This window comes from Hyaena hyaena, unplaced genomic scaffold, assembly GCF_003009895.1.
Source record: "Hyaena hyaena isolate Hyena2069 unplaced genomic scaffold, ASM300989v1 scaffold_200, whole genome shotgun sequence".
NCBI lineage: Eukaryota > Metazoa > Chordata > Mammalia > Carnivora > Hyaenidae > Hyaena > Hyaena hyaena.
Window position 1 is genome coordinate 1,144,394 of NW_024080834.1, and position 144,179 is coordinate 1,288,572.

At 37.7% G+C, this 144,179-nt stretch overlaps 3 protein-coding genes across 4 annotated transcripts in view; 2 read left to right on the forward strand and 1 right to left on the reverse strand.

Annotated features, from left to right (window-relative positions):
- Window positions 1-569: 569 nt before the first annotated feature.
- Window positions 570-71,257, reverse strand: SERPINI1 (serpin family I member 1). 2 transcript variants are annotated; one of them, XM_039241941.1, is made up of 9 exons: window positions 71,143-71,257; window positions 28,023-28,289; window positions 26,783-27,013; window positions 24,190-24,384; window positions 22,279-22,483; window positions 15,377-15,474; window positions 2,839-2,925; window positions 1,124-1,213; window positions 570-889 (listed from the first exon to the last, which is right to left on the reverse strand). In XM_039241941.1, exons 2-9 carry the CDS (start codon window positions 28,270-28,272, stop codon window positions 813-815), a joined length of 1,233 nt encoding a protein of 410 aa, XP_039097872.1. In that variant the 5' UTR covers window positions 28,273-28,289; window positions 71,143-71,257; the 3' UTR covers window positions 570-812. The 2 variants fall into 2 exon arrangements, with proteins under 2 accessions (XP_039097872.1, XP_039097871.1); XM_039241940.1 differs by having other exon boundaries at window positions 71,132-71,256.
- Window positions 71,258-71,846: 589 nt separating this feature from the next.
- On the forward strand, window positions 71,847-115,268 carry PDCD10 (programmed cell death 10). Its single transcript, XM_039241942.1, has 8 exons — window positions 71,847-72,154; window positions 90,813-91,023; window positions 98,643-98,696; window positions 103,665-103,782; window positions 104,443-104,569; window positions 111,447-111,525; window positions 111,829-111,911; window positions 114,641-115,268. The coding sequence occupies exons 2-8, from the start codon at window positions 90,928-90,930 to the stop codon at window positions 114,720-114,722; spliced, it is 639 nt and encodes a 212-aa protein (XP_039097873.1). The 5' UTR covers window positions 71,847-72,154; window positions 90,813-90,927; the 3' UTR covers window positions 114,723-115,268.
- A 22,787-nt stretch (window positions 115,269-138,055) lies between these two features.
- The window catches only part of WDR49 (WD repeat domain 49), a 145,855-nt gene continuing 139,731 nt past the window's right edge, over window positions 138,056-144,179 (forward strand). The window contains exon 1 of the mRNA XM_039241936.1: window positions 138,056-138,217. Within this exon, the coding sequence (XP_039097867.1) occupies window positions 138,056-138,217 (162 nt within the window). The remainder of the gene's footprint in view (window positions 138,218-144,179) is intronic.

Sequence of the window (144,179 nt, forward strand, 5' to 3'; positions counted from 1 at the left end):
TCAGCCCTTGACCTACCAGTTTCCAGTATCTGTACTAGCATGGTTTTTCGAGTTAATTTTCCGATGACCTATCAAAGGGCATATTTTTGTTATTAATTTGCTCATATGGCTTATTTTGGGACTTCTGGGAACTTGGTTGTAATTTGGATTTTACTTGCAGCAGCAAAACATGGTGATATACCAGGTTTCGAATCTATATCAGGCCTATGAAGCCCAGTGGGTTTTTAAAGACATAGTAAATATGCCATAGCTGTAATCTGGGGGTTTGCATAGTCCTATTTTTTTCTACTAAGTTTTGTCATAGAGCCTACAGAAGATGTTCAGTTTATATTCTTTTATACTACGCTATATACCATCGTCAGAGAAATAACACTTAGAAGTTTTGTGGAGAACCTGTCTTCATCTGACTTGTTATTGCTTATTATGGTAAGTGTAAAAGAGCTCATTTACTTTGGCGCTTTGCTTTTGCATGATAATGAAAGATTCTCTATGTCCAAAAAATCAGTTTCCAAGTTTCACCTAGAAGTAAGTATCCTTATACTACAATTTATAAAAGGAAAACGGAGCTGTTCACATGATCAATATGTACTTTTATTTTAAATAGCATCACAACAAACACAGTGACACCACAGGACCATTACCTCAATGAGACTGATAACATTGCTTGACGAGTTGGCTTATAATTTACGTACATTGTTTCTTATCTGGAGCTATTTTTAAATATTATCATAAGATATACTGTAAGACACGAATCTTAACTGTACCAGTTGCAAACATAACGTGTTTAGTCACTATTTTACATCTGAAATGATTTAAAGTTCCTCAAAATCATGTCCATTGGTGTTCATTGCTTCGGGATGCATGACTCGGCCCATGAATAGGACTGTACCTGCATTGGGTTGGAAGTGAATGGAACAGGATGTGAACAAAAAAATGGGGTATTTACTTTCCTTCTGGCTTATAATTAACAGTGTTCTAAAAATAAAAATATAAAGAATTCTCTTTTAAAAACATTTGACCATGAGAAATTATCTGATAAACAATGTGGCAAAAATGGTCTCGATTTTTAAAAATTAGCTCTTTTTAGCCTATAGATACAATTCTGTGTTCATAACAGACTTACCTGTTCTCCTGTTCCTGATAAGAAAGAAAAATGGATGGTCGACAATAACTTGAGGATACAGCACAGCCATCCTACTAATTGCAATCATTCCTACAGTGCAGAGAGAAAGTAATTACATGCCTGTGGATGTGCAGAAACTAATGAGTAATTTCTCCAAACCATCTATATTTAATGCAAAGGCAACAATGTACAGGAAAACAGGGTTTTTAAAGGCTTAAAGAGAGGAAAAATTGTAAAGGTGCTCACATTTCTACTTGATCTTTAAATACACACCACACACACATAGTTTCCTATCTCCACTCCACCAAAATACCAGAAAAATTTATTCTGCCTTTTACAGAATTTTCATTCTCCGTTTCAGATAAATGCATCCAGCTTTACTAAAATGACCTTTGAATTAAGGAAAGGGGGAGAATTAACAAACACCCCAACCAAAGAATCAAGTTTCTTTATATCCTCAAATCGTTATTTCTTTTGTCTAAAATGGGGATTTTTATGTAGCAAGTCACCAGGCTTTTAGTAAGTGGCTAGAATGACAGTGATTAAAGGGAATATGCAGCAGTAAGCGAAGCATGGTGTTTCCTACAGCTGGGAAACCGAATTCCCTTGAGATCCTTATTATGGGATAATCACGTTATACTTGCTTCAGGGTGATTGGTTGTCAGGAAAAGGTCAAGATGAAATTATGTAAGATTTTAAGCTTCCTTGATGCCTAAGACTACTGTGTTTCTATTTCCTCCTGAAGACAATCTTAACGGGTGACATCCTTTTAGTGGACAAATTTATGGAGAAGTTAAAAAATGATATATTACACTTTGCCAAGAGAAGGAAAAATCCTACTAAAATTTGAACATAGCTGTTGAACATGAGATTGAAACAAATCCCCCCAAAAAACAAAACAAATGGAAAAAATGTCAATGGAGAAATCATTCTCATCTAACTAGGGAAATCAGAACATTCAAAACAATCAAGGACATTTAACATTTCGCTGTGAGCACATGACTTAGGTCTAAATTTTCAGATTTTCACATAGGAGTATTTTATTAACATTATCTAGTGAAAATTATTTAAAGTGATTTATTATATCTTGTTTATGGATGTGTTTTTGAAAAATCAAGACTTGACAAAATGAAGAATTAGTTTCCACAAGTAATTAGGTAGGAAGAGAAGTGTTTAAATGGGCGGCAAGAAAATATTTAAAATATTGAAAGAGGCAGCACAGCAGGGAAATGTCTTCTACTGAGCTGCCAGTGTCTTCCTGCCTCTCATTAGAGGTGAGAGTTACTCAGTATCAGGGCACTGGAGGAAGTGCGTTCTTCATATTCTATTTAGAAAATTCTAGCTGGTTCAGCATTAGCTTGACTTCTGAGTTACAGCAGAGTCAGTTTTTTTTTTTTTTTAAATTTTATTTATTGGTGGGAGACAGAGTGTGAGTGGGGGAAGGGCAGAGAGAGAGAGGGAGACACAGAATCTGAAGCAGGCTCCAGGCTCTGAGCTGGCTGGCAGCACAGAGCCTCATGTGGGGCTTGAACCCATGAACTGTGAGATCATGGCCTGAGCCCAAGTCAGAGGCTACACAGATCAAGCCACCCAGGCGCCCCAGAGTCAGATTTTTTAGCTTTGTTCTAAAAATGGCCCCCACCCCCTACCCAAGATGATTTTTAAAAACACATCTAAAAGAGACGAGAAGATTTTAGAAAACTCTATCTTGGCACCTGAGGCAGCAGCAGCTTCTGAGCCTTCTTCGTTAACCTCTATGAAGGACTTGTGAATTGCTTTTGAAAGAAAAATCTCTTTGTTATCTGCAAAACAAAAAAGGGGAAGAGAAGCATTTTTTCAGTATCAGAAAGAGAGAAGCATCTTACCCTTTATTTAAACAGATTTGGGAAATATAAGTGACTTAAGATACTGGTTAATGTAAACACAAGAGATCATGTTGTAAGTTTATATTATGATTTCAGAGAAGCCTTTTCAGATTTGTCCTTATTTTATATTCTCTTGTTCATGTTTCCCTTCATTTGTATTGGTAGCTTTCCCATTGTTTATGTCTTATATTGCCAGAGGAAGCAGGAATGTGGCTCTGTTTTTAATAGCAACTTCAAATGAGTTCATAACTCAAGATAAAAACATTGCACACATTACACTCTAATCTCAAATTTTAAAGCACAAAATGAAAACAGGTAGAAATCCAGATATAGCCAGAGTAAGAAGTGCTTAAAAATCTAACCTCTAATTACAGTGATAATAGAAATAACCTTGGCAAAGAAAAACAAAATTGAATTCTAGATTGTAGAAATGTGAATATGTAAAAAAAAAGTCACTTCCCATTTCAGTTAACTGGTTTATCTGAGGATTCACAAACAATGCTTTATCCTAAAGTCCAAGGAAATAACACATTTTAAGCATTAGGGGGACTGTCGTTCTACTTATGCTTACTTTTAAATTAATGGCTGTTATGGTCTCAATTGTATTCTCTCAAAATTCATGTGTCGAAGTTCTAGTCCCTAAGACTTGTGACTATGACTGTATTTAGAGACTGAGTCTTAAATTAAAATGAGTTCATTAAGGTGGGCCCTAATCCAATATGACTTATGTCCTTGTAAGAAGAGGAAATTTGGACACAGATAGATAGCGAGGGAAGACCATGCACGATGGCTAATTTTATGTGTCAACTTGGCTGGGCCAAGATATCTGTGCTAATATAGTTGGTCAAATATTATTCTGGATGTTTCTGCACAGATTTGTGTGTGTGTGTGCGTGTGCGTGTGTGTGTATGAGATTAACATTTGGATTGGTGAACTTCGGGGTAAAGCAGATTGCCCTTGTGATGTTGGTGGCCTCATCCAATCAGCTGAAGGCTTTAAAAGGGCAAAGACTGACTGTCTTTGGACTTTTCCCTGACTCTCAAGCCTGCCAGCTCACCCTGAAGATTTTAAATTTCCAAAGTCACCACAAGTGTGCAAGCTAATTCCTTGGTAAGTCTCTCAGTCTCTGTCTATTTGGCTGTCTGACTCCTCTGTATAGATACAGATAGCTCTCTCTCTCCAAACACACCACACACACACACACACACGCACACGCACACACACGCACACACACATCCTGTTGTTCCTCTTTATCTGGAGAACATTAATACAATATGAGAAGATGACAGCCACCTATTAGCCAAGGAGACAGGCCTGAGCAGAAACCAACCCTGAAGACATCTTGATCTCAGATGTCCAGCCTCCAGAGCTGTGAAAAAAACAAATGTCTGGTTGAACCCACTCAGCCTGTGGGAGTTTGTTATGGCAGTGCCAGCTTTCGGTCTTGGGTGTCCAACGGTTGTCCCCAGAATTAAAACAAAATGAACGAAAGATAGCTCAAATACATAAAAAGAAAAATAGCACAAGGAAGCCAGATAGAAGATTGCTCAAGTTTCTGCCACTTCCCTCACCCCCTGTTTACATTCCAGGAGGTCTAATTCAAATTTAAGATAATCTTGTTGCTGATGCAGTGAAAGCACAGTGGATTTCCCATTAGGCTGCTAGTTAGTAAGACTTTGTAGGTGACCAAGTCCTACCTACAGCATACATTTTCCTATCAAGTTTTCAAAAACCCATAATTATGCCGATAGGGAATAATGTTCAACAACACTTTTGGTACATCTTTCACACAGCACCTGCTTATTTTGAATAAGCTCCGAGACAACTGAGTGGCAACTCTGAATATATTTTTAACAGGGATATTACTTCCATAGCTCATATTTAGTATTAAGATATAAACACTGGATTATGAAAATAGCCTCACATATTATGATATAATCTTCTAGAATGCATTTGATAACTAGAAGAAAAATAAAAAGCAATAGAGCTTTTACATGAAACACTTAGGTATAATTAGCTCCCTCAAATCCAAAAGACTCATTTTTTCCCCAGCAAATAAAAAGAACAATATAAAACTGCATTAAGCAACTAGTCAGATATATTTATCTGGCAAAAAATACATGAATTCCAAGAGAGTAAAATATATTAACTATTTACTAGTTAACTGATGCTATATTATGTTCAGATTCCGCTACCCATTTTCTTCGGTCTGCCAGATAAGGTAAGGTCATGCATTTAGAGCCAGTATCATGGCCCTGGATATAAAAGTGACAGAACATAGTTCCTAATGAGTGTCCACATTGCCAGCTAAGCCCTCTTTAAATATTCTGCGGGGCGGGCGGCGGGGGTGGGGGTGGCGGTTCAAAGACACCGAATGATACTGTAGCCACATCAATTTGCACAGAGGAAAATGCCTCCTAGCTCCTGAGTCTGAGCTGTTGACTGCGCTAGACACTTTGAAAGAAGGAATTTCATCCCTTTCACTTTGGCTTCTGCCACAAGAGTTTTCTCCTCCAGCCATCGAACCTCTTACATGCCCTCATTCATCCACACAGAATGGAGAGGAGGGATACTGCAAGGCACCATGGCAGAAAGATCAAGAAAGCAGATGCTGAGGGCTCTTCCTACAGAGCGAGTTATTTAAAAAATAATGACATAGACAAACCTTTAACAAGATTCACGAGGAAGAGAAATTATCCAAATAAACAATATTAAGACAAAAAAAGATGTCTAAAGATAGAGAATTTTTAAAAATCACAAAAAATACCTTGTATAATTTTCTGCAGATAAATGTGAATCAGCTTTATGAGGTATAATGATTTATTTACTATGAACTGTACATATTAACAATACAATAATTAAAATACAGGAAAACGAAAATATATTTTTACAAAACACCACCACAGTTTGGTGAGTTTTGACATATCTATGAGCCCATCTCCACAAATATGATGCAGAATATTTCTAACTCCCCTAAAAGATTCTTGTGCTTCTTTATGCAGATAATTTTGAAAATAAAAAGACTTGTCATCAACTGGACAATTTTATAGTATATAAATTATAAAATTGAACGAAGGAAAAAAAATGAATATCTGAATAATCCAGTAACCATTAAAGTAGTTGAATAAGCAGACAAAAACTTTCCCCCTCCTCAAAATTAAAGACTCCAAGCCTGGATGGTTTTCTAGGTAATTTAACCAATCCTCCAAGCCCAGATAGGATTCTCTGTTATAAGACCATTTTAAACTCGAGAAAGAGAATAAAAGCAATCTAAGTCATCTATGGATAGTTTTACCTTGATATTAAAATTGAACCAGGGCAGTCTAAGAAAAGAAAATTAATAGGCAAACTCACCTATTAACATAGAGGTAAAAGTTCTTTTAAAAATCAGAAAATTAAACACAGCAACATGTGCAAATACTTTTTTCAAATCAGTTTTCAAGGGCTGTCCCAGTGTGTAATGACTCGGCTCTAACTGACCCCATTTCGCAGTAAGGCTTCCTCTGGGATGATCTTATCAAACACAAACCAGTTTGTGCCACTGCTACCAACTGAAAACCCTTTCTCCGCATTCCTGCTGGCTCTGCCTCCCACCTTGCCTTTGGTATATTGTGTACCTGCGAACCTCAGAGTGCAACATGGGGGTCCCCATGAGATTGCCTCTGCGCCATTCATTTAGCATGCTTCTCACCATGCTCCAGATTATTTGCATTGCAATAATCTAAACATACCACATTTGATCACTTCTGTGTCTTTGTTTCCCCAGAAATTCCCTTACCTCTGTACAGTCAGATACCTAATCTACTTCTAAGGCTCAGCTTTGAGCCCCATCAGGCTTTTCTGCTCTCCTCTGACTGCTGTTCTCCACTAAGGTAGAACTAACCACTCTTTCCCACTGAACCCAGGGTCTTATTCTACTGAAGCCTTTATATTTGCAATATTTCTCTCTTCCTGAACTGTCAGATCCCTTAAGGCAAGGATTGTGTCATTGCCTGTTGTGTTCCTGGCTTCTGGCGTTTCGTGTGCTACTTAACCTAGCACAAACAGGAATTTAGTAATTCCTGTTGAATTACCAAATGGTTGAATGAAAGGGACTAGCTATTCCCTACGATAGTAAGACTTTGGATATGTCACTCTATGGGCGCCATGACCACAATTCTGTTCACAAGTATGGCTATAATGTTTATTCTTGTAATAAATAAGACATACGACATTCATCCAAAGTGGATACTCTAGGAAAATTGATGGACAACAGCACTAGAGAGGGAGAGAATGCAAGGACCACACGCAGACTAAAAACTTAAAAATCCAGTCGAGTAGAAGGAACTGAGGAACGGGATCCAACAGACCGGTGGCTTCATGTATATTTCAAAGACAGCAAAATAAAGATTGAATCCAATGTTCCAACTCCCAGGGGCAATCAGCCACTACACAATGAACAGCAAGTGTCTGCAGACGTACGTGAGACCTCTGGACACTTAACTTTTAGAAACACACTGCCCCATTAGATGTACCAGGAGGAAAAAATGTAGCAGACAAATCACAGCACAAATAGGGGGTTAAAAAGAAAAGGAAATTTTCTCCTCTCAGGACAAACTTCAAGCAGTCACCTTAAAATATAAGTCAAAAGTGGTTTCAACAAGAATGGGACTGCTCCCACCCAATCTGGTCATGCAGGCGCCTATGAGGCGAGTTCATAGCTTCCCATGCTTGCCTCCAATATTGCTCATCCTCATATAATTATGTGTCAATCCAGGCTGTCTTTCTGGGGAGGCCATACACCTACTTCTTAAGGATCTGGACCTTGCTGTCCAATTTATCTGCTACCTGCAATGCTTTGCACACTGCCAGGCACCAAGTAGGCACTCTGATACTTGGTGAATCAGAATGTGAGGTGGATTAAGGAGAGTTACACTGATGAGCACGTCTTACTGACTAGAGAAAAGTTCACTGTTCTCCAGAAAAGGAAAATAAATAAATCAAAGGCAAACAAAGCTACACACAAAAAAGCATTCCACACACTGGCCCCAAGCAGTCCTCCCCTTCTGGCCGCAGCAGACATTGCTGCCAAATAACTAGTCCTGCTTTCCACTGGGCAGCGTGGAGCCCGGCTTTTCACAAAGGAGAAGATGGGAAAGGGGCCAGCAAGCCCTAGGTTTCCCAGAGAAGAGCTGGGCAATAATTCAAGCTCTTCTGCAGAAAGCAGGGCAAAATACTAAGGCATTCATTCAGTCACTGAGCAAATATTTATCGAGTACTTTGTTCGTAGGAGATATTGTGCAGGGAACCAAAGGCTCTAAGTATCTGTGATTAACATAATGCTGGCAGGATGGCCATCATGCGAGTGGATGCCACTAGTTCCCTTGTGGCACTGTTCCTAAACGCAGCCAATTTAAATAGCCTTCTGCGTCACCAAGGACATGCTTAAAATAACAAAATGAGGAGAGTTCCATAACAGAACCCGAGAATATCAAAAGCATCTCTGTACTTGAGTCGCTAAAATATTTTTAGCTTCAGCCCCACCTATGAACTTTGGAAAGGTTTGTAGAATCTGAGTGCCTCCGTGGTAGGGAGAGTGTTTGTTTCTTTGTTCTTCTGGAGAAATTCTGTTATAGACCAGCAAATATTCATCCGTTCATCCGTGCGTTCAGGTACTAAGCACCTCCCATGTGCCATTGTTGATATGCTGGATATACTATGGTGAACTAAAAAGTTCCTTCCTAACGGGAGGAAAGCAGACATTGAATAACAACAATAAAAAAGGAAATCAATGAATGGCCACCATTTCAGGGCGTGGTGTTACTAAGAAACAAGAAGAGGTGGTGTGTTGGCTGGTGGTAAGGGCAGGGAAGGGGCACCACTTGACTCAAGGTGTTGGGAAAGGCCATCTGCGAAGGCGAAGGCAGATTCGATGGAGACCTAAAGAATGCAAAGGAGCTGCCCGCAGGAACACCTGAAGGTAGTTTCCGGCAGAGGGAAAAGCTTGTGTACAGGCAGATAGGGGTCAGGTGTGTTCAAGGACCGGAAAGAAGGCCTAAGCAGCTGGAGCATAGAGTGCGGAGGGGCCGGGGATTTGAGAGAAGCCTCTAGCTTTGGAGCGAGGCGGACCCAGCACCACTTCCCACCGCACACACACACCCAGCGCCTGTCCTGCTCTCCACGCCGTGCTGGGCTCTGAGGACAAAAGTCGTCTATGACACAGTCCTTGCTTCTGAGGAGCTCCGAGGTCAGAGACAGGTATGTGAACAGACTATGTAAGGAAAAGATGGAACCTGTGATAGCACTTTGCACTATGACAGTCCCAGGTGAGGGAATGGGAGAGACATCAGGGAAAGCTTCTTGAAGGCGGTGCCCTTTGGGCTGGTTCTTGAAGGATAAGGAAAAAAGAAAAAGCCAGAGAATAGGGCAAGGACGTTCCTAGCAGAGGGTTATACCGCAAATGAGACAAGCCGCGGCAAAGACTTGAAGGTCCAATTGGATCCTGGGCAATAAGGAGGAGGGGCGTGGCGGGGGGCGTGCCCCCGATTTTAAGAGCTCTCCACAAGGGTGGAGAGCCTGGGCTTCATCCAGAAGTAACAGGGCACTACTGCTTTGATTTTAGAAGATAACCTGCGGCAGGGGCTGTGAAGCATGAATCAGATGAGCAAACAGCTAGGGGCAGGAAGTTCAAGTTCGCTAGCTGTTCCAACGGGCCAGGCAAAAAAGGAGGAGGCACAGTAGAGATAGGGCACAGAGAGAGAGCGTCGCAGCCCTCTGGCCTACAGGTGCAGGAAGAAGAAGAACAAACAAGGGCAGGATGTGAGAGTCAGTCCAGCATAAATCTCAGCACTTGAGTCTGACCGGAATGTGGCTTTTGCTGTGTCTTCTTAATTCCTTTATTTTATTGGCTCCTTTATTAAAGCTCGTACTTTGTGCTGAAGGATTTAGTACTCTTTCTCCTTCCCCTTCCACCTTCCAAGAGGATTATCTATTAATCCAAATGCTGACAGTCATTCATTTCCATTACAAAAATAGCCCTACTCTATAACAGCATCCTCGCTGCCACTAAATGAGAATTTTAAATCGAGCCTGAGAAGAAAATGATTCTCAGCACCCTCTAGATTCCATGTTTATTGTATGAGTCTTTACGATGTTTTATGTTAATGGAGTTTAGCGTCAAAAGCAATGGACATCAAATTGAGATTAAAAAAATAAGCACAATAAATACAGAGCATCTCTTCTTATTCATTTCTTCATTCAGTGAGTACGAGGCAGAAAGCATTGACCTGCGTGCTTCCTAAACACACATAAGGATCAATCTTGGAGAGGTTTAAATTCTAGCAGAGGATATCCGATGCACAAACAATGATAATCTGAGATTGGGTTGTGATATGCAGCAGAAGGAAAAGTACAGAATACTGTAGAATTTGCGAAGGAGTAATTACTTCTGGTTGGTGTAATCTTGTGGCTTGATAAAGTTGGGGATAGCTAAGCTGAAGATCCGTTCAAGAGATATTTCGGGTGGGAGAGATGTGATGACGATGGGGCCCTCGGGAGATGCGAGGTGCAGAGCAAGCGTGCGGTTCAGCTGGCGGAGGCTGTATGTAAGGACTCTGCCGAAGTCAAGGCTGGAGGGGGCTGAGGTCTGAATGCCCTGCCAAGCAGCAGACAGTGCACTGCAGACTGAACAAGGAAGGCTCTCAACAGGAGCTGCGAGGATCTGAGAGCGGGCTTTAAGGTGATTAATCTTGGCAGTGGTAGATAAGACAGATTAGACAGAAGAGAGATTGCAAACCGTTTAGGAGGCTCTTGGAATAGTCTGGGGCAGTGGTAATGAGAGTCTGAAATAAAGGTGGATGCCATGGAATAGAAAATGAAAGAGTGGATTCAAGAGGTCTTAGCAAAGGACTCTCAAGTCACTGAGCTTTTCCAGAAGCAAGAGAGTGTGGAGCAGGCGTTGTTGTTGTTGTTGTTTGTTCCCCTGCTAAATCATATTTGCTATTTTTAAAGAAAGATAAAGTTTCATTGTATAATTTAAGAATTAGTAGTATCACGATAATACTGAATTGTTTTCTGGGTGCTTTTGAATTTATGAATTCTACTAATAATGCTATTTTAAAAAGTTTTCCCCAGTTTCCAATATAGTGTTTTAACTGAAGAAGTAGTACACACACAAGGCAAAATCCCAAACAGTACACAGTGGTATAAGAAACATCGCCTCTCTCATCTAAGAGCCTCTGTCCTGTATTCTAGAGGTAACCATTGCTATCGTCTTCTAAGGCATTATTCAAAAATGTTCAACGCATTTAAAAGCTGACCTGCATACCTATATTCTCCTCCTCCATCTTTTTAAAAAAAATTATTGTGTTAAGAGCACACGCACACAAGAGTGAGAGCAGAAGAAAGGGGCAGAGGGGGAGAGAGAGAATCTTAAGCAGGCTTCACTCTTAGCTTGGAGCCTGATGGAGGGCTCGATCCCACGACCCTGGAACCTTGACCTGAGCCCAAATCAAGAGATGGTTGCTCAACCATCTGAGTCACCCAGGCGCCCCATCGTCCTCCGTCTTTTGAACCCATATGTTCCTATTCTGCCCCCCTGACTTTCTTTTCCCTCTCTGCTTCCACAGTGCTTTTACTAGTATGGGGTTTCTTGACATTTGGGACTGGATTATTCTTTGTTGTGGGGTCTGTCCTGAGCAGTGTAGATCACTAGGATGTAGAAGCATCCCTGGCCATCTATTGGATAGATGTCAATAACACTCCCCAGGTGTGACAACCCAAAATGTCTCCAGTTTTTGCCAAATGTTCGCTGGAGGACAAAATTGTCCTGGTTGAGAACCACTGCTCCACTAAAGCATTTCTACCACTTGTCCTTTTATTAAATCCACTCTTTATGTCTTTCTCCCCACAAGTCTGTATCCTTTTTCAGAGTCGGTATACTACCTTAATCATTGCTTCATTTTTATGACATAGTACTGTACTCACACCATCTGCCTCACACAGTGTTATTAAATGAAATGAATAGACATGGCATTGAATTAATTAATGTTGCATATCTTAAATGCCAGGAAATTCTCACCATGAAATTCATTAAGGTGGAAAGTAATAATCAAATACATGCTAATAATTTTCATGGGTACTTGCAAGGGTTACTAAGTGTCATAGACACTTTAATTTCTTTTTTTGGGGGGGAGAGAGAAAGAGAGTTGAGCATGTGCATGCATGCATGTGTGAGAGTTGGGGAGGGACAGAAAGAAAATCTCAAGCAGGCCCCATGCCCAGCAGGGAGCCTGTCATGGGGCTCCATTTCACCAATCACGAGATCATGACCTGAGCCGAAACCAAGAGTCAGATGCTCAACAAACTGAGCCACCTAGGTGCCCTGTCATAGACACTTTAATCATCCAGGTTTTCATGTCATTTGGAGAGGCAAAAAACTGGACACATGAAAAGGATACCAGCCCTGTAGGGCAAAGAATATGGTGCCCAAATGAGAAATGAAGGGCATAAATCCTGTCAAATTTAGTGAAAGCAGAGGGACAAGGTTTATAGCTGTGTAACTAGATAGTTTCTGAATGAATGATTCATTAATGTGTAGAAGTGTGTGTGTGACAAAGAGATTGAGGGAGAGGGAGAGAAAAAGAAAGGATGTATTGGTTGGGGTGGGCTGACATGCTGAGGCTACTAAGGCTCTGGCAAAACTAAGGAGTTAAGAATGAAAGAGTTCCCACTGAAAGCCTAAGAACTTGACTTTAGACCTTTCATCACATTATCCTGAAGATTCGAGTTGGGTAGGTTTGAGGGTGGCCAATCCTGGATTTCTTACTGATGTTTTAAGGAGTTAAATGTTCCAAGAAATGTCATAGGTAAGGTGGCCCTGAAGAAACTTCTTCTCTCCTTCCTTCCCTCGTTTTATCCTTTAGTGAACATCTGCTGTGTGCCAACTATGTGTCACCCATGTGCAAGGTAGTAGGAATGCCACTGTGAGTCCTCTGAGAAGGATTCGATTCTGATTGAGGAGTGGTCAAATGAACAGAGACTTCACAGAGAGACTATATGAACTCTGAAGGAGCTGAGTGTTATTTCAAATTTCCAAACCATCTGCATTCATAATACATATATATTTTCTATTGTCTCTGTACATACAAAAGGCAATTAAATATTACATCATAAACCTCCCAGATATGTCAAAATTTTAAGCTACACTGACCACAGTAATTGATTTGCCACTTCAGTGCTACTCCCTCAGGACTGAAAAGCAGCAGATATTCTATGTGTGTGAAGTAATTGCCTCGATGTTTGGGTGAGACAGTAAGGAATCTCTAATAAAACAGAAAACAGAGCCATGGTAGGAAAGAGGAATGTAATTATCCATTTGGAATTTGGCCAGTGTGCTATACAGATTCTCTCAATTCCTAAGGAAGGGAGCATAAGAAGCTTAAATTATACTATGCTTGAGCCACAGATATATTTCTGACTCAGGCACAAAAGGACCCATTAGCTTGTGAATCTCCACCAGTCCTACCTCCTTGACAATCCCACTGAAGAGTTCAGAGCCCTAGGAGCTTGGATGTGAGCCAAGAAAACCTTTACTCAGGCAAATTCACATTTCTCTGGTGTGGACAGGACCATTTATATGGTAGACAGCTAGAAATGCTCTACTAGTGTTTTGAGATGTAAGCTCTCTAATCAAGGGGTAGAACTTGTGGTATCAGATGCATCAACCTCATCTCATTGCTGAGTGTTGCTTAGAAAACAATCTGTCCAATTCTACATCTGGGAGGGCAAGGCCATTTCTACTATAACCTCCTTGAGAATTTCCTGAAATCTATGAACTTATCTCCACTCTCTTTTTTCTGTTGTGTGTGTGTGTGTGTACACTTATATGTAATTTCAGTGGTAGAGGCAACCACCTGACTGAATTCAACCCATAGATCCTCATACTCCAGGTTTTAGAAGCTTTTACTTGATCAGCTTGATTTTCTAGAGGCCACTACTTCAGGAGAAGAAAACTAAACTCTCTCTTGAACACATGAACTGCTAAGGAAACTTCTATTGCCCTCAGCTCTCTCTGGTTGGAGAATTGGGTCCAATTGGTTGCATATAAAGAGGACTTACACACTGAGTTTTTTTTAATCTTGATTATATCTCTGTCTCTATCTATCTGTCTTGTTTATCTCTGATAGTTTCCATATTCCATAGAAATGATAGAACAACATTATAGAAGCTAAGTCTTAAACTCACAGGTACCATACTTCAAGGACAAGGATAAATGTCTTGGGGTTAGCTGCTTAAAATATGTCCAAAAGGGTTTTACATATTCTAAGTACTTAACGTTAATAATTTTTACCCTGAACAAATTAGGGCATCTAAATCAAATAACTCAACTGGGTTTTCCCCCCACCCTGGGATATTTAAAATAAATTACTTAACACCCAATATACAGGGTATACTTTGAAGCTACTTCAAAACCACTGTTTTCTTATTGAAGACAAAAGATAATCTTTGGGGTGCCTGGGTGGCTCAGTCGGTTAAGCGTCCGACTTCGGCTCATGTCATGATCTCACAGTTTGTGGGTTCGAGCCCCCGCATCGGGCTCTGTGCTGACAGTTAGCTCAGAGCCTGGAGCCTGCTTCAGATTCTGTGTCTCCCTCTCTCTCTGACCCTCCCCTGCTCACACGGTCTCTCTCTCTCTCTCAGAAATAAATAAAAAACATAAAAAAAATTTTTAAAAAAGATAATCTTTACCATCTTACTAGGTATTCTTTTAAAAAGTATCAGGGCGCCTGGGTGGCTCAGTCAATTAAGAGTCCAACTTCTACTCAGGTCATGATCTCATGGTTCGTGGGTTTGAGCCCTGCACTGGGCTCTGTGCTGACAGCTAGCTCAGAGCCTGGAGCCTGTTTCAGATTCTGTGTCTTCCTCTCTCTCTGTTCCTCCCCCATTCATGTTCTGTCTCTCAAAAATAAACAAATGTTAAAAATATTTTTTTAAAGTGTCTAGTTCTTACAGCAGGCATGCACTTATCCTTTCTTCTGTCTTTCTTTTCTACATAATTTACTGTAACTGAACACACTGAGATACTAAATCAACACGTTTATTGATTATCTACTCCTCAAGGCATTGTGACAGGATGGGGAATTTAAAGATGTATAAGACAGGTCTTCTGGAGAATATCTACTATTGAAGATAAGACATGGACCAGAATAATATAAACAATGTTATGACTGTGATTTATAGTTTTGCACATAGAAGGTAAATATATTTGTTACATGTATCTGGCAAGTGATAACTTTATTTTACCTCAGAACTGTATAGTAAATAGAGTAAAACATCATCAAAAACATCATCACGTTTTAAAGCTTTTATGAAATAATGACATTTTTAAAAATTGGTATTTATTTCCTACCAGACAGAGCTGTCAAATTTGCATTTTTGATGAAAACTTCAGTTATTCCAAGAGCCTTCAGAACATCTTTTAAATCAATTTCCTGTTCCACTGTGAACCTGGAGAACAAACACATAGGGGAAAAGCATTTAGTTACAGCATTTTTAAAGTATTTACTTACAATATCCTGTTACGTGGCACAAGAGTAAAATGTGAGATATGCTGATTTTAACAGTAGATTATGCTAAAACTGGTTTTTGACTGCAAGTAGTATTTGACTGTGCTTATAACAAGAGGAGACAGCAAAAAGAATAATATATCAGAATAGTATTAAATTATTAAGTAGGAAAACTATTGGGTGAGGACACAACTGTAATAGATACGGTGGAATAAATGTTTTGAGATCAAGAATGTAAAGCTTGTAAATGAGTAGCTTTCAACATTGACCCAGTAATATATTTGATTTTTTATGTTGTCAATGGCTAATCAAATGTTTGCCCAAGGCATCTGATTCTCTTTTTAGTGTCCTGCTCAACTCCCTGTGTGTGGAAAAAGAGAGCCAATTGCTATACAAAGGATACAGATCTAGGATTTCAACTCCATTCACTCAGAGAAAGGAAATATCAAAGTTATCATGTTAAAAATATATATCTTCATGGTTATATTAGCCTTCAGGAGATAAGCCTATTTTTCCTGGTAGCATCACAGAAAAGGCATTAAACAATGAAAGTAAGTTAAACATTACATTTTAAAAACTGTACACTTTAAAATTATATTAGATTCTTTTTTTAAGGAAAAGAATATTAAATATTTCTTTTTTGTCCTGATGGACTTTATGAATTCTTATATCACATTTGCAAGAAGAAACAAAACTGCTTTTAAAACAGAAATAAAAATAAGCACAGTGGTAATGAATAGAACAGAAATTAAAACAAATGTTTCCACTGAAAGCTTGATTGGTCCTAATATGGAGTGTCTCCCAAAACAATGAATTGTATCACCCATGTTTCGAGTGAAAAATATGGAGCAGACATGGCTGCATTAACACATGAATGCAGCTCTTGGAAAGCTAAGGTTTTTATTACTTCTTTATAAAAAGTGAAAACAACTAATTAGAAACAAATGTTTCCTCTTTTTTCCTAAGGTGTTGGCTCTTGATCAATAAAGATTATAAATGTCAGTTTTAAGGCAGTAGGCTTTGTCTTTAAAAAAGCCAAGTCTGTGACAGTCACAAAACTTTACATTAGTATCGTTTCTTTTTTTAAAAAATTTTTAATGTTCATTTTTGAGAGAGAGAGAGAGAGAGAGAGGCAGAGTGTGAGTTGGGGAGGGGCAGAGAGAGAAGGAGATACAGAATCTGAAGCAGGTTCTAGGCTCTGAGCTGTCAGCACAGAGCCCGCCGAGGCGGGGCTCTAACCCACAAACCATGAGATCTGACCTGAGTTGAAATCCGATGCTTAACCTCCTGATGCACCCAGGCGCCTCGCATTAGCATCATTTCTGATGTCTGGTTTTAAGAAGAGTGACAAGAGAATGATTGCTGTCAATAAGATTCAGACATCAAGAGGAATAATCAGGGGGAAAGAGTTTTAGGAGGTTCGTGTTTATGGGGAAGATATGACAAATAAATAAATGTATAGCAAACAGATTAAACCAAATAATGAATCTTATCTGTATCCTACACTTTAACTAGGACTTAACATGGCTTCTTTTGTTTCTTTCAAAGAGCAGATGTTGGTTGTGAAAGTAGAGAAGGATGAGTTGGGAAGTAAGGAATGTCTCAAAGAATACATTCAGTGGCTTGAGTAAGGCGTTTTGTGTGTCTGCTTTACTTTTATTATTCATTGATTGACCACTTACACAGAAAATATTACCAAGAACTATTCCAAGATTATAACGGATTAATTTAAATATCACCAAAGCCCTTGGAGGCTGGTATTATTATTATACTCAGTTAATAGAAGAAGAAATTGACAAGCAGAAAGATGAGATAAGGTGACCAAGGTCACCCAGCTAATAAATGGCAGAGCAGGGACATGGATCCAGGTAGTACTCTGTGTGTCCTGATCCACCTGAAATAGGAAAGTGAAGGATGAGATCGGGAGAGGATTCCTTGTACTTTTTTTTTTTAAGTTTTATTTATTTTTGAGAGAGAGAGAGTGTGTGAGAGCAGGGGAGGGTCAGAGAGAGAGGGAGACACAGAATCTGAAACAGGCTCCAGGCTCTGAGGTGGCAGTCAGCACAAAGCCCGACGTGGGGCTTGAACCCACAAACTGTGAGATCATGACCTGAGCCGAAGTCAGTCGCTTAACCGACTAAGCCACCCAGGTGCCCCAGATTCTTTGTACTTCCTTTTTTTTTTTTTAATTTTTTTTTTTAATGTTTTATTTATTTCTAGGAGAGAGAGAGAGACAGCGTGAGCAGGGGAGGGTCAGAGAGAGAGGNTTTAATGTTTTATTTATTTCTAGGAGAGAGAGAGAGACAGCGTGAGCAGGGGAGGGTCAGAGAGAGAGGGAGTCACAGACTGAAACAGGCTCCAGGCTCTGAGCTGGCAGTCAGCACAGAGCCCGACGCGGGGCTCGAACCCACGAACGGCGAGATCATGACCCAAGCGAAAGTCGGACGCTTAACCGACTAAGCCACCCAGGCGGCCCTCTTTGTACTTCTTAAGAGCAACTCGATTTGTGTCACATTTCTGAGGTTTGCTGTTTCAGGTGGGGATGGTAATTTGGCCAGATTGAATTAGGGCAAGCTCCTTAATTTCTGAGCCTCGGTTTTGGAGTATGGGAAATGGCCTTAATAATTCCTGCTTCATAGTATTGTGGAGGGGATTGAATAAGATTGAATAAGGTTTCTGGAAGTCCTAGGATGGTGCTGGCATGTAGGAGGAATGCAGTGAAGGGCAGATAGTGTTGACAGCACTTGCAATAGTGCAATTATGTATAACATTCACATTATTATAGATGCTAAGGTGTTGTGTATTTGAACTTCAGTAGTGGTGGAGTAATTTAATTAAATAGCTGTTGAATCCATGCTGCTTTAACTGTAAAATGGTCAAATCTAGTGTATCTAGTGTCTTTTTTATTGTAATACCTGTAGTATCTGGCATAGGGCAATACACGTAGGTTGAAATGAAAAATGTCTAGGCGGCCAGGAGTGTTTGTTCCAAGTTGAAGACAGAATGTAAACAATTTCCACTTATCCATTTCTCATCTTTGTTTCTTTATCAAGCTATTGAAACATAGCTATTATGGGGCACCTGGGTGGCTCAGTCAGTTAAGTGTCCGACTTCGGCTCAGGTCATAATCTCACAGTTTGTGGCTTCAAGCCCCACGTCGGGCTCTGTGATGACAGCTCAGAGCCTGGAGCCTGCTTCGGATTCTGTATCTCCCTCTCTCCTAACCTTCCCCTGCTCAAGCTCTCTCTCTCTCTCTCTCTCTCTCTCTCTCAGAAATAAATAAAACATAAAAAAATAAACTAAAAAAGAATCATAGCTATTATCCATTTACTATCACCTTACTCTTAATATAGACCAATATTCATAGAAATAATCATTGTCATCTCCCACACACTGAGGGCTATGTCCCAGACACTATGCAAATCCTTTTACTTATGGTATCTCATTTAATCATCCTTATGATAATCTCACAGAATCCATTGAGATTATGCATTGTTATCTCTTTTCTACAGAAAAACTGAAGTTCGGGCAAGCTAAGGAACTTGCCCTAATCACACAGCCAGTAGGGGGTAGAATGAGGATAAGAGCTAAATTCTGTTTGATCGCAAGGCTCCCTACCACTAATAACTAGAATTCCAACAATGGCTATTTAAAAACAATCAAACTACAGATAGATTTTTCATTTCACCCACTGAATTTAAAAATAAGAAGCCACAAGACTGCTCTTTAAACCCAAAAGGCATGCTCCTTTTAATAATGTAATCATGCATTTGCAACTTTATGAGTAAGTTGAAGACATAAGTAGGAGACGGAAGCTTTGGAGACTGAGCTGTGTAGAGCTGGTGTTAGGAAAGAAAAAATATATATTACATATAAGGAGATTTAGAAAATTTACAAGCCATTAAGGAACTAATCAAGAAAACTTCTGTAGAAAAACCTAATAAAAAGTACTCACCTTAAAGACCAAAATCAGATCGTTTATATATTTTCTTTCACAAACATCAAACTGAAGTGCTATATTTCTAAGGCAATCATTTCAAAATAACAAGATGGTCTCTGTTTACAAAATAGAAAACCACTTTATATCCACTGATTTCTAGCACTCTGATCTCAAGTGTCAAATCTGAGGGATACCTTGGTGGCTCAGTCAGTTGAGCCTCAGACTCTTGGTTTTGGTGTAGGTCACAATCTCATGGTTTGGGGGATCAAGCCCCGTGTTGGGCTCTGCGCTGACAGCATGGAGCCTGCTTGGGATTCTCTCTCTTTGTCTCCTTGCCCCTCCTCCGCTCATGCACACACACTCTCTCATTCAAAATTAATAAATAAACTTAAAAAAAATGACAAATCTTAGACTACAAAAGTTAGAGGAGAAAGATACAACAGCCAGGTGCATCTGCATTCCAAGTATTAGGATATTTGATTTTCATTTTAGAAAAATCTTCTTGCACCTTATGTAATGAAGAAGGTAATATTCATCAGAACAAGAGTTTTAAAAAATCCTACTGAAAGAAAAATATATATAAAGCCACCCATAGATTAACACAAGATGAATGTTAGGAGTTAAAATGTACACATAAAAGTAAATAATAGTGATAATAGATAATGATTATATGATGTGCCAGGCATTATTCTAAGATGCTTATTAGATATTTTACATGTATTTATATGTATATTAGCCAAACTATTTTTGCTACCATGAGTAAATTGCAAGAATATTTGGTAATCTCATTTCAGTCTTAGAAATGTATGACTGTGCATAAACCTTTTGGTATTTCACTGGATTTGGTTATATCACATAGGAATAACAATTTTACCCTCGCCTGAATAGAGTTTTGTATTTTGGATAAAACTACAATTTCAATTCAGCATCTGATTCCTGTAAGACTTATTGTTCAGGGGGAAAAATAATAAAAATACAAAAGTAGCTGCCTCTCCTCCTCCTCAAAATACCATATACCTTTATACACTTTAAGAAAAGCATTTAAAACCTGTATGTACACAGTCAAATATGACGGAAAGTAAAAGTCCCTGTCAAGCAGGACAAGAATGTGGTCAAGTTACAGAAATGCAAAGTTTCATTTCTTTTTTTAAAAATTAAATGTTTACTTATTTTTGAGAGAGAGAGAGAGATTGACATCAAGCAAGCAGGGGAAGGGCAGAAAGAGAGACACAGGATCTGAAACAGGCTCCAGACTCTGAGCTGTCAGCACAGAGCCTGATGTGGGGCTCAAACTCACAAACTGTAAGATCATGACCTGAGCTGTACTCAGATGCTTAACTGACTGAGCCACACACGTGCCCCCAAAATTTTGTTTTCAAAGTAATATCTCCATGTGAATAAAACTATACAAACCATTTAAAAAAGACACTTAGGTAAACCTAGGAAAGGGCTACCAGAAAATGTTTGTTTGCTGAAATGAGGGCACAAAAATCGTCACCTTTACTGAACATTTAGTGAATCCTAATGCTGTAAACTGGAAGGGGTGGATTGTTTCCCATTGGTTATTACCTACACGTAAGTGTTTGAAAACAGTCAATTTCTTAAAAAAAGGGAAACCACATTCATCTTATCTAGCTATTTAACCTCTCTCTCTATGCATTAACCATGCAGAGGAAGAGTTCATAGAACTTCTGGAGAAATGGATGCATGGTAATTAACTGTGCCTAGTTTAGTATCAGGCATTAATATGAGCAAGCAAGCTAAACTATTCCATAATTGAAGAGTATCTCTTAGAAAATGAAAATTTAATTTTCTTCTGCTGCCACGTTCAACGTCTCAGTGGACAGGACCTGGAGGCCACATTTTCTAGTGAATACGGTCAAATTAGGATTTGTGATTCTTATTAAGCATTCATTTAGAATTCTGTTAAAATCCCCCTAAATAATTTTGCATCCTCACAGAATTGAGCCATTTGGAGATACTTCACTTAATTCATGGAATTTAATAAGGAAAGCATTAACACTGTACTGAATTTCTCATATTACCAAGAAGAATTTCTTTAAAAATACAAGGAAAAAGACACGACACCAATATCAGGCAAAGAAGCCTGAAAGGGGCATTTTAGGCCAATGCAAAAGCGTGCACAGACACCCAGAGGCAGGCCGAGAGCAGGCTATCTATAGCCTAACGGCAAGCGCATGCATGGATAGTACGTGCCACAAACTGTTTGTTGTGGTGTGTGGCCAGAGGCAGGGCTGAGAAGAATATCAGGGCCCTGCATGGATTTTATTATTTAAGCCACGGGGAGAATTTTAAGCCTCTTCTTGCTTATTTATGTTGCATCTTGGCGCGCAGCACAGTAACTTGCTTGTGCGTCTTCCAACAACGTCGGAGATTATTTTCTCTCCAGCTATAATCAACTTTAAATATTAATGAAATACAGAAGACTGCCAATGCAAATGATATTCGGAGACAATCTATCGAGAAATCTTCTAAAATGAAGCTAAAAATATTGACTAGGATCTGAAACTGGGTCTTGGAAAACAGCACTGAGTGAATCACTAAGTGAGCTTCTGTCTGGGGCAGGACCTCATGAGCACAAAAGAATACTTTAAAGAACAAAGGAAGTGGAGGTGAGGAGGGGAAGAGGAGGAAGAGGGAAGGGGTGGGGGTGGGGGGCGCATGGAAGAGAGTAGCTAAGACTTAAAATTCAAAAGCAGTGGCGTGGGTTTTTCCCAATCAGAGCCTCCATGGTGGTATCTCCCTCTGAGCTGTATCAGAGAGGATCAAACAAGAGCTTCTCACCTAGGCAAGTACACTTCCACTTTCTGCTTCTTCACAGAGTTTGCCCATTCTTCAATCAGTTGTGCTTTGACCAATGGCTCCAGAGTGGCCAGCGGAACTTCCTGTCTGGACAACACCAGCATCATACTGATCTCCTCTCCCTCATATGGTATTTCAAGGACTTGGTAGATACCACCAGCTTCATTGGAACCATCACTAAATTCTCCTAAAAAGCACAGAAAGGTGATACAAGGCTTGTATCCAAGTTCAAACAAAAGGTTTAATTTGGGGTAACTTTCTTACAAAATACCATATAGAATATAAGAAATACAGGCACCTGAGAAGAGAGTTTAAAAAACAATAAGCCCTAAAATTCTTTTTTTAAACATTTTTTATTTTTAATTAAAATTTTTTTAAATTTTATTTTTGAGAGAGAGAGAGAAAGAGAGAACGAGCATGAGCAGGGGAGGGTCAGAGAGAGAGAGACACAGAATCCGAAGACAGGCTCCAGGCTCTGAGCTGTCAGCACAGAGCCCGACGCAAGGCTCAAACCCACAAACCATGAGCCCATGACCTGAGCCGAAGTCGGACGCTTAACTGACTGAGCCACCCGGGCTCTCCAAGTGCCAGGTGACTCTATAGCCCTGAAGAAATGATTTTATTTTAGAATTCCGAGAATTATATCACATTTGTCATGATATGTGCTCTAGACTTACTTTTTATTTTTAAATGAAGTACTTCAAATGAATATATATTTAAGGGATATTTTTAGAAACAACAATAAGTTCTGGTCAGAAAAATGAAGACCAGGATCCAAGTGAGATGCAATCCACCTGATTTCAAAGAAAGGGGAAATTGGCCACATGGAATTCTTATCACCACAGCTGAAAGTCTTGAGGCCAGAGTAGCAGAGTCCAAATGAAATCTATTACATTCCACAGTAGTTATCTAGTGTATTTGTGGTGATTAAGACCTCCAAATTAGGTAATTAGGTTAATTAGGTAATTGGCTTTGTGTTCTAATAACTTAGCTAAATTCACCAGGCTTCCGTAAAATAAAGAAATAAAGAAAGAAGTCCTTAAAACAAATGGACCTGCTACTGCCTTAAAATCTTCCTCATTTTCAAAAAGAAATTGTAATGCTTTTGTTATGAATGTTTTCCTATAACTGATCTAGGTCCTTTAGACATCCCGTTAAACATTGTGGTTCTCAAAAAAATGGGCATTTTCCTTTCTTATTTTGACTGTTCACTTGATTAACTGTGATTATAATCTTTTAATTTTACATCATACTTTTAAATAGTATAAACTATTAGTTCCAATATGTACTTTGCTTACAATTTCATTTCTGCTACAACAACAAATGATAAGAGTTCAATGCAGCATGTAAGAAGGATTAACACCCTAACCTTCTGAAAAGTCCAATGAAATATCTTCAAAAATAATGCCAAGGATATTGAGTTGTATCACAAATCATAGGCTCACAATAAATGAAACGATAAATGAAAAATTATGTCTGACTATACATACATAAGTCTGAAAGCAAAATTTTAAAGAAATGCTTATAATTCAAAAAGTGGTGAGGAATCCAAAGCAAGAGCAAAGTAGAACATATGAGTCACTGACAACCACCCCAAAGCCAAGGGCTTTTTGGAGCAACTCAGAAGGTTCTTACACAGGTCAGGTTTTTGCATATGAATAAAGCCACTCTGTAGGTGTAATCGACTTTATAAGTTAAAGAAACATATTGGAAAACTGTCAGTGCATATAATATTCACTCAGGATCTAATTAGAGGCCTTTGAAAATGGAGCCAAGGAAATTGAATTGTAGTCCAAATAAGATTTACAGTTGAGTAATAAATATTTCATGTTCTTTCTTAAAAATGTGTTAATATACAGCAAGACAAGAAAAATAAAAACTAAAAGATCTTACCATAATAAAATTCTCCTTGTTGATACATCATTGGAATTTGGACTTCACTTTCATCATCTTTAGTGAAGGAAAAGGTCCTCGTATTTTCAGGTCTAAATTGTGACTTCCAGTTCCCCTTGAAATAGACAGCATTGATAAGTGCCAAATGAGTGCCAGCATCAAAATCCCTTGGGGATACCAAATCTTTCAGCAGATCTGTGCAGGACAAAGTGGGGAGATGAAAATTCATATTAAATTTGAAGGTGAAAGGGGATCAAAAGATTACCGAACTACCATCTAATAGAGTAATCCAGAAAAACTGTATACCATTACCAAGTTTACAATACAAATTGAAAGTATCTTGCATTCGGGATGCCTGGGTGGCTCAGTCAGTTAAGCATCTGACTCTTGATTTCTGCTCAGGTGATAATCTCATGGTACATGAGTTTGAGCCCTGCATCAGAATCTTCACTGCCAGCAGAACCCAGGACTCTTTCTCTTTCTCTCTCTCTGCCCTTCCCCTACTCCCTCCCTCTCTCTCTCAAAACAAATACATAAACATTAAAATGAGAAGGAAGTATCTAGCTTTCAAGGAACATGTTACGCACCCGTGCACACATGGGCACAACACACACACACACACACACTTACAGATTAAAGGTATCCAAAACACTCACACCACCTAAAATAACACTGGTAGGATCTTGACACTTGAAAAAACTACAGAACCACATACAACAGAATCTCAGGCTTTACCACTTTCTAGTTGCAGCAACGCATGTGAAACTCCTAACATAGACTAAACACTCAATAACCATTTCAGAGTTTATTCTAAAACATCATATATGATTAAAATGTCATCCAATTCAAAAATTTCCCCCATAAGTGATATCTTTCTACCAAATATAACAGCTGCATTCAACTAGGTGAAAACAGAGGAGTGAAAACCAATTTGACTTGTGATGCATTATTATCTATCATTTGAAATATTCTTTTAGAAATCTATTTTCAAAGACATTGGGTTTTTGTTGATAGCTAAAAATGTCTAAAAAGAGTTTGGAAATAGCTTTTAATAATTCAATCTATTCCAAACAGATTATTATTCTTGACTTATTCTTTGAATGTTAAAATACAAACATGTGGGGTGCCTGGGTGGCTCAGTTGGTTAAGCGTCCGACTTCAGCTCAGGTCATGATCTCACAGTCTATGGGTTCGAGCCCTGCATCAGGCTCTATGCTGACAGCTCAGAGCCTGGAGCCTGCTTCAGATTCTGTGTCTCCCTCTCTCTCTGCCTCTCCCCCACTCACTCTCTGTCTCTCAAAATAAGATAAAGACATAAAAAAATTTTTTAAATAAAAAATAAAATACAAATTTGTTTCTTTTATCCTACATTTTAATGTCATAGTTGAAAAAGATAGGACCAAAATTTATATTCTCTCATTTTATTAATCACAGAACTTCTTAAGGTCCATACAAAGGTGCCTCAGAATTTTGGGGGACATAGGGCATGTGGTCAGGGTGTTTTATTGTTCCAACATAAAATTTATTAGATTGATATTGTATGGGGGGTTTTGACAGTATGAATTAATCTCATAAACATCTGTAATCTACTTTCAGTTTGGTCTCATTTTTTAATTTAATTTAGTTAGTTTAATTTTTTATGTTTATTTTTGAGACAGAGAGAGAGAGAGTGAGGAGGAGGGAGCAGAGAGAGAGAGAGGGAGACACAGAATCTGAAGCAGGCTCCAGACTCTGAGCTGAGGCCCAAATGCAGGGCCCAAACCCACAGACCATGAGATCATGACCTGAGCCGAAGTTGGACGCTTAACCGACTGAGTCACCCAGGTACCCCTGGTCTCATATTTTAAATTTCTAATTTCAATAATTTTGATGGTAAAATGAGAAAGTAAAATGATAAACTATGAAACATTTGGAAAGCTGAAATACATTTTTAAAGTGTAGATTAATTTTTTTTATTATTTTAAAGATTATTTTCTAAGTATCTGTATACCCAACATGGAGCTCAAATTCACAACCCCAAGATCAAGACTCACATGTTCCTCCAGGTGAGCCATTCAGATGCTCCAAGATTAGAAACACATTTTAAAATAAATGTATCTCTTTAAATTCTCCATTTATTTGGGCTGAAAATTGGCTGCTCTTTTAAAAAGAAATCCTATAGTTCTGTCATTTAAAAGCCAAACTCTGATTCTTAACTCTCTCTTATATTCTATTTTAAATATATTGTTGAGAGAGTCACCAACCGCCATATTAACTGATATCTAACTTCTTAAATACATAAGGTGAAGCAAAGTTCCATACAGCAGTAAAGATTACCCTACAGAGGAAACCCATCATTGGAGAGCACAGATTTCAGACTGATTGATCAATAGTGCCCAAATTCTTTACATGCCAAAAGATTTAAGTTCTTTCATAAATTCTTATACACAATGTTTCTAAAAGGGCTGTAATCTATACAAAATAATTACCAGATACTCAACTAAATGCTATCTCACTTTCAAAAATTCAAATGGAGTGAGGGGGCAAGTAATTTCAGAAGTGAAAGAGGGGTACAACTAAGCTATTAGAGAAGGAAAGGAACCAAGTGACATACTATTTGTGTTATTCTCCACCCACTTATTGATATGGTTGGCCACGGCTATATTTTGACTGAAGTCCACATGATTTACTTCTGCATTAAAGTACTTTTTCAGCATTTGCAAAAATTCCTCATTGACATGAAATCCATTTTGCACAAAGAGGGAATTGGCAATCTTCATCACATACTGGCTCTTTTTAGCAGTTACCATGTTAGAAAAATCCTTCAAGAAAGAAAATTCGTCACCTGCAAAATGACAAAGGGTAAGTTCATTAGTGGAACAAACACAGTGAACCATCACAGGGAGTGGAGAAGCAGTAAAACACAGCAAGGGAGATTGATGGAATTGGAGCCCAAGGGAAGAGCACTAACTTATTCCCTACATGGACATGATTAGGAGGCTCTGATATTTGTGCTACTTCCAGATTTTCAAATGAGCTTTCAGTATTATCAACTAGTATTAGTTGTCATTTTAATTGATACCGTGGTAGAATCTAGAGATTTTTTTTGGTTATTTCCTTTCAAAGTACTTAGGTTATTTTCATTAAATTGGTCTTCATTTTATAATTATCAGGAATAAGGATTAAGTTTAATTACTTAATTTAAAAGTTAAAATAGTTCTTGAAATGTTACTTTCACTAGATTTTTTTTTTGCATAACTAGAAAAATCTATTAGAAATTATGGAGTTCTCAACTTTTTGATCAATCAGTTCTCGTGTATATTAAGAACATTAAAATAAAAACCATACACCCTGTCAAAGTGATTTCAAACCATCTTTTGGCTAAAAACTTTCCCCAATTTTCCCAACATTTTCAAAACAATAAAACATTTCAACAAATTCTCTGATGCTTCTTTAAAATGAAGATGCAATTGATTTTAAGCAAAAATTTCTGATCTTCTTAGAGAATGATGTTGCTTTTCTTTATAGGAATTCTCATAGGTATAAATTTTCACTTATTTAGGTGATAATTGATTAATACACACCTTTCCCTGTGGACTGGAAACTCAGTAAGAATTATGCTTGCTTTTATTTATCACAGTGTGGCTTATTGAAATAACACTAATAAAATATACAATTTCCTTAGATTAACTCAGCTAAAGTTGGAGCCAGGAATTAATACCTTTCTTGGGTTTCCTAATGGTTTTCCAAGGCATACCATCTCAGTGACATCACTTTGTCACATCATGTAAACACTGCAGCCTGTGGCAGTTAAAGTCAAACCACCTTGAAAAATTAAACCTAAGCACACTCACCATCTTTCAGGCTATCATATCCCATTGAATGACGGATTTCTTTCAGGGTAGACCCTTGGGCCCCAAGTTCCATCATTCCCATGGCAAAGGTAACACTCAATGGAGAGAAAAGAATATTTTCATCTTCCCCAGTGGCTCGAAGATGGTTATACATATTCACTGACAACTCCGCAATGGTTTCATCAGGGAAAGTGGCCCCTAAAGCCAAACTTTGCAGAACCAGCAAAGACAAGAGTCCAAGGAAAGCCATGATGGGAGAGTTCAAGCCTGAAAAACAATAATTTATGTATTAATCAATAATTATCTCTGAGAAATGGAGTGAAAGGTAAAAAAAAGAATGATTTCTTGGAAAGTTATAAAGCAAACCAAGTTTTTAAACGTACACAGTGTTAATATCTCCTAACAAAATCCCCCTTAAAGGATATGCTGGAAAATACTATTTTTAAAAAGGCAATTGATAGTCAAATGAACAAATAATATTGCTAAATTTTGAGGATATTTACAAGAACAAGATATTTCCTGGCCCCCACCTTCATGGGGTTAAGAGTGTATACAGATCTGTATATAATGAGTTATTACAGATCATGTTTGGTGAGTTTGATTTATCAGTGTTTCATATCTTCACCATATATATTTTGGTCATGATTTTGAAACAGTTTACTCTATGGCTAAAATGAACACCTCAGGAAACTACAGATGCTGGCGAGGATGTAGAGAAATGGGAACCCTCTTCCACTGTTGGTGGGAATGCAAACTGGTGCAATCGCTCTGGTAAAAAGTGTGGAGGTTCCTCAAAAAATTAAAAATAGAACGAATCAATGACCCAGCAATAGCACTACTAGCAATTTACCCAAGGGATACAGGAGTGCTGATGATGTACTCATACATTTACCCAATGTTTACAGCAGCACTTTCAACAATAGCCAAATCATGGAAAGAGCCTAAATGTCCATCAACTGATTAATGGATAAAGAAGATGTGGTTTATATAATACAATGGAATACTACTTGGCAATGAGAAAGAATGAAATCATGCCATTTGCAGCAACGTGGATAGAACTGGAAGATATTATGCTAAGTGAAATAAGTCAGTCAGAGAATGACAGATATCATATGTTTTCACTCATATGTGGATCTTGAGAACTTAACAGAAGTCCATAGGGGAAGAAAAGAGGAAAAAATAGTTACAGAGGGGGAGGGAGGCAAATTATAAGAGACCTTTAAATACAGAGAACAAACTGAGGGTGGTTGAGGAGGGGTGGGAGAAGGGGAAAATGGGTGATGGGCATTGAGGAGGGTACTTGCAGGGATGAGTACTGGGTATTGTATGTAAGCGATGAACCACAGAAATCTACCCCAAAAACCAAGAGCACACTTTACATACAGTATGTTAGCCAAGTTGTCAATAAATTATTTTTAAAAAAGGATTCGTAGTTATCATTTTTAAATTGAATGGAAAGCTCATTACTTTAATTATTAAACTGTAAAACATATAAGCATATGTGTGTTTTGCTGTGTGTGTGTGTGTGTGTGTGTGTGTGTGTTGTGAGTGTAGAGCATCTAAAATCTCTGGAGAATTAACATTCCATCTATAGGACAAGTTTAGCCCAGTCATAAGATGACGTTCCTGATCACTGAAGATAATGCCAACAAATAAAATCACTTTATTATTAGAAAGAGAGAGAGGGAGGAAGGGAGGAAGGGAGGGAGGGAGGGAGGGAGGAAGGAAGGAAGGAAGGAAGGAAGGAAGGAAGGAAGGAAGGAAGGAAGGAAGAAAGATTTACTCTAGCTTACGCTAAACTACATAGGTCCAGGAAAAAAATAATGCAAACCAAAAGATATTTACAGGGTTTAAGATGAATTAGTGCAGTCAGGCATTTGAAAATATTGCTTTATCCATTTACTATAATTTATAAAATTAACGCACCACGCAGCTGGGTTGCCAACTGGTGGGAAAAGATCAGACACACACCTGCCATGGGCCCCAGTTTATTCAGCCCAGGCTGCAAAGCCCACAGGAAGTGGTAACCCAGAGAAAAAGCAAGGTCAGCACATCCTTGTGCACTTTTCCTTTATACATTGGCTCTGTGGGAGGCAGCTGCTGCCAGTGACGATCTTGGGGCAAAAGAGCCTTCTACAGTACTGTCCTTTTATACTCAGGTTGACATTACCATTTCAGCTTATACCAAGAACCTGATGCTTCTATTTGAACGAGTATTTCTAAATATCAGGCGTATGTGGTTCTTGAACCGTGTTCTCTCTAGAAGAGAAAGTGTCAGTGCCCAGACATGTCTAGATGATATTTCTGCCCCTTGGCACACCAGTGTTCCAGCAGCCCTGTTTCCCCACAAACAGCACACACTGGCCAGCACACACTGGGAACAGAATTTCCTCTTTCCTTGTATTCTCCTGCTTTGTCATTGCAGGCATCTGAAACCTGAACTGCCTACTCAGACAATTAAGTAGCTTACTTGTTCATGATCTTTAAAAAAAAAAAAAAATCACTAAAACAACATGTAAAGTGATACAGAGCAAACACATTTGGAAAATTGTATTTCAATTAGCATGGAGCATTAACGGTGCCCTTTACTCAGTTAACAGATGCAAACACATTCACTTAAGAGCACTGTGCTTCTGCCAGGCTTCTAAGTCACAACGACCTCATCACTCCTGTACTTGTTTTTTTTTTATATATATTTTTAATGTTTGTTTATTTTTGAGAGAGAGAGAGACAGAGACAGAGTGCAAATAGGGGAGGGCAGAGAGAGAGGGAGACACAGAATCTGAAATGGGCTCCAGGCTCTGAGCTGTCAGCAAAGAGTCCGACATGGGGCTCAAACTCACGAACCATGAGATCATGACCTGAGCTGAAGTAGGATGCTTAACCTGCTTAACAGGTCCCCAGTAGTGTTTTAATTCTAACTTCAGAGAACTGCCTACTTAGTTTGTAAGTCCTCCGCATTTCAGGGCTCAGTTTTAGGTATCAGTTTTTTGTCTGAGAAATCCCAAGCCCTGCCACCACCCCTCCACTTTTGGGTGAAGGTTTAGATCATTCTCCTTTGCTTAGAAGGTAAGGCTCAGCCTGTATGTAATGGACTCTCACAACCCATGTTGTAGGAGACAGGACAGCTGCCCATGGGAGATCAAGTGCAGTGTTGCAGAACAGCGTCCGGGGTGCCTGTGGTGCAGAGACTGGAGCTAGGGGCAGAGAACACCGCTCCCCTGCTCGCCTACGGACTTGGGCCATCAATGCGGGGGCTGCTGTGGCATCCTCTCTTCCTTCTGTACTGTAGGGGACTCCAAGAAAAGGTGGAAGTAGAATAGGGGAGCCTTCTCAATCTCTAGATTTGGATGGAAATTTAGCAGGTACCTTTCTCAGTTGAAAGAGACCTTAAGACATATACGGTATTTAATACTTAGGATATATTACTGTTTAGTAGAACTTGGACATAGAAGTCAGACTCAAAGCCCTGTGCTCTTAATCTTAACACTATGCCACTGCCTGACATACCCTGCAAAGACCCAAACCTCGGTCTCGTTACTCTCATTTAATGTTATCTAGTATTAAAACAACAGGATAAGTCACTATATGGTAGTAGTATCTGTCATTCAATAACGCAGCTATTTGCATTTAACATGGCTATCAAGTTTTAGGTTAATAAAAATTTTTCATTCATATAAAACAAAAACCAACCCATTGCCAACCAACACGCATTCCAGAAAACAAGGGCCAAGTCTGTTATACTCATAAGCATTTTTATTCCCAAGTGAATGTACCATGAGATAAATAAGCTAACACATGATGTATGACCTTTGGCAAATCACATGCCTTCTTTCAGTCTTAGCTTCCTCTTTCCTGAAATTAAGATGCCAATCCCTACTCCACACTGTTACTGAGGAAATAAATGAGATGGTGTGTGTTGGAAACACTCATTTTAAGCTACAAGTTATACTAATAAATAACATTATCATTAGAATATATTTCCTAGGTTTGTATATTTGCTAAGTCAAGGAAGAGGCTTTGGAGCCAAAATGAGTATTTTATCATTGCTGCTGGCTCATCTAACATAGTGCAATTAGCCATCCATTCAGCCAAGATTGAAAGAGGAACCATGAAGTTACCAAAATTTATAAGCACAGGATCTTGTCTTCAGGGAACTCACATCATTGTACAAAAGCATGTATTCAGTTATGGTTCTTACCTTTTTAAGAAAAGAGATTCTTTTAAGAATCCGGAGAAGGGTAAATAACCTCTTCAGAAAATGCATGCCTGTGGATAACAGAACATTACTTTCACTGGCCAGGATACTCACTGGCCTCAGGAACCCCTGGTATATACAACAGATGGACCAGATGCAGAAAGCAGTGTATGGCGGACCTCAGCTCCATAGTGCATCCTTATGGTGGAAAGAGATGTCAAAAACCCTAATATATCTTTAGGCTTCTGGAGGTGTCCTAGAGAGAACAGCCATATGTCTGTGAGAGGGCTCTTCCCAGGGCAGTGAGCTGCAGCCACTGATTTACATGCGACTTAAATCAAGAAACTCTTTAGTAAAGATTTAAAGCACTCTGTTCTGGAAACACACATTTTATCTATAGTTCAGTGATCTTTCCTTCTTTTAAAGGCAAAATCTCCAATGTGCAAGAAAAAATGACTTCTGCTAGACTGGTCCAGTCTTTCTGATCCTACTTACCCCCCCCCCCCCCCCCCCCCCCCCCCCCCCCCCCCCCCCCCCCCCCCCCCCCCCCCCCCCCCGGTCTCTGGCCCCTTTACCTCTGGTGCCTCTGAACTAATCCTTCTGAGGAATTTTTTTCCCCCCTGGAGAGAAGGGAAGATTTTCTTCCCTTCTTCTACCTTCCCAGTAGGGAGTATTCTCCATGGATCTATTCCTGGCCCACTTCTCTTCTGTGTAATGTTCTCCTGTCTGCTGGTGAACTTCTCTCTAAACAGAGATATTTCAACTGTTATCCCTATTCATATATTCCCAAATAAGTAAAAGTCTAGGCCTGGATTTATTTTTATCTTAATTTCTGATGTGCATTGCAAATTATCTTGGGATAGTCTCAGTCTTTGACTCTTGCTGGCCCTTCAAATTCAAGGTGGCTCAAACAGGACTGTCTTGTTCAATCAAAGCCATTCTTCTTTTTCTTTCTTCCTTTCTTCCTTACCTCTTTCCCTCCTTCCTTCCTTCCTTTTTTTTTTAAAAATGTTTACTTATTTTTGAGAGAGAGCTAGAGCACGAACGGGGGAGGGGCAGAGATACAGAGAGGGAGACACAGAATCTGAAGCAGTCTCCAGGCTCCCAATAGTCAGTACAGAGCCCGATATAGGACTCGAACCCACAGACCCTGAGAACATGACCACTTAACCAACTGAGCCACCCAGCACCCCTCTTTGTTTCTTTCTTTCAACATCAAAGTCTTTGACTCCTTTCCGTCTCCCATTCCCTTATGTTCAATGAGCTGTCAACACTTATTCCATACTGCATTCCTGACACTTCTATCCATTATTCCATGACCATTCCTATGGACGTAGTGGCAGTTCCTCTTAATGCATTCTCAACGACTCCACCAATGATTTTCAGCCACTCTCTGAAGTCCAGGTTACTGCCCTCTTTAATCCAACGTATGCATAGCCTCCAGACGAATCGTTTTGATGCACCATTATGAGCAGGTATTTTATATTTACAAAACCTCACAATTTTCCTCATGCCCATTAGAGTAAAGCCCATAATCTTTAGTCTCACTGTACTGTGATCCAACGTGTTTCTACCCACTGTTCCCCTGCAGGGATCTTGCAATTCTTGCCAGGTTCCCTTTTGCAATACATATCCCAGAATTTCTCTCTCCTGTTGCTGGCTTGTGTACTTCTCTTTCTGGAACTACTTCAACTTGGTTCCATATGTTCAAATCCTAACCACTCCTGAAGGCTCTGCTCTACTTCCATTTCCTTCATGAATACCTTCCTGGTTCTTCAGTGACAACAGCAATTTCCCCTCCTCTGAAATGTTGGCACATTTTATCTCTACCTCTCCAATAGCACATACCACTGCTTCCTTCTACAGACAATTCCGTACACAAGCCATCTCTTTTCCTGGGCTTTTTGAAAGCACAGATGGAAGTGCATTCATCTTTGTATATCTTAAAAGAATCAGGATAGGCACGTAAGGCAATACACATAGTAGGTATCAAATATTTGTTGAACTAATAAAGCTTGAGGTGTAAAGGCTCACAAATGCTGCATTAGAAGGAAAAGTAAGAGTAGCTGCTGCTTCTGAATTCTCAAAGCTAATTTAATCTTAGTCCACAGGTAGTAGCTCATTTCCATTTTTTATTCCCTTTGATAAAGTGTTTCCTTATTGAGTCTGAGATGGTCTTTCCAGACTGACAAAGTGGCACTGTCACCAATGCTGGCATAATGCAATTGCTGGACATGGGATGCATTAACAAACAAGTGCACCACCTTGAAACATCACAAAAGGTGCTATGCACATGTTACTGTATTAACGTTAGTCTACAAAATGTGGGGGGCCCACCATTAATCATAATAATCAACACATTCTAAAATGAATTACTCTTACAAGGAGTATTACTTCATAGATTCATTATTTTCAAGCTACTGAATAAAATGGCTTTACATAAAAAACAAAGGGCTGCAGTACCGGAATAGTAGTAGATTGTGCTGTTGCTAGAAAAGGCAGAAGTAGTTGAGCTATGAATAAATTACCATTAACTTTTGCATCTCTCCTTTATGTTACCAGTGGCCGGATAGGTTGGGCGTGTGCATGTGTGTATTTTGCTTGAGAAAATACTACGTTCAAATGGGTCAGGGTTAAATCTTATAATTGAGGGATGAGTGATCACAGAGCTAAAAACTAGCACAGTAAGAAAGACTTTAAAAAGTCTTTAGTAGTTAATGGTATTTATAGAAAGATGGATTATTCATAAATGCAACTTGTTGCCTTTTTTGGATAACCCAATTATCTGAAATTTAAAAAAGTACTTTCATAGTTGTGAACTGAGAAAAAACGAAAGTATTCTTGTGATGGTGAAAAGAATTGCTGAGGAAGATCATTTCTCCAACAAAAAACAGCCATAGAAAATAACTAAGGAAGGGGTGTCTGGGTGGCTCAGTTGGTTAATTGTCTGACTTTGGGTCAGATCATGATCTCATAGTTTGCGGGTTTGAGCCCCACGTTGGCTCTGTGCTGGTAGCTTAGAGCCTGGAGACTGCTCTTGATTCTGTGTCTTCCTCTCTCTCTGCCCCTCCCCCACTCACACTCTGTCTCTCTCTTCTCTTTCTCCAAAATAAAAAGAAAAGAACTAAGGAAAAAATACCTGAAGCAAAGAATACTATCTGGAAGCACTCTGGCCTATTAATTTTCATATTTTTGTATGTAGTTATTTTTTAATGTTTTTATTTATTTATTTTGAAAGACAGAGTGAGCACAGAAGAGCAGGGGAGGGGCAGAGAGAGAGAGGGAAAGAGAGAATCCCAAGCAGGCTTCATGCTCAGTGTTGGAGCTGGATGTGTGGGTAATGATCCCATAACCATGAGATCATGACCTAAGCAGAAATCCAGAATGGGATGCTTAACCACCTGAGCCACCGGCTCCCACGTGTAGTTATATTATACTGGGATGGGGGCAAAAAAGTTTTGTAAAAATGTCTCTTACAATCACAGAAAAGAATGAACATATTAGTCACATACAAAAATAAATATTTCATCATGAAAAGGAGACAGTTCTTCAAAGTGGGTATGTTTGAATTTATGGTTTCACTACTTTTTCTTTTTTTCCTCCCCGCTGCATCTCTCCCCCCCCCCCCCCCCCCACCGGTTTGGCACTGGGTATTTGGAAACCATTGCTCTAAGTTTGGTTAGTACTAGTTCACTTGGTGAAATTTGGAATGGAAATTTGGAATTGTTCTCTAATTCATTAAGAGAAAGGGTTGACCTAGATCCACAGCAATGAAGCTGGAAAATTTGTCAAAGGATTTGTCACACACAAAAAAGGAGTCATTACCTTGTGAAACAATCTGTATTTTAGCAACCTATAATTTAGCAAATTTCCTCAACTGTAACATGTGTAATGTTCCTCTCCACCCCCAATTTTAACTCTTCTGAAATTAGAAGAAATCTTATAATCAACGTCCAAGGAGAAACCAGCCAGTCCTCAGATGTGAAGCTGAGCCACTGTGGTCATTTCCTGCCTAAGTGTCATTGCCTGAATAAGTGTAAACTTTCGGCTACTTTTTTATCCTTGTTTTCTCAGTCGACTTGTTTTCATTGGTGCTGCTCCCACAGTTGAGTTTTTGCTTAAACTTAGATCTAGAATTATCCTCAATAGCACTGTACTATACGGCAAGGCTAAAAAGAAAAGGAGCCACAGAGGCAGTGAACAGAGGGGAGGATGTAGATTTACTACAAGTGATGCAAGCATTTACCACTTGAGAAATGAACCAACTGATTTTCTTGTGAAACAGCAGCCAAAATGTCTTAGAAAGGATTCAGGAATCTAAGACCCACGTAATTAAATGAATTTGTGCAAGTAGATATATCTCTTGTCCTTAGGACATATACAAAAGAACTATCTGTTGGATGCCAAGCAGCACGATTAGAGGCAGAAGAATGTGCCAAATCTCTCAATATAAATCATAGTATTTTCAATGGCAGGGAAGGTGAATGACACATGCATGCTTTGTGGAGGACTGTTGCGCAGGTGTTAGGCTGTCAATAGCTCCCTGATAACTTTTAAATTAGCTGTATAAATGTGTGGAGGGGTATGGGGGTAGACTAGTCAAATAATCAAATGGAAACGGAGAGAACACACCAGTGTTCTTTGAAATGCCTTAAGATTATATTTTCAATCACAAAGGTGCTAAAAGTTTTGATCAGAAAGTGCATTATAAAGAGTATCATGTCATGCGCCTCATAAACGATGACCAGAAGTGATTCAGAATAATGAAAAGAAGGCTCCGACTTAAAATCTCACTTATTAAGGGTATAATATGCCAGGGTATAAATAAATATACTCCATTGTGCTATTTAAAAAAAAAAGAAGTGTACATTTTTCTCCTTAAAGAACTGTACCTTCTCTCTCCCCCAAAAAAGATGCTATTAAATTGAGATGTATTTTGAAACCAAGAGATCAGAACCAAGGAAATAAAGGAAGGCAGGAAGTTTAATTCTGTAATCACAACACCTATGAAATTATGATCTTCCATCTTTCTTTTGCTTCTCCTCCCAGCTGTCTAGCCCACTGTGGTTCTTTCCATACTCTCTTACATTTTGCCAAAAAAATCATGTCTTTATGTTTTTTCCTGTTCTATTGAACAAGCAAAAAGGAAAGCTTATCAGGCATCTCTGAAACAGGAGAAAATGGCCAGGTGAAATCTACAGGGCAGAACTATGGAGAGAATAAGTTACAGATATGTAATTTACCAGAAAAACTTATGAAAGACTTGAAAATGGACCAATATGATAACTGGATGTTTTCAGTGAAAAACTATTAATTATCTAGACCATACCCTTCCAGGGTATCTGACTATGAGTTTGGAGCCCTTCATCTTCTTTGAACAATGTTACAGCTCTCTAAGATAAAGATGATTGATAGTGATGCAAATAATTCTTGTCTATAAAAAATGCTTAGTATACATGTATGATTGAATGCAATTGATTATCGCCCTGTGGATATTGACTAGTTTTGCATCTATTATGCAAATGTATTTTAGTGTTCCTCATTAGTTTATATATTCATTTGCGTTTTGGATTCTCTAATGAATTGGTTGTAATAGCTTACTGATTCTCTCATTAGTTAATGAGCTAAAGAAAATCTTTGATATTTGTTCACTTTATATTTGCTTGAGAGTCAAGATTATAACCTTTTAAAAATAATTATCATTTTACTAATTTTAAAAATCCTTACAGTTGGAAAATGTTCTTTCCAAAAATATTTATTGGTATACTCCAATAATCAGAGTGGGAAAGAACTGGAATATTAGTCTTTTCTTTATCACTGAATATTAATTATTGGTTGAATTAGTACTATATCAGTGGTACCCCAAAATGATGTAGTAGAACTCTGTGGCTTGGAATTACTGATCACATAGCTGGCACTGAGCTGGCTGTGCTATAAGTCTAAAGTTCTTGGATAGTTTGCATATACCGAAGTAGATTAGTCCTGTAAGAATCTATAGTGGACTGCTCACTTAGGGACTAACCAACCCTGGAAATGTTGAGAAACAACCTAGGGAAAATGTGCTAAAGCCCCCCTAGAATTTCTAAAGTGCTTTGGTATATAGGAGTATATTAAGTCTGAATTCCTCAGCATCAAGAGGAGGCCAATGAGAATGAAGATGAACTTGACTTAGAAGATTTCCTTTCCTTGCTGATACCCAAGTCTCCCAGGGAGTTTGGGAGAGTTTTGGTACCAAACATCCTCTAACTAGTAGGAGGTAAGGGTTATAAACTTTCAAGAACACTTCACAACAAAGATAACCTCTTGGGAAATGGTTCAACTTCATAAATAGATTATGAATACATGAGACTCTGGTTAAATATTTTCCCATGTTAGTCTATAAGAAATTTCTAAAATCAAAAACCAAAATACTCAATTACTCTGTGTCCTTCAGAAAGTTAGAAAAATGCAGTCTGGCAGAACTTTCTGCAATGACATAAATATTACATATGTGTACTTGTTCAATAAGGTAGCCATTCGCCACTGTGGCAATTGGGTCCTTGGAGTGTAGCCAGTACAACTGAGAAACAAGTATTTTAATTATATTTAATTTTAATTAATTTCAATAGCGACATGCAGCTCATGGGCATATTATTTGACAATGCAAAGCTAGAGGTAGGCCAAATAGATTTACTCTTCATAAAATCGGTTCTTGACCAAATAGCCTATAATACAAGCGTTTAAAACAAACACAGAAAAACTAGTAGAATGAACTCCACAAAACATGTCTCATTATATGAGTTTTTATTTTGTTTATAAACATACTCCTTTTCTTCAAGAGATCTCAATTGATAAAGAGGCTCCATTGAGAATTCCAAAGGCTTTTGATTAAAGTGGGTGACTACTGGGAAAAATAAAGTCAATGCCAACAAGCACCAGTGAGCTGGCAGATCCCAGCCCTCCTGGAAGAGCTTTCCATAAAGTGGTAATGAATAATTCTGCTTGGCACAAGTGGGGAGACTTTGTCCTTGCCAGTGAATGACTTCCTTTGGAATACTGTCAGGAGAGCTAAAGAAGTGACACAGAAGCCCTAAGGCAAGATTCAGGGACTCGTTTCAGAGAGATGGGTTAAAAAGTCATCATCAATCAAGGTCATGTGTGGCTCAAGGCCATTTTGAAACTAAGCCAGGCATTAATGGTCTTAGCTTACCCATTAATACTTTAAGAAATCCCTACTGATTGCTCTCACCCAGCCTATGGGCTTAGCTGTTTAAAAGACTACAGAATGTGCCTGCTGGAAACATCTTGACCAGACCCTCCCTCATTTTATACGTGAGAAATGGACTCATTTGTACTGAACAACTTCTTATGTTTAATGAGATGCTAAAAATATATATAAATTTTAAATGTGAATGCAATGTCTAGAATTTAATTCACTCACTCACTCATTCATTCATTCAATAAATACTTATTCTTGATAACTGCATGTCAGGTCCTGTGCAAGGTGCTAGGGATACAGAGGATAACACGATGATATGAGATATATGCTTTTGTGGTGTTTCCCTTCAAGTATTAGGTATATATCCTTTAAAGAGATCTCCAGCTTTTTATTCAGAGCTTTAAAATACTGGATTTTGTAATTCCCCAATATGAAAATGTTGCTTGTGTAGTCAAGTGGTTACAAGCGGGCTAGGTCCCTGAAAATCTGAAAATAGTCAGATGTAAGGTTGCTTCTCAATTATTTTGCTAATGGAGGAAGTAGGAGCCTAACTTCCCCTCTAATCATTCACTAATGCTTGAATGTATCCTGAAGGGCTGGGAAATGAGGTAAAATATCCAGAGAAATTATGTCAAGAAAAATTTCTCACAGAAAGACTTTCAGAGTGTTCAAAGCCAGTTTTAAACTGGTCTCGATAATGCATAGTCAGAACTGTAAACACAGTATGGTAATGTGATGACACCCTAATTAATAGAGGACAGTAGTTAGGGCTGTTAGCCACACACACCAAGGTATCCCAGATGCAAGGTATTTACATTTGTACTTATAGTAAATTATATTTGGGTTATATTTAGTGTTCCCGTCTTGTCTTTTTTTTTTTTTTTTTTTACGAATTCTCTGTCTCTCCCCTTCATTTTACTATTTTAGCTTTAAGAGCCCTCACAGCTGGGGTTGTTTTCTCCTTTAGCTTTTACCTCTTGCCTTATTTCATAAGATCATGTGTGAGGGTTTGAGGACATCCCTAAATTCTTCTGAGGTGAAATGCTTAGGTTCACTTTGCCTCAGTGTCTGTTGAGACCACACAAAGCTATTTTCTTATCTTGGCTAATAATTGTAATATTCTCAACACCCGAGTGCTCTTCTGGCAAAATGGTGTGGGCTTATGGGTTTCTGACACTGAGATGATTACAGAAGGATATTAATATTAGTTTGAATTTTGTGAAATTGCCATTTTTATAAGTCAAAGTGGTCAAATACTGGCCCCTTCATACGCTTCAACCTACTATTTAGTCAGAATTTGCTGTGTGGCAGGCTGTAGATTAGAACTTTCGTTTGCTCTTTTGCTACTTTTTATTCCATGCAATTGTTTCAGGGTTTTGAAAAGTCATAATGTCTCACATTTTTAAAATGCATACTAGTTGAGAAAGCTGGAGAACATTCATTATGATTTTCTTTTAGAATTCTTGCACCTTGTGCTAGAAATGCTAGAAACTGACAGAACTCTTTAACAGACACAAAACACCAACCTAAATTAGGTGGCTCTTTCTTGAAAAGAAAAAACAAACAAATAAAAAAAACTTGTGGCTTACTTACTGTACCCTGGGGAAATTAAGTTCCAGGCATTATTTTCTAGACAGTCTTTTCCAGGACTACAGACCAATGGGAAAATGAAAGTGAGAAAGAATGTGTCAAAAACTAATTCTACTGCTTTGTTTTTTAATATTCCTATAAACTAAAAATACAAAATTACCCTGATATTGACTAATGTATTACTGCTGCCTGAAAATATCCACCTGTTACCTCTATTTATAAACCTGCCACACATGCTGTAACGGGGATTTTTTAAAAGAAAGTTTGGTTTCCTCTTCCTGTTCGTCACTGTCAGTGTCTGAAAAGGCAACTTGTAATTTTTACTGCATGGTGTGGGCAAACAAGCGAAACATTAAGTAGATATAAAAAGGCTCCATGAAAGTATTCTGGTTACATTTCCCTGTAAATTTCAGAACCACATTTACAATATACTAACAGCTGTAGGAAGTGTGTAGAAAGATGATTAAGGAAATCAGCCAATGTTAATGTTGAATAGGCAAAAAAAATAAAATAAAATAAAAGAGAGAGAAAGAGAAAGAGAGAAGGAGAAGAATTTTGGGGTGACAGTGTACTTCTCCTCCACAAGGCAGAGTTTAAAGCAATCTAAATAAAAATCAACCCCTCCAGAGATCTGGAGAGACATGGATTTAATTATTTTCTTCTGAACGTTCTAAGTTTTACGGTTCTCACTGACAGGAAGTGGTCCCTTATCAAACTCCTTACACAGCAGCTAAAGGCTTTTCCCATGGTTGGGCAGGTAAAATAGGAGGGATACTTTATGGATCTTATACTGAGCACCTGTGCCCACTGCTCTGGCACACCGTGAGAGCGTGTCGCTCTCCTCAGCCAACCACTGAAAGATCACACAAGAGTCATGGTGAAATGCAGGCAGGGATGTTGGCTTTTCATTTTCCCAGCTTGGGGGCTGCTTCTTACATGTCCCAAGCATTACTGAAAGATAAAGCTAGTTGTGTCAGAGAAATTTCAGAGAATATTTTTAGGACTCCTAGATATGTGTCAGGATATATCTTGCAAATGACTTACCTATAAATAAATTAGAATAAAATGAAATAATTCTCTCAAGTTAACTTTTTAAAAAATACATGCAGATAATTAGTTCTGCAGAGAATGACTGAATGATGGGCATCAGGTTGGTATGAGCCTCATAGATTTTACAGTGAAATAGATCTATAGACCTATATTCTAAATATACAGTTATAGTCCCAGTAAGAAAAACAATGAGAGTCAAAGCTCAACTTGAGTTAAGCTCATGAGAGTCTACTCAGATAGGATGGAACATGCTGTCATATTTTCTCATTTCTAGTGTTGATTTTCTCATTGCTTGAGAGTCTACATGTGAGTGTCTGGGAGCTTGAAGACTAGGGAATTGTTAATAAACTTGAAGAATATGATAGGAATATCTGAGTTTCAAAATGCAAAGAAAAATTCTTCCTATAAAATAGATCCTCTGGCATCAGGTTTCTCCCCAGAGACCAATTAACTCATGGAATTCTAGAGCTGAAATAATAATGTAATGGACTATAATAATAATAATAATTACATATATAATTATATATTACATATATATAAATAATAATAAATCATTGCTAACCTCATAATAAGCTAGAAGGCGACCCCATTTTACAGATTAAGAAACTGAAATTTAGTGAGTTTAAGATATTTTACCATGTTCACATGGCTTATAAGGAGTGAAAAGCGGATCTGAGCTTTCATCTGAAGGCTTCCAAACCCATGCTATTTTTACTATGCCGCTTTTACTAAGTCCTATCCCAGTTGGATAGGACTTAGAGGTCACTCGGTACACTTCTTGTATTGAATGCATGAATTCCACAAGGCCCACTCCACTTAAATTCCTTGTGTGTGTATCAGCTTTGTGCTTGTGTGTGCATGTGTGTGGAGGTGGGAGGAGGGACATCTCGGTTTTTTATTGGATTCCATGCTGGCAAGGTATCTCGCAGTTTAGATGAAATCTCACTGCTTTTAACATACTGATCCTATGTTTGCCAAATAATGCTACAACAGGCTTTAAGTAAAAAATGTATTAATTAGGATCTTAACCTGCTATGTAGTACATTATAATACTTCAACTTTTTTAACTAGAAAAAGCTGTATCGGTGAAACCTTCACAGACAACAAAATTCAAAAGATATGAAAAGGCTTACAGTGAAGATCTTCTATCTCCTATCCCCTAGTTAGTCAAATTCTCTTGGTGGAACCAACCAATGTTATCATCCAGAGATATCTTACATATGTACAGTATATACATTTCATTTTTTCTTATAGAAATAATAACATAATATGCATCCTATACACACTGACTTGCAACCTCATTGTTTTCATTTAGCAACACATCTTGGAAACTATTTGCTATCATTACATAAAAGGCTCCCTCATGTTGTTGTTGTTGTTGTTTTAAGCAGCTTCACAGCATTTTACTGTATGGATTTTTTTTCTTTTGGTATTACAAATAATGAGGTAATGAGTCATGTCAGAAATATATCATTTCACAGGTGTGCAATTATTTCTGCAGGATAAGTTCCTGGAAGTTAGGTCAAAAGACACAAGTACTTGTAATTTTGATAAATATTGCCTAACCACCCTCCATTGAAATGACATCATGAAAAACCCTAGGAATATACTTAAAAAGAAATAAGGAAGACCTGTACAGATGAAAAATTGAAATATTGCTTAAAAAAAAGACACAAAAGAGACTAGAATGTTTCATCTCCTATGTAATCTTCCTAAAATAGGACAGATGAATATGTTGAACGACACCTAAGAGGACAGTCAGCAAGGTCCAGGTGGTGGGAAACTCTACAGGACAACTTATTCAGTTGCAACAAATAAAATGCAGGATTAAAGGCCAGTGAGAGTTGGGGAGGCAGGAAGCTGGTGGCTCCAAAGAGTCTTAAGAGATACAGCGATAGGTTGTGATGTCTGACCTTTATTTGGGTGGTGGTTGAAGCAAGCAAGCTTTAAAAATCATGTATGGTATTAAGAGACAGTGGGGGAAATGACTAGGATAAATGGAAATGGACACCTTATTCTCAGATAGAAATATTCAATACCATAAAGATATCCGTTCTCCCTATACTTCTCTGTACGTTTAGTGTAATTTCAATAAAAATAGCAACCTTTAAAAATTAGACAAGCCATGCTAAAGTTCACATAGAAAAAAATAAGCAAAAATAGCAAAAGAAAAAAATCTGGGAAAAAATAATACTGATAAAATACTAAAATGCATTTAAAAACTATAATAATTAGAAGAGGGTGGTGAGAAATATAATTTGGTATATGATAAAACTTGGCATGTCCAGTCAGTGAGGTAAGAGATTATTCAGTGTGTGCTAAGAACAGAATATCCACATATTAAAAAATAAAGAAGATGAGTACTTGGTACTTTAAATCAATATAAATTTCAGATGGATCAAACTTTAAAAGTGAAAATTGAAGCATTAAAATTCCAGGGAGAAATCCTGGGACCATACAAATGACCCAGGAGCCATTAAAGAAATGATTAATATGACTATAGGGGAAATAAAAATCTGTACAGCAAAAACCACAGAGTGAAGTCAAAGGGAAGTGACAAACTGAAAAATCTTAAATTACAGATAAAAGGGTAATTTTTCTACTTTATACAAGACCTCTATAAATCTAGAAAATCAACAAAAATCCTATAGAAAATTAGGTAAAGGACATGAATAGCTCTTTCACTGAAAAAAAAATTGAAAAGCTCCTAAACACATAATAATATGCCCAAACTTTTTGATAGTTATTTATTAAAACTGCATTGAGGTACCATTAGTTACATATCAGAATGATAAAAGTAATATTAAGGCCTAAATTCTTAATTATTTAAGAATAACCCTAAGGCCATCTGATCTGTAGAAAAAAATGATTGGGACAAAAAAGCAATAACTTCCTAGAAGTTATAAAACATTCCTGTAATCTTTAGCCTTGTGTTATGGTTCTAACGCACTTATGCAAAGGTCACAATATCAGATGATCTCTCTAATCCAGAATGCCATGGAAAAACTAGAATAAATAAAATAAAATAGTCAAAAGTAAAAATCCATAAAGATACACACTTTGTATTAAAATTTGTACACTTGGCTTAGAGGGGCATGCCTTGGTCCCTACTTCAGAATGCTTACTTTTATTATTTTTTAATTTTTTTTTGTATTTTTATTTATTTCTAGGAGAGAGAGAGAGAGACAGCGTGAGCAGGGGAGGGTCAGAGAGAGAGGGAGTCACAGACTGAAACAGGCTCCAGGCTCCAAGCTGGCAGTCAGCACAGAGCCCGACGCGGGGCTCGAACCCACGAACTGCAAGATCATGACCTGAGCGAAAGTCGGACGCTTAACCGACTAAGCCACCCAGGTGCCCCATTTTTTTTTTTTAATTTTTTTTTGTATTTTTATTTATAGAATGCTTACTTTTATATATAGTCCTAACATAAATTTTTGTTTTAATTTGGTTTCCCGCCTTTAGTAATTACAAGAAGACAGAGAGAGAAAGGTTGCTGGAGACAGGCATACGACTTTTGGAAGAAGCTACAAAAAATGTTGTCTACAGCAAATGAAAAACTATGTAGATCTGATATAAAGACTTAAAGTTGGGGCGCCTGAGTGGCTCAGTCAGTTGGGTGTCAGACTTCGGCTCAGGTCATGATCTCGCGGTTCGTGGGTTTGAGCCCCGCTTTGGGTTCTGTGCTGGCACCTCAGAGCCTGGAGCCTGTTTCAGATTCTGTGTCTCCCTCTCTCTCTGCCCCTCCCCTGCTCATGCTCTGTCTGTCTCTCTCTCTCTCAAAACATAAATAAACTATAAAAATAAATTTAAAAAAAAGACTTAAAGTCTAGGACAACTTACTATAGGCACATTTCCTATGAGAATCATGGCATTAGTGCAGCATCCAGTGTTAGATTTTCACGAGGATGCCCTTCAGCCATCTCAAAAATAATTCTTACTCTGTTCAGGACATATGGAGGGATGTATATAATATATGTTAGATAAGCCATCAGAAACAAAATATTGGGATATTTACCAAGATACGTTTCATGTGTCTAGAAAACTCAATTGTGCAAATTCCTCCTTGGACACAACTGTGATACCACTCTAGTTTAAAAGACAAATAATAAATTGTCATTGGTGTGCTTTTTGTTTTTTACCCACAAGTCAGCTTTTCCAGGCTTCAATAATTCTGAATTGAATAATAACTAACTTACCTTGTAATTACTTACTTAAGGAATAGCTTTGTGGGTTTATGACCTTATTGCAGAACATGTCATATTTCAAAATTACTTGCCCTAATGTAATTATGTTAATGAAGTGAAATTATGTTCATATTTGAATCTGCATGGCTTCATAATGGCGGCAGTCAGCTGTTGATGACTCTCCTCAGTGTCTGAGGGAGGGAGGCTCTCTGGTCAATTTTCTTTTTGGTTGTGGTTTTCTTTGATGTTCTTCGCAATGAACATGGATGGCATTTTAAAATTCAATTTTTTTTTTACGATAAAGTTACTAGGCAACAAAAGGTGTCCTCAGAAGGGTGAGTTACTTTGAGAATCTAGTATGATTAGATAGTGTGTGTAGCCTCTAAGGATCATTAATATCATTAATGTGAGGCAAAAGTCCCAGACTAAATGGCTTCTTGGGAAGTGTAATTTATTCAGAACGACATGACTTTAAAATGTTTTTATAACCTCATATTAAAAAAAGAATAATAAAACTATTTCCCTAAATCAGCACTTCTCAGTGTGCGATCTGGGGACATCTGCATCAGAATTTCCTAGGACATGATGAAAACACAGCGTAGGGGCCACATCACCAACTTCTTGAATCAAGAAATTCTAGACCTGGGGCTTCCTTTCTTTAAGAGATCTTTTGGGGGATTGTTTGATGTACTCAAATGTAGATACCAACTAGGATATGCCCATCTGTAGAACTGAGGTAAAAACAATGCAATGGCGGTGTGAGGAACAGGGTAGGAAAAAATTGCAAGTGCTAATTAAAACGAGGTGCTCCACAAGCCAGCTCACTTATTCCTTTACAGTGTGGTGGGCTGTGATGTTTACATTTGTTTCCAGGATAATTGCTGAATATTACTGACCTGTTCCCCAGACTGCAAGCTCCATGAGGGCAGAATCACATCTGTCTCCCTCAGGACCATCTGGGCCTACCATATTGCTTGGGCTGTCTGATCTCTATATTTGCTGAATGAATGATTTATATTATCTGCACTCACAGATGAGCAAATTGAGACTTGGAGAGGGTAGGTAGCCGAAGACCACCCCGTTTGTAATGAGCAGAGACTGGGGGCTGGTGCCAGAGCCCAGGCTGCTTTCCCTAGATAGCAGCTCTTGTCATTAGGCATTTGAAATACCCTGGGGGTAGGGAGTTGGGGACCACTCAGCAAAAGGGAATAAGAGAGAGAGAGAGTGACAAGGAGTATTGCAGTTTGAAGGAAACAGATTAGGCTGGTTTCCCTGAATAGGTGATTTCTGAACACGAGCTTTAAGGAAGAACCGTGCATCTGATAACTGGAGTCAGAGGCCAGGGATTAGCAAGTGCCAATGTCTGAGGAAGGAGTGTGTCTGTTTAGTCCCAAGATCAGCAGACCTGGATGGAATGGAGGGGGCTAAGAAGAGAGTGGGTGAAAGCCTCAGCAGAGTGAGCTGTAGAGGAATGGAAAAATATGGTCCAGGAACCAAGCAAAGACAGTCCCTTTGAAGAATAGAGAAATCTGGCAGTAGCTGGATGGAGACCATAGTCAGGAGAGGGTGTTCTTTGTTTGCTTGTTTGTTTGAGGTACAAAACAGGACACTTGCCTCCTAGTGGCCCTACACTGAGAGAAGGGAGTGGACGATTCAGGAGAGGGCATTGCAGGAGTTGGGTATTGTATTGGAAGGAGAGAGGATGAGAACCTGTGCACAGGAAGGGGGTGGCCTAACAAAGAAGCACAGATAATTCATCTATAGACACAGGAGAAAAGGCAAAGTATGTGGTACAGATGCTTTCAGGTGGGGAGCGGTGGTAGCAGGAGCCTGTGGAATGTTGTTTTTTAAATTTATTTACTTAGGGAGAGAACACATGAGAGAGAAAAAGGGGAGAGTGCAGAGAGAGAGGGAGAGAGAGAGAATCCCAAGCAGATTCCACTCGGTCAGCACAGAGCCTGTCATGGGGCTAGATCCCACAAACCATGAGATCATGACCCGAGCTGAGATCAAGAGTCAGATGCATAACTGACTGGGCTATCCAGGTGCCCAGACTGTGGACATTTTTTAATGGGTTCCATTTTCTTCATGAAATAGGATGCAAGGTCATTAGCTAAGAACAAGCTGGGGCACAGGTGCTACAGACCCTGCCTTCAGAACATTTTTTCATTGCGTTTACTCATGTGTAAGCACTGCACTTGGTGTATCTGCCTTAACATATGGAAATGTCTTATGCACATACCCTTGCCAAAGCAGTGTTACTCATCTTTGGTTAGAATTAGCTTGGAAAGTAAACTGTGCAAGTAATGAATTTTGAAAAATAAATTAATACAGATTGAAAACCTTCTTCTTTGCTCCCACTTGTACTGTAAATTTATTCTCTCAAAAATTATTTCATGTTCTGAATGTCATTGAGGAATTTAGTAGATCACTGAGCTGCACCCCAGAAGTGGGTTTCCAACCGTAATTTAATTGGAAGGGTTGTAACTAACTTTCACCATATGGGACTGCCAGATGTAATCAATGCAATTTAAGTTTGAAGAAAACATTATTGAGTGTGTCTAAGCACATTTTATAAGCAATGAAAGCTATCGTTTATGCAACAGAAATCACTCTAATGTCTTATGAAATTAGGGTATCAGTAGAATATATAAGTATTAGAGGGTTAACGCAGATCAAGTAATTTTGGCTGAAAGCACACTATTTAAAGACAAACACAAGTCAGGTAATACAGGCATTACTCACCACTCCTCCACTCTACCACATCAATTAATTTGTAAGGCTACCATGGCCTAAAGTTTTTATACTAATACAAATGATGATACAGATGGAAGCTGATTCAATTGGGAATTTAATTTTTTTTAATGGAGAAACTGGGCAAATTCCTCCCCATTTAGTAGAGGCCCACAAAGATTTTAATCTGGGGCCAATGAATGGTTTAACTAACTGAAATTGCCACCACTGAACTTGTAGCTTGTTATTTGGACTCTTCAAGACTTAATGGTGTTGCAATCCTTGGGGCACCTGGGTGGCTCAGTTGGTTGAGTGTCTGACTTTGGCTCAGGTCATGATCTCATGTTTGTGAGTTTGAGACCCACACAGGGCTCTCTGTTGTCAGCACACAGCCTGCTTCAGACCCTCCATCTCCCTCTCTCTCTGCCCCTCCCCGGCTCTCATTCTCTCCCTCAAAAATGAAATAAATATTAAAGAAAAAAAAAGGTGTTGCAACTCAGCGGCTAATTGTGCAATGAATAAACTTATAACAAAACTGTGATCCCAAAAGTCTATTGTTTGAATACCCACATTCAGAGAATAATCATCTGGTCTTATTCCCCCTGAACTTGGCCACTGTTTGCAGAATTGTTATGAATAAAGCTTAAGAGTTAACACCTTAAATCATCATGATGTTGAACTCATCCCCTGCACAGGTTGATGAGAACACACATGTGAAACCAATGAAGAAAAGGCAGGTTCAGATCTTTAGAACTCTGTAATCTTTGGTCAGATTAGGTAAATTCAGAAGAGATGTTCCACTTCAATAATCCATAGACTTTAAGCATATTAAAGACTGTAAAGCAGTCAAGACCACACATGTGCATACAAGCGCGCGCACACACACACACACACACACACACACACACACACTCCATCATTTGGAGCAAGCCTACCAGAACTGAAGAATCTCCTGCCGCCAGCTTATGAATTTGAGCTCACACAGTATTTTCGACCCAGGGGCCCAGTGTGGGAGGACTGGAGGACTGGCTTCTTCTCTGGCCACTTGCCTTCCACCGCCCTGGTGCCAGGACAGCTTGTGATGAGTTCCAAAGCCAGGTAGGCACATCTTCTCTTGACTTCAGTTATTTAGGTGGTGGCGGGTCCTTCTCCTACCAGAACTATTATGACTTAGGTAAGATCTGATTGATAGCACCACACAGAGGAATTGATAAGGGTAGCCAGCTGGACCACAGAGATATTCGGGCAGCAAGATTAACTTAGGCTTGCCCATTGAAGCAGGATGTAAGTAGATTCTAAAACAATCCCCAGAGCACAGTTAATTCAAAGAAAATAAAGTTTACTTTTAAACAGTCTGTAAGTGGCCTTTCACTGGTAGATGAGCACTGAATATTTACAGAGAAGTAATAAACAGGACCTCAAGGATGCTGGACTTCAAGGCCAATTCTGTTGTCCTTGCTGCCATCTTTGGAGGCTGAGCTACTACCATTCCTGCTTAAGAATGATATTCCTAGCCCTTTTCACCTGGTTAACTTCCATTTCTCTTTCATAAGTCACTGCAATGAAGTCAGCCACCCAAAAGTTATTTACACATTTGTATGTATGATTCTCAGTGCAGTGTTTTGATTAGAAGATTCTAAACTAATGTTTGTTGAATGAAAGACAGTAATAGAGAATAGCTACATTTATGGAATATGAATGAAATGAAACTGAAGAGTGAGAACTTGAACTTGAGTTCTAACTTCACCGTTCACTAAGGAGCAAATCTTTTACTCTTGCTGTTTCCAAGTCTATTAAGTGGGAAAATAATGCCTTTTTCATCTTCTTTGTAAAGTAGTTATGAGAACAAAGGAGCTATAGAGAGAAAAATGGGATCTAACAAAACACCTGGATCCATAATGGGTAGCCTTGGGCAAATCACTGAAATGGCTGACATCTGTTTCCTATGACAAGTGTGGATCAAAAAACTTCCCTTTCTCTTAGGCTTCTTTATAAAGGGCCATTCAAATATCATAAAGTGCTGTGGCCTTTTTAAATTTTGTTTTTAAAAATATTTTTAAATTTTAATTTTGAAATAATTTTAGACTTACCAAAGATGTTGAAAAAAATAGAGTTCCCATATATCCTTTACGTAGTTTCCACAGATGTTACCATCTTACTTATCACTGATGCACAATCACCGAAACCAGGAAAATAACTTTGATGTGTTACTATTAGCTGATATATAGACTTTATTCAATTTTTTCCAATTATTCCACTAATTTTCCTAGTCCTCAATTCTATCCAGGGTTTCACACTGCATTTAGTTGTCATGTCTCCTTAGTCTCCTCCAATTTTTTTTTTTTTAAAGTATCTATGGATAGATATATTAAGACTGCAAATATCCTATTTCTCATCATGTTTTGGTCACTAATTCTAAAATTCACTGATTATTCCTATCTGTAATAATTAACACAGTGTTTGCCAAATGGTGATTTTTTTCTTCCATTTTTCTTTGTACATTCATTAATAGGAATTCTACTTCAAGAAAGAGCTATCCCTTTTCTCTCATTTACTTATTTATTCAAATTATTTATTTGTATCAGTATGGATCCATAGGTATTTATTTTATTTCCTGGGTTATATAATCCATTACCATCAGTATTTATTTTGCTTCTCAAATTGTCCTAGATGTGCTATGGCCTTTTTAGATGGTTCAACTCACACAAATCAATGCCGTGCCAAAAATCAATCTAGCTCAAGAAGTGCCTGATGTGGCATATGAGAAAAAATTAAAATGTATATAGCAGGAAAAAAATGTCTGGGGTAACAAGGACACAATGATCCAGACACCAGCAGTTCCAAAAATGAAGACAAAAGATCTATAAGGATATTGAAGTTCAGAGTACTGAATATCCTTGATGTTTATACTCTGGCTGGAGATTTACCCATCTGGCAATTGGTAAGAAGGGTGTTTAGGGACATTAGTATACCTGGTTCATCTGAATATACAGAGGCTGGCAAGAAGTATTACTTAGGGGCACCTGGGTGGTTGAGTTGGTTAGGCATCTGACTCGATTTTGGCTCAGGTCATGATCTCATGGTTTCATGAGCTGGAGCCCTGAATCAGACTCTATGTTGGAAGTGCAGAGCCTGCTTGGGATTCTCTCTCCCTCTCTCTCTGCCCCTCCCCACTCATGCAGTCTCTTTCTCAAAAATAAATAAACTTTAAAAAATTAATTAAAAGTTCAATAGCTATATCTTATTGTGTGTATGTGAGAGAGATTATCACCAGTTTAATGAGAACTTTTTGAAAACAGCTAAAGCCAACTTTGAGTATGATTTGTACAACACAAATCGCTGTGCAACAGACAGGTGATTGTGTTCTTTCATAAAATCACTTAGTAATTCATCACAAAGACTTATACTCTGAATGTTTAATATGTCCCTAACACTGTGCAAACACCATGGATATAAGCAACAATGAAATACTGTCTACTGGGACCTTGAGTGCAGTGGAACTGAAGTCCTTTCAAAAAGCTGAAATGTTCCAGGTGGTCATAGAAAAATCTTTTGGCTTCATGAGTAAAATGGGAGGGTTAGTCTTTGATCTTTAAGATTCTTTTCAGCATTAAATTCATTTTATACTGTGATTCACTAACTTGATTATTTAAAAATTGCTGTTTAATGTGCCTTTCTCTCAAAATATCCTAATCAGTAATAGATGCACTTTTCTATTTAATAAATCTTTTGTAGCTGTTTAAATACTGACTGAATCTCACAGAGCTGATCCCCTATGGGTGGAAAACCTCATTTACATACAGTCCCTGACTCTATTTTTCACACAGAGGCTTAGACTTGTGACAGAATGAAGAGTCAGTGGAGACTCAGAACACATTATTTTTAAAGTCAGAGGCAGACCATTGGTTGCGTATTGCAGTTACTTAGTTTTCTTCTTTTGATTAATGGAAATCAAATAGCTAATCTAAATAATTACAGTGGGAGGCTAGAAATTGCTTTCATGGCTATGACTGCCATATTAATTTGGGGCATTTGCTTATCTATCTCTTCCCAAATCAGAAAGATGCCTCATCTTATAACTGATGACCAAATACACTTATATGGATGTTTAATTTTTTAAAAATTAGAGGGGCACCTGAGTGGCTCATTCAGTTAAGCATCAGACTTTGGCTCAGGTCACTGATATCGCAGTTCGTGGGTTCGAGCCCCACATTGGGCTCTGTGCTCACAGCTCAGAGCCTGAGGCCTGCTTCGAACTCTTTGTCTCCCTCCCTGCCCCTCCACTGCTCACATTCTGTCTCTCACTCTCACAAAAATAAATAGACATTAAAAAAACAGCAACACCTACTTGCTTTAATAGCTAATAATAGTGGGTACTATAATCTCAGAGGTTACAGAACAGAAAAGTAAAAAACACATAAAGGCCAAGATATTTTCTAAAAAGACATTTAGGCCATCTCAAATTCACATTTTATATTTACTACAATTTCAAGTATGAACAGTGATATTGGTGTGCATTGTACAAGGTTCCAGTGCTAACAACAGGCTTCTCATAGTCCCTTTTTCCCAACATTTCAACCTAAAATAACAGATCTTTTTACAAACCATAGCAATACTACAGTGAGCTCATTTGAAGGAGTCTAAGGCTGTCATTTAATTTTTTTAAAACAAGAACTTGTGTTCACATGTAAACTGATTTTAAAATATTGACTCTATCAGAAGTGAAGATAAAAAGTGAAGATAAAAAGAATCTTCACTGACTCCAAAAGGAGTTCAGGTTCGAGGTATCATCACAATACCATGTGCTTTCTTTCAGTGTCTTAATTAGGAAGTGCTTCCAAACTACTGTCCTGAAATCTACCAGGGATTAAAATGTATCATTTTCCCCCTTACAGATACACTTATGAAATTTAGATGTGTGAGCGTGGGGAGGGGGGACGGTTTATAGGAGTAATCCTCATGGTGAGAGGTATGATCTAGTAACCTGCTAGACTTGAAAGATTAAAGTAAAAGTGGATGAGGGATAAGATTTACTGGTGGAATATATTTTGAAAATATCAGCTCAAGCAACAGAATGGCTCATTGTGCAGCCTGAGGCTTCAGGGAAGTTATCAAAGATGTTTGTGGGCAGCAGGAAAGGAAGAAAAGAAGTAACTCAGGAAGGCCAACTAGGTCAGGTGGTCAGTCACAGGGAAAGAAAAAGTGCCACAGGGAATCCAGGAAGCACACAACTACGGGGCTTGGGTGTAGAGGCTGGGGACAGGACAAGGTCAGTTTAACCTTGAAATCCATGGGTGGGTATGCAGACAGGCAATGAAAGACCGAGAAATCCTAAAGTGGAAGGAAATGAAAGGATTTAGCCGTTCAAATCTGGGAGCACTATAGAGCAGCAGCAGGAAAATGCCAGATGCTACAACTTGCTACAACTATGCCAAATCATGAGGGTATGTTCAATTAACTTCACTTCTCTATATAGAATATAACTCTACCAGAAGTAGTTTGACTTCTAATGAGTTAATCTGGTTAGTGACACTCCCAGTGTATCCCAAAGATGTGTAAATTCAGTTTAGCACTGTGGATTTTCTTTAAAAAATTTTTTTTAACGTTTATTTATTTTTGAGAGACAGAGACAGAGCATGAGTGGGGGAGGGGCACAGAGAGAGGCAGACACAGAATCCGAAGTAGACTCCAGGCTCTGCGCTGCCAGCACAGAGTCCGACCTGGGTCTTGAACCCACAAAGTGTGAGATCATGACCTGAGCCGAAGTCAGACGCTTAACTGACTGAGCCACCCAGGTGCCCCTGAACTATGGATTTTCTTAAAGCCAGGTCATAAACCTTAATGTTATTCTATGTTGACATTTAAAATATTCCAATTTGAACAGCCTCCATATACTATGAAAAGAACAGATTTATGCTAGAAACTGCAACTTATGAAAATATATGCTCCACAGAAGTACTGTACTTTGAATTGCTTAAATATTTCAATTGCATAAATCATCCAAATGCTTGTAAACAGTTTACAATTATAGACCAGTAGAGGGCTTTAAGAGGCACTTTCGTCTATTCTGATTGCTGAAGTTGTGACTCGGCAGGCAGGGGTCTGGCCGGGATGTGTGGTTCCATTCGTTGATTAATTCCCACTGCCTCAATTTCTGGGATTTGTGGACATCCTGTGGTGATTCTAACCTCCATCCCTCTCTCCTGCCTGGATTTCATGCCTAATTAGCTGATATAAAAATGATTGCAGTGCTCACAAATGCTTAAACTGACATAAAACAAAGGTAAATGTGGCATAACAGAATCTCCTCCGATCACCGTCATTGAAAGTATAAAGAGTTCCCTTAAAAAAAGGAGTTTGAAGTAAGGTTAATACATAATTTCAGAGAGAAAGAGAAATCTACTCTCCTGTCCCCCTACCCTCCTTCTTAAAAAAAATTATGGGCTAGCAACTGTCTTTAGAATTAAATCCAAGGTAATAGATCCAGAGGCATAGTCTATCAAGCACACATTTTGGTATTTCTCACCAACAGAAAGATAACAACACTGCTATATAATCCATATATTGCCATTCCATATATATGTGGTTCCATATATATGCAGTTCCCCCCCCACACACACACACTTTTGATTAACAACATTAACAGTCTTCTAACATACAGCCCTCATTTATCAGACATTATTCCATTGACGCTGGTTCTAGGCAGGTATTTCTTAATCTTTGCTTCAGCATTCCTGAGCAATGGAATATATTCAAGAATAGCCTCTCTGTAATAGGTAGCGGAGGTGAGGAGAGTAGAGTTTAAGTAGTTTGAAAAAAGCCTCAGAGGTTATTCTAATGCACTTACCCCACTGCTCCTCATTCTCAATCTTTGTGTCATGAGAGAAGAACTTTGCAAAAGAGGAACCAGTTCATTCATTCAATCAATATTTATTAATTTTTGCCAAGCACTTTTCTAGGTGTTGGGGATACAACAGTGAACAAAATAGACAAAGTATCTGATTTCAGAATCTGACAATTTAGGGGCTCAGGACAGTTGTGTAAACTCACAGCAAATGAAGATGAGGTTTGGGAACAACCCATGTTCTGTGTGCTATATAGCATATTTCCAGAGGACTCGCATATCACAACCATGTCTGAACAGTCTGGTTTTTTTTTAAGCACAAACATCCAAAACAGACTGTTTTTCACTTTCAGCAGGTAGCACCGACTATGTTCTGGGCCCTCACAGTGGTGAGCACAGCAGACAGGGCCCTATCTCATGGGTTTATACCAAACAAATAAATATTATGTACAAATATCTAATTGCAAATTGTGTTAAGTGCAATAAATAAAACATCCTGTGCTATATGAAAGATTCATGGGGGCCCATTTCATATTTGAGAGGGGATCAGGGACGGCCTCTCTGGGCAAGGATCATTTAGGCTGAGGGCTGAAGGTCAAGTCAGAGTTAAAGAGGGAAGGGTATTCCAGACAGAGGGAGTAGCGTGAAAGCCTGAGGGCAGGAAAGAGCTTTAAGACTGTGAGGAATTAAAAGAAATCAGTGAACAAAAGGGAAAGAGGAGGCCAACCTAAGGGGGGGGGGGGGAGGCTAGATCGTATAGGGTCTTATTGGCAGCTAGGATGCCGTGTTTTCTCCTAAGTGCAGAACAATTTAAGAAGCTGGTATCTACAGAATGGATTATAGGGAGATAGGGAGTACAGAGTAGAAGCCTAAGGACAAACTGAGTGGTTATTACAACAATGAATAGGTGAACCTGGGTGAAAGGAGACTGCAGCTGTATCGATGTAGATAGAAAAGGAGCAGCAGACAGATTCTGGACATTCTTATTAAGAGAGAGACTGGATAGGACACAGGTAACAGAAAGGAAGGATGACTTCCAGGGTTCTCCCAGACCAACATGGTAGGTGCAGGTGGTCTAGATAGGTAAGTTTGGATCAAAAACAGAGAGGGCTAAGAGAAGGTCATCAGGAATTTTGCTTTGGATAGATAAATCTGAAGTATCTAAATGACAATCACTTTGGGAGTTAAGGAAGCTGTTAGATAAACAAGGTTAGAGTTCAGAGTACAGGTCTGGTATAAGAGATGTACTTGGGAATTGTCAGCATATTTAAGACTCAAAATGGATGAGATTCTGGGGAACGTAGGGGAGATAGCCTATGGCCAAACTCTAGGGAATTCTAATACATGTAAGACTTGGGAGGATAAAGAGAGAAAATTATCATCCCTGTGGGCCTGGCAGAAAGAAGGGACACAAGGCATGTTTATTACTCACTTAGAAATAAAATTATATTTTAGTTTCTGCTGAAAAACACTTTCCCAGTTTGGAACAATACTATGTAGGCTGGAATGACTGACGTATTTGTTTGAATCATGTGAAGTGTGTGTCTCTCTCTCTCTTATTTCTTTTCCTTTTCTTTCTTTCTTATTTTTTGGTAGGTCAAAAACAGCCAAATCTTGGCAATTTCATGGAGTTCAGCCGAGTACAAACACAATTTAGAACAAAATTTAAATCACGGGATGGTATATAGTACTAAAATGTTGCCTTTTCACACATGAAAAGTAATCTGTTGTTAACATTACAGGCTCCTCTATTACCTTAGATATGCTAAACGTATTAAAACAAATCACACACACTAATGCTACATACCATTTACCAATTAGTTCTACCCTGACAATCAAACTGACAGCCTGAAAATGCCATTGACAACCTATCACCATATTCTGACTGTTGATAACCCCAGTAATACCATTTCCCGGTAAGCACATTCGGCCAGGAAAGCGCTTGCAATTTCACACATCTCCAATTTTCCGTCTGGCTTAAGAAAAATCTCGTCACTGAGTTGTCAAGACATGTGCCCTTCTCACAACTATGGTTTTTTTTTTTCGTTTTATATTTTTCCTTTCATTTATATCAGAGAGGGCTTACTTCAATGAATTATTTTTAATTTGCCTATACATACAAAGTAAATAGTAAAGAGCCAATTAAGCAGTTTTTTGAAAGTAAACAGGCTCTGAATAGGACATAAGGGCCAAACAAATAAATATAGTGACTTTCACAGCAACGTATTTGGCTGAGTTGTGAAGCTGACTTCCTGGGTTCTAAGGCTTGGTGTTTTGGTAGGAATTCTGGATCCATTTGATAAATGAGATCTTCCTGTTAAAGGTTTTCCTTTACAAGTTATTCTAAAGGGGAAAAAGAAGAAAACATTTCTTTAAATATCAGCTGGTGTACTATCACACTACACGGTGAAACAAACTTGCGGTTTTAAGTTGTCAGCCTTATAACCAAATGCTTGTCTTCACTTGTATCAAGACAGCTATTTCTGTGGTTTGTCAAAAATGGTTACTGATTTTCAGTGATGGATTATTCATGCTAGTTAGCTCCCTGAATGTTATGTTTCTATAAGGGTACGATACATAATTATTATGTTTTGTGGCACTTAAGATGCAGGTAGCAAACAAAAACTAAAATTTTCCAATTAGGATGACATAAAATGAAGGTGATATGAGCATAAACTAGAGCAATAACAAAAATTTCAAGACCGAAAAAAGAGGAAATGAGACAGTATTTTAGAGTTGATTTCTTCACTCTAAAAGCAAAAGGAAATTTTTACATAGTGATGTATCAACATCTCAATAAGCCACTGCTTATAATACGAACCAAACTGAATGCAGAAGCATAAATACAATCCCCTTAAGACAGATTTATATGCTTCAGTAGATTCATAATTGTTACTATTTTTTTAGGTTTCTAAACTTATATTTTAATGTGGTAAAAATATATTAAAAATTTTCAATCTTAACCTTTCTTAAGTGTATACAATTATTACTTGAACTACATTTATTCTCTTATTGGTCAGGTGCACAACTTCCATAGTCATTCTTCCTTAGCCATTTCCTTAACCTCATGCCAGAGTCACAAACTGAAATGCCTACAAAGGCCAGGGGCGCAATATAAAGAACCCCAAGTAGCTCCATAGAAGACAACAGAAAATGGTGGGGATTGTGAAAAACTGGTATTCAAATACAGTAAATAGACACACACAATCCCCTTACATGTGGGCTGACCTCTGACTTGTTTCATAAACTCTGTACCTTAGCTAACACAGGGACAAAAATTGCTGATTGTGTACCCCAAATTTCCCCTGGAAATTTGATGTAGATCATCATTACTGCCACTAGGAGCCAACATATCACCTCTACCTCTACTTCTTCCCAAGTCCATTTTTGTTTTCTCCCTATTCTGCACTTGGTATGTTTATTTGCTTGTTTCCCTTGAATCCAGATTTGACACCAAGGCCATATTCTCTTTTCCAGATTGTTTTATATATTTTAATTCTACACAATCAGTACAAATAGGCTCATGGCTGTTAACTGTTCATGTGGATTACATCTTTAGCAATATAAATTACCTGTTTTCACCAGATTAAAGCCTTTGCCTTGAATTCTGTTTTGTGTTAAAAATATGGCCACCCTATATTTTTAAATTAATTTTCGTTTATTATTGCTTTGCCATCTTTTTACTTTAAACTGGTATCATTTTGTTTAGCTTTGTCTTTTTAAAATTTTTTTTTCAATGTTTATTTGAGAGAAAGACAGAGAGAGAGAGAGAGAGAGAGAGAGAGGGAGCTCTCGTGAGAGGGGGAGGGACAGAGAGAGAGGGAGACACAAAATCCAAAGCAAGCTCCAGGCTCTGAGATGTCAGCACAGAGCCTGATGTGGGGCTCAAAACTCATGAACCATGAGATCATGATCTGAGCTGAAGTCAGATGCTTAACCAACTGAGCCACCCAGGTGCCCCTAGGTTTGTCTTTTTTAAAAACTAAATGATTTGATTTTGTTTTTCACCCAGCATGGTAATTTCTACATTTCAACAAAATTGCTTTTTGTTTAGCCTACTGTTTTCAATAGCACTAAGTAGCACTTTTATGTTGTAGCACTTATCAGTTCTTCAATCCTTTTTATGGTCAAATAATACTCTACTGTATGGCTACCCATTTTCTCCGTTCATTGAGGGACAGTGGGCTGTTTCTGCTTTTTAACAATTTTTTTTTTTTAAAGTAGGCTCCACATCCAATGTGGGGCTTGAACTCATGACCCTGAGATAAAGAGTAGCATGCTCTACTGAGCCAACCAGGCACCCCTGCTTTTTTGACTGTTAATAATGCTGCTATGAACATTTGTGTGCAAGTTTCTGTGTGGACATATTTTTTTTCAATTCTATAGGCAAATGCTTAGAGTAGAATTGCTAGATCATATGCTAATTATATGGTTGACATTTTGAGTACGAGCCAAATTGTTTTTCAAAGTGGCTGCACTATTTTATAATCCCACCATTATAAAGGTTAGATTTTTTTCCACATCCTAATACTTGTTATTGTCTGTCTTTTTTATTTTAGCTGTCTAATGGATGTGAAGTAGTATCTTGTGGTTTTGATTTGCCTTTTCCTAGTGACCACTGTTATGTATCTTTTCATGTGCTTATTGGGCATTTGTATATCTTGTGTGGAGAAAGAAATGTCTACTCAATTCCTTTGCTTATTTTAATTAGGATGACTTTAATTTTTGAATTTTAATAAAGCTCTTTATGTCCTTTAGCTAGAAGTCTCTTCCCAAGCATTTGATTTGCAAATATTTAATCCCTTATTGCAGTTTGTGTTCTTTTTCTTGACTGTGTCCTTTGAAACACAAAAATTTGTGAAGTCCAATTTGTATTTTCTTTTGCCACTTGTACTTTTGGTCATATCTAAGAAAACTAATACAAGGTGATGACAATTTATTCCTATGTTTTCTTTTAAGCATTTTATAATTTCAGCTTGTATATTTAGGTCAGTGATCCATTTTGTGTCACAGATTCTGTATATGGTGTGAGGTAGGGTACAATATCATTCTTTTGCATATGGACATCCACTTGTTTCAGTACCTACTGAAACAGTCTACTTGTTGTAGACCATCCTTTCTCTTGTTAAAAACCAATTGGTCACTGGGGCGCCTGGGTGGCTTAGCCAGTTAAGCGTCCGACTTTCGCTTGGGTCATGAGCTCACGGGTCGTGGGTTCGAGCCCCGCGTCAGGCTCTGTGCTGACTGCCAGCTCAGAGCCTGGAGCCTGTTTCAGTCTGTGACTCCCTCTCTCTCTCTGACCCTNTGCTGACTGCCAGCTCAGAGCCTGGAGCCTGTTTCAGTCTGTGACTCCCTCTCTCTCTCTGACCCTCCCCTGCTCACGCTGTCTCTCTCTCTCTCCTAAAAAAAAATAAAACATTAAAAAAAAAAAAAAACAATTGGTCACACATGTAAGGTTTGTTTCTGGACTCTCAGTCCACTAATAAACGTATTTGGGTACAGAGCATTTTCACATAAGTTTTAAGATCGCCTTGTCAATTTTTCCAAGAAAGATCTATTTTAAAGCATTGGATCTACAGATAAATTTAGGAAATAAGCATCATCTTAACAATGAGTGTTTCAATCCATAAACATATCTTTCAATTTATTTAGATCTTTAATCTCTTTTAGTGATATTTTGTACATTATTTTATGTTTTTGGTGTACAAGTCTTGTACTTCCTAAATATTAAATTTTTTATGCTATTTCAATTGTACTATTTTTCTTAATTTTGTTTTTGGATGTTCACTGCTAGTATCTAAACATACAATTGAGATCTTTATCTTTATCATGCAACCTTGCTGAACTTATGTTTTAGTTCTAACAGTTTTACGTGTGTGTGTATTTCTTAGGGTTGTCTATATACAAGATCATTTTATCTGCGAATAAAGATAGATTTAACTCTTCCTTTCCAATCTGGATGTTTTTTATTTCTCTTTCTTGCCTAACAACCCTGGCTAGAACCTCTAGAACAATGTTGAAAAGAAGGTGAGGGCAAACATCCTTCTTATTCCTGATCTTGAAGTAAATATTCAGTCTTTCACCATTGAGTATGATGTTAGCTGTCGGGGTTTTGTATATCTTTTATCAGGTTAAAAGGTTCCTTTCTATTCCTAGTTTGTTGAATGTTTTCAACATGAAAATTTGTTGGATGTTGTCAAATATTTTTCTGTATACTGGGTGATCATATGCCTTTTATTCAATTGATATGGTGTATTATACTGGTTGATTTTCATGTTAAACCAACCTGAAATGAATTCCTGGAATAAATCCCACTTGATCATGGTATATAACTTATTTGTTGCCAGATCTGATTTGCTAGTATTCTGTTGGGGATTTCTGAGTATATGTTCATATTTTCTATTTATTCTTCTGTTTTGGTAGTTTGTGTTTTGGTAGCAGTTTGCCCATTTCATCCAATTGTATAATTGTTCATAGTATTCCATAATAATCTTTCATTTTTATAAGATTGGTAGTGATGTCTCTTCTGTAGTATAGTCACCTTTAAGTCTCACTTTCTTCTACATTCTAATTAAGTATCTTAATTTTTTTAATGTTTTATTTTTATTTTTGAGAGACATAGAGAAAGAGCACAAGCAGGGGAGGGGCAGAGAGAGAGGGAGAAACAGAATCTGAAGCAGGCTCCAGGCTCCTAGCAGTCAGCACAGGCTCCAACTCACAGACTGGGAAATCATGACCTGAGCCGAAGTTGGATGCTTAACTGACTGAGCCACCAAGGCGCCCCAAGTATCTTAACTTCTTTCTTAATTGACTGGCATGGCTTTCTACAATATTTAATATGCTGTTCAGTCTTAATTGTATTTTAAAGTCTGGGCTTTACTTTTCCATAGATTGAGATTGTTTCAGTTCTATATCAATCTCATTGTCCCAATACAATATTTTGTGCAACACTTGAAAATTTTTTACAGTTAGATGACATCCTTCCCAGTTTCCTGAACATTTATTTTAGCATTAGAGAGTACTTAAATTTTAGAGTTTCCAGTTCCTATTTGAATTACAAGTTATAGTTCACTTAAAATAATAAATCATAATAAAATAAATCTAACATTTAATAAAATAACATTTATGAGCATGCCAGGTATTCTGCAACGCACTTCATGTGAAATTTCATTATATCAACATGAACAGCCTTGAACTCAAGTTATAGATTACAAAACCAAATCTGAATCCAGTTTTGACTGGAGTTGTTTTTTTTTTTAGAAAGAAAGAGAGCAGGGGAGAGGGGCAATGAGCGAGAGAGGGGGAGTATCTCAAGCAGGCTCCAAACTAAGTGTGGAGCCAGATGCGTAGTTCGATTTCCACCATCCTGGGATCATGACCAGAGCCAAAATCAGGAGTCAGACACTCAACCAACTGAGCCATTCAGGTGCCCCTGCAGAGCCCAATTCTTAATCAGTGGTTGGCAAACTTTTCTTTTTTGTAAAATTTTATTTATTTTTGAGAGACAGAGCATGAGCAGGAGAGGGTCAGAGAGAAAGGGAGACACCGAATCTGAAGCAGGCTCCAGGCGCTGAGCTAGCTGTCAGCACAGAGCCCGACATGAGGCTCGAACCCACGAACTGTGAGATCATGACCTGAGTGAAAGTCAGACACTTAACCGACTGGGCCACCCAGGTGACCCTGACAAACTTTTTTTTTAAAGGGCCAGATAGCATATAATTTACGCTTAGGACCATATGGTCTATGTCACAATGACTCAATTCTGCTGTTGTAGCAAGAAAGCAATCTTCATTATAAGTAAATGATGGGCAAAGCTGTGTTTCAATAAAATTTGATTTACCAAAGAAGTAGTGTGGCTACAGGCCATAGTGTGCCACCCTGTGCTCTTAACCAACACAACACACTGCCCTACATCTTTCTCAAAGCCTTCCTTGATTGCCACATTAGATCAATTTCTTCTTCTTCTGGACTTCTACCATAGTAGCTGTTGTAATACCAGTCCTAAGTCACATATCTTTGTTTTTCTATAAATATGTCTCACAATGTCTTCTTTTGTTAATTTCATTGACAAAAGATTATGCCAAGGAAAAAGTGACTTTATACATTTTGTTGTATCTCTCTAAGGCACCAACCCCATACCACAGATTGTAAAAGTAGTTTAGAAATTTACATATGACTACACCTGGAGATTTTTTTAATGTTTATTTATTTATTTTGAGAGAGAGAGAAAGAGTGAGCATGACTGGTGGGGAGGGGCAGAGAGAGAGGGAGAGAGAATCCCAAGCAGGTTCTGCATCAGAACAGAGCTTGATGTGCAGGGCTCAATCCCATGAACTGTGAGATCATGACCAGAGATGAAATCAAGAATCAGACACGTAACTGACATAACCACCCAGGGCCCCTTTCTGGAGAATTTTGACCCAATAAAGCTATTCACCTGAAATCAAATGGTAGAAATGTAAACACTGAAAAATAAAAATGTTGATATAGAAATTCAGACAAGGGCTACATAATTAAGACTCTATGGTCAACATCTTTAATTATGAGGGTTTTTTCTTTTTTTTACTGTAGAAAAACTATGTATTTGTTTCTATTTTCTCAGTTTCAGTTCTTTCCTCAGACTTTCATAACCTCAAGGAATCAGTTTATCACAACCATAAGTCAAAGATGTGTCACTGTAAGACTAAGTCAAAATTTAGGTAATAATTACTGTATGGATGTTGATGATATGTTTCACATTTTAGCAATGAGTAATAACACCATTTCCAGGATTAAAATCTTTTTTTATTACAAAAAAAATTTTTAATGCTTATTTATTTTTGAGAGAGAGAGAGGGAGACAGACAGACAGATTGTGAGCAGCAGAGGGGCAGAGAGAGGAGGAGACACAGAATCTGAAACAGGCTGCAGGATATGAGTTGTCAGGACAGAGCCTGATGCAGGGCTCATACTCAGGAACGGTGAGATCATAACCTAGGCTGAAGTCAGACGCTTAACCAACTGAGCCACCCAGGCGGCCCCAGGATTAAAATCTTTTAGTGAGTTCCTCTCTATGAAACAATGGCTTATTTTACCTTTTCAGGCAGCTAAACAAATCTTAAAAAAGAACCTAATATTCAATTGTCCTTTCATTTGCATTATATCTATATTCTCAAATACAGTCTATGTGGAGGTTCATTGTTACCTTGAGGTTTAAAGTAGATTTATAATAGAGAGGTTTAAAGTAGATTTATAATAGAATTATCTTTTCAGGTGTTATTATATCTTTATCAGGTGATAAAAAGTATGGGATGAGTGTTAAATGATCTTTTAACCAGAGATACCATCAGTCTCTGAGGAATGCCTTGGCCCAGACACTTGAAGTTATAGTGGGAAAACTTGGTATAAGAAGGTTAGCTTTTTCTGACCTGGGGGAAACAATAAATAAACAGAAGGCAGAGTCAGTTAGAATGAGAAGAAATACAATTTAAAGTTAACATGGTCTTAATTATCAGGCTACAGCTGACACTATTGACTGGTTACCCCCAAATTATTCTCAAATTACTGTTCCCCAGCTTTATCCACAACAAAGGCCAAAAGTCCATGATACCTCAGCTTCCCTTAAAGCTACAGGCATCCACATGCTATGTGCCAGTAGGTCCACAGTAGACATTAGCAGGAAGAGGTTGTTGGGAAAGCTTTTATTTCCTGACTAAAAGAGAAAGACTCAATAGGTACAGCCATTCCTTATTCTTCCTGAATGGCAAAATTATGCATCATAACACAGTATTTATAGCACACTATTAAAAAAATAGTGGAAAAAGTAAAGATAATAATTCAAGTTACATAGGGTTAAAGACCTCAAAGCAAAATTGAAGTTATCAAGAAAATGACAGCAGCAATCCAATGTGGGTAATATATCAAAAATATTCCAGTGAACTGTTGTGGGCCCATTCAAATGAAGCCAAGATGGTGGGAGGGAAATGGACTTCAAGTTGTTAGGTACTCACTGAATTGCTAGTTTGTGCCACAGAAATCACTTTGTGACCCTTCAGTTACTGTTATTGAAAGCTCTGGTATGAAATAAATCCGGGGAAAACAGGGGCGCCTGGGTGGCTTAGTCGGTTAAGCCTCCGACTTTCGCTTAGGTCATGATCTCGCAGTTCGTGGGTGCGAGCCCCGCATCGGGCTCTGTGCTGACTGCCAGCTCAGAGCCTGGAGCCTGTTTCAGTCTGTGACTCCCTCTCTCTCTGACCCTCCCCTGCTCAGGCTTTCTCTCTCTCTCTCCTAGAAATAAATAAAACATTAAAAAAAAATCTGGGGAAAACAGTACACTTAGGAAAATGAGATTATTAAATCAAAGTAAATTCTATCTGCCTTCCTTCCCACACTAAATTAGAAGCTGGGAGGAGCTCAGAAGGCTTCTTTTCTAGGCTGAACCAGAAGGGGGTCTTGAAGCAGTGGCTGGAACTAGAGGTACCATGAACACTTTTGTAGCTGTGATGTAAGGAAGGCTAGCACAGAGCACTGTGAATGCCAAGTTCATCCCTTCCCCTTGCTGGCTCACAGATGACAAATACCTATATAATTTAGGTTTAACAAGCCTAAATAAGGCCTCCCAATGCAACCATTTCACTAAAAATTGAACATTCAAGACCAGTTAAATTTCAGTTAAGATAAAGACTCATGTTACATTTATCTGTTTTTCTTTAAGTCTCTATTTTTGTGTGTCAAGGAAAAAAGTCATTTACAGTGTGTATATATGAATGTGTGGGGAATGTTACTTAAAAGCACATCTTTAAGTCAGCAAAATTTTAGAGGGAAAGAGAGACAGAATTCCAAAAGGCATCCAATTAATAAATTTATATCTAAAGTACACTCCTACACAATGTTGCAATTAATAGCAATGTTCCCTCTATTCATTCACAGTGTCAACAATAGACATCAATATTTACATTTAGCTCTGTAAATGTAACTGTTGTGGGGAGTGGGCTACATTTGGTGCTAAAACAGAGGTCTAAGCAACATTCCCCTTTTTATTTGTGTTTGTTTGTGAAAAAGGTAAAATGATGTTTCACTATAGGTAACCAAATATTTAAATAAATTGTTACCAAATACAGACTTTACAAAAGGCTCTTAAATAGAAAGGTAAATAAAACTCAGTTCTGAAGTTACTCAGCATCTGGTGAGGAAGACAGTTACGAAGTCAGCTAATTGTACACAAGGCATAATGCTAAGCGTGAAGAGTAATGCCGAAGGAACATGAAGAAGGAAGGTTAATCAATCATCAGTTCTAAGCAATTTGTATCTATTTGCATGGTAGTAAAGCCATGTTAAAAAGCAAAGAAAAGGCAGTTAAATATCTGTTATTATTAAATTTACTACCAAAGAACTATTTACAGCTAACTCGAATTCTCCAGGTTTTGGAATAATAGAAGAAAGATCATATTTGAATTCTTCATTCTAACATGAATCAGATTAATCTGTTTCTGGAAGGTTGAATGTAAAAGACAATAAATGCCCAATTCCACGTGTATTTAAACAAAGTCTGACTTCTTTTCTTCTTCTTCTTTTTTTTAACAAACGATTATAAAAATGGAACAATAAATTCAAATTTTATGGAATGAAACGTGCATTTCATGGATAAGCTTTGACAAAGGTATTTTACTTAGGTAAAACTGTGTTGACCCATAGACTTCCCTGACTGGAAATGCAAACTTTGGTTGCCACCAATGGGAGAGCCCTTCCCCTCATCCACATTCCCTTTTTCTGGGATGAATTTAGAAATGTTACCACACAAAGTTGTAGATCAGTCTTTGCAGCCCACACAGTGTGAATGGAATTGGACTCAATGAACACTTTTGCAAAGGTCAACCAGCACAAAGGCATTCTCAGAAAGGCTAATGTATAGTAATTATTCTGTGAGGTCAAGTTAGCCCTTGTCTATCAAAATGCAAAATGTCTCCATGTGTACATTAAAAAAGTCTTAGCCAGTAGTTCTAATTCGGTAAGTGGTTATAGGGCCACTTCTTTAAGCTGAGCAAGACACAAGATGCTCAGAATGAGAAGGAGATAGAAAAGAAGTATGTAGTCTCTTGGAGCTAATAATCTAGTTACTTAAAACAGACTTACCAAACTTTTAAGGACTAAATTTTGAAAACATGAGACTGAAAACAAAACGAAACAAATCCTTACCATTCTAAAATTAATCCTGATCCCCCAAAGCAGTAATGAACCTTTGGAGTTTGATGTAAAAAGGGGCAGGGGGATGCTCTTGCTCATCTTTAGTGTCTGGTTCAAGTATCTCTGTTACTGAGGGGGAAAACACCTTTTAGGTTTTTACTTTTTTTAAATATTTGCCCAAAGAATTCATTCACTTAAAAGTGAACGTATGTATACACAGTGGATCTTTTTTGCTTTGCTTTAATGACCCATGATTACTCAGTATCTAATGAATTATTGTCAGTCTGACTCCAGTTTAAAATGCAATATAGGAAAGTACTGTCTCCCACTATGGGTATAGGCTTCCAGCAATGATTGGGGAGAGAAAAGGCCATGAAATCACTTCTAGGCATTTAAATACAGATCAAATCTTTTTTCTCTCCTGCTAAGGGAAGTTTCTCACGCTGTTTATCAAATAGCATTTTTCATATCTATCCCCCTCTATAAATCACCCTCCCAACACACCAAAACCATTTGATCTTGAACCTTTAAGTCTCGCTCTTTTGCACTGCATGCATCAATGAGTTCTGTTAAAGAAATCCATGCTACTTAATTATTTTCACTCAATAAGCTTAGAGTCAGAATCTTGTATTTAAAAAAAAGTTCAAAATATATTGCAACTTGAAATTAACCAAGACTTTTGGCTAAAAAATCAGTGATTTCCAGAGCACTGTCCATTCCAGAGAAACATTCTTGCACTCTGTTGGTTTTTCTTTCTCCTCCTATGCTCAGTAATAACCATACACAAATAGTAAAAATCAAGAGCAGAACAAATAATATACTTTTTAAATAGGTAGTGCTTTACATAAAATTATAAACTGTGACATAAAGAATCATCTCAACACCAGTAACATACAGTCAAGAAGACTTCATATTATATGAGATTTAATGTGAACACCAATTTAGAATCTCCTGACACAAGTTCAAGGTAACAAATACCTAAATACTATATATTACTGAAGATTTTCTCCCTTATAAAAACATGGTCTTACTCCCAAATAATGTAGGAACCCAATCTCTTTCACTGACATAATAAAAAGGATCCAAATCTTGAAAGCTGGTGAAAAATCCAGTACTTTAATACTACAAACTCAGTCATTCCTAATGAGATTCTGTCTTTTATGATACCTCACAGCAGAAGACCTAGAAATAGTTGGGATTCAAAGTACATCTGAATTCCAACTGTTTTGATATTTTTTTCTCTCCCATTTACTTGATTATTAACCGATTCCCAACCAAACTCCTTCAAAAGATCTTTTAATATAGGCTTTGAAAGACCTTCATTGACAATATTATTATTGTTATTATTACATAGGGTAAATAAGTATCAGTGACAACAAGTATTCAGTTTCACAAAATCAATCAGTCTTAGAAAGATTCTAAGGCTCTGATTCAGAACGATCCACATAATGACAAATAACAAAGGTAAACAATCTTCATTATATCTAGTACTCATTTTTTTCCTCCTAAAATCATTTACATAGCATCTTATCTGCTACGTGGATTAATAGACTCTCCTGTGATACAGCAAAGATAAACTCGGATCCTTACCATGACTGCTAAGTTTAGAGGCTACTGTTGCGTTTTCTTTCTTCAAAGCTCTTTGCTGCTTCCAAAACCTGATTTGCTTGGGGACAATCTAAAAACGACTGTTTTTCTAAGATCTGTCCATGTATATATTTCTCTGGTGTGTAAGAATGTGGCAGGGAGTGCTGGAGGGGAGGAGTAAATACACTGATAAGTCATTTAGGCTTATCAGTAGGAGCACTCAGTAGGACAGAACTTTAATCTATAAAGAAAATTCCTTCTGGCCATTTCTTTTCAAAAAGGAACTGTGTGTGCTTTACAAAAACAAAATCCCAAAATCCAGAGTAAATGAGGAAAGCATGAAAACCAGAAAATAGAGGATAATTACTCCATTGTATTGACCCTAGTTTAAAAAAAAAATTCCAGATTATTCACCCAGACCCTGGAATATACAACTGTCACAATGAAATCATTTCAAAGGAAAACATGCTGCAATATGCTACTATGATTAAAAGCCATGTAATCTGGGGAACCTCGGAAACAAAAAGAAGATGACTAGGAAAACAGCTATTTACATACTTTTCTAAAAAGAAAGCCTGCAATTTTGTCATAGTTACACAAAGGCAGGTGTAACTTTCACCTTTACCTAGTATTAAAACGTATTTTCATCCACAGGTATTTAATAACATTCAAAGAAATTGCACATGGTTTAATACCAAGAATAAAATATTCTTTTATGATACTATTACATGTGTTTTAAGCCTGAACCCATCACCACACACAGTAAGGGTAACCATTTAGCACATACTCCCTTAACAGAAAAGATCCTCGCCCAGCTTTTCTTGTACTTCAGATTTTTTTTTAAATGCACAAATATTATCAGAACCAAATGAGAGAATAAGGAGCAGAATGAAATACACCATATGTTCCCACTGTAGGCTGAGTCCTGGTCTTTGTTCCAATATTCTAGAGCCACTGGAAGGAAAGCTAAATATCCATCCATTAAGACATTTTTACATTATCGCTGGCAAAGTTATACTTCTGATAGGTTTAGTCATCTTGATTATTCCTGCCTGCATTTGCTTCCTTAATACAACGGTCTTTCAATTTTAGGAACCTGCAGTAAACCACCCTGGAAAAACAGGTCGGTAGCAGGACAATCTGATAAAACGTAAAGGGGGACACTGAAGGAGAATGCAAAGTTATTTTCCTGGTGAAAGAGTTCTGAAGTAATTCTCTATCAATGACATTTTTTTTTTTTTTTTACCAGCTACGCACCTATCCAGATATCATCCACCTCCTCCTCAATGACCAGGGTTTCCCTCAATCTTAAGATCTCTCAGAACAGTTTTAATGGTGTAACTCACGCCCAAAACACTTAACCACGCCCTTTATACCCAGGATCAAACCACCTTTTGCTTTTTCCCCCTTTCAAAGTCCAAAATGTACGTCTTTCCTCTAAAAGGGTTCGCACCCGTTCCCTAACCCGAGTCAGAGACTCGAGCTGTGCCTTGACAGAATTCCTACTGGAAGACGCTCTCTCCTGGGCAGTGGGAGGACGCCCAGAAGACGCCCCCACGCTTACCTCCCACACACCTGCAACCCCCGGTGGGATGCTGGAGCTGATGCTCGGAGGACTGCGCTCCGCTCCGCTCGCCTTCCTGCTCCCGTCTCTCCCGGGAAACTACGGTCCCCACTGCGCCTCCGGCAGCTACAGGGACCCAAGCTCCGCCCCCCCTCCTCTAGTTGGTGAATTCGGCAGCTGTTGCTCCTCCCCTGCTGTTCCGGCTACTGCCCCGGCTGGTGGCGGCGGGAAGCTGCTGCCCTAGGACCTTCCCGCTCCCTGCACTTCTGCAGCTGTTCTGCCACTTCCCGCCCCCCTGGGGACCCCTCTCTGCTCAGCCAGTGGCCTCACACCTGGAGCTGCCTCCCGAGCCCGGGAGCCTCCTCCAGGAGCCCAGGCTCACTCGATCCCTCCGCGACCCGCAGGTCTGGCCGCCTCGTGTGCTTGGGACTCTACCGCTTTCGGGGAAGCTGCTTCTCCGGCCTGAGCGCATCCCCACAGAGCTCCCTCCCTCTCGGCCGGCGATTCCCCCGTTGCCCCCTCTCCCCGCGTTGCAGCGTCCACAGCCCAGCCGCCCCTCGTTCCGCACCTCAAGCTCTCTCCCCAACCCCCTTCCTTCCTCTGCTCCGCTAGCCCGCCCCCACAATGGGTGAGCCGCTTGCAGGGCCGACCCAGCACCCTGATTGGCGCAGGTGAGAGCTGACCCCTCCCTTCCTCCTCCTTTCAAGCACCCTCTCTATCCGTCTCACCTCCTCCCGCAAAGGCAGGGAACTGTCCTATTATTGGGTAGAGGTGTCCCCACCCATCGCCTTAGGCTCTGCCGCGCGGCCTGCCGGGAGTTGTAGTCTTGCTTGTGCAGGAATTGCAGACGACGCCGGCGAGTGGGACTACGAGTCCCCATAGGCCCCTGCGCGACTCCGGCTGGGCAGGATTCCGGACAACGCCTGGTTCCTCTCGGGTCCTTCCGGCGTCGCCGGAGTGAATTGATCCGGGAGTTGAAGAGGGCTCCAAAGGTGGGAAGTGAAGTCAGTGCCTCAGTTGCCGGTAAGGTGTGGCTGTTCCGTCCCAGTCTCCGTAGCCCCGAGCGGAGCAGAAGAGGTCTGGGGTCACACGGGGGCCGTGGCTGAGGCACTTGGGCTTGGTACTGGCAGGCGGAGCGGACGGGGCTGGAAACGGGGCCCTATGGCCGTAAGCGAGGTTACCCTACGCGAGTGGCGTAAAGCGGGTTTGTAAACGCTGCCTGCCCTGCTCGGGCCTGAACGCCTCCAGGAAGTCTCCTCTAGGTGGGGGCGGGAGGGGAAGGGCGAGGTTGGCCTTTGGTGCCCCCGGAGAAGGGAGAAGGCGGATGTGTCTGGGGTGGGGTCCTCTGAAGGTGTGGCTTGGGGCGGGGAGATGTGGCTGCTGATTCCCCCCCCCCCCCCCCCCCCCCCCCGCTTTCGAAGTAGGATAGGGGAAGAGTGGAGGAGGGAAGGGGCGCTTGGGAGTCCGCTCTTGAGGTGACTCAGGTTATGCCCTTTGAAAGAAGAGGAGAACTGTAGAAGGAAGAGTCAGATGTTGACAGAGACCTACGGATTCAGTTCCAGTTTCAAGATGTGGCCGTTCGAAGGAGGCAGTTTTGCCTCTGAGCAGAAAACCTTAACCCTCCTAGATAGAATTCCCAAGGTATCTTTACAAACCCGTTCTGTTTTCAAAGATACCGTCTCAGAGATGCTGATGAGAAACTGAAGGGATAAATGACGTGCCCAAGGTCACACACGTAGGGACAGATCTGAATCTAATCCAGTTGTAATCCAGCTTCTGAATCAGAGCTGCTGTAGCAGAAAAAAAAAGGGTAGAGAGGTTGGTGGGCTTTTGAAGTGAGTGGGGAAAATTGCAAAGTAATGCACCTTATGTATTTCTAAGAAGCCCTTTGTGAAGTAAGAGTTTTTTGAGTTGGAGAAAATTCCTCAGTAAAAGAAGGACACATTCTAACTTTTTGGAAAAATAAGAATTGAGTTTCAGCTTACTTATTAGAAGTATGTTAAGTGATGAACTGTACCGCCATTTTATTTTTTTTCACTGTTTTCTAATTTTATTTTTGAGAGAGAGAGAGGCAGAGGCAGGGAAGGAGTTGTGGAGGCGCAGAGAGACGGAGACAGAATCCCAAGCAAGCTCTGAGCTGTGAGCACAGAGCCGGACTAGAGGCTTGAACCTACGAACCCTGAGATCATAACCTTAGCTGAAACCAAGAGTCTGTCACTTAACCACAGAGCCACCCAGGTGCCCCTGTACCACCATTTTAAGCAGTAGATAATGAGGTAGGAGAATGTCAAAAAAATATATCCTATCCTTATAGTTACAAGGTATTCCTTTCCCTTCCTACTGTAGGACTGACTTTTTACTCATTTTGTAAAACTGACAACAGTAGTGCAGGAATTCTTTCACAAAACTTACTTACAAAACTTACTTTACACTTTTTTTTTAAATAATAATAGCATCAAGAGAGTTTAGTGTGCACATAATTAGAAAAGAATATACGTTGCATTTTTTGGAAGTAACATCACATTTTTGTTCTCAACTTTTCCCTTTATTTTCTTGATCCTGGTGTGTGTATGTGCACGTGCATGTGTATAAAAACATCGGGCACTTACGTATTTTATTTTTCTTAGCATTATTTATGACTTTTAATTCATTCTATTTTATGTTAAAGAATGGAAAATTTGGACATTTATATTTTATATTAAGCAAAAAGCAGTTTGCTTGTAACAGTCTATTCTTTATAATTGTTAGTATGACCATGTATGAATATTAATTATTGGATAGTCCTTTAATAGATTTTTAGGTGTATGTTGTTTGACATCAGAATTTCTTTGTGATAAGTTTATGTACAGTACTTAGGTATCTAGTAGTTAATCACGCTTTGCTCCTGTGTAAGTTGACCATTGAAATTGCTGATTTTTTAATGTACTCTGCAGATATTTTTGACACTGTTTAACTTTTTTTTTTTTAATTTTTATTTATTTTTGAGAGACAGAGAGAGACAGATCATGGATGGGGGAGGAACAGAGAGAGAGGGGGGAGACATAGAATCTGAAGCAGCCTCCCAGCTCTGAGCTGTCAGCACAGAGCCTGATGCGGGGCTCAAACCCACAAACCGTGAGATCGTGACCTGAGCTGAAGTTGGACGCTTAACCAACTGAGCCACCCAAGCGCCCCGACACTTTTGAAAGTAAAAACAGTTTGTAGGACCATAGGAGAGTGTTCCTCTATGAGTGAAGTTAAGATGGTCTGGAATTTAACATAACCTTTAAAATAAAATGGAGGTATGATACTAGAGAATGAAGTAGGAAGTGTAGGAATGACGTAGCACCATGAGTAGTAACACAGGATGCAAGGAAGGAAGATCAATTAAACAAATAGAAAATTATGCTATATTGGAAGGGTATGGTAGTTTACACAGACTGTAAACTGAACATAAGTTAGTAGTGACAGTAAAGCAAGAGTGTTAATGTATTTTCTAGATGGCAGTGTAGATGTTGGCTTTTGTTGGGGGAAGTGTGAAGTGAGTCCTCTAACTTTGGCATGCAGCTATGAAGTTGTAGAATGAGCTTTTGACCCGAAAGTCAGGAAAATCTGGAAATAAGGAAAATTAATTTAATGCACTTGTTCACTGTGTGTTAGTTTTTCTCCTTGTCTCAGTTCTGTCATTACTTTTCATTTCTGAGGTCCATTGTGGTGTTGGTACTTCATCCATATTGGAGTCATGGAAGAATGGGTTTTTTTGCACTTACCATCTTTCAGTCACATGCTAGAGTACTGTGATCCATTTGGATCTCTGCACATTGAAGAATTTACAGTTCCCAGAGTTATGTGTGTACTTATATTTTTATAGTAGTTTGCAGTTCTCCAGTGTCCACATTTGTTCCCATTTTTGGTTTTTCAGGAGCCTTGGTGTCTGCTTTTGGACATCATCTCTTATAGGACTTAGGATGTCTCCCATGTGCATCTATCTTTAAGTATAGAAAGTCACGAGAACAGGACTCTGTATTATCATTGTATTCCCAGTAGGTAAAATAATTGAGTACCTGTTTACACAGAGAACGAAGACGTTCAGATTGGTTAAGTATATATAAGGTCATTTAACTAGTGACTGGTGGGACTAAGGCATAATCCAAGTCTTTTGATCGTAGACTTTTACTATGATAAAGACTCTGTGCCTAAAATTATTTATTTTATGTGAGAGAAGGACTTAAAAGTACTTAAATATTCAAATATTCCTGCTCTCTTACTCTATTTAATGCTGTAGGTTATCCTTTGCCTCCTTTCTAGCTCTCCATCCTTGTTCCCAGCCTTTCTTATTTATTGAACCTTTTAGTTATTACATATGTAAGTTCCTTCCTGACTCGGGAACTTTGTATACATGTGCCCTCTCCCTGTTGGACTGCTCTCCTCTCCCTTCCCAAATCTGGCCAACTCCTAGTTAATTTGCAGATCTCAGTTTAAGTGTCATTCCTTAGGGGAACTTTCCTGACCTTCTTTGACTCCTCCTTCCTAAAATTAGAACTCAGCTATAGTAAATTCCCACTGTATGTTCATCATACTCCACACTTCTCCTTTGTAGCATCATCACAATAGGAACTTAATCATTTCTGTAATTTATTTGATAGATGTTTGTCTCCCTCATTAGATTATAAGCTACCTAGGTAGGGCTCTGTCATTTGTCATGTACCTTACCTCACTATTTACACAGAATCTGGCACAAAGTAAGTTTTCAATAAGTACTCAGTGAATGAATGAATAAATGATTGAATGAAGGAGTGCATTCATGTACAGTGCCTCCAGCACTCTGCTAGGGACAGAAATACAGAAATAAGTAAAACACTTGCTTTCTACCTTTAGATGAAAGCACTTATGACGTTTTATAATATAAGTTGTATTTTATAATGTTTTATAATATAAATTGTAGAAAGGATTGCATGGGTGGCTCAGTCGGTTAAGTGTGTACGACTTCCCCTCAGGTCACGTCTCACGGCTTGTAAGTTTGAGCCCTGCGTCAGGCTCTGTACTCACAGCTCAGAACCTGAAGCCTGCTTTGGGTTCTGCGTCTGTCTCTCTTTCTTCCCCGCTCCCACTGATGTTCTGCCTCTTTCTCTCTCAAAAATAAACAAACAGTAAAAAAATAAATTGTAGAAAGATGGGTTTTATTTTTTTTTTGAGGTCTCTAAAATCAGGATAGATCATTTTCTACAGCGAAATGACAAAGGAGTCATATTCTGTTACAGCAAACTTTCTGTACAACAGAGCATTTTGGAGACCTTATCACTGTCCTGCTTTTTGCAAGCAACATTCGTTATAACAAAATGCAGATGTGGAGGAAACTAACTTTTAATGGATTCTGTGCTTCCCTAATGTGATCTCATTCTGTCCTCAGCAGAATCCATGCTTCCTTTTCCTTTGTTGTTTCATTTTGTTTTTTTAACCATATCTTCTTTTGAATTTTACTTTTAATATCACCTGCTTTAGACAAGGTGACTTTGTAAAACTCAGTAGTGCTTGTTTCAGAGAAGCTTATATTTTGGGCTTCCTGAAAATTTTCATATTTCACTGGGTCTTACGATAATATCTACTTTAAACCTAGATACTTATGAGAGTAAAAAGTTTATTATTTTAAAAACATGCAAACTAAATTTCAGGGATAAATCTGTGTTAGGTTTTGGTTGTGAAAACAAATTCCCTAATTCTTTCAGTACTATAATCATCGCATAGAATAAATTCAACAGCTCTAAGTTGCTATAATCTTATATGCTTTCATGAATTTGCCAATTCTCTGTCCCACAAGATATTGTCAAAAAATGATTGTTGGTATTTGGCTTTAAAATTTGATAATGCTCTCAGTTTTTATTAATAAATATAAGTCTTAGATAAGTCCTAAACTTTTTTTAAAAAGTCAGTTTTTATGTTATTTGAATCTTGGATTTAAAAAATTCATATTTACGTAGCATAACCAATATGTGGAAGGTAAATCTGAAGTACTGCTTCTTACATGTTTTAAGATTATTAAGGTCATGATTATAGGTAATGTTATGAAGAATATTAAGCTAGGGTTACTTGGGTGGGTGACTCCGTTAAGCACCTGACGCTTGGTTTTGGCTCATTTTGCTGAGTTCAAGCCCCATGTCCGGTTCTGCACTGGCAGCAGGGAGCCTGCTTGGGATTCTCTGTCTCCCTCTCTGTCCCTTCCCCACTTGGAGTGTCTCTGTCTCTCTCAAAATATATAAACAGACTTAAAAAAAAGTTTTTTTAAAGAATATTAAGCTAATTTCATGGTAAATAAACTGTAAAAGGGATTCAGAAGTTAAAGAGTGTGATTCTTAGTGTATATTACTGCATTTGAAATGTTGTAGAAAGTTGCAGTCTTAGATACTGAATTTTTAGGGCGCACACGAAGTGTAACCAATGAAAGCACTTTTATTGCAGCGAGTAGAAATAATTTATTTGCAGAAAGGTAAACAATGTAGTTGGTGGTCTGTTTTTGTCTGTAAGAAGATGAAAAATGCAGTTTTTGTAATTTTAGTACAAAATTAATTGTATCTTCGGTGTAATATATTACAATATTATTTTTCAAGATCATTCATATTTTTGGTTTTAGTAACCTTTTTTTCTTTTTTAACTACCCAAAAGGTGAGTTTAATCTATTCAGCCTCAATCTCACTCTTTACTCTAGGTGCTTAGAATCAAGTGTTACTATTTAAAAGAAAAAAGGGGATTTTATCAGCAAGCTTATGAATTATTGGGCAACAGCAGTGGAACATATTAAATGGTAGTCACTATTGTTTGCTGAGGCCAATCCCTTGGAAATAAGTTTACCAGAAGTAAGTATAGATTACATAATAATACTTTGGTTCATTCATTTATCAAATATTTATTGAGTATGTATTATGTGTGAAATTGCCCTAAGTGTTTAGAATAAGCTGGAATTTAATTGGATGGCCAGAATTTATTGAGCAGTAACTTGGTGCCAGGCATCACACTAAGCATTTCACATGATGTCATATAATCTTTGGAACAGTAGAGGTGGAGGCACCATTATCCCCAATTTAAATGGGAAAATTAAAGTACAGAGAGGTTAAGCAACTTGCCCAAGGTTATACAACCAGTAATTGCTTGGAATTAGGATTTGAATCCAGCTGCCTCACTCAAGAGACCATATTTTAAATCATTGCCATAAAGATTATGTTAATAATTGAGCTCTATTGGAAGGCAGTTAGGTTTAGAGTTGCAGTTACAGAGAGCTTTTATAGTAGATGGTAAGGTCAGTAGAGCAGGCAAAAATTACTTACATTCAAACTTACTCTAAAAAAAATCTCTTAGGGAGTTACCACCTTGGAGACTAATACAACTTTGACCCAACTTGTTTTCTTTAGCACTGGAATAGAATTACTTTTTTTTGAGTAGTTCCGAGGCATGTTGGGAAAGTAATATGTATAGTACAGGAATCGCAGTGTGGTAGGCTGCTCATCATGAGAGGCACTGCGGCTGGGAGTCTGGCGGGGGAATAGCAGATCCATGCCTGTTCTGTCTTTTCTTCGGGGGCTTATGTGCCTGGAATGGAGTTATGACCATCTTTGTGTTTCTATAGTTATTTTTCGTTATTGTCTTCCAAAAATGTTAAGCATGTGATGTTGAACTTGCTCGGTGAGTATGTATATAATGTGAGGCAGGTATGCTCACGGAGGTACGCAGAGCGGCAGCTTCACATGACGTGTTTCTTTATTGTTCCTCGTCCCGCCAGACTGAAGCACCCTCAAGGACACGGACCTTTTCTCACTTCATCACCACATCTCCCACTAACACTTGCTGACATAGCCCGACTATGCCAAGTACCATGCTAGCTACTAGGAGATAGAGAAAGGAATAAAACTTCTCTTTCGGGAAGGGGATGGAAAGACTGTTACATGAGCATTTAGCCTTTCTAATATATATATATTTTTTCCAATTTTTCCTTTTTGTCTTTGACCTCTTTTACCCTTTCTCTTATGTACTCTTTGGACGCATCAGTTCATTTGGTAATTTTGGGTCAGAGCTGATAGAAAGGGGGAAATAGTACAGTTTCTCTAATTTAGCCATCTGGTCTTTTGTACTGAAACATGCCTTCCTGCCGTATTCAAGCACCCTGTGTTCAGGATGAACCAGAACTCCAGTGGAGATGGAAGTTCAGGAATGACCAAACCCTAAGATGTCACGCCCCTGCTGCCTCCTTAGACTTCTGTCATATAAGGTTGTTACAACAAAAGCCAGTTGGGAATGACAGATGAGTCAGACCTGGCCTCTAGGCTGCAACTGCTCCCCATGCTAGTTCACATTGTTGCAAGGTTAATTAATTTAATGCCAAAGAACTGTGAATTTTGCTGTGAACTTTTGTTCAGAAATGTATATGCTTTCTGGATGTCTTCTTTACCCATAATAAAATTGGCATTTTGGCAGTGTTGTCAAAACGCCAGATTTCTGAGGTCCTACCTTAATTTTGGTGTCCCTCCTTAAAAAATTCGTTTGGCAAAGGAAGGGTACAAGAGAAAGTATATATACAAGCACATACCGCCATTTCTTTTTGTGATCAGTTAGGAGCTAAACGTCAAGTTGGCTGCTATCAAGATAGAACCATGTCTTTATTAGCACCTAGTTTTAAGCAAATCACCCACTCAGTATCTTATCTGGAGCTAACAATTTTATCAACATTTGAGTGCCTTGTGGCAGTGTTTTGGTGCAAAGAAATTTTGCAAGGTAAGGTAAAGAAAATACACAATGCATTTGGTAGAGGACCTTAGGCAATTAAGAGTCTTTAAGGTAAATGGTAGATAACTAAGATTATAAGTGATACAGAGCAGGTAGACCTGGCCCAGGTGGTACAGACTCCTTAAATTGTACCTTCAAGCATAGAGAACCTAGGAATAGTATGAGCATTTGAGTTTAGTTGAATTTCTAAGGTATTTTAAAAGAAAGCTTTTAACATAATGGAGAAATTAAAACAGGAGATCACAAATAGTAATAAAAAGGAAAGTAGAAAGATGTCCCTCGGACACTTGGTGGCTCCTCGGGCATTATTTCATTCATGAGCCACTAGATTAAGAGCTTTATAAGCAGAGGATAAACGTATTCAAGGGGCAGCTTTGTTTCCTGCCCTAAAACAAATGTTTCTATTACATTTTGTTCAGACCAGGTTTTAACAGAAACTTAGGCATTGGAATAGGAAAAAAATTGAGGATTATCACAGCTAAAGAGATGTGTATTTTTTTCCCCTAAATTAGTTGTATAGAAATATCCTAGAAGCCAGTTGTTGCTATTTCTCTTGTTGTTCCCATTTCCCATCGGGTAACTCAGAGGTAATGAGCCCTTTGATTTTGTTGTCAGCTTGTCATTATATCATATAGGTTATTTGCTTTTATGAATTATCCTGAAGTCTTTGACTGCATCTTGATTTTACCCCATTACCCGGTCTGCTTCTGGGCCACAGTTTTCTTTATTAAGTTGATCTGTTTACAATAAGAGAAGTAATTCTGATGTAGTCTTGACAAATAATTAAAATTTATTTATTGACCAAATTCTTTTCAGTATTCTAAAACTGTAACTTGCTTTCAATGATGTGTAACTTTTTTTCTGGTGGCCCAAGTAATTTATTTATGTCTCCATTTTAACAAATGGGGGAGGAAAAGTTTTTAAAAATATGCTGTGTAAAGTAGGCTTATAATATTGTGATATCAATATGAGGTGGTCATTGTGTGTACTGTGCAGGTGTGGACTAGGCTGAGGTAAATGGGGGGCCTAGGGTACAAACTTTGAGGCACTTACTCTGTCATGCAAGTCAGAGCTAAATTTTGTACTCTTACGTGTGTAGTTTGCCTCACCTTAGTTCCAGTCTAGGTGCTATGTCAGGTGCATAGAATTTTATCTAAGATATCAGTAACAATATGAATTGAATGCATGTTGTGTGTCAGCTACTGTATTAAGTGCTTCATGATGTATTTAGTACTCTTAATAACCAGTAAGCTGGGTACTTCAGTCACTATTCATTAATTTCTCACTGCATATAGAGATTAATAAATAATAACACCCAGCTGAACAAAAATTGAAACTCAGATCTTTGTTTCGAATTTGAGAGCTTTACAATCTGCTCTATACTGCCCACCTGTATGTAGAAATACTTAATTCTTGTCCATATAGATTTCTTTATTAAGAAACAATACTTCCCACACAAAAGAAATGGTACTCTCCAAAATCTACAAGTGCATTCGCTGACACAACACGGTTAACTTGTAAGATGAGGGAGTCAGAGGTCTCAGCAGCACCAAAATGAAGATCTGCAAACTTGTGCTGCTTTGTACCACTTGGAGTGACTTTGAATCAGAGCCCCATCCCTGCTGGCTTCAGTCTTCAGATACTGCTCAGAGTCTGGGAGTCTTGGCTATAAGCAGATTGACCCACGGATGACGTAAGAAATAGGGCAGGTTAGTTTAGAAGTACTTCATTTGCCAGACTAACGTAACCTGTACAGTAAGCTGGAGTAGCTCAGTAACATACTTGTTTAAAATGTCTGTCACTGGTTTGTTTCTCAATGTTAATTTCTATGGGCATTTCTTTCTAAGTGTTAGAATTTGGAAACTGGACTAGATAATATATAATGGCCGGTTTTGCTTTAAAATGTGAGGGTTTAATGGACATGGAGGAGAGCACTTGCGGGAATGAGCACTGAGTGTTATATGGAAACCAACTTTACAATAAACTATTAAAAAATTTGAGAGTTTAGTGTTTAAGGTTTTTAAATGCATAAGCATATGACAAGAGTAAGAGTAAATTTACTGGTGAGAGATTGAGATCTAGAACTGAATTTTGGAAAAATGCGGCCCTCAAAAGGCTTTTGCCAACACCTCACCCTTGCTTTTGGGACCATTTCCCTTTGTTCTTCATAACCCTTGTTTCTAATGCTTGTGTCCTGACAGTCTTAGAGCAGGGCTTTCCAACTGTTGAGAGTTGTTAAAGAACTCCTCTGAGAGGAAGGGTCTGAGGGGTTAGGAAACTAGTTACTTCATACACTTACTGGATGAATGAACAGGTTAGGGTGTTTTACCTCTCTTGATAAAATATTTTATTTGAAAAACAAACAACAGTTCTGCTGTTTTAAAGAAGCTTAGAATCACTTATCCTTCACTGTTTCTCTGGCTTTCAGGAGCCCTTGATTCTCCTGGCTAGACGGTTGTGCAGGAGACCTGATTTCTAGAAGGAGATCTGTTATTTCATCTGAGATAAAAATGTGGTAGTAGTAATAGCTAATATGGAATAATTACTATGTACTGTGCACTGTTCTAACCACTGTATCTGTAGTAACTTGTTGAATCTTCACATCAACCTTAAAAGAAGGAGGCTATAATATTATTCCCATATCCTAGATGAGAAAAATGAAGCTCAGAGAAGTTAGATAACTGGCCCCAGTTCACTGCGTCTAGTAAGTGGTATATCCAGGATTCAATCTAGGCAAGTCTGGTTCTGGAATCACTGTGTTTATTTTACTCTTGTCTCTAATGACAGTGCTATTAATGTTACCTAAGTATAAGAAACAGTCCTATTCCTATTTTCCTTTAGGTAGCATTGTGGATTTTGAAGTGTTTCTTAGAACCTTAATCCTCTATAGAAAAATAAATTGTAAGTTTTAAGTGACTGATTTGTAAGTGTATGTTTAGAACCAAGCCTGCTTATTAGTTAAGGAACACGTATCTATGGCAGACATACGGAAATTAACAAAGAATGATAAAAGTAATAGAGTCAAATTTAGAGCACTTTTACATTTTGCATTTTTCCTTCATGGGTCACTATTCTAATTTGCCAGTGTTGCCTGTTTTCAAAGACATCTTAGCTTTCAGATAATGTTTTAGTTGGAACCTCTCTTCTTAATTAAGAGCTCAGCAAATGCTTGTTTGGTTAGTCATGTTTACAAAGATATTGAACACTTATCTTTTTGTTCTTCTTTTTGAGAAAACTGTACCTGGAGTCCTTCAACTAGATAGTGGTATCAGACACCTGGAAATTGTGTTATGATAGACTGGGTACCTTTAAAAATTTGATTATAGTGATAATTCATTGTGAAATGTGTACTTTATTTGAATAATATAAAAGTGCAAAAACACAGTATTTAGTAAATTATAGGTATTTAATATAGAGACTTTATGGTTTGCTTTAGAAATTACTTCATCTTTATTCTAACTACGTCTCTTGAGTTTGCAGCTTAGGTTTTTAAAGAAGAAACTAAAGCATGGAGACGTAAAGTAACTTGCTCAGAGCTAAGATGGTTTGTAATGATAGTACCAGAATTTGAGCTCTTGTTCTCAAGACTTTAATACTTGCGCTTTTTTTCCATAGTTCTGAACAAATTCTCCATTGGTAATTTGAAGTTGTCAAAAAAAAATATTGATCTATGTAAACAAATATGGTGGCTAAGTGCCCTATGTTACACTTACCATTAACAAGAAATTGTTTGGGGGCACTAGGTGTAGCTCAGTCAGTTAAGTGTAGGAGTCTTGATTTCCACTCAGGTCATTATCTCATGGTGGTTCGTGAGATGGAGCCCCCACATCAGGCTCTCCACTAATAGTGCACTCTCAGTACAAAGCCTGCTTGAGATTCACTCTCTGCCTTTCCCCCTGCATGTGTGTACATGCATATGTGTGTTCTCTTAGTCTCTCTCAAAATAAACAAACATTAAAAAACAAAAAACAAAAGAGGTTGTTTCTAGATGTCCCTAAATACAAAATTCAGCAAAAACTGAACTGATCGTAGTACATGTTTAGAGAAGTTGAGTTCCACATAACCTTATTAAAAAAGCAAACTATATATGGAAGAGAGTGAATTATAGACAGTATAATTTGCAAAGGAAGGAGAGAGGTAGGTTTATCTTGAAGGCTTCAAGCTTATTTTGACCTAAGTAGGATCTCCTACTTTATTCCTCTGCCTTCCCTTTTCCTAGCTTTCTCCTCTAAACCTTTTGTCTCTTGTTTAAAAGTAGTTAAAACATTTGGGGATGAGCAGGCCCTAAACAGTAGGTTGTGATATCAAAGACTCACCTTTTCAGCTGTGTAAAATGGCCAGGCTGAGCTACACAGCCTTAAAATAAATGTAGTTTCTCCAGGAGCCTGATGGATATGATTCATGATGCCAGGTGCTTGAGAGAAAGCAGAGAGCTGTCATGTATTTGAAACCTTGAATCAACCAACTATCGGGGAGGATCTCTTTACTAGAATTCATAAAAATTTTTTATGATCTGATAATAAAAGAGTTTAGTTTCCCATGAGATTACTTTTGAATCTCTAGTAGATCACGGTAATAAGGTTTTATTGTCACTGAAATTTGGAGTTTCAAAGCCTTTAAAATTATGTAGTTTTATCCCCTCTTTGTTTCTGTTGGGAAAACAAACTAGTGATTAAGTGAAACTTCAAGTCGGAACCAAAAAGAAGCCCAGTCTCAAGTACTTAGTATTACCTGTGTCCCTGAGACTGGCCTTGGCAACTAGTTTTTCTGACTCTCTAGGCACCTTTCTTTCCATACCAATGGTTTCCAGCTTGTCCTGCTCACAAGAATCATCTAGGTTGTCTACTAAAAACACAGCTTCCTGGACCCTTCCTTGGAGATTCTGATGGAGTCATCTTGGGAATGTTTTTAATAAGCACTGAAGTGACTGTGCTGGCTTAGGTCATCCAACATTTGGGAACTACACCACTCGTGCACCCTTTCCCTTAGTGCTTTCTGCTAAAGCTGGATAACTTTTTGGATCTTGCTCATATGTAAAGCAAGACTAACCTATGTTGGAAATTCTTGCACTTTGAGAATTTTGTGAACTATTGAATTATATGCCAGTTATGTCCCATGGTCTAAAAGACAGCCTCTCAGCCTTAATAAAAATGAGACATTAGAATTTATAATCTGCAACTGTTTCTCTAGTTTGATTTGCTTTTCATGTAAATTTCTTTTGGAATTCTGATTTTAGTTGCAATCATCTGATGCTAATGTTGTCTTAGCTTACTATACTAGGAAGAGCATGGGATAGAGAGGAGTAGTGAAAACTGGTAAATGTGACTTGTAAATTAAAATCTTTGTTAATAGAATTAATTAGATTCCTTTGTATGTTTTTGTTTTGCTAGGCTTGATATTTGAAAAGTATTAGCAAAGCTGATTTAACTTATAAATTAGCCATCTCTTATCTCATTAATTTGTTCATTCTATAGACATTTATTAGTGTCTGCTATGTATCTGCTGCCCTAACTAAGGTCTGTATTGGGAAAAAGAAATATATTTATAAGTGGTAACCGAAACATGAATCTGCTTCTTGCTAGAATGAATAAACTTCTTTGAGCTAAGTGTTCATGAGGAGACTGGAGATCCAAGCAAAATAAATAAATAAAACTCCACTCTTTAAGGAGGGAAATTAAAAGAATTATAAGAATTTAAGACCAGGTAAGGGGACTAAGTCCTGGACTTGCCTACAGAGAAAAACAAGGCAAATAGACCTGCCTACAAATGTTCTTGTTGTTGTTGTTTGTTTTTTGTTTTAGAGAGAGCGTGCAAGCCAGGGAGAAGGGAAGAGACAGAGAGAGTGAGAGAGAGAGAGAGAGAGAGAGAATCTTAAACAGGCTCCATGCTCAGCACAGAGCCAGATGTGGAGCTTGATGGATCTCACAACCTGGGATCATGACCTGAGCCAAAATCAGTTTAGAATCAGATGCTTAACTGACAGAGTCACCCAGACACCCCCTGCTTACAGATGTTTTAAGTGTAGAATTTATTTAGGAGCCTTCTTTTTCTCCCTAAGAACTTTGTATTTCAGTACCAGGGACTTCCATTTATCCACTCTATATTTGTGACTAAATAACTTTAGCTCTAGAGTTATCTCATACCCCAGATGGATTAAAATGAGGCTGTTTCAGGAACTACCGATTCTGAACATGGAGATCTGAGTGTAGTTCTTTAAATGAACAGACTCCTGTTCTTTGGATAGGGCAGGGCAGAAGCCCCTCTAAGACCAAGAGTTCTGCAGTGGAATGGACAAGAACTTAATACTTATTCATCATGTGTTAGAGATTAGCAGTGTAATTTTGAACACTCAAGGAAATGAGAAAAGTACAAATGAATAGGTTGCTTAAATTCTATTTGTATTGGTTTTGCCATATCACAGAGGATGTTTTTGAAGAAGAATTTGCTTATAAGTATACCTTTTGGGGGCACCTGGGTGGCTCAGTTAGGTGTCCAACTCATGATCTCAGCTCAGGTCATAATCTCACGGTTCGTGATTATTGGACCTCAAGTTGGGCTTGGTGCTGACACCATAGAGTCTGCTTGGGATCTCTCTCTGCCCTTCCCCTATGTGCTCTTTCCCTCTCTCTCTCAAAATAAATGAATACACTTTTTTAAAATGTATACCTTTTTTCTTAAGTTATTGGTCTTTATAGTTCTGGTTCTTTTTTGTTTGTTTTTCTTGTTGTGTATGTGTGTTTGAGAGAGAGAGAGATGCTAGTTCCTTGTGAAACAAAGCTTTGAAATCAAAACTTTGCCCCCCCCCCCCCCACCATGCAACACTTTGGAAATGGGAAACAAAGTAGTTTCTATGTTGCCACCATCCCCACACTAAATTTTTATTTATTTAGCAGTTACAGCCATGGCAAGTCATTTTTTGGACTGTGGTTTCTACTGCACGAGATGTTGGATGTGGTAACTTCTTAAGGCCTTTCCAGATTTGGGATTTGGAGTTATTAATCTTCAGTTGGCTCTGCATGCGTGATCAGCACTCACCTGTTAGAGAGTTGAAACTTTGTTAATGTGATGCCCAGCTGCTCAGGGTCTGACCACATCCATTGTGAAAGGATCCTTCTCAAAGGGGCAGGGCCTCAGCCCTTCATCAGCTTACTACCTTTGCTATTTAGGTAACAGGCTCTTTGTTGATGGGAGTCATTGCAGGTTATTCATTGAACCTTTTCAAGTAAAGAAGCATGTAGAAGGAATGGCAGCATTTTTAAACTTGTACTAAAAATGACAGAACAGTTTAATATTTAAGAAGTCTTATTGAAATTGTTGATTTTTAATCTCATGTAAAAACACTAATGAAACCATGAGTAGCAGCAGGTTATGAATGTGTGTTCCTCCTCTTTAGCCACCTCTTTAAATATTGCTATATCACTTTCTTTTTGATGGTAAATAGTAGCTACAGTACTGCACAGTTAGTTTTAGAGGTAAGAAATACGTAATATATGTTTGGGTTTTCTTAAAAAAGAATTATAAATATCTCAAGTGAAAATTTCCCAACATGGGACAGTACTACTGATTAAACACAATGAAAACAATTCAACGTGGCTGTTTACAAAAGGTAGAAAATTAAGAGTTTGAACAGACTTAGTGGGGTAGATGCCCTCAGGAATCCTGAAAGTGACTCTAGCCACTGTTACTGATTCCTTCACTTCTGTCTGCCTTAAAATATGCAGGGATACACATATGTTCAAAAGAGTAAAAGACAAAAATGTTCCAATTGAGCCTACTTTAGTATTTCACTTCCTTTTTACTGAGATCATTAGACTCTTCTCTCACCAGCTCACTGTCAGCTCCTGCAGGTGGTTCCCCCCAGTATACAGGTGGCACTGCTCTTTGTTACTGGTGAGCTCATCAAGAAGTCAGATAATTTTGGGGTGCCTGGGTGGCTCAGTTAAGTGTCCGAGTTAGGCTCAGGTCATGGTCTCACGGCTCATGAGTTCGAGCCCCAAGACAGCTCAGAGCCTAGAGCCTGCTTTGGATTCTGCGTCTCCCTCTCTCTCTGCATCTCCCCTCACTTGCACTCTGTCTCTTTGTCTCTCAAAAATAAACATTAAAAAAAATTTAAGAAGTCAAATAATTTTTTTTTGTCATGTTCATGCTAGGAGCATTGAAAACTTTTATCCACCTTTTTGAAACACCCGGTTTCTTGATACTAGTTCTCTCCTCCAGTTCTCCCATAGCAATAAAGCATCCTTACTTCTCCCTTGTAATACTGACAATTGTTTGTTTTCTGGCTTTCCTTTCACAGCATAAGCTCCATGAGGTCAGAGGCTGTCTTGTCTTGTTCACTGCTCTGTATTTAGTCCCAGGTCTAATACTGTATAGGTAATAAGATAGCTCTTCAAGTTCTGCTGTTGGCCCTGTTCTGCTGTTTTCTCAGTTGGTTTTTTCATTGATACTGATGCCTTCAATCACTGTCTATATTGTGCATCCACTATCCATTATTTTCATTTTGACTACTCTCATTTCAACCCCTCTATTTTGTTTCCAAGTTTAATAAGAAATAATATTCACAATTTATTTTTATAATGTTTATTTATTTTGAGAGAGAGAGAGAGTGCATGAGAGTGGGGGAGCGTCAAGAGAGAGGGGGAGAGAGAGAATCCCAAGCAGGCTCTGCACTGTTAGCACAGAGCCCAGCGCAAGGTTTGAACTTAGAAACCTGAGCCAAAACTGAGAGTCAGAAGCTTAACTAACTGAGCCACCCAGGCACCCCCACAATTTATTTCTAAAGTGGAAAAGTCGAATACCAAATGGCTGATTACCTAGTTAAGTAGCAACAACAGGGCCACAACTGATATTTATGTACTTGTTACTTCCTCAAGTCTGATTGGTCTTTTATATAAATATACTAGACCAAAGCAGTCTGCTTAAATAAATGATCTCATCAGTTAATGGTTTTCTTTTACCCTGTGAAATAAAAGTTAGGAATTGGCCTTTTTATTTTTATTTATTTATTTGGTTCTGGAAGGTCAGGGAAACAGCTTTTAGCTCAAAAACAAAAAAACTTCTATATTTAGAACTACCCGAAATGGGAGTAAACTGTTTCAGTAGGTATTGTGTTCTCCTTCACTTGTAGGGATGTGGAAGGATGGATAGTAAGTAGTTCTCAGATGGGACAGGTTATTAGAGCTTTTTGATGCTATATGTACTTCAGGCCTTTGATTTTATGTTTCACACTGGTTAGGTCTTCCACAGTCTGGCCCAGGTAAGTTTTTAGTGATTAGGATCACATCTTAATCACTCCTCACTGCATTTTATACATAGTGGGTGCTGAATATACATTTTTTCAGTGAATGAATAACTTCTGGGTATTTTCCTGGGTAGATGAGTGGAGGTTCTTTGTTTCCAGCTCAAACTTAGTTTTTTTATGTGGAATTATCAGATCTGGGTTGAAAGTATTACGATTCAGTCTGTGCCTCTGCATGTGTGTTCTTGGTCAAGTCATTTACCATCTCAGAACCTGCTTTTCCATCTGTAAAATTAGAATGGCACTTGCCATAAGGTAAGTTACATTGAGGGGACTAAAAACATGTGAAAAATGTCTTATTATCTGTAAAATGCTATATAAATGGTAGATTATTCAAAATTGATGGTTTTTAAATACATATATAAATATATATTGTTTAAAATATAAGTATGTCACTACTGTTACTCTTTCACTTTATAATTAGGCTCATTTTTTAGCCTAGGAAATAAATACAGTCGCTTTCTCTTAAAAATCAATATATTTCTGCAGCTTTTCAAGGCAAAATTTCTCTCTTACATTGTTAAATTCTCAGTATTTTTTTTAAAAGGTTTTATTTATTTTGAGAGAGGCAGAGAATCCCAGCCAGGCTCTGTACTGTCAGCATGAAGTCCAGTGCAGCGCTTATGCTCATTAAACCATGAGATCGTGACCTGAGCCAAAACTAAAATTTGGACTCCCAACTAACCGAGCTACCCAAGCACCCCAAATTCTCAGTATTTTACTTATTTTATTTTTTATTTTTTTAATGTTTATCCATTTTTGAGAAAGAGAGAGAGAGACAGAGCGTGAGTGGGGATGGGGCAGAGAGAGGGAAACAGAATCCTAAGCAGAATTCTAATCAGGCTCTAGGCTATGAGCTGTCAGCACAGAGCCCGACTCACAAGCTGTGAGATCATGACCTGAGCTAAAGTCGGGCACTTAACCAACTGAGCCACCCAGGCACTCCTCAGTGTTTTAATTCCAAATTATCAGTGTCTCAATCTCTGTACTTACTTTTTGTGCCAGATTTGGACAAAGATTTGCAATGTACTATTGGCAAAATAAACATTTTTCCCCCAAAAGCCCACATTTGATAGAATTTTCCCACTTTTAAGATTAGTCTTAAATCTCTGGTGCTTGGCTATGTTTAGGTGACAAAATCAATGAACTATTAGCAAAAAAAATTTCATTCTAAGCACCTTAATTCTTTATTCTTAGTTCTTTAATGTGTTTCTTTATAAACACCTATGCTTTATATATTTCATAGCTATAGTTTTATATTACGTATAAATGTTATAATTATACATTTTATTGATACTTTTTTGTATTAACTTTTTTGATTGTATATAGTGGAATTAGATGCATCACTATTCCATGGTGCTTCAGAAAGCAGTCTCTCAGTTGAAGATGAGTGCATTCATGAGTCACAACTTTGTGAATTACTACTTAATAAGGGAAATTTGTTGTAAGAAAGGGCAAATTCTTGACTCTGAGTAGGAAAAGAGATGTCATACAGATCTAGGTACCTTCATAAGTAAGATACATTAACAAATCAATTGTTCATAAGATAGGAACGCTGGAAGAGAAAGTGTCTGGTGTTTGTAATTTTCCCTTAATATAATAAACCTCTATTCATTCTTCCCTTTTAACCAGGTCAGTATATGTTTTGTGCCCTATTCTTTTATCACAAAAAAGAGAAGAAATATTGCAGTGAATGAAGATTCCTCTGCATTTTAGCACTGCCTTTTCTACTGTAGTTGGCTTTTGAATGAGGATGACAATGGAAGAGATGAAGAATGAAGCTGAGACCACTTCCATGGTTTCTATGCCCCTCTATGCAGTCATGTATCCTGTGTTTAATGAGGTAAGCCGATGAACATTTCCCCATATGGCGTCTGCAGTTTTCGATGCCTGCTTCATTTATTCATTTATTTGTTCTTTTCTATAACAAGTACATAAGTGAATTTCATCTGTGTGTTAGACATTGTACCAGCACTAGATGTAAAATGGGGAATGGGGCACCTGGGTGGCTCAGTCGGTTAAGCATCTGACTTTGGCTCAGGTTATGATCCTGTGTTTGTGGGTTTGAGCCCCACAGTGGGCTCTGCTAACAGCTGGTTGCTTGGAGCCTGTTTCAAATTCTGTCTCTCTCTGCCTCTCCCCTCCTCATGCTCTGTCTCTCTTGAAAATAAACATGAAGAAAAAAAAAAACAGTGGGAGAAAAAACCTTAGATATATTGCTTCCCATCTGGAAATTTCACTATAGAGAGAAAGACAAACACTGAACAAAGAATGCAAGTAATTAAATAAATGGGAAGTGCTATAAAGGTTAAAAAAAAAAAAAAACTGTGTTAACTAGCAGGTGGGACCTGCTTCAGGGGTCAGGATCAGCCTCAGTGAAGATGAGACATATATGCTATGATAGAAAAGAGATAAAGGGTTAGACAGTTGAAAAGTCAGGGATAAGCATATTTTAGGTAGCGGAAGAACAGGCACAAAAATATCCTAATGAATTCTAGTTGGTAGTGACTAAACTGACAAATGGAAGATACCATTGCTTTAGTATCTAAAGAAGATGTAGTTGCTTTTTTATTTGAGGAATTTTCTAGGATTTAATAATAGTACATTTTCACTTTTAACATTAATATACTAAGATTTGTAGAGAATTATAGAGCTGGAAGTTTCTTAGAGATAATTTAATCACCCCTCCTTTTAATAGTAAACCATGTTCCTAATATATAAAATTGTGTTCCTGAAATTACCTAGGACTAAGAGGTAGGACTCCAAATTCAGTGGCTTCAGCCTTTCTGTCCATTTAATTAAAGTGTTTTTGTTTTTTTGTGAGTTTTTTTTTTGCTTTTAATTAATTATAAAGCTATCAATACCATTCACTTATTGTTGCTACTGTAACCTGGAAACCCTCACCATTTCCGTAGACTTTTTATTTCTTTTTGTAAAGTAGTTATAGTAGAGTAATATTTTGGGTTTCAAAGCCGTTTCTCCCATATTAGGTTTAATGATAATGTATTTGATGCATGTATGTTCTTAAGTTTTGGGAACAATAGAGAATGATTCATCCTCTTCAACTTGGAAGCCATAGACTTAGTTAACATTTCAGATGTACATTTTGGAATTCCAGATGCTAGCTCCTCACATAGTGTTCAGTGACCATAAAGAAAACTCAAAAACAGTGGCTTGGATAGAAGTTACTTCTCTTGCATAAAAAACTGTGGCAGTAAATGGTCCACTGCTAGTATTATTATGACTCAGTGTCATAGTGCTTGCTTTCCATTATCAAGGTCACCTCAGCATTTGGAATGGCTGCTGATTCTCCATTCATCATGTCCTAAGTTGTCTGGAAGGTACAAAAATATAGAGCAAGTGGTGGAGTGTTTCTTGTAGCTGATTCAGCTTCCTTAGAGTAACCTTTTTGAAATTCCTCTACAAGACTTCCATTTACATCTCATTGGCAAGGACTTAGTCTTATGACCATACCTAGCTGCAAAGGATGTTGGGAAATTTAGAAGTGTCGTTACTAAAGAGGAAACAATAGGAGACATCTTTTGAAAACCCTGTCCCTATTACACTGGTATCATGGTAGCGTTGGAGACACTCTTTTAGGTATGGTTATACCCATCTCTGCAGGTATAGCCAACACTCCAGTAATTAATTCCACCATTTTGTTCTAATATGAACCCATTCATTACAAGACTACAGTGATTGTTGGTAGTAGTTCTGTTTAGTTCAAATACTTCAGTTCTGTTTAGTATATATTTACTAAATGTCAATCATTTATTTACTGAGTAGTCTGCTAGGGCCTGGAGATGTGGAGAAGAAAAAGGCAATATACCTCTTCTCAAGAATTGAGGGGAACACAGATGTTTAAGCAAACATTATTGAATTACCCTTCTACCACGTAGGAGGAGGAGGTAAAAAGACAGTCACTGAAAGCTGTTGAGTAACCTTTGTTGATGATGAGTGTTTTATTTTCTCAGGTGCTTCAAGAACCAGTGTGACAGTTCTACCCAGAGGTGCTCCCTCTTTTCCCGTCTCTATAGCTACCCCTGTAGGCGATTGGCCCAAGTTGTTTCTGGGCATTTCCATATTCATCTAGTATTTTGAGTCTTTACTTGAAGGAAGGGCAATTTGCATTGTAGAGCTTCTATTTGACCCTCTAGTTAAGAGGAATGAGAGAAGCTTTTTTTCCTAACAATTAGAGTGATATTATCCTACATCTGGAAAATGGATTTTATTTGAATCTTGACTTTGGAAAATAGTTACATAGGATATGAGATTCTGGGGGCGCCTGGGTGACTTAGTCGGTTAAGCGTCCGACTTTCTCTTAGGTCATGATCTCGCGGTTCGTGGGTTCGAGCCCCACGTCGAGCTCTGTGCTGACTGCCAGCTCAGAGCCTGGAGCCTGTTTCAGAGTCTGTCACTCCCTCTGTCTCTGACCTTCCCCTGCTCACGCTGTCTCTCTCTTTCTCTCCTAGAAATAAGTAAAAAGCATTTTAAAAAAAAAAAAAAGGATATGAGATTCTGGCATAATGCACTATTGGGATTAATACTGATCTATCTTTTCTAATTTATTCATGTGTAAGAAAAATTAATTTGAAAGAAAAAGAAATGGCTATGAATGGACTGGTACATCTTTTCCAGAAATAAAGGCAATGATTCTTGCTAGATGATATCTGAAAACTATGTGGGTTAATGGGCCCCGGATTAGAACATGTTGCCAAATGATTCATAGTTGGTTCAAGAATTAATTGTTAGAACTGAATTTGAAAATGAAATGACTAGAAGTAGCTGACTGAGAGATACTATATCAAATTGTCAGGATCTAGTTCTTGAATTTATGATCCACCACCATGGTATCAAGCTTTTTATAAAAATTATGTCATGTTATTTAAAAATAAGTATTCAGAAATAAAGGCCTTTAGAAATAGTGGTAGTAGGTTTCCTCTCTGACAGAGATATGAAATCTGGGGCTTGATTTAGGAATGGCATAAAATAATTGTGCCTTTAAATGTGCAGTGTTTGGTTGGAAAGAATAAAATACTAGCATTGTTATCCGACATTCCAGTATATTAACATAACATCTTAAATAAAATACCTAATCAGTTAAACATTAATATATAACTGTAGTTCAAAGATAGATTTTTTTTTCCACAAGTCTACTAATGGGAAAATTAGAATTTAGTTTGGCTCTTTTTTTTTTTTTTTTTTTTTTTTGTGCTATGAAGATTTAAAGATAAAATGATTGTCAAATTAATCTTATAGAAAATAGTATCAGAGGAGGGATGAATGGATTCCTCTGAAGCTAAAAGCTGCACTTAATTTTGTCCACAATGTGTATTGTAAGTTTAGAAACTGATACATTCTCACCTTGACATTACATCCATAGAAGTGACAATGGTAATCTGGAAGTCATCTTGTAGAACAAATTTTTAGATAGTAGGGCATCCTTACACCTGGGAAATTTTAATACTGTTACTCCAGCTCAGAAAGCAAAGTTATTTGTGGTATTCTGGGAGTTTGATGCTTGCTAAACTTAATGAAGCTACGTCAAGACCGCTGAGAAAGGAGGAGGCTTCTTATTTAATCAGCTGCTGCAGAGTTCAGAGTCCCAAGTATATTGCATGTGTTGTAAATGTACTGTGTAATCAGTCTCCTGGTTACATTATAGAATAATGAGTTTATAGAAGCCTCATGACAAGTCTTAGATTCTCATGTACTGTATTACCATCTACTGATTTTTTGTGTATGGAGGAGGAGAGAGGTATAGTTCAGTTTTTCATTCCAGGAAAAGATGTACCATATATTGTTTCTTCCTGCGACTTTTTAGAGGAATTGTTTTAAGATGAAGTATAATTTCAGAAGAAATATGTATTGGATTTTGAGACAGGAACAAACAGTTTTGCAACCAAATATGAATTTTAGATCACCAATGATTTATATGTTTTTTTTATAAGTCACGCAAAAATGGTGCTTCTGAATAAATAATTAATATTCTATTCTGAAGCATCTGACTCACTGTTTCTGCCAAGTCAGCAGAATATGCAGTTCTTAATTTTTTCCAGTAAGCAAACAAAACCTGGGAATACTTCTCCAGTTTCACATACCTAACTATCCCTTTCTTTAATTGGAAGAAAAAAAATCAAACACTAAAATTTGAGCATAGTAAACATACTTGTCCACAGTGAAGACCTAAGTTTTACCTGAAATCCCACCATCCAGAGGTGATCATACTTATTATCTTGCATAAGAATTACTGCTCTGCCCCTTACTCTAGGTTGTATAATCTTATCCTTTTTTCTTATTTATAAGATAATGATAAACAGTAATACACTTATTTCTCATAACTTTGTGAAATAAATGACTTAATATATTGTGCTGAGAATAGTACTAAGCATGTTAGTGAAATATTAGCTGTTATTCAGCAATCTTTCATGTAATTTTTTGTGGGCAATTTTTAATGAAACATTTCTGTACTTAATAGCTACTGAACATTGGGTAAATTTATGCAAACTGAATTTCCGCCTTTTAAAATAGAGATGATGATCTGCTAGTTACAGACTGAGGATGAGATACTCTCTATAAAAATACTCTATATAGCAAAGTTCATTACAGGTACTAAGTAAATGATAACTGTCATTATGATAACTGTCATTAGGATTCAGTGGAACCTTACCATGTTGTGAAAGGTAAGAGATGAACGTGATTTTCTAATCAAATCATCTATCACAAGTGAAAGATCTAAAAGGGAAGCACTTTTTATTAGGGAGGATAAAAACATATCTTGCTGCCTGAGTATTACAGGCTGAAATTATAAATAGATTCAAGAACAATTTAAGTAAATTTATGGATGAGAGATTAAGTTCAATTCAAAAAAATATATATGTGCCTGCATGCCCAGTACTCCCTGGGCAATGTGGATATCATATGAGTAATAAAGCCCAGTGGATTGATTACGAGATGTGTGGGTATATAATGTATCCTAGGATGACTCTCAGCAGAGTTCTGGTGAGGTGCTTCACAGCTCACAGATTTGATTTAGTACATGCCTGACTTTTCCTTTCCTTTTCTAAGGTACGCTTACATAAACTTAATCTAGAAATGTAGAGACGCTGATGTCTGTCTTGGCACTTTTATTTTGTTACTTCTTCACGGACTTTTCTGAGCCTCTTTTACTTGCCTTGACCCTTTCATATAACATCCAGAACAGAAAGAGATAATAGTGCTGATGCTTGAAGGTACACATCTGACTCAGACCTTTGACTTGCTGAAAGAGGTCAGAGTATGGTGTAAACCCAAATAAGGAAATGGTTCCTATCAGAGTGGAAACATTCATCCTGTCTGTCTGCCTCTCCCTCCCTTAACCAAGAACTTGAAATGAGAAGAGCTGTATTGTTATTTTAATCTTAAATTGCTTAGTTGCTTCTTTGTTGTATTTGCCTACGTGGTTCCCTTGTGTCTTCCCTTTTACCTACTAAGGCAATGTTAAGATTTTACAGGATTTGTAGAAGCCAAGCTATATACTGAATTAAATGGTCTGTTATTTATTTTTGGAGATAAAGTATTTATCTTGGCAGATTTTGTTGCCTTTTCCCTGTGTTTAAGGTGCATAAATTATAGAGAGATAAGGTTCTTGGCATTTCTGTCTTGTTTAGAAAATAAAGTATAGGCCATTCTTTAAATATATGTATATATGTATATATTGTTTGTAAAGGAAAAAGTTACATTTTATTGCCTCCAGGGATTGAAAGGAATATTTATTGCAAGATATGATATGTTCATAGGTTTTTGTAAAAATATTCCACTTGCATAAAAACCTTTAAAAGTTGCATTGTTTTTGAACATTTAATATTGTCGGGAGTAAAAAAATAGATGCTTTGGGGTGCCTGGGTGGCTCAGTGAGTTGAGTGTCTGACTTGAGCTCTGGTCATCGTCTTAGTTTGTGAGTTCAAGCCCCACGTTGGGCTATTTGCCCTATGTGTGGAGCTGCTTCAGTTCCTCTCTCCTCCCTCTGTCTGCCCTTCCTCACTTGTACTCTCTCAGAAATAAACATTAAATTTTTTTTAAAAAATAAAGCTTTAAAAATATATGTGTGTGTATCTATATCTATCTATCTATCTATCTATCTATCTATCTATCTATCCATCCATCCATCTATCCATACACACACGTTGAGTTTTACTGAGTTAATTGGCCCAAAGGACCAAAGAAGAACCAAAGGAATATGAATTTAATCAAAAGTAGTAGAAGTTAACTCTTCAACAAACTGACATTTTTAAAAATAAAATTGTATGTCTTTTTGGCTCACTGAAAAATGACTTATATAAAGTGTATAATAAGGACAGTTATCTTTCAAAATTGTAAACTTCATATATTTGATACTACAAATAAAGGCTTTGGTATTGAACTTTTGATTCGGTATTTTAGGTAATCTTTTTTAAATTCTGATACCATAGAGGAAAGATGATCCACAGTCTTTACTTAACATCAAACTTTTTATCAGCAATATTTACTAATTAATAAAATAGACTAACATCATTAATTCCTGGCTGAGGGATTGTAAAATAATTAAAAAGGAGTAAAATACAAAGAATCTTAATAAATGTTTTCTTGGTATTGGTCATTTTATATTCAGTGCACACCCAACTTGCCATGTACTTGCAACAGAGCATTGAGAATTGATCTTGAATCCTATTTTCAATAATTGAAGTAAATATGTTTATTCTTTCTATAGAAACTTAATATTATTTTGTATTCTGTGCTTATTTTAAATCCACTTTTGGGGCACCTGGGTGGCTCAGTTGGTTAAGCGCCCGACTTTGGCTCAGGTCATGATCTCATAGTTCGTGGGTTCGAGCCCTGCACCGGGCTCTGTGCTGACAGCTAGCTCAGAGCCTGGAGCCTGCTTCAGATTCTATGTCTCCCTCTCTCTCTCTGACCCTCCCCTGCTCATGCTGTCTCTCTCTCTCAGAAATAAATAAAACATTAAATTTTTTTTTTAAAAATAGATCCACTTTTAAGGTAGAGTGTGTCTTTGTTTTTTGCTTTTTGTTTTTTATTTTTGTTTTTGTTATTTTGAGAGAGAGAGCAGGAAGGAGAAAGAATACTAAGCAGTGTCCACACCCAACAAGGAGACGTACAGTGGGTTTAATTTCGTGACCTTAGCCGAAATCAAGAGTCAAAAATTCAGCCAACTGAGCCACCCAGGTGCCCCAAGTGTGTTTTGTTTTATTGTGTTGTTGTTTTTTTAAATGAAGAACTCCTATACATTCCTTAATTTCTCATGGTCTCTAATGAAAATTTTAGATAGCCTGTGTATTTGAAGAATTAATGAGTTAGAATAATTAGCAAGTGTTTTTGTTAATCGAATGATGGATGTGTTAATGTAATGACTATAGAATGGAATATCAGAAAAGTGCTTTTTCTAAAAAAATTGATATTAACAGTGATTTAAAATTTTTATTGCAGCTAGAACGAGTAAACCTGTCTGCAGCTCAGACGCTGAGAGCAGCTTTCATTAAGGTGAGGTACACATAATTTATTATGAATAAAATATGTATTATGTATAAACCTGAATACCATGTGATAATTGCCACTTTATTTCCTTTTAGTGAAAACCTCTCAGCTGTCTCAGGTTTTAGTGTACTCTGTAAAGCTTAAAACACTTCCAAAATATGAACTGACACGAGTGCTGTTTCCTTGGCATTCATCTTTTAATCACTTTATGCTTTTGAAACTAAGTTCTTTGGAGTCTCTTTAGCTTTAGCTTTAGAGTATGTTTTGAATTTCTTTTTCTGTTATTTGACTTGAAAGAAATTTCTTGTAAAATTATAATTCAAAAAGATGTTTTTCATAGTGCTTATTACAGAACCTAAGTATAAGACAGTATTTTTGATGGGAAAGTAAGAACTGTGTGTAGGTCAGATTAAGGATACCTTGTACGTATACGGCTAAGTCCCTCAGAGTGAACTTTTTCATTGTCTCTAGATCTGACCTATTTGATAATTACTAGCCACATGTTGCTGTTGAATACTTAAAATATGGCTGGTTCAAATTGAGTTGTACTCCAGGTATAAAATATACGCTAGATTTTGAAGACTTAGTACAAGAAAAAGAATGTAAAATAATTCATTAATAAGTATTTTATAATAATTACATGTTGAAATGATAATATTTTGGTTGTACTCCTAAAATGATTTTATGTGTTTCTTTTTACTTTTCTAATGTGGCCACTAGGAAATTTAAAATTACAGTGAATGACATTTGTTGCTTGCGTTACATTTCTATTGGACAACCCTATTCTACATATTGGATGCATTCTTTCATATAAAACTTTATTCATCCCCCTCCCTTTCCCAGTATATTTTAGGGTGCCAAAACTTTAATTTTCATTTACTTCTTCTGTATGTGTTTCCATCAGCAGCTAAAATAACTTCTATTTCTGATAAAGTATTTTAATGTTTAAATCTAGAAAAAAAATGTTTAGTTAGGTTTTATTGGAATAAAACCATAAAGCCATCCAGCTTGATATCTTTTTATGGCAAAGATTAGTTTGTTGATGCTACTTTTAACTGGTAGCATAGAAAATGTCACTAGGCATCTCTCTTATGTCACCATTAAGAATTTACGTTGTATATATTTGATTAGAGCTATTTTGATGTGATTAATACTCTAAAATGTACTGGCTGTATATCCATACATAGTAACTTAATTAAAATATGTTCTGACAAATCATTGGGTCAATGATGAGAATGAATGAAGTAACACCACCAGTTTTGTTTTTCTTTTTTTCTTTGAGCTTCGGTGTGGTTTTGCAATAGCATATTTAGTTATTAGGGAGGCATGATGGAAACTGTTTTAAGCTGACTCTCTTACTATTTTCATTGTGTCCAAAGAAGGGAAGGAAAGGCAACTTATTTCACAGTATAGTATTGATAAGGCAAAAGTCAGTTTTTCAACTTTTCTGATAGCAAGAATAGAGAGAAATTTCTCCTGCTCGTCATAAAGAGGACTCTGTCTGAAGTAGTAGGTGATGTCCTCAATGTTTTTTCTAAAAGAGACAAAGTAATGAATTTCATTAAGCTTTTTCTTTTAATATATGTATGTATAATCTTGTTTTAACACTAAAGTACAATTTAAAAGTAAATTGTGTTTAAAATATGTGGATATAATAGATATGGTTTAACATATGGGTAAATTTTATTAGCCATGGCACTGATTCTTAATTGGGGAAAGTAGAAGTTATTTTGAGAGGAAAACAAATTAGTTTACATTGCTATTATCATATTTAATTTGTTAATTTTTTTAATGTTTACTTATTTTTGAGAAAGAGACAGAGACCGTGTGAGTGGGGGAGGGGCAGAGAGAGGGGGACACAGAATCGGAAACAGTCCTCTGGACTCTGAGCTGTCAGCACAGAGCTTGAGGTGGGGCTCGAACTCACGAACTTTGAGATCATGACCTGAGCTGAATTGACTGAGCAACCCAGGTGCCCCTAATTTGTTAAATTTCAAATGGAATTAAAATCACATGAATTAAAAAGATGAAGATTTTGTGTTTTTAAAACTAGAACTTATTTGACAAAATATTTTTGAGAGAGAGAGAGAGAGAGAGAGAGAGAGAGCAAGCAGGGGAGGGGCAGAGAGACAGAGAAGCCCGAGTACGCTCCACACAGCTTACAAACTGTGAGACCATGACCTGAGCCCAAATCAAAAGTTGGATGCTTAACCGACTAAGCCACCCAGGTGCCCCTGAAAATGATTTTAAAAGCCTCACTCACCCATATATCCCTGTTAATATCCATAGTATATATGCCCATGTATCCAGTTCTTTGACCACAACACGGTGTCATTTATCATTTATTTTTATTATCATTAGAAAAAGGATTAAAATACTTTTCCTAAGATGAAATACTAATGAATATTATCTTTTAAGATAACTGTTTTTGTTGGTTCTTTTCCCCTCTGGAAAGTTCTCATAGGTTTTGCTGTTGAGGATCCGTGAATCACAAGAGTGGATGTTACTGCCTTTGGGGTAGTGTTCTCTCATAGTTAGGTTCTTTATAAAAATTGGACAACCATAGAATTCAAGGTTGTATTCTGGGGGCAGACCTGAAGGTATAAATAGATAAAGTCACCAGTTTAAGCATAGATTATTTATTTTGTCAGTCAGAAGAATTGGGTAGATTAAGGCTTTTAAAATTAACAGTAAGTAGCTTAATTAGGATTTCAAGCAGAAGATACTAAGACTTTTATTTCCAGGCTATGTGCCTAAGCACCCTGTGTCCCCACAGCAAACTCAGATGGGTGCCGTGAGTTATTTTAAACATTTAAAGGAACATAGTGATGTTAAACATCTGTTTGACACTGTGAATTCTGCTAGCTTGAGGTAGTTTGCAACTCCAGCATTCTAGATTGGGCTGTATATATTCCTTTCAGTGATGTCATGTCTTTGTGAAGTTGGAATTTTGGCCATTGCTGTGATAAAAAGCAAGTACCTGGTGTTGTACACCAGAAAAATCAGTGTACAACAGGAAGTAGGGTGGCAGGGTCCAGTCTATTCCAACACTTGAGAATTGTACCATGCCCAACAGGTGCATGCATCTCAATAGCAAGTAATCTTGGTCATTTAAGAACTAAATAAAATCTTTTTCTTTCAATTTATGTATTTTTAGACTATTACGTTGTTAGAGGATACAAGTACTTACTAAGTTGTTTGAACGTGACTACTTTAATACATAGCACTATTAAGGTATATTTCTGAGCACTAAGAATACTTGTGAGCTGAGAAAGTTCGATACTTCTGCAAGATTTCTGTAATGCTTCAGTTGGGCAGTTTGGGGCTCCAGACCAACTTGATATTGGAAACTTTATTCTCAGACTGTGAGCATTTAGTTCTTTTGGCACTATATTATAACTTAATCAGAGAGAGATTGTCTTCCTGCTGGCATTTTTTTGGAAACAGATGGAGAATGCTCTCCTGCCTCCTAAGACAATGCATTATATAGGTAATTTAATGCTACTTAGAAGAAGAAGATAAACCACGGTTATCAAATACTGACTTATTTAAATAGTGTCTGTAATTTTGTGGCAGTTCACCAAATTAATGATGACACCATCTTAACCCATATTTATACAACTTTTCTTTGAAAGGTAACTCTGGTATTTTAAAGATAGATTCTATCTTAAATATATTCATGGAAGGAAAAAATCAAAACAAGTTATAAAGGGAATGGAGTTCATGTGATACACTTTATTGTTATTAATCATCTATCAAAATGATTTCCTTAAATAGCACATGACAGTAGTTAAAATAGTCCCAGGATCAAGATAAATGTGCATATTTTCTTTTCCCATTCCATCTCAAAACCTTCCAGTTTTTTTGATATTGGAAACCTAATGTAAAACAAGACATTATAATGGAAAGAGCAGTAGGAACAGAAGAAAACTAGATGTGCAGTGATACCAGGATGGAATTGAAAAGGCAGAGATTAAATGTGCTTGACACATAAGGAAGCAAACAGATCGCTGTCCAATTATGATCATAAATTGTGTTTCTATTTGTCATTTAATATTGGGCAAAAATGATAGGAAATCATCAGCATAATGATTAAAATTGACAGGCATCCTAAAACAGACTTAGAATGTCATTTCAAAATTTTTAAGAATAGTAAAACAGAACAGAATTACTGGGGAAACCCCAAATCTGAAAATTAACTTCGGTAAATGCAGAACTCTTAGTTCAGTCCTGAAATGGCTAGAAGATTTTAATGTCCTGGTGAATGTAAATAACATAGAACCAGTGCAAACTCAGTAGTGAGACAAGCCCAGGAGGTAGCAAAAGGATTAAATGATGTTCTATAAGTTATTCTTGCTACAAATATTCTTGCTACAAAAGGAAATATTCTTGCTACAAAAATAAAATAGGAAATGAAAATTGTTATGTATGAAAGTAGTTAAGGGATTATATAGCTTAAATAAAACCTGCAAAGAGAATCCTAGTATTTTGTTTCATTTTTTTGTGTTTTTGTCATTCTATTCATTTAAATGCCAAGTATCTGCAAAGTACTGGTAACATAAGTTATTACTTGATTCTCAAGTTGAAATATTAGCTAATGGAAAAAAAAAAAGCTAAATATCCTCAGTATATTTAAGTTATTGAAAAGAGCAGTTGATGGATTACCAAAATATATATAACCTTTATTTCTAGTTTTCTTACTAGTTGGATTGCAAGTGAGTGTAGAGGAGAAATACGAAGTGTTAAGTAACTTATGTTCAAATGGCAAAAGGGGACCATGGCTGTAATAAGGAGCACCGTGTATAAGCTCTGAGGAAACATAAGTGAATGCCATCATGACACCTACATTACAAAGATTTCTACCCTCATAAGTTGATCACTGTAAGAAATTCCAAGCAGGTTCTAAAGATTAAGTTTTAGCTTTACAATGCTGATTGAGCTTCTGTATTTTAAAACTAGCTCTCTCCCTTACAGGCTGAAAAAGAAAATCCAGGACTCACGCAAGACATCATCATGAAAATTTTAGAGAAAAAAAGCGTAGAAGTTAACTTCACAGAGTCCCTTCTTCGAATGGCAGCTGACGATGTAGAAGGTAGTCAGAGAGTCTTGTTTAATTTTCTTACACTTGTTGAAGAGCATTTCCTCCAAATCTTTATTTGACAAAAAAAGGGTTTTCTACCCCTTCCCTTTTCCTCCCTTTCCTTACTGTTACCATTATTGTGATGATAGTGGGGAAAAAAATCTATGCAAACTATGTTTGTGCTTTAAGTGAGATTTCAAGAATGTCCTGAAGATATTAGTAGGTTGTTTGGGTTTTGGTATAATGAGCCAATTACATATTAAATATAGAGATTTTTATTAAACTCTTCTTCCCCATTGACAGATAAATGTTACCATTATATTTGTTATGAATCTCATTACTGTAATGTTTTTTTGTGAACTGTAGCTTCAGATGCCTGATAAACTTGACTGAGACTTTTGTTTATTTATTTTAAGATTTCATGGGATTTCCATTTATCCCAAATTGGAAAATGTTTGGTCTTTCATCTTCTGATATTTCACTTAAAGAAGGCTCTACTACTGTTTCCGAACTAAGTTGAACTTGAATGAAATCTGCTTTGCAACCACATCTTTCCTAATCATCTGGCCTTTGTCTCGCCTCCCTGTCCCACCCCTTTAACCAATATTGAGAATTCTTGGACTTGAATTTGGCAGGGAATTGCATGATGCTTTTTATTATGTATTTTATCAGAGTATATGATTGAACGGCCAGAGCCAGAATTCCAGGATCTAAACGAAAAGGCACGAGCACTTAAACAAATTCTTAGTAAGATCCCAGATGAGATCAATGACCGAGTGAGGTTTCTGCAGACAATCAAGTAAGCAACTTTTGGCTTTGGTTCTTTTTTTGAAAATACTTCAGTAATTCCAAGTGTTTTATTTTGGTATGACATTAATATTAAATTTAAATGTTAATTTGAAATCAAACTTGAAATTTTTAAGTACTGCATTTTGATTATTAACTTCTAAGCTGTGGCATTTGGCATTAGACTATAACATTTTTTAGAATGTTAATATAAAAAGTGAATGAAATGTACAAAAACTGGAATGCAGTTTGAACTATACAAAATAATGGAAAAATGTAAATGTTAGATTAAAGTGAATAGAGAATTTGGATAAATTATAGTATTGGTGATAGAGGATACCAGTATTATTTTTGTTTCAGAAGTGGCAGAAGTCATTAAGATAAGTAACGGACTCTTAGGGTTGAATAGCATTTTTTAATATTTAGCCAAATTGTAAACCTCCAAAGCCTTACCTTTGGGATACAGGTTAAATAAGACCGAGAATATGCGTGGGGCAAGGAGGCGGACTGGTGAGGAGCAGCAAGAGGGACCACCCTTGAGCAGTGGTTCTCAAAGCAGGGGCGCTCTCCTCAGGGCTGGGGGGGTGGGAAAATGAGGGGGAAACTCCAAACATGAGTTCCAGATGAGTCTCATAATTTTCTTCAGCCTCGCTGGATATAACATGAAGAAAATTGGGAATAACTAGAGTGGCATTATTAGTGTAACCTTTTGGTGAAACCACAAGTAGAAAATGCTGAGAAGGAAAGATTTTCAGATGTTTTTTGTTTATTGGTTTGTTTTTTCTGGAAGAGGCTGCATCATCATACATTGTATCTTTAAAGAATGTAAAGATGTTCACTGGGAGTAAATATTAACCTTCATCTCTTAGAAGTAGTTTTGTTTGTAATTCACATTACAAAATGCTCTTTAAGCTAGTTAGGGCACCTAATATGAATGGTATGGGGGAGAAGTATCCCATTTCAGAAAATGATGGTTTGTGATGGCCACTGAATCCAACTCTCAGGGAGCGTCTCTCTTCTTTTAGGTCTTCTTCCCTGCTAACCCCACCCCCCCCTTTTTTTTAAACTTTTTTTATTTTTGAGAGGCAGAGAGAACACAAGCAGGGGAGGGGCAGAGAGAAAGGGAGACTTAGAATCCAGCAGCAGGCTTCAGGCCCTGAGCTGTCAGCATAGAGCCCCACACTGGGCTTGAACCCACCAACCATGAGATTATGACCTGAGCCGAAGTCAGATGCTCAACAGACTGAACCACCCAGGCGCCCTTCTTAGGTCTTCTCATTGAGAACCTGAAAGTATGAGAAAGACTTTTCATTGCCTACCTAAATTTTATGTCACAGGAACAAACCCTGAGGTAAATATTTTACCATTATAGGAAAGCCTCAACTTCCTTTAACTATTTTTAATATGTAAAAAAGGAAGACAGTCAACTGTGCATGAATTTTTATTTTTAGTCTAATATAAAATAAACATGTTTAGCTCATAAAAAGATAAATTGCCAGTGATCTGAAGTACAGTTATTTAAACAACTTATTTTTGGTATTTTCAAATAATGTAATAAGATTTTGTTTTGATCATATATTTGCTTATGATCTATTCTACATTTCTATGAAAATATGACATTTTAAAAATAATATTTTCAGCAGACTTTGCCTCAGGTCATTGAAGGAGAAGTTTATAGAATCAGTGTCATCTTAATAATAATAGCAGTCACTCATTAGAATAATGTTCTCAGTGCTTTTTTACATTCTTTGTATATATTAACTTATTATAACACTGCTATAACAAGTGAAGAAATTAAGTAATTTTTCTAAGGTCACAGAAGTGGTAAGTTGGTAGATCTGGCTTTGAACCCAGGCAAACTTGCTCCATGGTGTTCTCTGCTGCTTCCCAGTCAGAGATGCATTATGCTGATCTAACCTGGTGACTCAAAAAAAGGTTTCTACCATTCTTAAGAGGTGTGATAAAGGACACCTTAGTATGGGATTCCAGCAGGTAAGAGAGAGAACGAGGTGTGGTTGAAGCTGGAGTAGATACAATAGGCCCGGAGCCCTCATCCTGCTACTTTGACACGGTCCTTCCCCCTGTGGAGACCCCCAGCATCCCTGCTAAACCCATTGTGGCTGTGGAGAGTCAGGTTTGAAAAACACTTTATAAACCACCAGATTTTAAATATAAGGAGATTGAAGTCAGGAGCCTACGAGTCTTGTCCGTAGTCCTTGATAGAGGCCAAATCAGGGGCTTGTTTCTCATGTGTGGGGTAATAGTAATATTTCAGTTCTGTTTTCTGAATGTACTCATACTCAGCGTGACTAAATTAAGAATGTTGGCAATTCAAATTTATTTCTTAACCATTTTAGGAAGTATAATTGGCCATGTAAAGTTTGTGTTGATAATATATAGTATTTCTGAGACTAAAATTCAACCATGTAGGAATTAACATAGGTAAGGTGTAATTATTTGTATCACTGATATAGATTGATACATCTTGATACATATCTTCCCCATGGTTAATTGTGTAACAAATCAGTGGGTAAAATCACATCAAAGTAAAAAAATGGCTTATCCTTCAGGTACAACATATTGTGTAGTTACTGTTGTTTCTTTACAATATTTTACGTTTTTTATATTTAAGGTAGTTTTATCTTCATTTATTTTAGCAATATTTTTCAATAAACATGTATCAAATACTTTATCAAGTACTACGCGTGATTTCATGGGTTATATTAAAGTGGAAAAAAGACTTCTGTCCAGTAACAAATATCCAAGTATTTTTGTATATGTTAGCAGACCTAGATTTTAATTTCCATTCCAGTATTTAGTGGTGTGACCTCAGATAAATTGCTTATCAGCTTCAGTCTTTCTAGTTTCTGCCTGTGAAATGAGGGTAACAGTTGCAAGAATTGAAAGAAACAACATACGTAAAGTGCCTCCCGCAGAATGTCACACACACAGCACATACGAGCATTATAAAATCAGGGCTTTTTCCCCCCTTTTCTCTATGGAGTTAATTAGGGAAAATGATCTGGCAAACAAATATGTTAAAAAATTCTTTTGATTAATGAACATTTCTGTTTGACTACAGCTAAGCTTATACAAATATTTAATAAAATTAACAGGGTTTTTTTTTTTTAAGTCTGATACATTCTAATGACTAGTAGATACTTGTACTTTAATAAAGCAGAAAGCCATGCATTTATCTATTTACTCTTTATAATCTGCATTTGCATAATCAAATGCTAAAATTCACGAGTTTGGTTTTCCAGATGGCTTCAGAATAGTTTGTCCAGAGTTGTCCAGTCTAGACCAAACTAAACGTACAGATAGGAATTCCCTTCCTTTAAAGCTTTCACATAAACATAGGTTATATAAATTTGGGTGACATGATTAAAAGCTCTAGTATTCCATGCAAGTTTTGGATAAGATGTATGTTTACATTTCATCTGATACCTGTTGTCCTCTGTTTCAAGTGTACGTTTCCCCAAAAATTGCCCCCACTAAAAGCTACAAATTGCTAAAACTCCTTCCTACTATAACCGTGTTATATGTCCCTTTTCACAGAATCACTTCACTGTAGACTGTAATTATGCTGAAGTTATTTTATCCTCAGGTTTTCTCCAATTCTCGATCTGTTGCATTCTCAAGTATTTTTTAGTGCTGATTATTTTCTGTTGTAGGAAATGGAGTCTTAATTACTAATACGGTTTAGCTTCCCTGGTGCAAACTTAAGTGCCTGAACTGGAAAAACTGTTCTGTGTATATACAGATGATGTAATAGTTGAATAAAATCCACAGATTGTTTTTAGTTTTTTTTAATGTTTATTATTTTTGAGAAGGAGACAGAGTGTGAATGGGGGAGGAGTGGAGAGAGAGAGAGGGAGACACAGAATCCAAGGCAGGCTCTAGGCTCACAGACCATAACCTGAGCCAAAGTCAGATGCTTAACTGACTGAACCACCCAGGTGCCCCTACCACAGATTATTTTTAGAGAAGGGCAGGCCTAGGGATAAACAGTCTTGATCATTCAGTAGAGTTCTTTACAAAGCTCTGTGGCCAGTAATAGAGCTAACCTTAGTTCTAGGCTCTAGGTTCCCAAACACTGGTTTCCAAATTGGGTTCCTCAGCAGAATCACCTGGGGGCTTATTTTTTAAGTTTTTTAAAAAATATAGACAGCTTCCGGGGAACCTGGGTGGCTCAGTCAGTTGAGTGTCTGACTTCAGCTCAGGTCACGATCTCACGGTTTGTGAGTTCAAGCCCCACATCGGGCTCTGTGCTGACAGCGCAGAGCCTGGAGCCTGCTTCAGATTCTGTGTCTCTTTCTCTGCCCCTCCCCTGCTAATGCTCTGTCTCTGTTTCTCAAAAATAAATAAACATTAAAAAATTTTTAAAAATATATATAGACAGCTTCCCAATATTCATTTGTAAGCCTTGAGTACTATTTCAATAAACCCTTGCTTTATCTAAGAGGTGAGTAAGAACTCTGTTCTCTTGATCTATACAATCCAGCCATTATCATTATGTATGGAGCATATATTCATCTTGTTGATTAGCTCTGAAAGTACATTCTTATAATCCCTTTTTTATTTTTTATTTTTAAAAATCTTTTTTTTAAAAAGGTTTTTAATGTTTATTTTTGACACACACACACACCCACCCACCCACCCACCCACCCACCATGAGCACAAGGGAGTAGAGAGGGAGAGGGAGACAGAATCCAAAGCAGGCTCCAGGCTCTGAGCTGTCAGCACAGAGCCTGATGTGGGGCTAAAACCCACAAACCAAGAGATCATGACCTGACCTGAAGCTGGATGCTTAACTGACTGAGCCACACAGGTGCCCCTTTGTTTATTTATTTTGAGAGAGAGAAAGCACATGACAGAGGAGGGGCGGAGAGACAGCAAGAGAGAGAATCCCAAGCAGGCTCCATGCTCAGCCCGGAGCCCAATGCAGGTTTCCAGTCTGATGACTGTGAGGTCATGACCGGAGCTGAAATCAAGAGTCTGATGCTTAGCCAACTGAGCCACCCAGGTTCCCCTATAATCCCTTTTATTTTTTTCTTTTTTAAATGTTTGTTTATTTTTGAGCAGAGAGCATGAGCGGAGGAGGGGCAGAGAGAGAGGGAGACACATAATCTGAAGCAGCTCCAGGCTCTGAGCTGTCAGCACAGAGCCTGATGCGGAGCTCCAACTCACAAAACATGAAATCATGACCTGAGCCGAAGTCAGACATTTAACCAACTGAGCCACCCAGGTTCCCCTAATCCCTTTTTAAAAATAGAATATTAAAGTATTCTACAAAGTTCTTGTGTATAAACACCTATTTGATTACTCTGTAATTTGCTTCATTATGTTCTGTTTTAAATGGGCTTGTTATGGATTTGGAGTACCTTCCAAATATTTATTTGCTGAAATCATAATTTTTCTCATGTCATGGTCATATGATATCACTTTGTTAAGCAGTAATGAATTTATGCACATCACAGCAATACAGAAGGAGTCAACTTACTGGAAACCATAGATGAAAGGAACCGTTATATAAGTTAAAACTGCTGTTCCTAAACTAGAGGCAAAGAGGGGAAAAAATAAGTGGACAGATACCATTTCTACCTAAAATTCATTGTCCTACTTGTATATTTAGTATTTTAATGTTTCAACCTGATACCAATATTTGACATACAGGAGTAATAAGTAATATTTATTAAAATATTTTACTATTTCAGAATAGGCTTAAATACTTCTTTTATACCAAAATCCTACATACTTGTAATTCTTAGAGATCCCACTCGCTCATTTATGAGAAATATACTATGAAAGACATACACGCATACACACAGAAATCTGGACACAAAGCTTTTTGTTTTTTTTTTCTTTAGTAAAGCAGAAATGTTTTAGGTATGAAATGCCTGAAATCTGACATTTGTGATTAAAAAGTAATAAAAGATTATGTTTGGGATGGTCTTGATTTATGTCTAATTCATGTCTTCATATTTGAATTTGCACAGCATAAGTTCAACTTCAGTTTGACCAGAAACATTGCTGTGAAGTTACAAGATGAAAGTTGAAAAGGGCATAGATATAAAAGATAAGAGTTTAGGGAAAAAAATGGTTTATAGATAAGAACATTCAACTCATGGGAATTACTGATTTTTTTATCTCCTTAAAAGGGGAGGAAGGTGTTGATGTATATATAGTCCAAGGATGAATGCTGAAAAGGTTAAGGTAGAAAAATATTCTGATAGTGCCTTTCTCAGAAATTTAAATACATTTCCCAAGGGAAATAATGACAACAAGGGTTTTGGAAGAGGGAGGTAGGTGTTGTTAGACAGAAGGTAAATGTATCTTAAGAGATGTCTGAGAAGGAAAGATTTCATTGTAAACATTCAGACTGTTAGGCATGTAACTTGAACTACTGGTAAGTATAGGAGTGAGTTGCATGTAAAGTAAAAATTTTATATAATTGTTCATGAGATAGCAAAAGTGGAGAATATAGTAGCTTGAATTTAGCTACATTAGCCAGAGAAAGGAAAAATCATCACTGGAAAAGATGAGAAGCAGAGATAATTCTTAAAAATTTGAGTAAGTAGTGCTGAATGAACTGTTACTGATTTAGGAGGGTTGAAGTTAATTATAGAACAAACGTAGACCAAACGGTCAGTAGTGCAAGAGAGGTCAGGGTCACAGAAGGATACAGGCCAAAATCTCCACTCAGTCTACTAGCCGGATGTTCGTACATGATGCAGGATTAGTGTGGTCATTAACAGCATGATTAGTAATCCTTAAAATATGTGTGTATATTTATATGTATATATATTGTACACAATAAGCACACACACAGACAGATCTCTTCCAAATATAACTGATTTAAAGAAGATTCTTTTTTCCTTACCCAACAGGGATATAGCTAGTGCAATAAAAGAACTTCTTGATACAGTGAATAATGTCTTCAAGAAGTACCAATACCAGAACCGCAGGGTAAGTTGAGTAGAAGCCTTATAAAGCTGCCACCCTAAATGTTGCTTTACACTTAGTTGTTTTATTGAATTAAATACTAAGATGGTTTGGTTTTTGGAAATTGTTTTGTATCGTGAACCACTGGCTTTGTCATTGAATTAAAATATGCTGTCACATATATTTAGGGAAATACTTCTCAAAAATCTAATCCATAATATAAAGTCCATCCCATGTTCTGTTAATCTTCCTGTCTTTGATTTTGGCTTTTGTGTTATTTCTCTTTTCTTATTTAATATTTTTTCTTCCTGTGTTTAATGTCTATAGGCACTTGAACACCAAAAGAAAGAATTTGTAAAATACTCCAAAAGTTTCAGTGATACTCTGAAAACCTATTTTAAAGATGGCAAGTAAGTAGTGTCATTTATCATCCTTGTCTTTTAAAATTAAATTATGTAGTTTTATATAATACTAAAACCATATAAATTAAGCCCTTTTACTATATTGTTAATACTCGAGTTAACTAGTAACAAAGACTGTTTATAAAAATAGAGGGTGTATGGTTGATAATCCAGCCATAACTAGTTGAGAGCAGAAGGTGGCAGACTTTTTCTGAAATGGTCCACATGGCAAGTATTTTGGTTCGATGGGCTTGCCAGAGCTACCCACTTCACCTCCACTGTTGTGGTTCAAAAGCAGTTCAGAGTATGGAAGCAAGTGGCATTATGGCCACGTTCTAAATAAACCTTATTGACTCTGAAATTCGGCTTTTGTATAATTTGCACCTTAAGATAATATTCTTCTTTTCTAACCACTTAAAAATATAAAAGTGTTCTTAGCCTGACGGCCATACAGAAACATGGGAAGTGAGATTGGCTTACTATCCTACTTTACCAGCCCCCAAAGCTGAGGTTCTTAAATTTTAGTAGCCTCAGAATCACCTGGAAGGGATATTAAAGAACAAATCGTCCATTCTGTATGCCTAGAGTGCACCCAAGCATTTTCATGTCTAAAAAGTTTCCAGATGATACTAATGTTGCCAGGTCTGTTGAGAACTAAAGTTAAAGCAGTGGTTCTTAATCCACTTTGCATGTTAGAGTCACTTGGGTTTAGTGTTTTAAAATTTTAGTGCCTTGGTCCCAATTTCAGAGGTTCTGATTCAGTGAGCTTGGAATGGGACCAGAGTTTAAGTCTTTTTTAAAAAGTATTCCATGGGGCACCTGGGTGGCTTAATTCAGCCCAGGTCATGATCTCACAGTTTATGAGATCAAACCCCATGCCGGACTCCATGCTCACAGTGCGGAGCCTACTTGGGATTCTCTCTTTCTCCCTGTCTCTCTCTCTGCTCCTCCTCCACTCTCTCTCGCTCTCAAAATAATTAAAATTAACAAAAAAAAAGTATTCCAGGCAATTTAAAAGTGCTGCAAAGGTTGTGACTTACTGTCATGGAAGGAGGGAGTAGTATACTAAAAGGTAAATTAGACATTGTTTTTAAATTTACATATAGTTGTCTATAGAACACTCCAGAAAACTAGAAAAACTTACGTATTTTACATACACATTTTATACATGCATAGAATATATAAGCAGGAAGGTCATTTCATCTGCAGCATTGTATCTTATCTTGAGTTCTCTGTACCTCAGGTAGCGTACTAGAACTTTTATGAACAAGACCACTTTCTGACAGTGTTTTAAAGTCAGAAAAATCCTCTAAATAGTGATATTTCATTTATAACTGGCAGGGACCTCTAACAATTTATCCTACCATATGAAATTTAAAGATCCCTAAATCCATGTCAAACTGTTACAATATTATCATAATATTTAAAAAATAAATACATTAGAATGGTCTGTTAATTTTCAATTATTTTTAGCTGTTCAGATAGGATGAAATCTTTACATTTATACTATGAGTTAAAGATATTGAGCTACATTTTATTAATGGCTTTGTGTTACTCCATACTACTACTATTCAGATAGTCTAGGGAAAATGTTCCTTGATGACTTAGTTTAATAAGCTTGCAGGTGTGTTCTGGAAATAACCTTACATCTGTTTTTCCTTAGTCTCCACTGCTAAGCCCAAATAACCAAAACACATTAAAAGAATAATTTACATGATGGGATCATTATTTCTGATTCTCATTAAGAACTATCCTGAAATAATCATATTGAAAGGTTGAGATTCCTTTAGAGCCAATTTTCATTAATCTGAAGTTATGTACTCTGCATATGGATTATTCAGGCTCCCTGCTACTACTTTTTCTCCATTCAGTAGCATCTTTAAATTACAATTACTTGTGTATGAATAATGTGCCACGAGTTTGGTGCCTGTTCTCTCAAGACTGAAAACTGTTAATAGAACCTGATCTTTGAGCCATCTTCCAATAGAGGGAATGTATTTGCATTAATTCCACTAATTCTTTCTGGTCCGTCTTTTTTGAGAAATGTCTAGGATGAAGATACACGTTTTAGCTATGATACTGAGAAACTGCTAAGACCACACTATGGGACTAGGGCCTCAGTTCTTTGTCCCAAACACATAGGAGAAATGTGCGCAGCACAGAGTAATTTCTAAGAACATATGTTTATGTATTGTTAGTTTTCAAATACTGAAACCACATGATTTTAAAAGTAGATTTTTTCCAAAAGTAGTTTAGAATTCTCATAGTTTTTTGTTTTTTTTATAAGAAGTTAAGAGAGATTGGGATAAATCAGATTTGAATTAACTTTTTTCTTGAGTATCATGTCCATTGACATAGAGCTATTGAGGAGAAGATTTTATTTTGGTAACTTAGATGAAATCAGAGCTGGAGACTACGTTGAATCCTGCTTGGCCAATTGCTTGTTCAGCCTAGCCAGAGATCTGGTTGTGGGGGTGCCACCTGTCATTAGCAGCCCAACACTTCATTGCCAGCCAGAGCCACTAGGGGGCACTAATTCCTAGGAGAGTTTCAGACGATGAAAGACCATTCAATACCTACTGGTATAAAGGATAGGAACCTCAGTACTAACTTGCCTTTCTTTTCTCCCCTAAATTGATTTCATTGTTACTGGTAGTAGATGGTATCAAGTATAAATATTTTTAAAGGATGATTTTTTTTTGATAAAATTAATGCTTTTTTTTTTTTTTTTTAAACAGGGCAATAAATGTGTTCATAAGTGCCAACCGACTAATTCATCAAACCAACTTGATACTTCAGACCTTCAAAACTGTGGCCTGAAAGTTGTATATGTTAAAAGATGTACTTCTCAGTGGCAGTATTGAACTGCCTTTATCTGTAAATTTTAAAGTTTGACTGTATAAATTATCAGTCCCTCCTGAAGGGATCTAATCCAGGATGTTGAATGGGATTATTGCCATCTTACACCATATTTTTGTAAAATGTAGCTTAATCATAATCTCACACTGAAGATTTTGCATCACTTTTGCTATTATCATTCTTTTAAGAATTATAAGCCAAAAGAATTTACGCCTTAATGTGTCATTATATAACATTCCTTAAAAGAATTGTAAATATTGGTGTTTGTTTGACATTTTAACTTGAAAGCGATATGCTGCAAGATAATGTATTTAACAATATTTGGTGGCAAATATTCAATAAATAGTTTACATCTGTTAAACATTTCTTTACTTGAAAAAATACATATATATATATAAGTATATATATATATGATCAGAAGACCAAGACGACTTGGTGTAATGTCTAAAGAACTTCTAACGGGAGCTTACTAGCAGTTTATCAGATAATAAAGCAACAAGAATTCTATTTTTTGGTCCTTAATCACTCTGGGCAAATGGTAGTCAATGGAAATATTTTTGTTAGTTATTATATATGAGGTACTGAATATTTTTGCAGCCTGTTTTAAGAAACGTATGAGAAAGAAATGGCAGTTTATAGTGTCTTCACACTGTAATGTCATTTCTTGAACTCTGTGACAATGTAAAATTAAGTTTTTCTGGTATGCCGGGCCCTAATAAGCTTTGTACCTTTTTTTCCAAAAATAGCCACAAATGATAGTAATTTGAAGCTATACCAATGCTAGTTGGTTTGAAATTGTTATGAGTTATAAATGTTATACACACTCTTTAAATATATAGAGCTTTGTTTCATCATAGAGAAGTTTTACGGAAATTCTGTATCAGGTGATCATATTAAGTGATTTCATTTTTTAATTATGATAAAGGGAAACTCAGGATTTGTTTATCTTTTATAAAGATTTTAAATGTTAAGCTAAATTTCTGTTTGGCAATATACATTTCTTTGCTATATTGCAATTTAGGATTTTTTTTAACTTTTCTTTCTAAAAATAGATTTTTAAAGAATTACTATCTTTGGCAACATAAGAGGAAATCGTCTTATTAGATATGAACAGGAAATCTATGGAAAGAAGCAAAAAAAAAATAGACAATTGGATGAAATCTCATAATTTATGGACATTTTACTGAATTGTTTATTTTCAAAAGTTCATAGTAAAAGAAATGGAATTGGTGATTTTAATACTATTTATTTTTGATATAAATTATTCACTCTTGGAAGTAGACAGATGGTTGTTTGCAAAATAGACTTGTGAATATATGAAGCAAAAATATACTGTTTTATCTTTTTCTGAGCAGCAGACTTTTATAACATAAACTAATACTATATTCCCTCCAGTTGTCTTGACCTCTTTAACAGAACTCACCAGTTACCAGCCATTCCCCAAATCATCTGTTTTTATAAGCCATCTGTCTTTCCATTTCCCTGTACAATATCTCTAGCTTCCATTTACATGAAGTTTACCAGAAAGTTTGCTCAGAAGGGAGATTTGTTCTCAGGATAATGCAGTTTCATACATTGATCCTAATGGGGCGATGTTTGGGTCAGTGAGGAAAGGGCCAATATGGTCCCAGTCAGGTTCATCTCCAGAGAACAGGAAAAAAGGAAGACCTTTGTTGAGCACCCATCTCTTTGCCGAGCACTATTCTAGACGCATTCATTTAATTTAATTCTCTTAACAGCCCCGTGACTTAGCTATCTGCCTTGCAGTTAAGGAAACTGGCTAAGGGAACTTAAAGTTACAGAGCTGGTAACTGCTGGCATAGGGATTTGAAGTCAGTGTTCGCCTCCATGATTTTTCCACTAATCTGTACTTAATTCATTGCTGAAAACCCATCTCATTTGGAATACTAATTCTCTAACACCACCTGACAAAGCACTTCTCGTCCACCGGGAAATGAGAAAAATCAGGACTGTGAGAAGTTTTTCTCTTAAGCCTCAATTTCTGCATTTTAGAGAGCCATTCTTTTTTTTTTGGTACTATTGCTATGTTTTGGATGTTTAAAATGGCCCCTCTTCACGCTTTTTCAAACACAATGATACAATAGTACACAGTAGTTTTTTTTTTTTTAAGTGATTGCAGTTTAAATTACCTTATTAGCAAAACATGAGGTTTACAACCCAGTAGCAGAACCCCTCCTAATTGTTTTTTAAATTATCTTTCTATATGGGAATGATTTAAAATTTACCAAAAATTGGCAAGACTTAGGATAATACAGAGAACATCAATACATCTTTTACCCAGATTCACCTATTGTTTACAGCTTACCTTTTTTTTTTTATCATTTGGTTGTTCATTTGCCCTCAACTCCCCTTTAGATCATTTCCATGTCTGCCTTTGTCTTTATGGCATTGATATGACATGTTTTCGAAGAATGCAGTCTTTTTGCCCCCCACCCCCACCCTCCAAGAATGTTCCTCATTTGAGATTTCTTCATTGGATTCAGGTCATGCATTCTCAGAATACTCCATCGTTGAAACTGTCATCAGTATCAATCACCTCTAGAGTCTCAGAGTGTCCATCTGCTACTGGTGACGTCAGTTTTGGTCACCTGGTCAAGGTGGTGTTCAGTTTCTCCAATATGTAGTTGCTATTTTTTACCTTGTGTCTACTAAACAATCTGAGGAAGACTCTTCAAGTCCATGCTGACATCACCATTTTCCACCAGGATTTAGCAGCCTTTTCCAACTCTAGCCTTCTGTCCTCTGCTGTAAGCAAGAGCCTTCTCTGTCCCCCAACCATCCAGTCATTCATCTATGCTTATCTCTGTGCGACTTTAGCTTTACTATAGTTTTGGACTCCTGGTTGTCTATTTTTTCAGTGGCTTATAATTCATTACTTATTTGGTGCTTAAACTGTCTTAAATTTGCTCAATGGGAGGTCGTTCAATCTGGCTCCTATGTCCTTGTCGCATCCGTTTTAATTTTTTTTAGCATGTTTTCTTAAATAAAAGTTCCCGAAATTAGCAGTTTCTTCCAGAAACCCCTGGGGAGTGATATTAGACACACAGATCTAGTTGCTGGGTGTCATCTGTTTTTAGGCCTATTAAGCAGACAATTAGGAAATGTGCTGTACATATGTAAACATAAATATGAAGGCACCATGAACATTTCATGTGCATATACACACATCCTGTTTGATTTCAGAAATCATGAGTTCACACTGATAATTCCAGGTCCACGCCATCCTCGGGGTTCTTTCTTTCTCCATTATATATTTCTTGGTCTCTTTTCTTCAAAATCCGGGCACTCCAAAAAGTCCATTTATTCACTTGGTCAATCCTGTAGTACATCTAAAATAGTACTTAGAATTGTTCTGCCCACGTCACTATAAAAAACACTTAAAAGCTTGTTTGTATTTCTCTCCCCGCTTGTACTCTGCCCCATTATAAGAATATATAATTACATTCTGTGTTCATAAATTACTTAGATTAATTCTTTTTTCCCGTCTCTCACTGTGATTATGTCATTTATTTGAAATAAATTGGGTTCATTTGTTTCAGTTTTTTCCAGGTTTAAGGTCCCCCAATCACATGCACACAGACTTCATATCCTTGTTGATTTAATTTTTAAAATACATGGAATATTGACATGCTTCTAAAAGAACTATACCAAAGATATACTGAGTATTACTCTCTCATATCCCTTCTGCCCCATTCTCCAGCCCCTTCATAGGTATCCAACTTCACTGCTTTTTTAATAAAAGTAACAAATGTGTTTTCTTATCCCTGCCCCTCTTCCTTCTTTCTTACCTTAGCATGCATATAGAGAGACGAGCCCTTTTGCCCAAGATGAACTTTCCTGGTACAGAGGACTTGCGGTGCTAACACTGGGAGAGGCAGGCAAACTGGCAGGACTGACCCCTCTGTTTACTTGCTCTTTAAAAACAAAACCAAAAATCTCCATTGATACATATCTTACATAGTATAAAGTTGAGATATGTATCCTTAAAGAATAACTTTCTTGAGGTATAATGTCACAAAATTAACTCATTATAAAGAATTATGCAATTTGACCAAACTTCAGTTTTAGAACATTTTCATCATTCCAATAAACTTTATCATGCCTGGTTAGTTACTCTATGTTCCCACTACACCCTGCCTCCTCCCCTGTTCCAGGCTACCCTTGGCTACTTTCTTTGTCTAGATTTTCCTTTCCTGGACATTTCCCATAAGTAGAACGCAACACTATTCTCTTATCAGTCTGGCTTTCTTTTAATTAGTATAATGTTTTTACATTCATCCACATCATTGCATATGTCAGCATTTCTATCAGTATCCTTACTGCTAAATAGTATTCCATTCTTACGGACTCATGTTTTATTTATTCCTTTAATAGTTAATGGACATTTGAGTTGCTTCCTTTTTGGCCCTGATGCATAAGTGCTGCCACGATCATTCATGTGCAAGCCTTTTTGTTGTCTTTGGTTTCATTTCTTTGGGGTAAAATACCTGAGAGTGGAATTGTTGGGTTTGCGATTAATTTATATTTAACTTTTAAGAAGCCATCATACTGTTTTCTAAGTGGCTATACCATCTTACATTCCCACCAGCAATATATGAGGGTTCCCGATTCTCCACATCCTCACCAACATTTGTTAATGACTAATTTTTATCACAGATGTTCTTGTAGATACAAAATTCTGTTTCATGTTTAAAATTGCATTTCCCTAATGACAAAGTTGAGCATCTTTTCATTTGCTTATTAGCTATTTCACATATGCTTTTATGGACTTTGCTTTTTCACTTGACATCGCCTGAAGTCACTCTGTAAGTTCATAAAGTCTCTCTCTCTCTCTCTCTCTCTCTCTCTGTCTTTCTCTTTGTTGTGGCCTCGCATATCCATTTTATGAGAGGTACGTAGTTTTATCCAATCTGCAATGCTTGGGCATTCAAGGAGTTGTCAGTATTTTGCAAAATTACAGAAAGTGTTACAGTGAATGATCTTACATAGTTCTGTTTTGTTTGAAGTATACCTTCAGGGTAGATTTCCTAGAAGTGGGATTACAGAGTCAAAGGACATACACCTATGTACTTTTATTACTTATTGCCAAATTCTTTTCATAAAAGTTGTAATTCACATTCTACCAGGAATGTATGAGACTTTGTTCCCCCAAAACTTCACTGACAATATATTGTCAACCTTTTGCTTTTTGCCAATCTGATGGGTGAGAAATGGTATCTCATTGTAGCTTTAATTTGCATTTCTCTCACTATGAGTGAACTTAAATATCTTTCATGTTTAAGAACCATTTTTATATCTTTGTGATTTGGAATTTGCTCGTGCTTTTTTTAACCATACAAACATTTTTTTTATTATTATGTAGACAAATTTAACAATTCCTTCATGAAACCATCTGGGCTTGGTGCTTTTTTGTGGAGTAATTCTTTTGCAATTTTATTTCTCGTATGCAGATTGTTTTGTAAGCTTTCTATCTTTACAGGAGTCAGTTTGTTTAACCGTATTTTTCTAAGAAAGTATTCTCTAGGTTTTTAGATGTATTCCACTTGAAGTGACATCTTTTATGTTAAATTTTTTTTCTCTGTATCAATAGCTATTTGTTATTTCTTATTCTGTATATTTGCACTTTCTCTCCTTTATTTTCTTTATTAAACTAGGAAATATTTTGTCTATGTTGTTTTTATTTTTTCAGAACTCTATGCATTAATTTTCTGTGCTCTGCCTCTTTAATTTTGATTTTTAAAAATTATTAATTTAATTTCTGCTCTTGTGTTTATTTTCCCCCTTGGGTATGTTTTACTTTGTTGTTATTTCCCTAGCTCAATTGGGAATATGATTGATTTTTATTTTTTATTGATACTGATATTTAGTGCTATGAAATTTTCTCTGATCACTGCTTAGAATGTATCCCACAGATTTATTTATTATCATTATTTTTCAGAAATTCTGTAATTTTTATCTCTATTCCCTATCCTGCCTAAGTTGTTTACTGCAATATCTTTTAATTTCTAAATGGAAGAGCCTTTTTGGTTCCATTTTTAATTTCTACTTTTATTGCACTGTGATCGGCAAGTATTGTTTGTAATAATTTTATAGTACCTGCTGATGTTTTCTTTGTGCCCTAATATGTGATCAGATTCTTGCATATCCATGTGAATGTTTCATGTATACTTGAGAAGATTGTATGTTCTCTATTACTAGGATGTACTATTCAATATATATCCAAAAATTCACCTAATGTTGTTTAGTTCTTGTATATCCCTACTTTTTTTTGTTCATTTGGCCTGTCTTGTACTGTGTGTTAAAGTCTCTATTAGTAGTGTGTTTCTCTGTTTCTCCTTACATCCCTTGTAGTATTCGTTTTATATAGGTGATTGCTGTGTTGTTTGATGTGTCGATATTCATACCTGTTACATCCTAAATGTGAAATGTGGATTTTAACATTATAAAGTGTTCGTTTTGTTTAGTGTAATGCCTTTTGAAATTGTCTTTCGACCTTGAGTTAAACCCATTCACATTTATTGGTATGACTGTTATGTTTGGACTTATTCTGTCATATAATTGATTACAATTTTTATGTGCATTAAGGTATAATTCCTGTATAGCTTCTCTATGTGGTGTACTTTTCTTTGCTTTAAAAAAAAAAAAAAACTTCCTTTTAGCATTTAAGAAGGTTTCTATTTTGATTCTAGTCATGCTTTTGTGTTAATATTTTGTAGAGATTTTTAATCCCCTGTTTTCTTAAACTCTTACTATGTGGGCATCAATTTTGGATCCTGTCCTTTAATTCACCTATTAGTAAATGGGACTCATTGTTCTTTTTCTACATTTCCCCTTTTCTCTCCTTTCTCTCATTTTTAATTGCATTTTTCTACTTTATCAAAACATAGAAGATGGTCTAAATTCTACAATTAAATAGATGGAATGCCTCTGAGGAGTCCTTTTGCCTAAGTTTGCTCAACCAGCTATTGGTTGGATGAAGCTCATCCTCTAGGTGCTTTTATATTCCACAATTATATAGTATTACACCATATATTGCCATTATAGGTAGTAGTGTTATATTACATATTTATCTAGTATTCTCTGGTTTTTATATGTTCAACATTATTTTCCTTATAGTCTTGATACTTAAAGGGTATCTTGGTTGTATCAAATATCCGTGGTCAACATTTTCTTTTCTTCAGTTTCTTGAAAATATAACTTCATTTTTGTCTTGCTTTGTGTGTTGCTGTTCTGCATTTTATTTGTTTTATTTGTTTGTTTTGAAAAGTCTGATATCAGTTGAATTCTCTTGTCTTTATATTACTTTACTTTTGTTTTTGTTTTTATCCTGGAAGCTCTGAGAATTTTTTATATCCAGAGTCTAATAGTTTTATTAGGGTATGTACCAGAGTTGACCATTCCAGGTCAATTTTCCTGGTATCTGATGTGCCCTTTCTGTGTAGATTGAGATCTTCTTTTATTTCTAGAAAGTTTTCTTGGATTATAATTTTAAACATTAATCTTATTACCTTATTTTTGTCCTTTGGGACATCAATTAAACTTATGGTGGCCCCTCTTTGCCTGTCTTCCATTTCAACTATTTTCTCTGTGATTTTTTTTAACTTTTTTAAATTTTTATTTGCATTTTCCCCCTTGATTTTCTTCAAGACCTTTTCTTAAATTTTTACCCAAGTCTGCTTTTCCTTGGGCACCTTGTAATTTAATTTTTTGGTATAATTTTTTTTTTTTCTGTTTCTGCAGTCAAGTCTCATTTCTTTCCCTCCATTTTTGTGCATTTCTGTTCTAGTACTTATGATTTAGTCCACTTTTTTCATATACCATACACTTACTGATTATATTTAATTTCGTTGGGGTGTACTGTTTACATTTTCCTTTAGCTTCTTGGTTTCCTCTTTGGAGGGAGGTGGAATTTGCAGTAGCAGAAATGAATTGTGTTGATGTTGGGGAAAGAGAAAACTAGTGTGCCTTGTTTCTTTTTTATTATACCAGATACTTAATGTTCTCTTTGTATTTTGTTTCCTTCTCCTGTCTCATTCTTCTCTGGATGCAATGCTTAACCAAAGTTGCCACTTCCATTCCTGCCTCTTCTGTGCAACTAGTGTTGGGAATCATCCATCATGTACCCACCTGTGTTCAGAATTTTGTCATTTATGTTGTACTTTCTCTTTCTAGGGATGATTTTACCTTTGCTGTTTCTAACTCCTCTGTTTCTTTCTACTTTCCACAGAATCTTTTAAACTTCCCCTTACTTGTCCTATTCACTCATAGGCTTGCCATCAGCAAGAGAGAAGTGGGAGTCTTTTGGAATTGTTCTTTCTACTTACAGGTCATTTGGAGGTTGCAGTGTTCTCTGTCTCCTAGGAATACTGAAAGTATGTGTCACCTAAGGTCTAATTTTCTCTCCTTGTTAAATTTATCCTTTTATTTAGGAGGTTATGGGGATATTTAGAATCAGACAGGCACCATTATTCTCCAAACTGGAGTTTCCTTTCCAGTTTTAAAAATAATTTTTCCAGTTTGTGAGATCCAAAATTCCTGAGACCTATGGATTAAAAGACTGGGTCTTAGAGATATCATTCACTCTGTGTTTTTCATTGGAACAGATTCAGCAGAAAGCTGTTAGTTCTCAGTTTTTCCTGTCCTCTTTGCCCATAAGTAGCACTAACAGAAAGTAAGCTCTGTTTTTCTCTTTTCCCTAATCTCGGTATTTTTGCTGTCAACTTGCAGGTTAACTTGGGGTACAAATTTCTGTTCTGAGAAAGTTCTACGTGGCATACTCATGTTGCTAAAATGGAATACTTGTGGGCTTTAAATTATTAAATAATGTGACTAAATTCAATGATTTCCCAGTCATCCAGTGAACTGTGCATACCAATTGTGATAAAAGATAGTATGCCTTTGGAGTAAAACCTAGTGTTTTTAATGATGTCTAAACCCACTGGCTGCCGCTGCCATTTCACAGTACCATACGCTGCATGGTGTAAACAACAAAAATGTATTTTCTCACATGTCTGGAGACTGGAAATCCTAGATCAGTGTGCCGGCATGGTTAGGTTCTGGTGAGAACATTTCTTCTGGCTTGTCTCTTCCTGGCTGCCTGCTAACTGTGTTCTCACATGGCAGAGAGATAGAGAGGAAGAGGGAAGGGGGGAGAGGAAGAGGAGACACCATCTGTTGTCTTTTATAAGGGCACTAATCCCATCATGAAGGCCCTACCCTCTTGACTTCATCTAAACCTAATTAACTCCTAAAGGTCCCTACTCCAAATACCATCACATTAGGGCTGCAACATAGGAATTGTGGATGGCACAATTCAGTCTATAGCTTCATTCAAAATATTGCCTGCTTGGAGCTTGGAATTCAAGATTTATGTGACAAGTAATGTCTGGTATCTACGGTTGAATAGAATAACGTTCTTGGAAACAATAAAACAAAGTTCTACTGTTGATATTATATGATAAAATGGACACAAGTCCCACAAAGAATTGAGAAAGAAAGCACAGGAGATACCTGCTAAAAGAAATAGAGTGCTCATTAGAAGTGCTGTAAAACGGGTCAACACCACAAAAGAAAACAGTGAAAGATGAAGATGTAATGCTAGCATGCTAGTTCTTCCAGAAAAGGCTCCTCGAGGAAAAAAACTTACTCAGACATAAGGATATAGATAGTCCTTATTTCCAGGGTGTTACACTTACTAGAAGACTATTTGTAAATGGAAATTACATTGTAAATTTTATTTTCATAAAACTTACGGGTGGAATAACTTCTGCTTCTTACTAGCTGTGTGACTTTACATAAATTATAGCTTTCTGAATTTCAGTTTCCTCATCTATAAAATTTAAGGACACATAAGAGATACCCCAAAATATCAGACCCCTCATATCTTTTACTCTCTTTTAAGATTACCTTCATTGTATTTTGCCCTTGGCTCCCTCTCTGCTTTTTCTCCTCTAGAAGATGATGGGATGGAAGATAGGCAATAGGACTTTATATTAGTTAGGGTTCTCCAGAGAAATGGAACCGCTGGTTATATATATATATGTATTATATATATATATATATATATATAATCTGCTATTTGGATGTGTGTGTGAGAATTATTATAAGGAATTGCCTTATGTGATTATGGAGGCTGGCAAATCCCAAGTTGGTTTCGCAGGCTAGGGACCCACGAGAGCCAATGATTTAGTTCCAGATCTAGTCTGAAGGCCTGAGAACTGGGAGAACTTTGGTGCACTTCCAGTCTGAGGACAGGGAAAACAAAAACAAAAACAAAACCTAATAACCCAGTTAGAATGCCATCAGGTAGGAGAGAATTCTCTCTTACTCAGGGGAGGGTTGGAGGTTTTCTTCTGGTCAGGTCTTCAACTGATTGGATGCTACAGAAGCAGCCTGTTCGAGGCAATCTATGATTTAAATGTTAATCTCATCCAAAAATACACAAAAGCACCTAAAATAATGTCTGATCAATTAGCTAGGCAATCCCTGGTCTACTCAAGGTCACACTGCAAGGAGGGAGGAAGTCCATGGGGGGAAAATTAGGACTAAAGGGAAAATATCCTAGAGGAGGAATCCAAACATTACCTTATAAACGTTGCAAAATCTTTTACTCAGCATGAAATAATTAAGATACTTGTTATTTTGTAAAAAGATGCTAAATAAGGAAGCAAACAGTGTTTCAGAAAAGGGGTCCCTCCACCTGGGCACATTGCCTGGAAAGCTACAAATTAGCAGTAGGACATAATTCCAAAGGAACTTTGAAAAAGAAGAAATTACATAGATTGAATTTTAAATGGAATTAAGATTTCTATGGTGTTGAAAATAGCTGAATATTGCTCTGTTTCTCCAACTTTCTTGATTGGCATTTGTATTTGACCCTTTTATAATGTTTATGCATTTCTCTTTTCTATTAAGCTTTTTCCAAAAATTGTTTGAGAGTTTTTATGATTTTGACAGTTTGACATTTATATTCCAAGCAAAAGTGCTAAGCTTTTTCAAGCATATATACTAAGGTCTTTGAGAAAATAAACCCAGTCATTTGATATCACTGCAGGGAAATAGCAGTCTTCTTTCTAAATCAAATCAGCTATTCACAAACTTATTTAATACCTCATTGTACTCTGTAATTATCCTACGGTGTCTGGTTTTGTGAATATGAATAGGAGTTATTCTCTGCATACCACTTCACTCACCAACATCTTTTTTATTCTTCCCCTTTTCCAGATGAGGACCTTGGTTTCGTCCAGACTCCTCTTCTGAAGGAAACGGCTCCACCATGGTCATTGCTGAAGAAAAAGGATCTTGGCTATTTCTGTCACTCTTCCTAGCTATACTGATTGGAAAAGAGGCAGCAATTTTGTCCAAGGGCTAACATTTCTGGTGATGGCCTTTGAGATAGCCAATCCATAGTACAGCTCTGTTCAAACATGATGAGCTGGATCACTTCAGATTTTGTTCCAGATTCTAAACTATGTAATTCTAAAACTTGATTGGCAGCAGAAGAGGAAACCAAAGCTGTACAGTGAGGCTCTAAAGTAAAAGGAACACACATGAGCCAATGTTAGGAGGAAGAAGAAACCATGGGTAAAGATGAGGTGAAGCAAGTTGATCAGAGGGTAAGTTGTCAGTTTGTAGTGAAAGAATGTAGAAATACAAAAAGAAATAGCTGTTGACTTGCCCAAGTTACATTTAGGTGAAAATTCAAGTGGTTGCTGTTGAGATAAAATAATCCAATTCCCAGCCCTTGTTTGGTTCCAGAATGATCTTCCATTAAACTTGGCAGTGCTGTAATTCCTTACTTCTGAGTGTCCAATCTCTCTCTCTCTCTCTCTCTTTCTCTTCCTACTTCCCTCTCTCCTTCCACTATAAAACAAATCCCCATCCCTTGGCTACTTAAGTGAGCTTGCTTTTTATAACCAAAATAGCCTGACCTACATTTCCTCACTTCAGTGTTTGGGTAGCCCTATGGGTGGAGTACTGAGTATTTATTTTCCTAATGCTAAAACACTAGATTTATTCTTTTTTTTAAGTTTTTTATGTTTATTTATTTCTGAGAGAGAGAGAGAGAAACAGCGTGAGTAGGAGATGGTCAGAGAGAGAGGGAGACACAGAATCTGAAGCAGCCTCCAGGCTCTGAGCTAGCTGTCAGCACAGAGCCTGACACGGGGCTCGAACCCACAAACTGTGAGATCCTGACCTGAGCTGGCGCTTAACCAACTGAGCCACCCAGGCGCCCCTAGATTTATTCTCTTATTTTCCCAGTTTCCCCCAATATATATCCCCCCTCTTTCTTTGCTAATAATTTACCACTAAAATGAAAGAAAGAGGGGAAAAAAGGAAGTAGTGTAATTAGGCATTTCTCTTCTTTCTGTTGGTCTGCACAGTTACTAGCTAGAAAGCTCCCCTGGCTCATCAGATTTTTCTTATAATTTAGAAAAGAATGATCCTAAAATTCTATCTATAACTAATTAATGAAAAATAGCTAGATTTATTTGTTTGTTTTCCACTTTTCCTAACAGAAAAAAAGTCAAAAACAGATACTTTTCTGTTCCCAGATGAAAGGGAAAAAAAGATATAATCTTTACCTATTCCTTTGCTGTCTTTGTGTTCAAAATACAAAAAGGCAGAGACATCTAGGAAAATGATTTCACACCTAAGAAAACACACTCCAGCATATATGGCCTGTTCTTGATCGGAACAACATATCACTTAGCTGGTTCTCAAAAACCCAGGTCCAATAATTCAGAAACCATACTTTAACCTTTTCACCTTCCACATTCACCAGTATTTCCAACAAGACAAACGTTACCTTCCTAGTTGTTTATATATGTTATGAATATATTAGGTTATAGGTAACAAAACTGTCAGTAATGTTTAAATGAATAAGAATTTTTTAACATAAGAATCCTTGAAAAAAAAAAACAGTTGCTGATGTCAGTTAAGTGGCTTAACTTTGAATTTCTGACATTTTTGTAGCTATTCCAGTCATTATGTCAGCACACAGGGCACGATAAAGAGAAGAGGGAGCACCTTGCCTGTTTTATTTAGAGCAAAAGACTTTCCAACGTCCCAACAGGCTTCCATGGATGGTTTCGTTGTCCAGAATTGTGTCTTTATGTCACATGGCCATTTCTGCCTGGAAGTGAATCTGGGAAGTCAAGCTGTCCTTCCCGGTGTTGGGCACAACTTTCTTTTTATTTTTTTTTAAGTTTTTTTTTTTAAATTTATTTATTTATAGGAGAGAGAGAGAGACAGCGTGAACAGGGGAGGGTCAGAGAGAGAGGGAGTCACAGACTGAAACAGGCTCCAGGCTCTGAGCTGGCAGTCAGCACAGAGCCCGACGCGGAGCTCGAACCCACGAACTGCGAGATCATGACCTAAGCGAAAGTCGGACGCTCAACCGACTAAGCCACCCAGGCGCCCCACAACTTTCTTCTGTATGGAGCAGGGTTCTCCTAGCAAGGCAGACGCAGGAGGGGGATGTTGGATAGGAAACCGAAATTGCTTGCAAGGCAGCTAGAAGGAAAACGTTAATGACTCCTTTAGTAGTCTTTCTGAGCCTCAGAAATGCCTTGGTATTTGACTTTGCAAACTTGCCCTTGCCACATTAATTCCAATAAGAAGTTTACGTATAACTGGAACGAAACGACAATGAGAATCCAGCTAAGGAAACTGTTTAACCACCTGTACTTCAACGTTGCGAATGATTATCCTGAATAGCCGGTACTGTGTGAAACGAATAAGCAGTATTATGAGAGGCAGACTCCACTGGAGAATGGGCACTGTTGTGGGCACCTAGGTGGGGAGGAGGGGTGCTGTGTGACTCCTAGATATAAAAGCTGAACTGACCCCAGAGCCAATGGCTTCTGAGAGGGAGGCTTGTCCTCATGAACTCAGCTGGACATCAGTGGTGCTTCACCTGCTTGAGCTCAAACTCTGACATTTTCATTGTTAACTTTTAGCTTGAAAACATTTCAAAACTACATTGACTGCAAGAATGGTGCAATCATATCTATGTATGTGTGTGTTTTCATACTTATTATTTACTCTATATGATCATTATTATTGAGTATAGCACTGTGGGATAATCCTTTACCTATTCGTTTATCTCGCCCAGTACTAGACAGGAAGCTTCATGAGAATAGGGCCAGTTTGGCTTTGTCACATTACATCACCAGTGTTGAACACTATGCTTGGCACACAGTATCAATGTATGAAAGGGAATGAATAGTTGAATAAAGAACTACATTTAAATTGTATTCTTTTCGGAGAGTCCACTTGCCATTAAGTGCTAATATCCCCACTGGCAATCTAACAAGAGGAGCTGGTAGTTAAGGGTTCGACATCGTTTAAAAAAAAAAAAGTACTTACTGCCAGTATGAATGCAGCAATATTACCTAGAACATAGCCTCTTTTCTTTTTCTGGGAAGCCCCTAACAAGCATTCTTATATTTCTGCCTCTCCCCCCTTTTAAAACTAAGTACTGGAAGGGACTTTTACAGATCATGTGATTTAATCTTTTAATTCTTCTCATGAAGATTCTGAAACCAGAGAAGTTGAGTAACTTCCCCAAGGTCATGCAGCTGGTTATTGTCATAAATTTGCATCATTTTTTTCTCTTAGTTGAGACTTGACTCACTTCTCTAAATGTAGCACTCTGCTTGGTAAATTCATCTGCCGGACAATTACCATCTTTGTATTTTCCCAGTAGGGGGCATGAACTCTTTTCCCTGAGATAAGTGCTCTCCCACCACACACACACACACACACACACACACACACACACACACACACACACACCTGATATGGCTATGAACACACATAATCAGTACTCCTACCATCTGCTCAACACATGTGTAACTCCCTGCCTCATCCAAGAGTGTATTTTTAAAGCTTGTCTTTAAAGGACCTCATGCTTTTCAGACATTGGCAAAAATGAATCTTGAAAATTACAAAATCAAAATATGTTGAGCAAATTAAGATCCAATTTCCCTGACAGTATTTGGTTTAGGCAATGATTGCAAAACTCCATCTGCATTTTGTAAGATGACTTTTCTGTGAGTACACTTGCAACAGCCTGATTTAGGAATGTACTTCTGATATTAATTTGACTATCATGCTCCTGCCACAGAGAAATAGAGCCCTTTGGTCGCCATGTTTGGGAGCACTGCGTTCTGTGGGAAATATTCATTGAGGTGGCATTCTTTCTCAGGATCACAGCTTTCAATCTTTTAAAGTAGTTTGTCTCAGAACTTTGTTATAAGCTTTGAATTCCTTTTCATTGCCTTTTTTCCCCTTTGCTTTCTGAGACAGAATTTCCTAGAGTAAACAAAGGTAAAATGGCAGCATTTTTCATAGTAGTATGGATTTTTTTTTTTTTTATGTGTGTGTGATCAGTGGAAGATTGGCCCAGGAAAAAAGAATATATGAAACAGATAATATATATATCGAAGCTCAGCTTCAATACAAAATACCAATTCATTCTTTTTTCTTTGAGCTCCTTTTTATTTATTAAAACATTCATTTGGAGCCCTGGGGTGGCTCAGTCAGTTAAGCATCTGACTTTGGCTCAGGTCATGATCTCATGGTTTTGGAGTCTGAGCCCTGCATTGGGCTCTCAGCTGATAGCGCAGAGCCCACTTTGGGTCCTCTGCACCCCCCTGCCCTTCCCCTACTTGTGTACTCTCTCTCTCTCTCAAAATTAAATAAACATTTAAATGAATTTTTTTAATATTTATTTTTTAGAGAGAGAGAGAGAGACAGAGTGTGAGTGGGGGAGGAGCAGAGAGAGAGGGAGACACAGACTCTGAAGGGGGCTCCAGGCTCTGGGGTGTTGGTCCAGAGCCTGATGCAGGGCTCAAACTCATGAGCAGTGAGATCATGACCTGAACTGAAGTCAGACATTTAATCAACTAAGCCATCTAGGTGCCCCTTAAATAAACATTTAAAGAACACAGTCATTCAATAAATATTTATTAGATGCTTACTATGTGCCAAATAGCTAGCTGTGCTAGGTGTCTAATAGATATATTATTATAATAATTATATTTACATTTTATATTAGCTTATACATAATATACATAATAAGCATGGTAACAGAGTGTCTTTCTTGACACTCAGTTGAATGTCAAAACAGGTGTTTGAAGTGGGCATGTAGGAATTATTATCTCCACTGTGGAATCTGAAGCCCAGGGAAAATATATGTGCAGAGTTACATGGATAAGAGGACTGCATGAAAATCCAGCTTTCCTGACTCTGACCTTGCAGCTCTTGTCCCATAGTATTTTACCCCTTTTGGAGATAGCCTTTGTGTTTTTTTTAAGCAGCCGGCTGAAAAGTGCCTGGACTTTATTGACAGGGGGCGTATTCGCTTGTCTTTTTCTTTTTTTTTTAATTTTTTAATGTTTTATTTATTTATGAGAGAGAGAGAGAGAGAGCATGAGCAGGGGAGGGTCAGAGAGAGAGGGAGATACAGAGTCTGAAACAGGCTCCAGGCTCTGAGCTAGCTGTCAGCACAGAGCCCAATGCAGGGCTCGAACCCACCAGCTGTGAGATCATGACCTGAGCCCAAGTCGGTTGCTCAGCCAACTGAGCCACCCAGGCGCCCCACTTTTAGTCTTATCTCTGCATTTTAATCCTCTGCCACCGCAGTTAGTGGTCAGTGCCCACCCACAGCACTGTGGCTGCCCATGGTCCTCCCTTGCGAGGTAACTCGTATAAGAAGCTCCCAGTCATATACTCTTATACATCTCCTCTCTCCATCTCTGTTTCTGTCTCTCTTGTATATGTATATGTATATGTATATGTATATGTATATGTAATATCTTCTCTGACACTAAGCCACTCAGAGAATTCATATTGAATTAAAATCCACTTCCCTTCTAGAATAAAGTTTTTAATGCTTTATAAATAAAACATCTAATGCTGAAGATTTGGGCACTCAAACAGTCTAAGAAGGTCACATTATGACAGACAGTTGTTACATTGCTTTGGTTATGGGAAAAAAGTTATTTCTGTTATTATTAAAAATAGATTCGGACAGTGCCAAATAGACCAGGTCTTCCTAGAAAAAACTTTGATAGTTGCCATTAGCAATCCTAAGGCAGAAAATGTTATTCAAAGTGATAACACACACACACACACACACACACACCACACTAATTGTATTTAGTAACTAATCTTGAAAAAAATGATATGACATTGTTCTCTCTGGGATGAATTTAGATGTAAGAAGTTCCTAGAAGCAATGAAAATGATTATGGAAGCTCAGCTTCAATACAAAATACCATAATGTGGATTATTTTGCTTCATTCTGTCTCACAGTTACAATATTCCAATCCCTCCATGAACTCCTACCTGATCTCCCTGAATTTGCAGGGAATTTACCTTCCTGGGACTATGTGCTAATATTAATGCTAATTCATGTGCATTATTTATAATTTATATATAGCTTTGACCCTATTATCTCATTTTAACCTTAAAACAATTCTAAGATAAACAATGTTGCTATCTTTAGTTTGAGTCATTACTCAGTTTGCTCAAGATCATAGTCCGAAAGTGAGAGAACAAAGACGTGACCCTGGTATTCTGACTCCAAATTCTAAACTGCAGACTTCATTATCTAGTGTATGCTTTCCATCTCCTCACTTCTTATACCTCTCAGCTTTCAAAGTGGAATTGCATTTACCCTGGTGTTTAGCAGATTTCTCTGCACATGGCTTTACACTATGGAATACATAAAAGGATCTGGGTTTTCAATTCCAACTTTTCTACTTCTTTGCTGGGTGATCTTAGATGAATTATTTAATCCATCTAAGTCTCAGCTTCTCCATCTATAAGATGATGACCATAATAGTGCCCACATCAAAGGATATCAAAGTGAATTAAATGAAATCATCGATATGAAGTCTAAGCAGAGACCATATCATGGCATTATTATATTATGCAATTTACGAGTTGTGTAAGGTTGGGCAAGATACTTAATCTTGTTTTATTCCATCACTAAAAAAAGTTGGAAAATATTAAGTATCTTACAGGGATATCATGAGGTTTAAATAAAATAACATTTGTGAAAGTGCCTAACAGTCGTTGGAACTCGATAATTTTTCATTTTCAACCTACCTGCTTTCAGTCTTTCTTCAAAGAGAAAATCAATAAATGTTTACTGGATTTCTAGTCACTCCTTTCATGGCAATGATTTTATGACTATGTGTTAGTGGTTCTACACAAGGATGCAAGTGTTCGATATCAAGGTGACTTTGACAAACTGCTCTAAAGCTCCTAGTAGAATAAAATGCAGTGTCCTCTCAGAGAGGTACCATAAAGGAACTTGGTAACCTAGTTCAGAGTAATTGCCCAGAAAGTGGCTCCCTGGTGAGCCCGTGCAGACAGCCCACATGTACTTTGGCCATGGACAGACTTCAAGGAGAAGGGCTTGTTAAACCAAAGAGGTGTTCAAAAAGGGATTAACTGTTGGGAATACCCATCATAGTTTGCATAAAAATATTGAACTTGAGAATATTTTTAAGCAGTGATTTTCAACATCCAGTTCAGTGGATCCTACGCGTCTACTGACACAAGAAAAGCACAGTGGTAGAATATGCTTTTCCAGGTGGTAGAAATCCTTGTCAATAATTAGAATGTGCTTAATTTTATTTTATTTATTTTTGAGAGAGAGAGAGACAACATGAGCAGGGGAGGATCAGAGAGAGAGGGAGGCACAGAATCCGAAACAGCCTCCAGGCTCTGAGCTAGCTGTCAGCACAGAGCCCGATGCGGGGCTCGGACCCACGAACTGTGAGATCATGACCTGAGCCGAAGTCGGACGCTCAACCGACTGAGCCACCCAGGCGCCCCAGAATGTGCTTAATTTTAAATTCTGCTTTAAATGTGGCTGCCACCGCCAAATTATAAACTGATCATAGGCAATTTATTGCAAAATTATATAGTTATTTTAGGGTATCATTATTTTGTGAATTCTCAGTATTCAAATACTTGACGAGTCTGAGAAATGCTGTCATGAAAATACGGTTTTGTTACTAGGGACATTGTGCAGCAGATCAAGAGGCAAGCATTATATATATGGCCTAAGAGTTCGCTGAGGACCTGCTTTCTCAAAAGATAGGATTAATTTAAAACCAACCTTTTGCTCTGATGTTATGTCTCTGAGCAATGGTGGGTGTGTCTCATTCATCGCTGCTTTTCTGGCACCTAGAGCAGTGTCTTGGACTGAACAGGGTAGCAACACATTTCCACCTTGCATAGAAACTGTATGCATAAAAAACACTTTGTCGCAAAAGCACTTAAATGATTTGTTCTATGTGCTTTGAAGATGCAGTCTTTTGTTTCCCTCATTCATTTTATTTTTCATGGAATCCTGCTTCTGTGTCTGACTCAGCACCACCTATTCCCAGGATCCTTCCCTCAAAACTCAGAGCTGTTGGTGAAGTGACCTTTCTGCCCATCCCAGTTTACAAATGAGCCACATGACTGTACTGCCATGTGGTTTATGCAAAGCTCCGTGTTGGCAATGTAAGTTCAGAGTATTAGTGAGGTATCATCCTTGTGCTTGGAGGGCTAATGTAGTAGGAGACAGAGATACACAGGCAACTAATTATACTGCAAGGTGGAAAGAAAAAGTGCTGTGCTTAAAGTATAAACAAAACGCTGCGGTTGCAGAGTGGAATGAGTAATTAATTCAAACGGGGAGGATCAGGAACAAGGAAGGAAAGACGCTAATATTTATTGAGGGCTTAAAAGTGGCCAAAGGCAAGCCTAGTGCTTTCCCTCGGACTCTAGCAGGAGGTTGTATTTAAACCGAGCTGTGGGGTGTTTGGCCACCGGGCCTTGTTGGGATGGCATGGGTTCAAGAAACAAGGACTCAGGGGAAGACAGCCTTCTGCCATCCCCTCGGTGGGGACTGGGACAGACTTGACCAGAGATAATTTGGTAGAAGAGTGGGTTGGGGAGGGAAAACTGTTTTCTGTCAACATGAGGAGGTGCAAGGAGATTCTAGGCAAAGATGAAGAATGCTAAGTAAGGATAGGCTTCAGTGTGAGGGGAAGGGGAATTGGAGGTAAGGGAGGCCAACATTTGCCCTGGTGGGTGTAAATTACAGGGTGGACTGGAGAGTCATGATAAGGAACTTATGAGAATGTGTTCAGTGGGGAGAATGATTCGGCCCCAAGTTTCCAAAGGAAGCACAGGCGAGCGGATGCCTCAGCTTTTGGGAGCGCACCACCGAGGTGGTCTGCGGTGACGGGTCCCTAGAGGGGAGGGGAGCAGCTGTCCCCTAGCTTGGCAGCCTTCTCTCCGGACTGAAGCGGCCACGCCTGGAGAGCACAGACTGTCTTCATCACTGCAGGTTCGCCCTCAGAGCCTGGTCTTGGAGTGGGCGTGGGGCAGGTTTTCACACAAGCATAATTGATTCCTGGCAAGCAGGAAGGTAAATTTGAGCAGAGTCAAGAGGCTAGTTATGGATTTTACAATGCGGTGGAAGTTTAACCTGAAAATTAACCACACAGTTACAAAGAAGGTTAAAGCCATTTAAGACTTTATGATCAAGAATTATGTCTAACGCCGTAATTTTACCTAACGAAAACTGTGTCGATTGATTAACTTCGGCAGGAATTTATTAGCTCCTCATTATACTTCCCTGTTTTGACTAATGAAAACATTTAGAGCTGCATCTTCATGGCAGCTAAGTAGGCCAGGCAGTATGACTGTCTAAGAATAATTAGAGAATTTTGCATTGTTAGCCAGTGGGATGCCTACCTCTCCTGGTACAGCTTCATAGAATGGCTTTTCTATTTCCTCAGCCTTCCCTCATTAGTATCTCTTCGTGGATAAAGCCCAGTGCTCCAGAATATCACTATAAAATATTTTACAAACATTTATGAGACTGATCCAAACTATCATTAGTTTTCTAATTAGGATGTTCAAAAGGACTGTTTTTGTTCCTATGTGAGATAGCTTAGGGGAATTTACAATATTAGGGCTTAATGACATTTTTCTAGCTTACATGAAGGTCTAAATCAGGAAATCTGTGGCAAACATGTCCCCTTTGCCCTTCTGTGCCCGTGATACATATCTGTAATCTATAATGCCACTCCTTTCCTTTGAGCCTAGATATGACTTCAGAATCTTTCTCGACACAGCACCATAAACAGCAAGCGGTTGGGATTGGCATGAAAGATGAACTAGCCAGGTAATTGCTCCTACAAGCCGATAAACCCCTCAGGCGCAGACACCAGGTCCAATTCAGGACATGACATACAGTAAGTTTGTAATAAATGGTTTTTGGAATGAACAATGGACGGAGAGCAAGACTAATTAAATGGATGCATGAATGATATATATATATATTTTTTTTTCTAAAATTGGTATAGGAATGCCTTTAAGATGCATCCTTCTCTGTGTTCTAGGATATGTACCGCATATCACCATAGCCTTGTGAACACCAGCTCATAGAAATGACAGAGCTGGAAGGAACTTGAGTTCCTTCAAAACTGAGTGACCTCCAGTTTTGCAAAAATGAACAACAGGTGCAGAGGGGACATCATCTAGGGCACGGTTGCTGAAGCCTGGGAGCCTTCCCCCGTATTCCATACCGTATGAACTCTTGTGGCTTTTGGCATTTTCTTTTTCTCTTCCCTTGTAAAGTGGGGAGGGTGATCTTGTCTATCTTGTCTTCTTTGCAGGGTTGTTGTAAAGCTAAACAAGAAAAAGAATGCAAAGTGCTTGGTGTAGTGCCCAGCATATGGTAAATACTGAAAAAAAAAGTTACCTTTTATTCTCCCTCTTTCTTTAATAATAGCTGAACCATTGATGATACTGTAAGTGCTTTTATTACAAAGTTTATCTGTTCTGTTGTGGTTTTTTCCCCTTTTATTCAATGAATTGACCAATATACCCATTTTTAGATACATAGAAACTAAGACAGAAATTAAGGATTGGATTTTTAAAAAATATTTTTATGTTTATTAATTTTGAGAGGGGGGGGTTGGAGAGGGAGAGAATGAGCAAGCAGGGAAGGGGCAGAGACAGAGGGAGACACAGAATCCGAAACAGGCTCCAGGCTCTCAGCTGTCAGCACAGAGCCTGACGAGAGGCTAGAACCCACAGACTGCGAGATTATGACCTGAGCTGAAGTCGGACGCTCAACCGACTGAGCCACCCAGGCGCCTTGCATCAGATTCTTTTTAATTAAGAATAAAATGTTTCCTATGTGGAAAACATAAAATTCCAGAATGTAAATTACATAAAATATATTTATAAACTTGTGTGTTATATATAAAAGCAACTTTAAAAGCTTGCTTTTAAATAACAGAGCAATGAAGTTTAGTTAAAAAGGAGGGAGCTGAGTGATGCCTTGGTTGCTCAGCTGGATAAGCTTCTGACTTTGGCTCTGGTCATGATCTCAAAGTTTGTGGGTCCGAGCCCCATTTTGGGCTCTGTGCTGACAGCTCAGAGCCTGGAGCCTGCTTCGGATTCTGTGTTTCCTTCTCTCTCTGCCCCTCTCCTGCTCGTGCTCTGTCTCTCCCTTTTTCTCTCAAAAATGAACGTTAAAAAAAATATTATATAAAACAGAGGGCGCTGAATTGTCCTTAAAAATAAAAAACAACATTTACATCACACATTGAAATCTTCAGGTCAGTAATTAGTTGTGTGGGCAGGAGTGGGGGCTGGGGAGGGTTAGGCAAAGTTTTAGTTGGCTTTACTTTGGTTGCCAGGAAACACACAAAGGCAGCAGGAGCAGATGAAAACAAAGAATTCAACATCGCTGGTAAGGTGGCTGTCGGAGGCAAGCCCTCCATTGGGACAGAAGTCTTGCAGCTGCAAGTCACACAAGAAAATGGAGTTTAAAACCCTGACATGTTAATACAAGCAAGGTTAGCCAAAGAGATTTCAAGAAGTTGCTTTTCTAATGCGTTTCAAATGAGATTTACAAGCTGCGTTCTGTATCAGTTGGTATAAACAGGGAAGGTTTACCCATTTTTAATCAATCTAGATTAAAGAGAATATAAGGAGGAGTGTTTTAAAAGGATTCGATTGTAGATTTTGAAAATGAACGGTGGGGTTAAAGACATGTGGGGGTTGAGGGCTTTTACTCTCTATCTCTTGGCTTGAACGTTTTGCCTCTTAATTGTCTGCCTTGAAATGTGCTTTGATTTTGGAATTCTTTTGCTAAATTGGGTTTCTTTTCAAAGCCACCTGTTGAATGAAAAAAAAAGTATAGAAATATTTGAAGGCAGCTGAAAAGAGGTGAAGACATTATGAGTTACCAGAAGGCACTTGAGTTGAACAAGGGGCCACAGCTGCGGTCAAAGAGCCCGGAGGGATCAGGAGGTGTGGCCACAGATGAAGACCGACACCCCACCCTGCTTGAAAACCTACTCAGTGTGGGCGACTTTCTCAAAATACAGAGTGCCTTTGAGGTAAGCCTTAATCTTAATTACTGGAGAGTTTAAATTGCTCATGAAAACTAGGATGAAACATGTTCTTCCCTTAAAATTGTTTATATATTTAATGGTGAAGACAGGGAATTGAAGGGTCACCTGGGTGACGCAATTGGTTAAATGTCTGACTTGGGCTCAGGTCATGATTTCGTGGTTCATGAGGTGGAGTCCCACGTCGGGCTTTTTGCTGACAGCCTAGAGCCTGCTTCAGATTCTGGGTCCCCCTTTCTCTCTGCCTCTCCCCTGCTCACATTATGTCTCTCTTTCTCTCTCAAAAATAAGCAAATATTAAAAAAAATTAAAAGAACAGACAGAATTGAAAAGACTTGGTCAGGCTTGGATTTCACACAGGAGGAAATTTAGCCCTCAGTCCTGTGGGTCAAATAATATGACTTAGGTCAAAATTGCTACCGTTGAATATCCTTGCTATCAAGGAAGTATTAATTCTTAGACAAAATTTTTCTCAGAGATCACCATCCTTTTGGAAACCCAAAGGTTATGGTTGTGAGTGGGAACCAACTGTCCTTACACGTAGCATGGAAGTGGAAGTCTGGAAATGCAAATAGGCAGTTTGTACACATTCTCCCCTGCTTGACTCCAAGTGACTCCATTTTGAGGGACACTTCATTGTCCCAAGATCCCGTGCAAGGGACCGTCTCCCACATTTTTTGGAAAATATTTGGTAAATATGCCAATCAAAACAAGATGTAAAGTTTTCATTTTATTACTACATATAAAATAGACCTTAGGAATTTTAACTATAAATAAATAAATTCCTTCTTGCTATCTTAGCTAATTAATCTGGAATGCTGCACCTGTGCATGGTAAACCGCATTCGTCAAAATGATTTTTAGTTTCTCATGCGAATACGAAGAAGAGCTCTTTCGTGCTGTGGAATTTAGGTAGACATGAGCCCCCTTCTTTCTACTTCATTATGTTTGCTAAAATATGTTCTCAGGACTTGAGAAGCTCCTCTGAGGGTGCTTGGGAGTATCCACATTAATTTGAGACAGACATTCAATATTTTGGAATACCACCTTGAAATTAATAAAGCATGATGAAATGTAACAATTATATCAGTCTGTAATTGACATAAATTTTAATCTTCAGCTATCTCCCCTCAAAAGAGTTGCTAACTATTGAAAAAGTCTGCTGTACCCTGTTTTGCATAACCAGTTAGATTCTACCTATAAAGATAAATTAATGTCCTAATTATATAAATCATTTCTTTATAATATAATCCATCATTTTTAGTAGCAAAGACATGCTCTCCCCTACACTTTCCTCATTTTAATTGCCATATATTTGCTATTCGCCCAACCCCATTTGCCTGAAAAATTTCAGTGCTGCTCATGTCCAATGCCCCAAATGGATCTGGCATATTTTGATAGACATAGCAAACATTTTGAGAGCTTGAGGACATTCAGAAAACGTTAACAGCAGATTATGACAGCTTTGACTCTGCCATGAACAGAAATGTGGTGGTTTGTTCTGCTAGAACACAAAGAATCTGAATTCTAGGGTCTGTTAGGAGAGTCGACATCCTAAAGTTGATGTGTTCAAGAGTGAAACTGCTGCCCAAGGGTGGGGGTGGGTGTTCTCTTCAAACCACTGATCAGCCTGAAGTGAAGCCAATGAAACAGAATAATCAATCTCAAGACTTTTTTTTTTTTTTTTTTACTTTAAATGTTTCAAAGACTGGATCACTTATCTTGAAATTACCAGTTGGAAAAGCAGGTATTACTGAGAGAGAAGAGGTTGCAATTGGAGCTTGCATGAACATAGAAAATCTAATGACAGTTTTAAAAAAAGAAATTGAGCTTTGCAGATACACTTCTCAGAGAAAATGAAGTCTGTCCATTTTTCAGACTCATCAGACACAGAATGGAATAATCCAATGGCAAATGTGTGCCCAGGACTGAAAGTGAGGCCCTTGAGATGGTATGATTTCCAAACACAGCATGGATACTTAGAGAAGGATGATACACTTGATGATTTCAAGGGAGCTCAGTCCATCTGTCATGAACATTAGGCCCACAGGCCACAGGTGTGGATTTCTGTAAAAGGAAAAATTGCCCTAAGCAGCTGTCCTGCAACACGGAACTGTAAAGGTAGTGATTTATAGTCTAATCATTAAGGACATGCTCTTGAAATGCCAAGATTCTGGCACTAGATCTCTTTATCTCCTCTTTTTTTTTTTTTTTTGTATACAGATTGTTTATTTGAGGCTGAAGAGTTGTCAGATACTAGATAAAGTCCATATCCTTAATTGAAAAATGGGGAGTTGGGTCTTTGAATTGTGTATTGAATGCTTCATATGTATTTCCAAATGAAATGTACACACGGTATGAATCTTAGTACTAACATTTAGGAATAAAGCAAGTAATGCTTGCATGTGTTGTGAAGGGGTATAAATGACTCGGAGTCAGTGTGTAAGCTCTTTTATCAGATTTCATGGATTTAAATCCCACTTACAATGTGTCTTTGTGCAAATTACTTAAACCCTTTGGGCCTCAGTTTCCTTTATTTCTAACATGGGGACAATAGACTTGTGGTGAAGATTAGATATTATCTGAAAAATACTTGGAAGAGTGCTTGATGTGGAGTAAGGGCTCAATTAACATCAGTACTATTCAGTGAGTAGATGTTGAACCACATGACATCTAACATTCTCCTGATTCTATCTCATACATTTCCTAAAGGGATTTAAACCTCGAATAACACAACTGTGCTTTTACATTCCTTTGGGTTGCTGTAGGAAGTGGAAGCAATGAGTTGCAAAGACAAATTCACATAGAAGAGCACAAAGGCATCATTCTTCATCTCTTATTTCATATTTTATTAGCATTCAAAAGATTTTAACTGATGTCTTGATCCTCATCTTTATTTTTTTAAATTTTATTTAAATCGATCCTTATCTTTAGAACAAAGAAGTTACCTGGATAGAAGTACTAGAAATTTCCTTTCCTTTCAGGTGATGGTGTCCAAAAAGCCATATATCAACCATAACAGAATGAAACTTATATTCTTCAAAGAATTGTAAAATGGTTGTTACTCGATCTTTCCTGCCGCAACGCTTAGAGAAATGATATCGTGTCTGGATGTTCATATTATTTTGATGTCCACCATATTTTACATTTTCTTAGATACTTCAAAAGCTATAGCTATTACGTAAAGAAAGATGGCTGTGGTTTGATGATTTTAGAGGAATGCAAATAAGTGGAAATGATGGTCCAAGGGAAATGGAACTTTGGAAGAGCCCCAGTGACACCTGTTACATATTGAGTTTCTTCTGAGAGTCTGGCTATGTAGATTTCTGAGTATTTCTTCCCTTGAATTCTGCATTGTTGACCTCTGCATGGCAGGACTTTCTGTTCTTTGGTCCTGGATGCCCTGCTGCCTGTTTGGCCTGGGACGGTGGTTTGCCTACCCTGCTGGACTCACCTCGTTGGGTCCTCACCTACCTCTGTCAACACCTGTGTCTGTATATCATCTCCTGGAACTTCTGTTCTGGCCAAGTATGCGGGCACAGAACGAGGGACTGGCCTAACCTGTCTACTCCATGACTATTTGCCCAAGCCCTGTTAAATCTTTAGCTTAAATAGCTAGAAATGAAATCTAAACCACATGCAAAAGATTAGCTATTTATGCTCAAAGCGTAAAACATTGAGAAAGGTGTGGCAAAAATCCTAGCAGAATTTTAAACATCCCCAGAGATGTTCAGGGAGGTTCTCAGAACAAACCCATCTCTGGGGTAAATGGAATCTGCACAGTGCACTTGTGCTAACTCCGTCTCAAAACACCAGAGAAGTCCAGAAGGCAATTCTGCAGTTCCTGAAAATTGTGCTTCAGATATAAGAAAAACAATTAAATCCATAGAATTTATGATATCCTTACACTTGATTGTCTTTATAAAATTCCCTAGAGTCTGCCTATAGACAGATTCTAGAGCTGAGCCTATGAATGAGGCCTCCTTGCTCCGACAGGACAAGACTGAGTGTTCTGAGACCCTGCCAGGCAGTGTAGACTCTAAGGGAATATGGAAAGTTGGATTTAGCTCTTTCCTACTTTTGCTTTACTTGTCCTTTTTTTTTTCCCAATGTTTATTCATTTTTGAGGAAAAGAGAGAGACAGAGCACAAGCATGGGTGGGGCAGAGACAGAGGGAGACACAGAATCCAAAGCAGGCTCCAGGCTCTGAGCTGTCAGCACAGAGTCCAACATGGGGCTTGAACGGATGAACCGTGGTCAGTTCATGACCTGAGCTGAAGTTGGACGCTTAACTGACTGAGCCACCCAGGTGCCCCTATTTGTCCTTCTTTCTAATCTGTCAAGATTCCTCCCAGTTCCTTAAGGCTCCAGTCTTCTCTCAGCCTTCTCATTGCTCATTGCATCTTCACTATTAAAGTCCCCAACAAACAAGTCTTTTTGGGCATATCTCCTGTTCCAGAAGAATTCTTGTCTCTTGCTTCTTTCTTTTCTACTCCAGTTATTACCATCCCAAACACAAAATCCCCCATCTTTGTGTCATTCATTTTCCTTACAACTATTAGATTTTTCTTGTCTCTGACAAAATAGGAGACAGTTCAGGAAGATCATTTTAAAAAATCTTTTTTTGGTAAAACTGATAGGTAAAGACTCTGTATCATGTTATCCAATACAGTTTCACATTAGACTATTTTTATTTTCATAGTATGTGCAAACTGTGTAAAATACATAATAGCTCATATACAGTAGAGGTTTATTTCTTACTCATATAAAGTAGAAAGGAGATTATTTCTACTTGGTGGGCAGCTCCAGGTAAGGATTGGGTGCCCAGTCTCCTTCCATCTCTCATCTTCCATGATTGCCATGCATCAAGCTAGTAGCAGGAGGGAGAGCATGAAGGGTCACATGTAGAAGGTTTTCATGGACCCCGGGCACAACCCAACTGCAAGGCCAGCTAGAAAGCGTACACAGATTGTGCCCAGAAAACAGACTCATCCCCAATCCTTAGAGTTGAATGGTAGGAAAAGTTCCATCTCTCCTAATAAACCAACACGCTTCCTCTCATAGATTAAGGAGAGTCATGTGCCTAACAGTGTTTTGTGTTTTGCCTTAACTGCCAGGAGGTTTGAATTTAGGGTTCAATTCAACGTAGATTTTTCTACATCCACTCTTCTGAACATTGATTTTTCTGGAACAATTATCTGCTATTTTCATTATATGACTCCTGTTCTTTTATCTTTGCTTTAATGATCTAACTGCCTATGTACCTTCATTGTAACTGAACTAAAACTCTTTCTGGAAACCAGTGGAGGTCAAAATGATGAATAAAAAATTTAATATCTTTCAAGTATGGTAAGATTTTATAAAGCACTTCTGTAGGCTTTCTGTTATTTGATCCTCTAACCAGCCTGGAATGTAGGCAAGGTAGACATTTTTATTTCCCATTTGCACACAAGAAGAATGAAGCTCAAAAATATTTAACTGAATTACCCCATGGGGCAGAGCCAGAACCCAGGAACAGACTGTCAACTTTCCAGCTCATTGTATGTACGGCCCGGCTCCCACTGGCCACAAGGCAACCTCTCTTTGGGATGTTGCTGTGAGAGGAACATAGGAACATATCCTACAGGAATCCAGTAGGATAAGGACTTGGTCAACAAAACAAGCATGTTAAGTTAAAAACACACAGGTGCTCAGCCCTGGCAACTTGAGATTAATGGGCAATCAGCAAATAATCAGCAATAAAATGAATGTAGAGAAAAGGTGGAATAAAAAAAGAAAAAAATAAGAATAACTTACTGCTTCCCTACCCCCCTCCCCTTTCTAAAGGCATATTATGGGACATCTGAATGGCTCAGTCAGTTAAGCATGTGACTTCAGCCCAGGTCATGATCTCATGGCTCATGAGTTCAAGCCTCGTGTCCAGCTCTGCTGGCAGTTTAGAGCCTGGAGTC

Bases quoted from the DNA above. Each gene is read 5' to 3' on its own strand.
- PDCD10 (XM_039241942.1), top strand. From the start codon at position 90,928: ATGAGGATGACAATGGAAGAGATGAAGAATGAAGCTGAGACCACTTCC. The intron at 103,783-104,442 runs GTAGTCAGAGAG...GTATTTTATCAG, and splicing joins GGCAGCTGACGATGTAGAAG to AGTATATGATTGAACGGCCA. The intron at 111,526-111,828 runs GTAAGTTGAGTA...TAATGTCTATAG, and splicing joins ACCAATACCAGAACCGCAGG to GCACTTGAACACCAAAAGAA.
- SERPINI1 (XM_039241941.1), bottom strand. From the start codon at position 28,272: ATGGCTTTCCTTGGACTCTTGTCTTTGCTGGTTCTGCAAAGTTTGGCT. The intron at 27,014-28,022 runs GTGAGTGTGCTT...GTCATTTTGCAG, and splicing joins ATATGATAGCCTGAAAGATG to GTGACGAATTTTCTTTCTTG. The intron at 1,214-2,838 runs GTGCCAAGATAG...TCTGCACTGTAG, and splicing joins AGAAGCTGCTGCTGCCTCAG to GAATGATTGCAATTAGTAGG.